Raw genomic sequence first — 132,198 nt, forward strand, 5'->3', positions numbered from 1 at the left:
GATAATAGAGGCAACAACAAATGGTTTGCTTGTGACTAGAGTATTGCAGACACTATCACTGGCTTCAAAAGAGGATTCAAGGTGACAGCAAGGATGCTACTGAAATAACTTTTGCACCACTAGGATTTACAGCGATGACTGAAACATGCTAGCCATCTAGTAAAATACAAACTATTGATTTTAATTATAAGTCCTCTCTGCTTCTTTAAAAATAGCAAACATTCTTGTGAAAATTTTTAAGAGCTTAGAAGAAGATGGGTTTGTTGAACACAATACATAAAGGCTAACCCAGGAAGGTAATGAATTTTTGACCATTAACATTACAATTAAGTAAAAGTAAAACTTCAACTGTACTAATTAAAGAATCCAATAGCTGCCCGGGGGTAGATATTCTATTAGAAAGGCCTTTTATAAAACAAGTAATTCATATGAAATAGAAAACTTCTAAAATGTATGCAGCAATCTTGTAAATACATGTAGTTATTTATCACATTATCTAAAAGATCACAAGAAAAATCAGTGGTATTTAATAACTGGATTCTACAGATTGAAAATACATTTTAAAATATTATATACTGATAAAACATTAGTAAGATTTGGAAGAATTAACATATAATTTTGAGACACTCGTATTCCAAACTTTTAGTGTTGTTTTTCCTACTACTTCCAAATATATTATACCTTCAGTTTACGGACAGCAAGGTACGAATCTCAAACTATAACCCTCCTTCACAAACTCACAGCCCTCAAGCATATTTGAAGAGTAAAACTTATGTGAATTGATTTTTACACTAGAAAAAACAATCTCTGAAGACTCTTCCAACTTTTAGTATGCAATATTATAAATATTTTGAACATACATAAAAATGTTGAATAAAGCATAACTATGTACTACTTAAGGAAATTTAGTCTTATTTGCATTTGTAACTGCAGAGCTACTGTGATATCTGATTTTCAGATATCTTTAGTTATGCTGGCTATTTTATATTGTATAAAATTATATAGAGGACTGGAATGTGATCATGTAGACAGGGTAAAAAATATTACAATGCTTTATTCTTATAGTGTGACTTTTGAAATACTACATTTTTAAAGGTGATTGGACTGTATTGGAGATATACTAGCAATTTTATATAAGAGGAAATATAAAGCACCATCAAGCACTTTCTTATTCTATAAGTACCCTGTTCCCCTGAAAATAAGATAGTGTCTTATTTTAAGGTGTGATCCCAAAGATGCGCTAGGTCTTATTTTCAGGGGACGTCTTATCTTTCCTGTAAGTAGGTCTAATTTTCAGAGGATGTCTCATTTTTGGGAAAACGGGGTAGTACAGTAGTCCTTCCTATTTCTTTTTTTAGAAAAATATTTCTTTTGGGTATTTTTAAATGTTTTTTATATGTATGTCTAAGATGGGAAGAATTTTTTGAGTTCTGTCTAAAATATTGTTGTGACGACAAAATAAAAAGAAAGAAAATAGCTATCAGTTGAACAGAACAAAATGCAAACAAAGTATTACCAAATTTTCACTTAAAAACCTTCAGTCTCAGGCTATGCTAACAGGACACCAAGGCACACATTGGAAGGGCGCCCACGGAAATCAGCGCAGGGCACATAGCAGAGGATGAGTGATATTTTACAACATTTCACAGAAAGCCATATTTGGTACTGCTGCTCATCCTCTATAAAGATATCTTGCATATTTGCAAAGACAAGAAAAAAGCAGTCTGATTTTCCCTACAGCAATTCTGGTTTATTTAGCATGAATCTCAGTTTGTAACTTGCCCAAATACAACCTTATGTATTTTCTTAATTATATTACAGTCTGATTTTGAAGAATTTGGAAAGTAAATTACTATTTGGAAAAGGAGATAAGTCTCATTATTTTCCCAGGGAATTGTAAAAAGTTAGAATAAAGGGATCTTTGAGAAAAGAAAACAATCCTTTAAAAAAAATTACGGTTTGACTAATGCTGATAAAATACTCTCTCCCATTCCTCACTGAGTTGGAGAACACATTTATTAAATGTGAAAGAAAAAGGCGCTCTTGGTTCTTGTCCAGTCTTCATACCAACCCAGTCCTACGAAACCCATCATTGGCCTTAACTAAAGAAGCATATACCTAAGGCTTTTAAATGAAAAGGAAACGATTCTGTGCTTTTGGAGTATCAAAACCCAGCACTGTAACACCTGCTGTAACTTGATCTTTGTTGCATTGAAATTTTAAAAACTGGTAACAAAAAATAGGAGAAGATATAGTGTACAAACAGGAAAGGAACATAAATGGTGGTTGATGACATAAAGTCAATGGTGTCCCAGAAAAGAGTTTCTATCAAAGTTTTAATTTTACCTCAATTTCAGATTCCTTAGTAATTCTATCTATAACATTTGTAGGTATTTGTAATATCCTAGACTATACAATCAAATGATACACTTGAAATTTGTCACAGTTTTAAAATATAACTTCCAAATTAAAAGGAGTTTGCTCACAGAGTGACCTTGGGGTTTTCATTAGAGGGATGCATTTTCACCATGTATCTTGATACATTCATTTCTGATCTATTTCCTATGATGGCAAAAACAACTACTCTTCTAGAAAAAATCTGTTTTGACATGAGTACAGTACTCACAGGAAGTCATTAAGTAAACTGTAAGAAGCCTGCATGGTGGAATATGCCTGTAATCCTAGCTACTTGGGAGGCTGAAGGGGGAGGATTGCTTGAGTCCAGGGGTTTGAGGCTGTCCTGTGCCATGACCATGCCTGTGAGTAACCACTGCTTTATTCAGCCTGGGAGACATAGAAAGACCATATCTCTAAAAGTGTTGCTTGTTTTTGTTTTTTTAACCTTAAGAAGAAAAATATACTTCACAGAAAGGCCCAAATAGGTAGAATGGAACACTCAATAAAATAAGGTTGAGGAAAAAATCGTAAGTAAACGGGAAGAATTTTCTCCACTTTTAATTTGCACTTCTGGGGAAATGCTTGGCATGTATCGTGATATATCACCAGTTAAGAATGATGCAAGAGCACTAATTTTATAATAAGTTGCTACCTAACTTTCTAGTTTTATTATATTCAAAGCATTTTATCAACTACAGAAAAATACATTCATGGATTGGATGTTGTGTTGCCTGCAGACTCAACTATCATCTTGTAACATTTATGAACAAAGTATATGTGCATTTTTTAGGAAAGAAAAGCTACTCTGGGTATTAAAAACCACTGCTAGCTAGTGCGCCTTTCATTACTATGGCATGGCTATCTGACAGCATTTCTATTACTCCTAAGTTATTAAAGTAATGCCCTTTTTAATAGTATTATCATCCATTGTATCAGAGTTACAATCATTTGATTTTCTAATATTTAGTATCTGTATCAGGACCTTTGAAAAGTTAAAAGAAATTTTCTCCTTTAAGTATGTGCATATTAAAATTTTCTTTTTTCCATCATCCAGAGAGAAAGAGAGAGACGTTAAGACATGGGGTGTTGCTCTTGCTCAGGCTGGTCTTAAACTCCTTAGCTCAGGCAGTCTGCCTAACACAGCCTACCAGAGGGCTAGGATTACTGGAGTGAAACTCCACACCTGGCCCCATCCGGGTGTTTTTGTATCATTTGGAATTACTTGCTTTTACAATCAATATTATATTTTTTTCCTTCCACAACTTTTCCCTTATCTATTGCCTCTTATTCCTGGTTCCTGTTCCTGCCCATGACGTTTTCAATTTTCAGTCTAATTTCACTTAACCTAGTTTTCTCTTGATGTCAGTGGTCAGGACCACTCACTCCTCAAAGGCAGTCCTCCCCTTTACATGCTTCACACACTTCGCTCCAGGAAGCTCCGCTCCGTGTTCCATCTCTGCTCAGCTCCCGTGTGTCCTCACGGTACTGTGCTGTCATCCACCACACGCTATCTTGTTCTACGGCTATTTCTACAAATATCTCACTTACCTGCTGGAATGTAATCACGTTGAATCTGTCAAGACAAATCCCACAGTACAGTCCCATATCACTTATATACACTGGATTTTTTAAACCCGCTAGGAAGCACTGTTTAAATCAGTGCTTGGAAATCAAGAAAACTTGACATCTGGGCTCACTACAAATTTCCCAAGATAAAATCTCATCTGAATTTCCAGAGATCGTATGATTAGATTTTCTCCTGTACTGTTTGCATCCCCCAAGCTTTCTTTACTGACATATCGGGGATTGTCCCCCCTAGCTTTAATTTTGTCGCATCAGGCAGGTACAGGGAAGGTACACTTCTCCACCTTGTGGGGTATTTGAGAGTGGCCTTGTGCTACAAACACAAAGGAGGGAGCAGAGATGGTGACGAGGCAGAATAGCCAGAAACAAATTCCTCCGATTTCTTATTGTCCCAGAGTAATGAGAAAAGGCATTTGATTCGGTATTTTATTTCCCAGCTGCTCAGAATGTCCTTTTCTTCACTACTTTTACAAGCCAAAATTTCATTTATATTGTACGACACAGCTTAAATGGTGTCGCCTTCATCAAACTGCTGCTGATCAACCTTCTCTGCCAATCTCCTTCAGTCAAATCTTTTAAAATATCTAGCTCAAATATGTAAACATCTTCACATTTTTGAATGTTCTCTATTTTTAGTTTAAAATTTTCTGCCTCATAATTTCCATGAGTGAAAAAGCAAACTGGTACAGTTTTTATATTTAAAATCATATAGTAAAGTGATATAGGAAAAATTTAAAGTCAAAGAGTAGATTATTAAAAATATTTTAATGAATGAAAGTTAATATATAGTGGAATGACAGTCATTTAAAGGGGATAAAGCAACCAATACATGTTCCTTTGCACTCTCAATTTGTTATTCATTAGCCTGAAAGTGATCATATCTATGCGTTTGATCGGCTTTATTATAATTGAATTAGATATGAAGCAAGAAATGAAATCATGATAATGAACTACAAAATAGAGGGGTTCTGCTATTTATTTGCTTGCAACCACAGAGTCAGTTGGAGGCTCAGCCAATATTTAGAAGCCAGGTAGTCTGACCCTCGGGTAGTGATCCACTGTGCTTGCAAGTATTTGGATACAGATATAGAACAACATAAATGTACTGTCTACTCCTGTCTAAGTACTCCGTGAGAATCATTTATATCATTGACTCATGGTTGCTGTTATATGCTAGTTATGTTATTTCTGGTATAAATATAATTTAGAACTTGCGTTTTGGCAATATAGAAAGCTAAAATATCTGAAATCTCTCTTGCTACAATTTCCCTTTACAAATAGTCAATAGTTTATAAGGAGGCCTCCTATTACACATGTAACAAAGCCCACGAGAAAGTAAGGAAAATTTCTATAAACCCTGAACAAGAAGCAGTCGAATACCAGAATATTAAGTACATGAGTAATTGGGAGGGCTTGGAGATTATCTCAATAATCCAGGGCAATGTTCACAAATAACAGCATCTTGGCCCCAAGGGAACATTTTGCACTGTATGGAGACGGTCGGGTTCTGCAACTGGACAAAGGTGTGCTGCTGGCACGTGATGGCGAGAAGGCAGAACTGCTCTCAACTTCCCACAGAGCACAGGACACAGCCCTGCCTTCACTGCCACCACCGGAAATCATCCGTCCCCAATGTCAGTGGTGTCGATGTGAGATTAACTCATACTTTAGTATTCATTCCCAGCTGGAGATAAAAGAGAAGGGCTTGAACTAATGAGATAGAGCAAATAATGACATTTCCCTGAATATAGTTTGTTTATAACACCAATGAGACAATGGGACCACCGTCTTTGTGGAATTTGCAGCTTGTCCCCATGTTTACATGGATTTTGTCTTTATATCCTGGTTTCCTTCCACATCCCAGAGATGTGTATGTTAGCTGAATCTGTATGTCTAAGTGGTGCCAGACTGAGTGACTGTGGGTACGTAGGGACGGCCTCCTGTCCAGGGTGGGTTCCTGCCTTATACCGGGAATAAGTATACAAGTGATTATGCTATTTGTTTTTATTAATCTTCCTTAAATGTATGTATGGCTCGCTTTTATTCAATTGTTCAATATTAGAAGTGTTTTGGTCTTTATTTAGAAGTATGATGATGTTTTTTGTTACCAAAAAATGCCACAGGAACTTACTCCTGTTTATCTCAGTCTCTGGGAAAACACTTAAAGTCAGTTTCCTACCGTCAGTCAGAACCTACTGGTGATGTTAAGTGGGGACTTACTGTTTAGTGAGTTAGGAATAAAATACATTATGAAGGCAGAACCTTTTCAGGGTTAATTCACAATAAATTGCAGAACCAAAAAAAGGTCTGCTATCCAAGTCAAAGGAAATCTGTAGGTTTAGCCTGGGCCCTGAAAATCCGTAGCCATGCTATACCCCGAGGAAGAACACACACCAGGCATCCTCTGTTATTAAATCTTAGATAATGTCCAGCCATAAAATTGATTCCATGTGGGAAAACACTCGGGAATCAAGCAGAAGCTAGTGCAAAAAGCATTCGAGAAAAATATTTTCAACACAGTCATACATACAACACAGTCATACATACATAAGTTTACATAAAGATAAACTTCATAATCAAAACTATAAAATACACTATGGCAAGAGATCACAGACAATAAACATACGTTCAATAAAAAGATTCAAACCGCAAGCATTTCAGAGAACGGAATTTTTCTTTTATCTTTTAAATAAATGTCTTCACAATTATTAATGATACAAGAGATTTGGAAGCAAGAGAAAGAAAGCATTTTCCATATAATAGCAACCAGACCATAAATGAGTGGATAATATTCAAAATGTAAATGGCTGAATTTATTTCAGCTTTAATGAAATACAGTAGAACATCTGTATGTTGACCACCGAGGGACTGTAACAAACTGGTCCACATACAGAGGTGGTCAACATAAGGAACTGGTTCCACTATATGGATATGTAAATATGGTTCATGTCCAGTCTATGGAAATAAGGTCAGCTTAAGGAGGTGTTCAATATAGGGAGGGGGTCAATTAAGCAATTAAGAAGGTTCTACTCTATATGAATTCTCAGTTATGAGTCTTGAGACAGATAAATAACATAAGTACTTATCAAGTACATTGGTGAAATTGCAGAGGATTAAAGACAAAAACAACAACAACAAAAAGAAAACACTCCTAAAAGTAAGTAGAGAGGTTAAGGCAAGGAAAAACACAGAAAAACAATGATCCCAACTGCAAGTTTCTCAATGGCCTATAAAACATAGGATGATACAAGATCTTCAAAGCACACTGAGAAAGTCAGTGTGCTTTGTCAGCCTGGCAGTTTTTTTCCTATGCATATAGCATGACGTCATTTAGAAAATATTCAATAATATGTAAAACAACATATGCCTACACATTATATACATTATTAATCATATGTATACATAGTAAAATATGTTATAGGATATAGCATCCAAATTTGAGATGTTCATTAGCTCATCGGAGGCTATGAGAAGAAAGAAATTATAGGGACGGGTCTGTAGGAAGTTTCAGCTGTATTCTTAATGAATTATTATGTCAAAAAATATAAACATGGCTGAGTGTGGGGGCTTAAGCCTATAATCCAAGCACCTTTGGTGGATAGGACAGGAGAATTGCTTGAGAACAGGAATTTCAGACTAGTCTGAGCAAAAGTGAGACCCTACCTGTAACGAAGAAAGAAAAAAAGAAAGAAAGAAAAAAAGAAAGAAAAATCAGCCTCGTGTGGTGTGTGTCTGTACCTCAGAGGCTGAGGCAGGATGATCATTTGAGGCCCAGAATTTGAGGCTGCAGTGAGTTATGATGATATTACTGCATTCTAATCCAGGCAACACAGTGAGACTCGGTCTCAAAAAACTATACATGTATATACTTATAAATATTTTTTTAAATGCAGCCAAATATTACATTTCAACAGAGCTAGTTGTATATGGATATTTGTGATAATTTAATGTTCATTTTATAGGTTTACAATACTTCTAAATATTAAAAAAAAGTACTGTTATTGTTATTTTAAAAAGCACCTACAACTAAACTTATTTGAAAGCAAGTTAATTTTGTGGCCAAAGCAGCTATATAGATATGGTTATTCAAATTTACTTCCCAACATTGTGGCAATCTGAAAACCTTCTTCCCCAAAAAAGTCAACTGATTTATTTGCAGAACTCAGCAGTGCATCATGTAGTCAGCAACCTCTTAGCCCTATTCTGCAATATAAGCACCCCAGGAGACCAGTCATTGCTCTGCTTCTCTCCAGATTAGGTCTGGAGCGCCTGAAGCATTCATGGATGAAACGGACACATACGGAGGCTCTCCTTGGCTCAGTTTAATGTTTCATTTGGTGCCAAAAAGTATTATACTTTCATTCCACTTACATTCTTCTTCTATTTGTGCACGAGTGAAAAATCTATTAAACGTCAAAGATCACTGAAAAGAAACTAATATTCCTCAAAATAAAATTTATTTTTACCATAATTCACCAACATTTTTTTCTCCTACTGCGTTTGATTGAATTCCAGTCACAATATGGTTCAACTTATCTTTTGCAGTGCCAAATATTTATAGACAGAAATGGCTCAACTCTCTGTGAACTAATTCCACATGTATAGTTATATATAAGTCAGTGGAAATGAACCCCTCCAGTCTCACATTCAGTGTGTTAATAATTTATTATGGTATGTTCAATCTGATTTTCCTATATTTTTTTAATATTCATAGTGCCACACTAGCTTCTTAACATGGACTAGGCGATTATTCTTGTGGTTGAAGTTAAACTGGTATGCTTCTCCAGTGGGAACTCTAAGTAGAGTTTATTTAAATCCTCTTTGAGGTGGCTGACCATTATAGGCTCATTTCAATGAGTGGTGTACGCTCATTTCATCCCTCTTAATCCTCTTGTCTAAAAAGTCTTTCTATTCTCATACCTCTTCTGCTGTTTGCTAGAAATAGTAGCTACCAGTACAGTCTTGAATAAGTAACCTACAGTGAGTGTAAAGTTAGAATATTATGGTGCTTAAACTATTGCCTAATATCATGCAGATGACTTAGTAGTGGAGTGGGTGCTAGTGGGGCTGTGGTATTGGAAGGAGTATTTGCTATCATTTTAATGGTAAAGAGATGGTAATAAATATAAAAAATTTTGAACAAATCACCTCATGGCACACAAATATTTTTGTTGTTGCTTTACTTTTTATAATTCAAATTATTCTGACTCTTCTTTCAAATATTTTCTTTTGAAATGAATAGAAATAAAGAAATAGGCCATCCTTATTAAAGAATAAAGCTTAGGTCTGAGAATATAGCAGTTTATTTTCACTGACATTAGTAGATTTGCATGTCATCTCAATAGTCCCTGGATATGCTTGCCGTTTGCCTAACCAAAAACTTGTTCCTGAGGACTTTGAAATTTTTATTTTATTTAATTTTAATTAATGAAAAAAATCAATTCTGTACCATATCAAAATGTACTGGAGGACTACCATGAACAGTACATACAATTATATCTATATGCGTGTATGTATGTGTGTATATATGTCTCTGTCTTCTATACATACGTATGTACAACTATTATTTCATTATTATTACATGAAAAAGAAATGAGAAGAATATGTCCCAGCTCCAGCCATGTAAACATGAAAGAGGTAAAGTCTCCATCTTTCTTTAAGGCTGCATAATATTCCATGGTGTACATATACCACAGTTTATTAATCAATTTGTGGATCGATGGGCACTTGGGCTTTTTCCATGACTTACAATTATGAATTGGGCTGCAGTAAACATTCTGGCACAAATATCTTTATTATAATGTGATTTTTAGTCTTCTGGGTATATACCTAGTAGAGGAATTATAGGATTGAATGGCAGATCTATTTTTAGATCTCTAAATGTTCTCCAAACATCTTTCCTAAACCAGTATATGGTGTCCCATGATCGCATTAATGTACACAGCTATGATTTAACAAAAAAAAAAAGAAGAAAAAGAAATGAGAAACAAATGCATTTAATAATGAACAACTTTTTTAAAAATAGCAACTTTTTTGTCAAATATAACTCTTGACAAACCAATTTTTTTTTTTTTAGAAGTCAAAAACACTTAACTGTTCATTTTCCTTCTCTTGTTCAAGTTCATTTCCCAGGAAGGTATAACCTCTTTCATATTTCAATACCTTTCGAATTGTATAATAAAGTATTAATTTGAATTTTATGTCAGAGGATTTTTTTTTTTTTTGCAAGGGATCTGGCATTGACATGAATGGTCATTGTAAAGGATATTTCTTCAAAGACCTACACAAAAGAAATATTTTTCAAGCCTTTGACTAAGATTTCAAGATGAAGTTATTTGCATTCCCATTAGGACATCTTTTCTAAAATGAATAGATCAGTGTCATAGATTGTTCAAAGGCCATCTGGAGATGTTCTTTTGTGTCTTGTGTCTGTAGAAGGCCCAGGAAAATGCAGTTCCTAGAGTGGGCGGCTGTCCCTGGGGTCTTGCACTCCATCTTGTTATTTTCTGCTAATGTTGACACAAATGAAATTAATCTTCTATTTCTAGTCATCTATAAAGTATTATCAACATGAAGAGCTGATAGCTATGTCAATATGATAGTTTCAGTTTGCAGATTATAACTGAGAGTTGGGGATATATTACCCTAAATTTCCACAAATTAAACTATAAGGAAGAATATTTTGTTTACAAAAAAAAAAAAAAAGCAAAACAAAGGCTTTCTGTTGAACATTGAAACTATTAAGTTTTTTTTTTGTGTGAGTTTAAAAATAGTATGACATATCCAAGATTGCATTTGAATTGTGCTACATATACATGTCTGTTACACAGAGGTGAGGATAGAAATAAGTAATAAACATTTGTTACAAGCCTAGATATATCAGCCCAGGTACTTTTGACAGGACGACTTGAGTTTTGGAATTAATCACCAGAGAAGAGTGAGATACCCAATATAGAATCTGCAAACAAATATTACTAAAAGTTTTAACAAATTACAAAATAAAACACTTAATATAACTGTAGTTCTGTAGTATGGAGAAATATTTCTTTCTAGTGGCAAAATGTATGCCACAGAATCATGAAAATTTGAAACCAGAGACAAATAGAATAGTTATCTATTACACTGCTGTCATTTTACACAGAGGAATATTGAATGTCAGAAAGAATAAGTGACTTTTTGATAAAAAATAAAATCATATATACATATATACACACTCACAAATATGCACATATTTAACCATAAGACAACCGTAATGAAAAGTAGAAATTGCATATTCATTATGTTTGGAACACATGCTTCAATTTGTATTAAAACACGGTCCATCTTAGAATGGGTACAGGCAAAACTTACTAAATACAGGGCGGCGCCTGTGGCTCAGTGAGTAGAGCGCCGGCCCCATATGCCGAGGGTGGCGGGTTCAAACCCAGCCCCGGCCAAATTGCAACAAAAAAATAGCCGGGCGTTGTGGCAGGCGCCTGTAGTCCCAGCTGCTCGGGAGGCTGAGGCAAGAGAATCGCGTAAGCTCAAGAGTTAGAGGTTGCTGTGAGCTATGTGATGCCACGGCACTCTACCTGAGGGCGGTATGTGAGACTCTGTCTCTACAAAAAAAAAAAAAACTTACTAAATACAGTAACTAAGAAAATGCCATGAAGGCTACGTTGAACAGTTTGATGAGAATATTTCAGATTGTATATGAAACCCGCACATTGTACCCCTTGATTGCACTAATGTACACAGCTATGATTTAACGATAAAAATAAATTAGAAAAAAACTTTGTTCTATCTACTTAACTTCCTTTTATAAGATGTATATAAATATAAAAACTCTCGTAGTTACATATTTGCAGACTATTTTTCTAATTTCATAGAATATGCATTCTGTCTAGGTCTTCTTTTATAGAAATTGTTTTTCCTCCATTGTTCATATAGGGCACATTTTCTTTTAGCCTCTCTATTATCATTTTGATTTAAATCCTTTACTTTCTTGGATTGACTGGTTCTGATAAACTATTCCTATTTCATCTTCTTCTGTTTGGCTCTGATGATCCACAGTAATTTTGTAGCCTTTGCCACAGCACCACCTCTTAGGTCTGTGTAATGAGGTATGCAGTGCATTCATTTTTTCCCCTTTATGGTTCAATCCTGAAGTATAATGTGGGAAGTGAGATTGGTATTTTGTTTGTTAGGAAACCCATAGAAGTCACATTAATAGCACACTGCTTTATAAACTGTCACTGTCACAGGAAAATTTGAGGGTAATTGTCCTACATAATTAATTCCTCCCTCCCTTTAATAACAAAGTGATTACTTTAAAATATGAACAAGTATGCTTATACATTCTATAACCAGCCCATACAAAGTGAAACCTATGACATTATTGAATATTCATGATAAAAATATAACAGGCACGTTTATATAGTTTGCTATTATACATAGTATGCACAAACACTAAATATTAAAGCTTGTTAACACTAGCCTTCATCTCTCCTGACATATCAGCAGAGACTTTGCTCTTATAAATGGTATACTGATGTTAGGTATAAATGCCCAAACGCCCCAATTTGTTCTAAAATTGGGAATGTAGAAAAAGCAATCTTCCGTCAAAAAAGGAAGTTGCCAAGCATTTACAGCTCTTACATGGAAGACTAGTAAAGTTTTTAGCCTGTGAAATGCATGTTGGAGTATAAAATCAATCGATCAATTTTCTGAGCTCTGTTGAAATTTTCAATTGAGTTCTGGACAACATTAAAGGCAGACCCAGAGATGTTGGCGTGGATGCAGAGAAAAGGGAACACTTCTGCACTGCCGGTGGGAATGCAAATTAATACATTCCTTTTGGAAAGATATATGGAGAACACTCAGAGATCTAAAAATAGATCTGCCATTCAATCCTGTAATTCCTCTGCTGGGCATATACCCAGAAGACCAAAAATCACAACATAACAAAGATATTTGTACCAGAATGTTTATTGCAGCCCAATTCATAATAGCTAAGTCATGGAAAAAGCCCAAGTGCCCATCGATCCACGAATGGATTAATAAATTGTGGTATATGTATACCATGGAATACTATGCAGCCTTAAAGAAAGATGGAGACTTTACCTCTTTCATGTTTACATGGATGGAGCTGGAACATATTCTTCTTAGTAAAGTATCTCAAGAATGGAAGAAAAAGTACCCAATGTGCACAGCCCTACTATGAAACTAATTTGGGACTCTCACATGAAAGCTATAACCCAGCTACAACTTAACAATAGGGGGAAGTGGGAAGGGGGGAGGTGGTGGGTAGAGGGAGGGGGATCGGTGGGATCACACCTGTGGTGCATATTACAGGGGTATTTGCGAAACTTGGTAAATGTAGAATGTAAATGTTTTGGCACAGTAACTGAGATAACGCCGGAAAGGCTGTGTTAACCACTGTGATAAAAATCTGTCAAATGGTTTATGAAGCGAGTGTATGATGCCCCATGATCATATCAATGTATACAGTTATGATTTAATAAAAAAATAAAAAATAAAGGCAGACCCATACCTTAACACCTCATTTATCTTAAGATTAGTTATCTGACAGCATCAGCTATCAAGAACACAACTGAGGACAAATGAAGAAAACAGATAACACTTCTTGAGCATTTAATACGTACCATAACTTTAAATACACAGGGGGGTGCCAACAAAGCTATACACATTTATAAGTCTGTATTAAAATTGTAATACTCACCATATCGCAGGGGTACATGTCAAATCTCTTAAGTGTAGAATGTAAATGTCTTAACACAATAATTAAGTGCGATGAAGGCTATGTTAACCAGTTTGATGTAGGCATTCCAAATTGTATATAAAATCAGCACATCATCCCCCATAAATGTATTAATGTATACAGTTGTGATTTAATAAATGCAAACAAAAATAGAATTGTAATACTCAAGTCATGCTTGACTTCCTCAATTACAAGGGGTGCTCTAACATGACTTGTACTCATCTTTTGTTATCATTATATATTGACTGTGTTAAATTGAAGCCTCACAAGAACCATTTGGATAAACACACTTGTTAAGAATAAATCACAGAAATTAAACAATTTGTGCATAAACATAGTGACTTGTGTAGTTAAGACTCAATTCCCAGTATCTCTACTCCAATACTTAGGCAATTACTACTGTAAAATATATGAAAAAAATTAAACACCTTCAAACATGCACATATACCACACATATATAAAACAAAGAGGGACTTTGCCTAACAATTACAATCAGTGTAACCTGGCTTGTTGTACCCTCAATGAATCCCCAACAATAAAAACAAACAAACAAAAAAAAAAAAAGTACAACTTGTTCAATCAGAATAGGATTCACAAATTCCCCAGTACAAAGTGCTTGTCATTTCCACATGAGATCTCTGACTCTACCTAACTTTATTCCCTCATCCCCTGACATGCTCATTTCATTTTTTTAATTTTTTTTTAGTTGTTTATATTATCTATTTTTAAAGATAGGGTCTCACTCTACTGCTCAGGATGGAGTAGAGTGGTGTGATTATAGGTCACTGCAATCTCACACTTCTGGACTTAAGAAATATTCTGGCTTCAGCCTGCCGAGCAGCTAGCACTACGGGAATATACTACTGTGTTCAACTAGTTTATACTTTTTGCAGGGATAGGGTCTCATTTTGTTGCCCAGTCTTATCTCAAACTCCTGGGCTTAATCTATCCTTCTGCCTTGGCCATCTAAAGGGTTGGAATTAAAGATACGAGACACCATGCCAGGCCCCACTTTCCTCATTTACAGTACATATTTTAAGTTACAGGCAAGCAAACCTTGCAATTTTTCTGATTGCAGCAAAAAAATGGCTTCCAACTATTGCCAAGAATATTTTTACTTTCGATAAGATTTATCAGAATGAGAAAGCAAAATGTCAACTGATCTCAAAATTATTTAGCAAAAAAAAAAAAAAGAAAGAAAGAAAGAAATCATGTAGCATTGTACTTCTGTAGGGGACGCAAAGAGATATGAGAGATAAAAGGTAAGGAAAAGAAATGCCTGAGTCACTGAGTTGCTTTTTCACACTTCACACGCAGAGTCTGTTCCACTCTCTCTCGTCTAATGTTATTTAACGGTAGACAGAATTGCTGGTATTCAACTATTGATGGGGTTCAGAGTTGACATTAGGTTTCAACAAAGGGCCCCAGACCAACGTGATTAAAATTTAGGAGGCAAGAACATGGAGTCATGGTACTGGTCATTTATTAACAGCCTTGAGTAATCATTGGCTTCTCTCTTTTTTACAACCTCTCATCAAATCTATGAACAAATGTCATAGGTTTCATTTTTAATATATCTCTACAATCCAGAAATCTCTCACCACAACCACTCAGCCACTGTTGTTCAAGGCGGCATTACTTTTCATTGGTTTACTGCAGTAGCCTCCTAACTGTTCACCTTGTTTTTTCTTGTCCTGTGTTTTTTATACAACTGCCAAGTTGAGTTCTCTTTTTAATACATAAATCAGATAATTATCTCTTCTGCTTAAAGCTCTCTGATACTTCCTATCTTAGAATAAAATCTAAAATCACTAAAGCTGTATGTATGTCCAGAATGTCTGTTACCTTTATGATCTCATTCTTTTCCTTCCATATTATTTTAGCCACCTTGCTGTCTCTAGAACACATCACCCATGTTACCTATTCATCTTATACAAAGTAAAATAGTAGGTATTCTTACATTCCCATTTATTTCCTTACCTCTATGTGTCTGCTCTCTGTTTTTTGGACTACCGATCTTATTTTTCACATTTATCATGATAATAATAGTTTGTCTGATATTTCCGTTCCTTTTGTCTTTTCCTTTGCAATCTGTTCTCACATTGTATTCCCTGGATAAAATCACTTTATCTTTCCATTGACAACAACTCAGATAGTGTACAGTCATAACCCATCATGTCTTCAAGACTTACTTTCGCTATTCAAACTCGTTGTTTTCCAGCCTCCAATTTAGGGCACATATTCTTTTTTTCTCTTATACATTCAATCTCTTCTTCCCACAGATTCTTCCTTTTTCCTTTGCACTTGGAAGTCCCAAAAGCTCACAGAATCTCTACAACTTATATATTTCCAGAAAACATGAACAGAATATACTATTAAACTATGATTTTTCTGTATTTTATCAGCCTGAAATTTAATACATTTGGAACTAAAAGTCCATGGTACTAAATCAGCATGAAAACACTCAGTATTTTCATGTTGATGATAAATTCATCTCATACTACAGTTTGGTATCCTGGTTGACTCAGTACAGTCATATTTAGATTTAAATGAAAACATTCTCCAATGTTTAGGAGGAGGACTATGAGAATATAGATCCCTTAGAAGAGAGTTTGGTTGTTATCGCAATCATCTTCTGGAATGTGTCTGTTATGCTTAACAACTGGAAATCTTAAATCTGGTAGAGAGATCAGAGAATTCTTTCAATATAGGTTATCAAATCATGGAAACCAAGAAACATTTCAGCTACTCCAATAGTCAAGGAACGAATGTGCATTTATGGAACAGCAGATAACTGATGATAATTATGATAGGCAGATTAATGCTTCCCTTCCCTGGCACCAAATATGTCCATCCACATTCTGATGCCTAAGAACTGAATATGTTGCCTTACTGAAATAAAGGAATTAATGCTTCATTAAGGTTAAGGACCATGAGATAATAAGATTATATTAAATATAAGACTGAACCCAACCTAATCACACAAGTCCTTAAAAGGGGAGAATATTTTTTAGCTGAACTTTGAGGCAGACGATGAGACTATTAAAGAATAATAAAAAGAGATGGCAGTGTTGAAATTTTTAAGGGGGTGGAGGGGATTAGCGGGAAGTACACAGCCAGGAACAGATTCTACTCTAGAGTTTTCTGAAAAGAAACAGAGCTTGGCTAACACCTTGACTTTAGCCCAAAGGTCCATATCAGAATTTTGACCTACAGAACCGTGAGCTAAAAATAAAATCACAAGCCCTCTGATAACTGAATGGAACCTTCTCAGCCAAGGAAATTACACAAACACCTGAAAAAGCTGAGTTCTCAGCCATGATAAAAATGAAACAGATAATGCATAATTATATGCATCTGATTTCCCTTCATAACTATTCGTGACTCTCCCTACACTTGTTCAATATGTGTATGTACCCACCCACTCAGTTTAAAATCCTGTTGCTTTTTGCCTCTTTGAAGCATTTGTGCCTGGCTCTTCCCAACCTCTTGGAATGGCTGCCCTTCATGAGAAAAAAAACTCTCCTTTTTCTGAAGTATAAGCGTAATTCTTTTTTTAATTAGCATAGTTTGAATATGATTTTATTGTGGCAGTTTTTTAAAGCAGCAATAAAATTACTGTCATGTTGATACTAGAAGAAAAAAAACAAATTTAAAAGATAAACTAAAGAAAGATGTGGAATAGGGAGTCCGAGACCCGTTTCCTCACAGAAACACCAATTTGACAACAATATATGGACCAAAATGCCATTATGAGAAATCTAAAACCCAGTTAAGAAGTTGCAGTATACCTAGACACAAAACCAAAAACAGCTATGTTAAAATAGGTCAGAAAAGCAACTTCACTTTACCTACAAACGCCACAGACCAGCCCCAATCCTGTGGGTCAGGAGCAGTTAACGAGGGTCAGGTGAAGCATATCCTGAGATCCTCTGTCCTTTAGGCACCTGCTTCTGTCTCACTTAACTCTGAGTGCTGATGGAACCAGCCTAGTTTGGGAACCTATATGAGCCAAGAAAAGGGGCAGGTAGACTGTTATAGTCAGTGGTGTTCTGTGAGATTAAGAGAAGGCGTGGAACCTGAGACTTCTTCCTCAGGAGAAGAGGGGAGTAGAGTGTGACTCCTATGCCCAGACCTGGGGTGGAGCCAACAGACATCAGGAGAAATGAGATTATGGGCTCCTAAAGTTAATAAACAAACAAAAAGACAGTAAATTACCCCCAATTACAAATCTACACAAGCAGTTGCAGATGACAGGAATTTGTAGAACTAGTTTGACAGATTCCCAGAATTTCTAGACAAGCTGATAGGGCTTTCTGAAGGGCTTTCCCTGTGGAGGCCAATCTTTAAAGACTAGGGAAGGAAGATATGTCTTCAAATGCACAGATAACAATTCAAAGCCACCGGGATTATGACTAATCCGGGATGCATGACTCAATCTATATATGGAAAAATATTTCAAAAATGAAAACAAAAACCAGAAACTCCCCCACACAAATAAAAGCTGAAAGAGTGTATTACCACTAGACCTGCCTCATTGAAATTCCAAAGGGGGTTTTCCAAGTTGAAAAGAAGAGATACTAAAGAGCAACACAGAAGCATAGGAACATAAAAAACTCATTGGTGTTGGTAAATATGCAGACGAATACAGAATACTATAGCGGGGACATGTCAATCACATTTAATTTTAATATAAAAGTTAAGAAGATAAAAGCCTTAAAATAACTATATTTACAAAAATGTTAATGGATACACAAAATAAAAATGTGTAAATTGTGGCATCAGTAATATAACTATTGTAGGGAGAAGTAAAAGCGTACAGTTTTTCAAGTTAATTGTTATCAGCTTAAAGTACACTTTATAACTGCAATATGTTTAGGGAAGCTTTATGATAACCACAAGGAAAATACCCATTGAAGCTACACAAAAGAAAAGGAGAAGAAACCAAAAGACTTTATTATAAAAATTCTATGAATCAGTAAAAGAGAAAAAGCAAGAGAGGGAAGAAGGAAGAAAAGAATTCTAAGACAGAAAATAATTAACAAAATGGCAATTGTATGTCCTTCTCAATCAATAATTATGTTGAATATAAATGGAAAAAGATATTGCGTGGAAATGAAAAACAAAGAAAAAGCAAAGGAAGTTATATTTATATCACATAAAATAGATTTTAAGTAAAAAATTTTCACGAGAGACAAAGAAGGTCATTGTATAGTTAGAAAAGAGTCAGTGCATAAGGAAAGTATAAATATATGTGCACTCAACATCAGAACACTTAAATATGTAAACACTGACAGAAATTAATGGAAAAATAATAAGCAATAAATTAATAGTGGGAAACATCAACACCCCACTTTCAATACTAATAGAAAATACAGACAGAAAATCTACAAGGAAGCAGTAGATTTGAATACATGGTAGGCCAATGGACCTAAGAGCCATATACAGAACATTCCACCCACCAGTGGCAGAATGCATATTATTCTTAAGCACCAATGTAATGTTTTTCAGTATAGATCTCATAGTTGGTCAGAAAACAAGCCTTGACAAATGTAGGAATTTTGAAATCGTATCAACTACCTTCCAACTACAATGAAATAAAACATGAAATCAATAACAAAAGAAAAATGCAAAATATCAAATATATGGAAATTATACAACACACTCTTTAACAACCAGTGTTAAAGAAGAAATTCAAAGGCAAATTGGAAAATTTCCTGAGAAAAAGTACAATTAAAAAATGAAAACACAACATACAATTATTATTTCAAAAAACAAATAATTTTCAGCTTCACATTGATTATACTGCTTGTGAAAATGAATCAAAATTAAAATACCACCTGTAAAAAATAGAAGTTGTAAACCTAGGAGAAATTCTTAGAACTCCTTTTTAATCAAAAGCCTTTGACTTTCCTTTTGTAAATATTTAACTAACATGCTATAAAAACTGATTTAAAATCATTGCAGAAAATGATGGAAAATAATTTTGGTGCAATTATAATTTAGCAGGAATCATGCTTGGAGAATGCTGTAAATAATTAAACTTGGGACTTGGAATTTAGTGTTTTAAATTTAAATCTTTTATCCAGTGAGAGTCAATTTTTGTAAACGGTGGGAAGTATTGGTCTAGTTTCAGTCTTCTGCATGTGGCTCTTCCTAGGACCATGCATTAGGGATTCCTTCTCCAGTGTGTGCTTTCTTTTGTTTCAGTCCCAAAGCGGCAGATGCCGTCATGGATGTAGAGAAAAGGGAAAAATTTTACATTGCCGATGTGATTGCAAACGAATGCAACCTCTATGGATAAAAGTATAAGGAATCCTCAAAGAGCGAAAAGTAAACCTTCCATTTGATCCTGCAATCTTATTGCTAGGTATCTACCCAGAAGTAAAAAAAATCATTTTCTGTAAGGACATTCATTTGCATTAGAATGTTCATCATAGTTCAATCCTCAGTCACCAAAAGGTAGAATCAACCCAAGTGCCCATCGACTCCCGAATGGATTCATAAACTGTGCTATATACTTATAGCATAGAGTACTATTCAGCCATAAAAGGATGGAGACTTGACATGTTTTTTATTTACCTGGATGGAGTTGAATAACATTCTTCTTAGAAAAGTATCACAAGAATGGTAAAACAAGTATCCAATGTATGCAACACTAATGAAACTAATAGATAAACAATTACACCTCCATGCAAGAGAAAAACACACATTCAAATGGCAGGGGAGAGGGAGAGGAGAGAAGGGAGGGGGATTAGTAAACTCTCACTTACTGGGCACAATGTAAGGGTATATAGCACACCTCCTGGGTGAAGGGTTCAACTATAACTTGAACTTTAGCTAGCAAATACAAACAATGTAACCTAATCATTTGTATCCTCATATTAATCTGAAATAAATTTTAAGTACCAGAATGTTTATTGCAGCCCAATTCATAATAGCTAAGTCATGGAAAAAGCCCAAGTGCCCATCGATCCACGAATGGATTAATAAATTGTGGTATATGTATACCATGGAATACTATGCAGCCTTAAAGAAAGATGGAGACTTTACCTCTTTCATGTTTACATGGATGGAGCTGGAACATATTCTTCTTAGTAAAGTATCCCAAGAATGGAAGAAAAAATACCCAATGTACACAGCCCTACTATGAAACTAATTTGGGACTCTCACATGAAAGCTATAACCCAGCTACAACTTAACAATAGGGGGAAGTGGGAAAGGGGGGGGTGGGTAGAGGGAGGGGAATCGGTGGGATCACACCTGTGGTGCATATTACAGGGGTATTTGCGAAACTTGGTAAATGTAGAATGTAAATGTTTTGGCACAGTAACTGAGATAACGCCGGAAAGGCTATGTTAACCACTGTGATAAAAATGTGTCAAATGGTTTATGAAGTGAGTGTATGATGCCCCATAATCATACCATTGTATACAGTTATGATTTAATAAAAAAATAAAAAAATAAAATAAATAAAAAAATAAAAAGGCGAGTACAGAATAGGTATGTGTTGCTTTAATATGTGATGTTTTAAAAGGTGATAGAGTTGTTAATTTGTTTCTAAACACATCAAAGGCTTTCAAAGTAAATCCTTATAAAAATTAAATAAACTCAAAATCAATAGCTTTAAAAATGGCAAGTGATTTATTAATGAATATAGAAGTCAGTTGTTTGCTGTGATAACTCCCCTCCTCCACGAACACCTCAAATTGACCTTCTTCTATGTACTATGTGTTGTCACCTTATTGTTACATCAAATTATAATCTAATTGCTGAAAGAACAACTGCCCCAAAGGCTGGATCAGTTATTCTCAACACTATGTCTGCTAACCACAGCCCCAGCAGTAGCTCTCCTCTTTTGAGACACATTCCCTAACTCACTTTTCTTCTTTGTACACATTTACATCTTAAATATTCATATAAAAGATCTTTAGGTTCTTTATCAACTTTGGCATTCTTTCATTTATTAATTGTCAGAAAAATAAAAAAATCTTATTTCCAAGAAAGAAATGCATGGAAGGTTTCTATGGTAGCTACTCATAAATTTCTTGATATTCCTATTGCGTTTCCCAGCTATTATGAAGTGCACACAGTGAGTATTCCATTAAAGGCACTCTTAGCTTCACCTAAATGACGCTTTGAAGGAAGAAGAGGTGGGGATAATAAGGCGACTACCAGAAGAAGAATCAAAAGACTTTTAACTACTTGAAAGTTCATTCTACTGATAGGCCATGTCCTCTTTCTGACTAATAATAAGGAAATTCCTGTCCATTGAGGTATACTGATTTGAAAAAAAATTGTAAAGGTTTAAGGGATTAGAGATTGCTTTAAAAATGTTTATGTCTTTCTAATATCTTACCTGAATTTAAACAAACAATAACAACAAAAAACTCTAGAAATACAAATTCCTCATACAACAATGTATTTCATTTTTATAATTGTTTAGTTTTGAAAAAACGTTGATATTGAATAAATATGAAATTTAGACTAAAGCTGAGCACATTTAGGACAGAAAATGGTACAATCTGTGAATATTTATTGTATATATAAATTTATATATGAAAATATTGCTGAGGCTAAAATTAACTTGAAAATCAAAATTAGAGGGGATCCTCTTTTCAATTATTTTTCTATATATTTTGAATTCTTAGCGATAGAATGGAATCATATCTAGCTTTTGAATAAATCCAAATGTTTGTAGAATCAATTTTGTCTTTTGCTGTTTGAAATCTGGTTTGAAGCTTATATATTGAAACATTGCTCCAGGCTTCTATAGCCCATTGACGGAATTAGTAAGTCAGCTCACCCTCTATGACTTCAGGGAATCATAAAAAGACATCTATCAATGATGGCAGGCGATGAAGGAAAAATTGTATGTGATGTCAGGTGGCTGAATACAGGAAAAAGATATATGGTAATGACAGTATAGGCCAACAATTGCAGGTAAGAAAAGATTATTTAAAACGGTAGTCAAAGTAAAAATGTACACATTCAACCATTGCAATTTCTTCCTTTGATTGAAAAGAGAAAGTTTTTACGTCTTAAAGATAATGTTTAGATCAAATTTGACAGCTTGAATAATGAGCACTTCACATAATAATTCTAGCTGACTTGATAGAGCACCCATATGTCAATTGTGGAATGACCACACTTGGACAGAATAATTTCCTTTTCTAGAGCACAGTGTTTCTGATGTTACAGAGGGAATGATTAATTATTCCTTGATTATAACAGCAGGAATATTTCCAGTGATTTTTTTATAAGCATGTAAATATTTTTCTAAGCTTCTCAATCACTTCAGGGATCTTTGTTTTCTATGGCATGAAAATATTACTAGAATTCTTGGCCTCAAGTGATCCTCCCACTGCAGACTCCCAAAGTACTAGGATTACAGGCTTAAGCCACCATATTCAATCATAACTTGGCTTTAATGCATTAATTATGTTATTAGGTATGCTATTTTTTAATGTGATCAACTAAGGTAGCATTAATAAGTGTTAATTTTCATATCTATATATCACAAATTAATTGGAAAATACAAGAACTGAAATGTTTTAGTATGATGCTTACATTGGCCCTTCAGATTACTCAAAACATACTTATATAAAAAATTAACTTATATTACAAAATGTAACATTTAAAAGTTATTGAGATTTCAAAAGTATTGCAATACACTTTATCCACAAGTATCCTCAAATTATTCTTTGAGATATACTGATTTGGCCATATGACTGTTAAATAAGTAAAAGTTTTAATAATGAGATGCAATGATATAAATAGGTTCTTAGAATTTGGATTTACTAACTTAAAAATTCAAATTAAATATAAACAACAATGGAATAAACTTGTGTAGGAATAGGTGGTTTGGGGATCACCATACAAAATCATGGTCCCATGAATTTCAGTGGACATCCATATTTCTTTAAATTGGATAAGGCCCACCAAGCCCATGTAGACATGCAGGCAAATCTGAACGACTTCGAAGAATATTCACTGAAAAATAAGAAAGAAATATGCTTTTTGATTTCATAGACCTGAAAACAATTGGACACTATTATTGGCTAATAGAATAAAGGAGAGTAATAGCAGTTTGGGTTTTATGCTACTCATAAGGTAAATGAATTAATACTAACATCTCTGTCCATGGATGGATACGTGAGAGTGGAAATGAACGGTTTTTGGTTTGCACGTTAATGTTTACCAGGAAGTATACACCATGGGGGAGGCATCAACCCACCAAATAGACAGAATAACTTGGCAAATTGACATTATTTAGCTCTTTTTGTGATAGGTCATCACCATTCTGGCACCATGGATACATGAGGAAGGGACCATGGTGGCAGGAATGGAGGTTATCCTAAGTTCAACAACGTGAACACATTTATCAAGGTTGATCTAGTGGTGCTGCTGCTAACGACATCACTTGCCAGCCAAAGAGACCAAGCTTTTGTTACCAATATGGCACCATCCTTCAAAGAGACCACCTGGCTACTTCACAGGAGCTTGATAATTCTAAGCAAGAAAGCATTCTGGCAGAAGAAGATAATCTGATGTGGGTTTGCTCTTCTCCCTATTGGGACTCAGCTACTATCACTGACTGAAGACTTACCAAACATTTGATGCACCCAGTATAGAATCCCACATTGTAGTGTGTCAAACCAGATTGCCTACCTTATAGCAAAAAAAAGTGGGAGGAGTGCCGCGGACCGCCAGTCGAATGAGTCTCAGTCCGAGGGCTTTCAGGGCGAGAACGGCTCAGGTTGATTGAAAGGGCGACGCAGGAAAATGACAAACTGCCACACACCAAGGATGATGAAGAAAGCAGTTGTACTTTACTGATTTTTAGGCATGGTATTTATACATTTTTGACAATGTCTTACAAACTACAAAAAATATTTTTATGACTTGCTGATGCTTACAAAGTTCTTATCGAGTTTTGTAGATGGGAGTAGTCAACTGTCTTTTCTTAGACAATGTTTCTGCCCGTAAGGGGGAACAAAGGACTGCTGCTTATCAGCAGTTACTCTTTTACTTCTCTTTATCTATGTTTAAACCTTCTTTCTTTGTAAAACTGCTTTGTTCACATTTTGTATTTTTATATTTTTATATTTGATTATGATTTTTATGTTGTTAGTGAATTGATAGTGAATTATGTATATGTTTTAAGTGTATAGTGACAAAATTATAGAGAAAGCAATTTCATAGAAAACTTATTTCAAAGAAACAGTTTCAAAGGGACATAAGGTAGAGATAAGAGACCGGAGGGAGCGGGTATCTGGTAGGAACATCTTAACTTATCATCCCTGCATTCTCTTGATACATTGTTTCAATTAACTGACCTTTATGGTGGGAACGTGTTCCCTTGGAGACATTTAGTCTCCATTGTATAGATGAAGTCATGGATTAGTAAGTCATTATGTTTATTCTTAGTTTCTGAGGACATTCAAGCAACAATTAACCATTCAACTCAACAAACAAGTTTCAAACAGGTTTCAGGGTAAAGGTTATTCAGGCCTTTATGCCGCACCTCATGAATTCTTACGTTCACTAAAAGGCATGCTAGGCAACTTATGCGCTGCTGTTGCAGGCCAGGGGGACCGGGGGCAACGCTCCGGGGAGCACTCACCGCCTTACCACAGTTTTTACAACGCGGACAGAGCCATCCCGCCACGGCTTGATGCCGGGGGTGCGGCATTTCCCCCTTTTTTGTTAATGAAACGTAGCTCAAAGAGGTCTTGGCGAACAGCCTTTAAGGAGGAAAAGACACAACGAAGGAGACAAGGTAACAGTAAAACAACACAGAATATCAAGCATCCAATAATGACAATAAACACAATGTACTGAATCCAGGACACAGGATTTAAAGATTTAAGATTGTCAGAGAGGGATTGAGCCAGTGAATCAAGAGAAGTGCTAGGTAAATGAGCTTCACTGATGGCAGTGATATCTTTTTGAAGAGTATGTAAATCATGTGTAATATCATTGTCCTTCCAGACACCCTGTAGATGAGCTTTAGTTTTGTCCCAGGAAGTGGACATATTATAAGGTAAAGGAGTTACACAAATAGCAGGAAAGGCAGAATGACATCTGGTTTGAAGTTTATGTTGTATAAACTTTATATCTTGTCCTAAGGCTAAAACTACTTCTTCTAGGATGTTAAGTTTTGCTTCAAGTTTATTATCTATGCTGGCTTGAGTCATTAAAGCTAGAGTTATGTTGCTGCTGAGAGAATTAACAAAGTGAGCTGTGTGAACTTCTTGAACCAAAGCAGTAGTGGCTACCGCAAATGTTGTGACTATAGAAATTAAAGCTAAAATACCGAGAATTAAAGCAGCTACAAACCTCTTAGGTCGAATTAACTGATTAACAGTATGTAAAACTTGTAAAGCAGAATTATCATACCAAGGATCATCTTGTAAATCAACAGGTAATAGCACATAAGAGGGTCTTTTAACAATTAAAACAGAATTAAACAAGCGTTCATTGAATAAATCAGTAGAAGTAAGACAATTTGTAACTTTACAAGCGGTACAAGAAATATGATAAGAGTTTTTAGATTGTGTAATAGTTAAATACTTATTTGGAGCTAAAAGTAGAGCATATGGATATCCAACACAAGTTCTTACTGACATTGCATTTGGTTTTGGCATATTAGGTTTCTTTTCTAAAATTAAGTTGGATGCAGCAACAAGTCTAAATAAATCATAGTGTATTTGAGTTTTATTTTTGTCTTGAGCTACCCATATGGGCTCAACTAGACCAGGTGTGAACCATCGTCGTATTGGTTGGGGAGTACCAGACCACTGATACTGATGAAATTTATCTAATTGGTTCGAGAAATATTTATTATGATCAAAACAAGAAGTAGGAGAATAATCCCAGATGACTGTGTTTGAATTTATAGGAGAATGCTTGTTGGCAGCATTTGGGAATCCACAGGAAAGCCAAGTAGGTGTTTTAGTTAATGATGATTCCCAGAATTGATTTTTATTTCTATATTTTTCTTTACAGTTAGGGAGAGGTAATGAGTTAACAGATAAACAGGTTTCATTATAATTAGGACTTCCAATAGTTTGTAACTCATATTCCCAAACATAACGTCTATTTGCATCATGAGGATCTGGAGCATCAGTTAAAAATACCCTGTAGCTAGTAGGTAAACAAAAAGGAGGTGTGTTGCCTCTTAAAGTAAAGCAAATAGGCAAGGAGTCGGCTTTGCCAGTGAAATTAATTAAAGCCGCAGCATGATGTCTGGATTCTGAGTCAGTTAAACCTCCTAAGCGGATAGAATCATTAGAAAGAATTTTTATGGGGTCTGGATCTAGCCAGCCCACAGGGTGTAGCAGAGGAGGATTAGGCACATAAGACCAATAAGCTGCAGTTTCTACCTTAGGAGTAGAGATTAGTGATAGAAACGCAAGAAAGTACATTGTAGGAGTTAGAGGGTTTCCTTGAGATATGAGAAGTTGTTTAGCTTGTTTCACCAGGGCACGGATCTGTGTCCACGTGGTCTTGGAGGGTTTCGGTGAAATTTCCACAGTCATCCTCATTTGTGCAGATAGGATCTTCATCCGCCGCAGGCGTTGTCTTCTGCGCCGGGGTCTCCGGAGGAGCCGGTTTGATGAGCCGGTCTGGAATCCAGACGGGAGAGTCGGCATCCTGTGGAAATATGCAAGCATAGCCTCGTCCGGAGGTTAACAATACATCAGGGCCTTTCCATTGGCCCGATAATAAATCTTTCCAAAGAACTTTAGGAAGGGTGGCAGCCGATTGTGGCTGCCAATGGGAGAGAGCAGGGGTTAAATTATTGGAGTTTACATTAAGGTGATTTAGGACGAATAAAGCATGGGTTAAAATATGATGAGGAGAGAAATATTTATGAGCTTTTTGTAGGCGTTCAATTTGTAATTTTAATATTTGATTAGTTCTTTCAACAATCGCCTGACCCTGAGGATTATAAGGGATCCCCGTAGAATGAGAAATTTTCCACTGTATACAAAATTGTTCAAATGCTCGAGAGGTATAAGCTGGAGCATTGTCTGTTTTTAATTGATGAGGAACACCTAGCTGCTGAAAGCAGTAAAATAGGTGTTGTACAACATCTTTGTAGGCCTCGCCAGGTCTTGCAGAGGCACAGATAAAATGAGAAAAAGTATCAACAGTAACATGTACATATTGTAATTTTCCAAAACTAGACACATGTGTTACATCCATTTGCCATAATACATTGGGGCGTAAACCCCGAGGATTAACACCAAATTTTAAAGGATGATGAGTAATAGGACAGGCTTTGCACTTTAAGACTATTTGTCTTGCCTGTTCTCTAGTAATTTGAAACATTTTTCTTAATGCGTTAGCATTTTGGTGATGTAAGGCGTGGCTTTCTTCAGCTTCAGCCACTGATGCCACCATAGTACGTGTTAACAAATCTGCAGTGGCATTTCCTTGGGCCAAAGGGCCAGGTAAGTTAGTATGTCCTCTTATGTGACCAATATAAAATTGATTATTCCTTTGCTGAATTAAAGTTTGTAGTTTCTTTAATAAAGGTAGAATAGTTGAGGTTCCTGTTAAAAGAGCAGTTTCAAGAGCTGGAAAAAGAGAAGCAATATATTTTGAATCTGTGTACAAGTTAAACCTTTGTTTGAAATTATTAAAGGCCGAGATTAGAGCTCATAATTTTGTTTGTTGGGCAGAGGCTTGTGTGACCTCTTTAATAAGAGGAGACAGGCCTGGGCTAAAAACTACAGCTCGACCTGTAGAGGAGCCATCTGTGAACAAGGTTATTGCGTCAGACAGAGGCTGTTTGGAACACATAAGAGGAAATATAAGTGAAATTGTTTTTGTAAATTCAATTAAAGGATGTTTAGGGTAATGGTATAAAATTTGACCTGCATAGCCTTGTAAGGCCAATACCCAATCATCATTATTTTGAAATAGTTGTTCTACTTGAATTTTATTATAAGCAGTTACAATTACATGAGGATCTTTACCAAATAATTCCCGTGATCTTTTTCTTCCTTTATCAATTAATAAAGACACCAGGTATGGATAATCAGCAACAATCTTTGTCTGAACATGTGGTAAATGAATCCATTCTAAAATACCTTCCTGCCATAGGCAAGCTGTAGGAGTATACTCAGTAGAAAAAATGAGTAAAGACCATGGGTTTTGATAATTAATTTGTTTAACCCTAGCTTGAGTTAAAGCCTGTTCAACAACTTGTAAAGCCTGCAAGGCTTCTGGAGTTAAATGTCTAGGGGAACGGGGATTAGAGTCTCCCTGTAAGATAGTAAACAAAGGACTAAGGGTTCCCGTAGTAATCTTCAGAAAAGGTCGAATCCAATTTATTTCTCCCAGTAATTTTTGATAATCATTAAGAGTTTGTAATTTATCTCTCCTTATTTGCACCTTTTGAGGTGCAATATAGTCAGAGTGAATCCATTGTCCCAGATAACTTAATGGTTTATCTCTCTGAATTTTCTCTGGGGCAATGACTAAGCCAAATTTAGTTAATTGTTCTATAGCCTTTTCTAGCATTAGCTGTACTTTTGGCAGCTCAGGATGAGCTAGCAAGATATCATCCATATAATGAATTATGTAAGCACTAGGAAATTGTTTTCTCAGTGCTGCTAATGCAGCCGCCACAAATTTTTGGCATAAGGTAGGGCTGTTTTTCATGCCCTGTGGTAAAGTTTTCCACTGATATCTTTTAAACGGTTCCTGTAAGTTTAGAGAAGGAACACTGAAAGCAAAACGAGGACAGTCCTCAGGATGTAAATTAATAGTAAAAAAGCAGTCTTGCAGATCTATAATTATAAGTGACCATTGTTCTGGTACTGCTACAGGAGACGGAAGCCCAGGTTGAAGGGAGCCCATGTCTTCCATAATGGCATTTACTGCTCTTAAATCTTGTAAAAGTCTCCATTTGCCAGATTTTTTCTTAATGACAAACACAGGAGTGTTCCATGGACTAGTGGATTCCTCTAAATGACCTTTATCTAATTGTTCTTGTACTAAAATTTGTAATGCCTGTAACTTTTCTGTTGTTAGGGGCCACTGACTAACCCACACAGGAACATCTGTTAACCATTTTATCTTACAGGCATAGTTTTCTGCAGTGGCCCCTATGAAAAACACTGATCGTTCAGTTGATCCCCTGTGACTAGTTTCATGTCTAGGACATGTAAAAGATCTCGTCCCCATAAAGTATAGGGTAGAGAGGGTAACACATAAGGTTGAAAGTAAATTTTCTTGTCCTTATATTCACATAACAAATGAGATGTACTACGCATGACACCAGAAACAGAACCGAGACCAACTAAAGAAGACCCAGTTCGATGAACCGGCCAGGATCTCGGCCAGTCGGAGGCAGCAATGCAGGTTACATCAGCGCCTGTGTCCATCAGGCCCTTAATGGGCCTGCCTTCTATTTTCATTTTTAACATCGGTCTATCATATAAATCATGTATAAGAGCCACACAATCTTTATCAGTAAATCCAAACTGTCCCTCTCCCCTGGCATCATGTAAGTGATAAGTGGGGAGTGGTATATATGGCAACAATAGTAATTGAGCAATTCTTTGTCCCTTATGAATTTGTGTAGTTTCTACTAGAGACTTTACCATGACTTTAATTGTATTTTCAGTATCAGAATCGATTACTCCTGGAACAACTTCAAAATGTTTGGTGTAATTGGAACTTCGTCCCAATATAACACCAACAGTACCTGGTAATAACTTTCCTTTTATTCCTGTGGGAACTAACACAACACCATCATGTTTGGATATGATTATATCTTTAGAACTGGCAAGGTCTAAACCTGCACTGCCAGGAGTCCCACGTGGGAGATCATGAATTGTCCATTCAGGTGGTATACAATTAACAGTAGATGTGGGCTCTAACTTAGGTCGTACTGCGGTAGGAGCAGGAGACTCTCCCTTGGAGTCGGGGCTAGGAGAACGCCCCTTATCTAGTTTTTTGTCTGGTTGGTATCAATAAAGTTAGCACCCTTGTCTGACAAGGGGGTTCCATCTTTATGAAATTTAGATTTACATTCATTTTTCCAGTGCCTGCCCTTCTTACAACGAGGGCATGGTCCCGGGGGTAATCCACGGGACTTATTATTATTATTATTAGCACCGGTGGATTTCTTACAATCCTTCTGTATATGACCTGGCTTCCCACAGTTATAACAAGTGGGCAAGTCATGTGGGGGATTACACCCAAAACATGTATTACTGGGGTCTCTATCAAAAGCACCTTTAACATATGAACTAAATTTTTGACCCCGCATAGCTGCAGCAAACGCCATTCCCTGGACAATTGCTGGTGAGGCATCCATGCATGCTTTAATATAATCTTGTAAGGTACCTGTTTTCCTGAGTGGACGTATTAAGTCCTGACACAGCGTATTTGCATTTTCCCAAGCTAATTGCTTGAGTAATAATTCTGTGCCTTCTGATGGTGGAAGCATTCTATTAATAGCTTCTTCCAGGCGAGAAATAAAGTCAGGATAGGACTCTTCCATACCCTGTTTTATGCCTGCTAAAGTTGTGCCCTTGGTTCCCGGAGGAGGTATTTTTCGCCAAGCGGAGACTGCATTATGGCTGACTATCTCTAAAAATTGTCGGGGTAGTTTAATTTGATTTTCAAAAGAAGCAAATTCATCTGTCCCTAGAAGCATGGACAGCGTGGGCTGTGCTTTTCTTCCTACATGTTGATTAATACTTTCTCTACATCTATCTTCATACTCTGTTCTCCATAAAATATAATCACCTGGGGAAAGCGTGGCTTTGGCCGTTTGCTGCCAATCATACGGGGTAAGCCATTGACTGCTAATTGATTCCACAATTTGTAAGGTATAAGGGGCAGAAGCTCCCGATGTACGGACAGCCTGTTGCAGTTCTTTAAGCGTCTTTAACGACAGAGGTTCCCAGGTGGGTGGTGCCCTATCCTCAGTGGGAAAGCGTACCGGGAAAGCAAATGTAAAATCTCCCTGCTGACGGGCTTCTCGCACCGCCGCTTGAAAGCCCGCGGGCGGCGGAGGGAGACAAGGAGGTACGCGGGGAAGCGGAGCTTGTGAGGTTGTCTTAGATGTGACTTTTGGGACACGAACAGCCGGGTAAGCTCGGCGGGGGTGAATAAAATCATTCATTCTGTCCCTCTCATCTGGTTTAGTAAATTCATCGACCACATCCCACTCGTCACTGTCTGAGGAATTATCAACCGGTGGGAGTGGTGGTAGAATGTCTTTGAGCGTTGGAGCCGAAGGGACAACGCTCTCAGTGTTTGGTACCGGTTCAGGATCTTTAAGAACCTCGGGGGGAACCTCATCAGGAATCGGTGCCCCTTTAGATTCAGGATCACCAACCTCCGAGTCAGTTTCTCTTATAAATGCTTCTAAAAAGGTATTGTCAGCTAAAAGTTCTCTAACTTGTAACCATAAAGGAAAAGCCTGAGGGGGCAAGACCTTCTCCCCATGTTCTTGCATGTATTTCCGCATTTCGCGTCCCACCCTTTTCCAATCGGAGAGAGAGAGAGAACCTTCCTCCAGAAACCAAGGACTTACCAACCTTATGAAATGCATAAGCTCCTCCAACCGTTTGAGAGACACATGAAAACCATTTTTTTCTAACAAACGCTGTATCATGACACTGAGCATGTGTTCTTCCTTACCCAATGTATGCCCCATGTTGTCCTGCGGATTACTCACACTTAACCGGTCAGCCTTTACCGGCGGGACTGCAGCTCCCTGGTGAGAGTCGCCTTCAATCTGAAAAAGAGAGGAAAGAAAGAAAAAGAAAGATCACCTGTCCTTCAGGTCCCTGTTCGAGGCGCCAGCTGCCGCGGACCGCCAGTCGAATGAGTCTCAGTCCGAGGGCTTTCAGGGCGAGAACGGCTCAGGTTGATTGAAAGGGCGACGCAGGAAAATGACAAACTGCCACACACCAAGGATGATGAAGAAAGCAGTTGTACTTTACTGATTTTTAGGCATGGTATTTATACATTTTTGACAATGTCTTACAAACTACAAAAAATATTTTTATGACTTGCTGATGCTTACAAAGTTCTTATCGAGTTTTGTAGATGGGAGTAGTCAACTGTCTTTTCTTAGACAATGTTTCTGCCCGTAAGGGGGAACAAAGGACTGCTGCTTATCAGCAGTTACTCTTTTACTTCTCTTTATCTATGTTTAAACCTTCTTTCTTTGTAAAACTGCTTTGTTCACATTTTGTATTTTTATATTTTTATATTTGATTATGATTTTTATGTTGTTAGTGAATTGATAGTGAATTATGTATATGTTTTAAGTGTATAGTGACAAAATTATAGAGAAAGCAATTTCATAGAAAACTTATTTCAAAGAAACAGTTTCAAAGGGACATAAGGTAGAGATAAGAGACCGGAGGGAGCGGGTATCTGGTAGGAACATCTTAACTTATCATCCCTGCATTCTCTTGATACATTGTTTCAATTAACTGACCTTTATGGTGGGAACGTGTTCCCTTGGAGACATTTAGTCTCCATTGTATAGATGAAGTCATGGATTAGTAAGTCATTATGTTTATTCTTAGTTTCTGAGGACATTCAAGCAACAATTAACCATTCAACTCAACAAACAAGTTTCAAACAGGTTTCAGGGTAAAGGTTATTCAGGCCTTTATGCCGCACCTCATGAATTCTTACGTTCACTAAAAGGCATGCTAGGCAACTTATGCGCTGCTGTTGCAGGCCAGGGGGACCGGGGGCAACGCTCCGGGGAGCACTCACCGCCTTACCACAGTTTTTACAACGCGGACAGAGCCATCCCGCCACGGCTTGATGCCGGGGGTGCGGCAGAGGAGGTTTCAAAACACAGGATCTATACCATATACAGAAGCTGCAGGACTGAGAAAGCTTTGGAACAATCTGTAAAAGTCACAACTACAGTTCCAGCTCAAAGGCTGTACTTTAGCAGATGAGGCACATACTCTCAGAAGTAGTATACACTTGGAATCAAAGACGTGTGTGATGTAATGTGTCAAAAAGGAAAAACACATCAATCAGAACCACAAAGTGAAAGCAAAGGGATATACATTACAATCACCTCCATGACCTACTTATGAAATTTCTGCAGATTTGGCCTGGTGTAAGGATCATGATTGCCAAAGAAGAAATAATTTTCCAAGGAACATAGTGAGTGTCCCATTCGATCCTAGCTACAGCTGTCACCTGGGAACTCTGTATTTCTATATTTCTTTTGCAAAGGAACAAGGTGTTAAGAAAATAGACCTCCGGGCGGCGCCTGTAGCTCAGTGAGTAGGGCGCCGGCCCCATATGCCGAGGGTGGTGGGTTCAAACCCGGCCCCGGCCAAACTGCAACAAAAAATAGCCGGGTGCTGTGGCGGGTGCCTGTAGTCCCAGCTGCTCCGGAGGCTGAGGCAAGAGAATCGCTTAGGCCCAGGAGCTGGAGGTTGCTGTGAGCTGTGTGATGCCACGGCACTCTACCGAGAGTCATAAAGTGAGACTCTGTCTCTACAAAAAAAAAAAAAAAAAAAAAAAGAAGAAAAGAAAATAGACCTCCATTCTTGAAAGTATAATTAACTATGATCATCAGAATATGCTGTAAAACAGAAAGGCAGAGAGAAATATGTTTATCACCTAGGCAATCCATTTGATTGATTCTTGGTACTTTATTGTGCACAAGGGCACCCTGAGGAAAGCACAGTGACCAGGAAGCGCACCCCTCCAAGAAAAGAGAGTGTACTATGGCACTAGGAAATCACAAAGACCAGCTGTGGCAGTCACAAAAAAAAAAAAAAAAAAGAAAGAAATTTAAAATGGATAGTCGAGTAGAAAAGAAAATACTTACAAGGTGTGGGATCAAGACAAGTGTATGGGTACTATAGTTCATTCCACCAACTTTTCTCTTCTAATTTCCCCCCATGAAGACAGCCCCTCAGACATTCTGAAAGACATGCTTTAATTTATGCTAAAAATTAGATTGAGTGGCATAAGGGATGGAATTTGATGGACATATCCCCCTTCTAGCATGATTTTTTTTTCCTACCTCCTCAGAGTGCTATCAGCAGACAGCTTTCAACTCTCATTCCCTTCCATCTGTTACCCTAGCTTCAGAGACCCAGTCCATGGTGGGTCATGCACCTACCTGCGGTAGCCCAAATCAGATAACTGGATGATGGAGAAAGGTCTATACTTTAGTCCATTTTGCATTGTCCTAAAGGAATACCTGAGTTTGGGTAATTAATAAAGAAAAGAGGTTTATTTGGTTTATGGTTCTGTAGCTTATACAAGAACTATGGTGCCAGCATCTGCTTCATGAGGGCTTCACGCAGCTTCCATTCATGGTGGAAGAAGAAAAGGAGCAGGGAATCACTGTGAGAGGAGAGGAAAGAGAGAGGGGACAGATGTTACAGACTCTTTTTAACAAGCAAATCTCATGGAAACTAAGAGAATGAAGACTCAGTCATTACCAAGAACCAAGGAGAACAACCAACCTACCTGTACCAAGCTATCCCTATGATCAAAACATCTCTCACGAGACCCTACTTCCAATGCTAAGGATTTTTGCTACATTTTCTCATTGTACTTTGTTTATATTTTGTCTTCTTTGTCTCTTTCAATGCCTAACTATAATGATCTTCTTTCTGTAAAAAAACTGTTAAAATTTTAGCTGCGTCTCTCAAGTTTAAAATGCAAAGAGCAGTCCTTTTTTTTTTTTTTTTTTTTTTTTTACAGGTTTTCTATGATAATACTTAGAATGAGTCAGTCATCCTGAAAGTGGCCTTCTAAATTACTGTGAAATAACCGTGGATGCTATTACACACACTTACAGATGTGATTTAAATTCTCTGGAACTCCTCTGCACTTTGAATGAGAATTAGCAGCTTTGAAAGATTTAACTTCACATTGAAAAACGATCAAAGGGGGCGGCACCTGTGGCTCAAGGAGTAGGGCGCCGGTCCCATATGCTGGAGGTGGCGGGTTCAAACCCAGCCCCAGCCAAAAACCAAAAAAAAGAAAAACGATCAAAGGAAGCAGCACAATGAACTTGTGATCATTTCCCGTCATTGAAGGTCTCTAACATTTTACATGCCAACTGAAACCTCCAAAATGTTTCAGTGTTTTCTAAATTTCCTACATTATAGATAATTTGACAATGTTTATAAATACCTGTTAATTAAGGTTTATCATTAAACCAGTGTTCTTTAATTATAAAAGTTCTTTTTTATAAAAATAATCAAACTTTAAACATACAAGGATGAGGAAATTTTGGTTGTATTTAATTAGCACTTGCCAGAGTTTCTTCTCAATGGAGTATGTACCTTGTAAAGAAAGTCGACTTTTGCCAATACTCAGGAGGTTTCATCCAGATCTAGAATTACAGGATCAAAAACTTGCCATTTTAAAGAGACTTCGTAAATAGCATTTTATGTTTCTTCTTGGCTGGCTCTTCCCCTCTGCCTCCCAGATTCCCAGTGGGCCCTACCACCATCATCATTTGCTCAGCTTGTAAGGTTGGTATGGAACAATGGCAAGGAACAGGAAGTAAGGTTCAAAACTGCGCCCTGGAGATGCCACTCTGCTGTGAAAGGAACGAGTGTCTTTATAAGACTGTCACGAAGGGCCCTGTGGGAGAATCTCGAAGGACGTTTGAGTCCAAAAAAATAACAAAGTGTTTTGGCAGAACTGTAAGATAAACCAAAGGAATTGTATATAAAATAATTGTGACATGTAAGGTGGTATTTATTATTGACTGCTAGACACACAAAAAGATTAAGTATAAATTTGATGTTAGAACTTAAAAGCTATACTTCTGACAAGTGGTAAGTCTTAATTATTATAATATAATTTCTGCTAATGTGGTCACAATTCTGTTCATACTCTAGGTCACAATTTAGTGAACATCATTTTATTTTTTCCAGGTTTTCTACAATGTATTAACCATATCACACCCTGATAATTGAAAAGGCCTTAGTTCTATGTCCTTAATAAAATTACTACAGAAATATGCCATAAAATGCAGTGATAGAATGGACAAATATTACTGAATTATGTTCTTGTCAGATGGAAGTACTTGAAAGTCTTTATTGATCCAGACATACACCATGGTGCCTCAGATTTATCAACTTTACAAATAAAAAAATCTCTCTGAGTTACTGGCAATAAATTCCATTCTTCCATTCTCTTCCTGGTTAGGATTTTTATATGAATTTGTCATCTGCCATTACCAAGTCTGCTACTTGCTCATCTACCCATCCGAACGCATCTGTTTTCTTCTATGGTTTTATAGCATCGACCTGCATCTCTAGAGCACTTGCCATAATCTGCCTCGTTACTGTCACTCTGTAGGTGGTGACATGGAGTGTTTAGCCCTGGAAACTATCATCTACATCCTTGTATATCTTCCTGCTTCTTCTGTGTTGGCCCCGTAAGAAGCCTGCCCTTTTCCTTCTCGATTTATTTCAAAGTTACCTGATACTAATAGTTTCAAATCTCCCAAAACCCTCGTAAATCTCCCAAAGAAGTATTTACAAACTTTCTCCTTTTCTTAGTTCTACAATCAACCAGCAGTTCAAGTTACACATTGTATATAAAATTTTGAACTACTATTCTGTATTTTATAATAAACTTAATATTATATTAATTCATTTAATAAAATTTATAAATGCTTACTATAATCTAGAGTTGCATTAAATGCTTCTAACATCAAAATAAATTATAAGCATCTTATTCTTATATGTCTTTTCTCTATTAGTCTGGAAGTTCCTAGGAGACAATGAAAGTGTCTTACTTGTTTCCTTTGTTGTATTTTATATATATTTTTTTATTCTGGGGACTTAAATCTTCTAAATTAGATTATAAGAATTGAAGGGAATATTTTTTTGTTTGTTTTGTTTTATATCAATAAGCATAAGGCCTTCTAATCAGTAGACAATTAGTACCTGGTGAATTGTGCCAACTATACATGTGTGAACTCCTACCCTGTTTTAATTGCCATTTTAGCTCTATGTAATACTCACTCAATGTAAGCTACAGACTCCCCGGGTCATTAGATGTGCCAGGCAAGCATCTTTGGCTATAGTTGCGACCCTTCCCATTCCTCATGCAGTCAATAGATAATCGCATGCTTTATATATGCTGGTCACATTCCTAAATCCATGGCATTAACAATGTGCAAATACATCCACAATCTCTACTCTCTTAAAGGTATTTGAACAATGGTTCAGAAAGTGTGAAAGCTGGAGAATTTGGAAGAAAGTGAACGTTTACACATCTCTGTTAGTGAGTAGTGATGGCTCCCCTTGAGTACAGCCCTCTGAAGGAAAAAGTCTGTGTTGAGGAGCCAGGTTTCTCCTTTCTCGCTTCTTACAAGAAGCCTGCCTTGCTCCACATCTTCCCCTCAACATTCAAGGGCAGGCATATGTTTTATAGAAACTGATTCCCATAGCATTGTTTTCTAGGATTGGCTCCAATTTCAGTGTTCCCTAACAAAGTATCATTTCCTGTCCACGCTGCGAGCTGCAGAGCACACACTGTGTATAGATTGCACTAGAGAAGGCACGATCCTGTTCATTCTTGGTGACTGTTATACTCCCACTCTGTGTTAGGATGACTCACTATGTCCTCTACACCTCTGACATCTTTATCTCTCTATCATGAATCTTCCATGAGAACCAAAAATACACAATACCTTCCAGTACCATACGCAGGTTTCCAAAAATTAAAACATCACAGGGCTATGTATTTAGCAGCAATAATGCATGTTTTGGAAGAACTGTATATGTGTAGAAGATCTGTGTGTATTTATAAAATCAAGCATTTCATACATAACGTAAATACAATTTTATATTCTATTATAGACACTTCATAGTACTTGGTTTTACTATCATATTTTGTTTAAAATAATCCCCTCCATATCAGTTATTTTCTTCCATTCGTACAAATTCTTCCATTTTGTTATCACAATGTTTATAGATAAGATTCATAAAAGCCCATTTTCTCACATATTTTCATGAATGATGATTATTCAGATATATTGGAAGAAAAATAATGGCAGCAAGAATATTCCCTAGTGATGGTTACTATTTAAGCACTATTAAAATAATAATGCCAAATTGGGGATGTAATAACTGTAAGATCTTATAGTTTAAATTAGATATTCAAGATCAACCTTTGAAGCTATTAAACTTGAATAGGGAGGATATTCTACACTTGTAGAGATGACCACCTGAAAGTAGCAGAAAATTTTGGCTTAATAAAGGATTTGAAAGAAAAAAGGAATGGTGTCTACAAAGTGAGAAACGAGTTTCTAAAATCAAGCCGAAAGAAGAGATTGATTAAAAGAAAAATAGAAAAATTCTGGGTTTTAAAATACATTAGTAATTTAGCAACTCAGAGTAGTGGTCTGAAAAACTATCACTGTGGAACAGTGAAAGATGATACTTGTTTTAGATTGTGGCAAGCTAAACATTTTTTTTTTTCATAGAAAAGGAAGACTATATTTTCAGGGATCATTTCTATAGTTCATTAAATAGCAAAAGAGAACACAAAGGTCTTTTTTTCACAAAAAACCTAGTTTGAATTAAATATAGAAAGAATATAAGAAAAAATACCCAAAGTGAAAACATTAAGTGCATACTATAGGAAAATGTGGCATGTTTATGAAAAATTTTGTGGACATATCTTTAGAAATTGCAATTAATTTATAAAATCTGGCTAGAAATTTTAAAAAGAAAGATAAAGAGTTCATATAGATTTCAATTGCCAGTCTAGTGATTTGAGAGCAAGAATAGTTAAACATTTGTCTAATTTATGTGCTATCTTATTTCCCTGTGGTATGACTTGAATTCACTTCTTGTTTCTGGCAATTATTACCAATCTAATAGCCATTCATTTTTCTTTTTAATTTGGTATTTATTTAATTTTATTTCTGTGACTTCCCTTTTTTAGATACTTTGAACTCAAAAATCTCATTTTAAAAATCATTTTAGATTCAGTTACATATGCTGACTTGGTGATAATTAAGGTAATGAACTAATTTTATTTGTACTCTCAATGACAGTATTCCTAGAGTCTAGATGATTTACAGTATGTAATAAGTATTTTGATGATTTTAATAATATTATCAAATGTTTAACAAAACTTTCTTCAAATTATTTAAAGTAATGAAATAATTCATGATTTTTGCAAATTTGTATATTCTACTGGTTAGTAGGTTATATATGTCGCTCTGGTAAAATGACATATATCACAGATTTCTAGTCTTTCTATTTAACCTTAATATGCCATAGTAGAAAAATGCATTTTCTTTTTAAAGACAAGAACATTTTTAAAAGTTTAAAATGCATTTGGTATGGTACAGTATGTTTTTAAATGTCCACAAAATATCATTTCTCCAGATATGCTATACTAATATTATTTCTTCACAATATACAGAGAATCAAATGAGCATTAATTTTTTCTAGTTTGGTCTATTACTCAAATAATTGCTCCCTGGGGTTAAAACATGTTGTTATGTGAATCTCTGACAATTAAATTAGCTATCTCATTGTAGAGAAAGTACTACATGCTTCATTACTGAATTGCACTACACACCCTTTCAAGGTACTCTGCTTGGGAAACTATGTACAGACACCAACACCTAGTCCACTATTTAAAGCAGATTTGGATCTCTCTTTCTGAAATGGCCATCAGACCTTTCAGCTGAGGTCTCACAATTAAGTTTGCAAACTCTTCCTAGTGAAAATGCTACAAACCTTCCTGATGAATATCATGCTGGTCACCTCTGAAATACACCCTTTGGGGATCTAATGACCCCAATTGTCATTTCTAATGACATTCAGTAATAAGATATGTAGCATTTTTTCTAAGATGAGTTCATGAACTTAATTATTGACCTTGTATGTTATAACTAGACAATATTCTTTGAGACTCTGTAATATTTAAGTTAAAAGTTTCTACAAATATTTTCAGTTACAAAAGCGTTGTCTTAAGGAATAATAAATGGCACAGTCCAGAGTACTAATTCCAAGCAACATTATTTCAAAGACTCTTAAGAACGTTTGAAAGACATGGAAACCTTTTAAATTTGAGCATTGTCAGTGAAACTTAAGATGAATATGTGTTTGATTTGTGGAGAACTTATTTCAGAGATAATTTGATATATTTAAAGCACATAAATACAACAATATCACAGATTTTAATCAATGCTATCATGATAAACCAGTCTTCATTATTACATCATATTTTCAACTTTCCTATACTATAGTTAGCTTCATTTGTACCTTTAGTCCTTCATATATAATGAATTTCCAGGTAAAATATACTAATATCTTTATAAATCCTTTCTTTTATGTGCAATAATATTATTCTTCCTCCCTTAAAAAATTATCATTTGGAAACTGGAAAAAATTAAATTTCATAAAATACATAAAAATGAAGAAAAATGTGCTTTTGCAATGTACATTGTCTCTAGCCCTGTTGCTCTCAGTTATGTGAGTTTTTTCTTAGCACCTTCCGAATGAACATAGCCAACTATTCTGAAAATTGATCACAGTTTTTGTATGACACAAAATATAGGTGTTACAAATAAACTCTTTTAAAAAATGCATGTGACAAAATCTTAAACATGAAATATTGGTAAGGCTTTATTTTTTTTTTTTTACTCTGGGTATTACTGAAATGATATTTTGCTTCATCTCCCTATATGTAAAACAGTTATTTTTTTTTATTTTTTTATTTTTTTATTAAATGCTGAGGTGACTCTAGCTTTCACTATTTGGGAAGCATAGCCCTTTGATGCAAAAGGACAGCTCTCCATACCAAACACGTTCATTGTAAAACATCTTGGTGGTTTTATTTAACTTAGTAGTTCTATAAATTAAATTTCTTGGCTAGACTGCAAAGAAATCTCAGGCAAGCAAGAAATATCCAATGAAAGAATACCTATGGAAAGAAACCGGTCATTCTTAAAAACATATTTATTCAACAATCCAATCAATACGAAGTTATTAAGAATTTCCTGGGCGGCACCTGTGGCTCAGTGAGTAGGGCGCCGGCCCCATACGCCGAGGGTGGCGGGTTCAAACCTCAGCCCCGGCCAAACTGCAACCAAAAAATAGCCGGGCGTTGTGGCGGGCGCCTGTAGTCCCAGCTACTCCGGAGGCTGAGGCAAGAGAATCGCTTAAGCCCAGGAGTTGCAGGTTGCTGTGAGCCGTGTGACGCCACGGCACTCTACCCCAGGGCGATACAGTGAGACTCTGTCTCTACAAAAAAAAAAAAAAAAAAAAAAAGAATTTCCTTTATTCCTTCCATGAATCAATGGCATTCCTTATATCAGAGGGCATTCATTCAACCAAGAGAAAGGCAAACATCTCCATCTACTATTCCACATTGTTTCCACCAAAAACAGGAATAAGAAATCCAAAGACGTCAAAGCAGTCAATTTATATACACACACAGACACATGCATACACACACACAGAAAATGCTGGAAGTGTGTACACATTTTAAGAAAGGAAAAAGAAAACTGTATGAAATTTGTAATACTCAAGTTATGTTTGACTTTCGCATTTATAAGAGATGCTCAACGTGACCGTATTCGTGTTTTGTTATTGGTATATATTGAGTATTACAATTTTAACACAGTTTTGTTCTTTCTAAAAATGCATATATATTTTTGCCACCCTCTGAGTTACTTGGTAACTTAGATGCTCTCCTATTCAGGGAAAAGGAAGACATATTTGAGTTTATAATTTGAATGGAGTAGGGAGCAGCCTAAGGCATTTCAGCCTCAAAGAGAGTCAGGGTAGATATCAACAGCCAAAGACCAAAGGCAAAGGCAATATGAACAAATGCCATGATGAGAACTTTGCACAGCTCTAATGCTACTGTCATGTACAGCATCCCGACGTTTTGGTCAATGATGAGCTACATATGCAATGGTTGTTCTATAAGATCATAATACAGCTGAGAATTCCCCATCACCTAGTGATATCATATCTGCCACAAGGCCTTGCCTTTTCTGTGTTAGATGCTTACTATTATGTTAGAGTTGCCTACAGTATTCCATATAGTAATATGATTTACAGGTTTGTATCTCATGTAGCCTTAGTGTGTAGTAGGCTATAACATCTAGCTTGGGATAAATGCCCTCTATGATATTCAGACAATGAAATCAGCCAAGGAAGAATTTCTCAGAATATATTCCCATCATCAAGCTATGTATAAGTGTATATGTAAGAAAGTTTAATCCCTACTACATAAAGAAAAAGAGAAAGATAAGATGGAGAGAGGGAAGAAAAAAACTTTTCATTCATCTAAGGAGTACTGAGAAACAATTACATGAATGACAGTTCCCAAATTTCATTGAAAAACAGTTTTAAAGTTTTAGCTTAATGGGGACTTGAGTTTGAGAAAATAAATGATTATTTTGCATTTTTTGTTCATGTGCATTTGTGGCATGTTACAGTTTAACTCTTACACTGAGCAGAAATCAGAATCAACATTCTCTCGTTCTCTCAAAACATAAAGTGCATGGTGCCCCATGATTGCATTAATGTCACAGCTATGATTTAATAAAAAAATTTTAAAAAAATTGAAAGTGCTCAAAGAGAATAAATTTGAGTATGTAGATTTATATTTCTTCAGATATTTAAAACTTGCAAAAATTTTAACAATAACAAACAAAGAAGGGAACAGAACTTCAGGGTAGCAGTTAGAACAAAAGGTTTTGGAAAATATTGCTTCATTAGAAATGATAAAAGTCTGAACTGTTATTAATAAGTATACTATAAGTAGGCTATAGGATATTTTCATGAGATATATTTTACTCTTACCAAATAATTAAGCATAGGTCCTAGTTCATGCTTGGCTAGTTTAAAATATTTTCACAAATTCATGCATTTTATACTTCCAGCAAATTTATAAAGTAGATTTAAACCTTAGAGAAATATAGTGGAATAGAACTGTGATTCATTGTCCTTCATGTGAGAATAAACAACAGTATCTTAAGCAAAAATTTCTATCTGTATAAAAATAGTATCTCTAAGTGTAATTTAGATGAGTCTAACATTTAACTATGATGAATAATGGCATCCAAAATGATACATAAACTCAGTCTAAATTTTATCTTTACAAAGTAATCACAGACAATTTATAAATTCCCTTGTAGAACCTGCCAACATAAGTAAACCATCACAATGATCTGTTGGTTTCTACTTTTTGAAAAAAGCAAATAGCACATATAACACAAATTTACTTAACAGGGCAAACTTTTAGGTGGTCATGGTCATTTTTATATTTAGACTAAGAAGTATAGGACATTCACAGTAATCACCATTCAAACTGATGTGAATTGAATAGATTTAATACAGAAACCCTACTTTTTGACAAAAGCAAACAGCACATATAGCACAAATTTACTTAATAAGGCAAACTTTTAGGTGGACATGTCATTTTTATATTTAGAATAAGAAGTATAGGACATTCATTTAAACTGACGTGAATTGAACAGATTTAGTACAGAAACCCACAGGTCACTTAGTCCAGGAAAATAAAGAATAGAGGTGAAGGCCCTGGAACTGTTTAGAAAACCATTTAGGGCCCACGTCCCTGGGATGCATTTGGGCAGCAATTCAGTGAAATATTTGCGACTACATTAATTCTATAACATACCAAGCGGAAAAAGCAGGAAGAATTAATATAATTATTTCGAATAACTAGTTTAGTGTTGACCACTAACTCATCCACCTAGATGGTTTAATCAGCTTTCTGGGCTTCATGCTATATCAAAGAGCTGGCGCCTAGTTAACAAGGAAGCAGGTATATGGGATCTAATTGTCAGCATATTGACAGGCATAGAAATGATGTACTGATAAAAGTGGTTAAAACTTACCACTTGTAACTCACGCTCACTTGGTAACAGGCAACTAACTGAACACTTCAATTCTGAAAGAGAAGTCTAAATGGAATCTCTCTAAATTAGTCATGCTTGTGAAGGGAATCTTTCATGGGAACCAAGGAAAAGGTAGCTATTAATTCTTTTTAATATAAATTTTCTCCATTGAAGAGAGGTACTCTAGCTGTGATAGGGCATGGCAAACACAGAGGGAACAAGTACCTGTCCGGTAAGAATCTCTGTGAAAATTCATACGGGGGTCTACTCTACATTACCCCACGGAATATCTTAAAAAAAGGATAATTTATGAAAGCCCAAACTCAGCCACTTTAACAAATTCTCATAGTACATACTTAGAAATTGTTCATCTATGTACTATTTACCTCATTTTAGTTGATGAAAGAAATGATGATATTCATTTCTAATGGAGAGACTTACACTTAATATCGAAACAACCATAATATGTTAAGAAATTTTTTAAAAGTTGAACTTAAATAGAAATATAATATAAATATACTTAAATTTCTTCAATGGGCCATAATATCAAAACTTCAAAAAGTGTACAAAGTGCTGAACTTTATTGTATTGGCTGTATTTGAAATCACCTTTTTGTTCAGTTTTGTTTCTTAATTTTCATACATAAATACACACAGTAAACAATAACAGATGCCAATTAACATAATTGAATGTTCAGAAAAATAAAATGAATGCCTTTATTACTCATAATGTATTCGCCCAAATGTTTCATTAGCTTACTAATGTAATATTAATGAGGAAAATAATGAAATTGTTCTGGTCTCAACAACTGCGATCTGCAGCCTAATCATGAAATCCCTTCTACTTTCACTGAGTTTCTTCTGCACAGGATTTCTGAAAGATTCTTATTCATAGATCACAAAAGAACAATTTGGATTACTTCAAGAATTAATTAGACATTTGTATGAAAGCCACTAGAACAACTGTTCACCCTGAAAGTTCAGAAAGCTGTTTAATTTGCGCTTGTATTTTCATTCAGAGAAGCTGGCAGCGCCACAATAACGCACAGCGTGCGTGCGTAGACAGTAAGCCAAATCTTTGACCGAATTGTTCACTTTCATTTACTGCGCTCATTTAAAAGGCACACACACTAACATCTTTTAACCTTACCAATGACACAGCTAGGGCACTTTTCACTCATAATGAAAAATGACTTAGGATAATATTCTCTCTGTCAATCTTTGAAGACAGTTGAATTTACAATTTTCATTTGGAAATGAAAACTAGTGGCAGGATTTCCCTCTGCCTTTAGATGGCATTGTAACTATCTGTTAATGGATAGTTAATACATTACATCCGTTAATGTGTTCAGTGCTTAATAACTCATCCAATCAGTTCATTCCTTCTATTTCATTTAACGCCAGTGAATTGTACCTCCCCTCTCATCTTGAAACTGAATCACACAGGATAAATATCAGATTAGATGTAACCCCTTCTTATGTTTTAGCTAGAAAACTGAGCCTGGGATAATTCCATCTGCTATTTCACTTTAAATTTTAGGAACAGAAGAATACATCTTATTATTAATTTTTATAGTTGTTGTTCGCTGTCTCTTTCAGCCAGAATGAAATCCTGAAAATGCCTACTGTTATTCCTCACAAGAGTGAAGTTGCTTTACAAATAGCAATTTGACACTCAAGGAAAGAAATCTAGCACCTAACACTTCAATGTAATGACAATATCGGTCGTGCCAACACCTGGGCCCATCTGTGAGAGGGCACTGTGCCACGCAGGATGTACACCATCACATTCAGCAGCGTGCAGATGCCAATATGTGGACGTTCAGTGTAGCCTGTGGAACCCATCAAATAGCTGATCTTTTGTAAGAAAATCCTCTCAAGAGCCAGCAGGGCCAAATGAGGGCCAAATGCTTCATTACTAGGCTTCACAGCTGCTGATACTCGTGGGCATTCAGACATCAAAGGACATTTCCTCCTCTAGTCCTTTTTCCAATCTGCCTGAAAGCGAGTCATTTTACATAAAGAAAAAAACAGGATTATTTTCGAAAACAAAGATATTTTTCTCTGTTGCATCATGTAACAACGCCTGTAGATTTCTTATTTAATATTTGTGGTAAATGGCAGATTCAACAACTGCTAACATAGTTTTAATCATACAGCAGTAATTGATATATATTTATTGAAAATTCTTTTGAGTCTAGAGCACGTGTGGGTGCAGGTATATGAGTGTGTGTAAAATCTCTGGTTGTAATCAGTACCCAAAGAAAAATGAAAGAGTTGATATTTTGGAACTGGTTTACACAGATAAGGTACACATGGGTAAATAACAAATACAGATTAAATTGAATTTGAGCATTTCTGAATAGAAGGCAAAGTTCTGCACAGGAGGGTGAATGTTTAGAGACAGGGATGAATAGGCTGTGTTATGGGGAATTATATGAAAAAATTTGCCAGAAATCAATTTAAAATATTTTGGTCTGGGGTAATTTTAGATCCCCCCCCCATCATTTCTGAACTATGCTCATAACCTACTGAGCATAGTTATGCTCTCAAGCATAACTATGAGTATGCTTATTTTTTATATTGAAATATCTTGATGGGTTTATCAATAAGAAGACTCCCCTGTGGAGATGCTCACACTCTTCTGCTGCAGTGACCGGATCACCATAAACTCAAGTGTGAAAGACGTGTAGAAAACTCTCTTCTCATTTTTAACTTTCTCCATAGGAAAAGCCTTTATTACCAACCAAATTAAAATTTTCTTCACAAAGAATCAGCATTTGCAAATCAAAATTTCCAGAAATTCACTAATAAACAAAAACCACGTCAATAATTCACTTCTTTCCTGAAATACAGTATTGATATTTTATGAAACAATGAGCAATTTTTCGACTAAGTATGGGGTCCTCAAACTTTTTAAACAGGGGGCCAATTCGCTGTCCCTCAGACCGTTGGAGGGCCGGACTATAGTTTACAAAAAAAACAAAAAACTATGGACAAATTCCTATGCACACTGTACGTATCTTATTTTGATGTAAAAAAAAACAAAACAGGAACAAATACAATCACACCGCCTCATGTGGCCCGCGGGCTATAGTTTGAGGACCCCTGGACAGCTCTAAGAACTTGTGTGGATTATTTAATCTATTTTTGATTCTCATTTTCCTCATCTGAAAATGACCATAACATTACAATGTTGCTGTAAGGATAGATATAGGGAAATGTTTATAAAGTACTTAACACTGAAACCATCACTTGACTATTCTCAACATATGAAAACAATATTGTTAAGCAAGCCATCCAATTTGACCTTCATACTGTTTTTTTTATAAATAAGATTTTGGGAGTTTTTTTGGTTTACAAATTAATATATGCTTGTTGTAAATTTTTTTGAAAATAGAAAAATACAAAAATGATACATAAAGTGACCAAGAAGCATAAAATCTTGAGATCATTTTAAAGTACTATTTCACATGCTGCTTACTCTTTTCCTTTTCTTCCAGACCCTCTTCAGAGAGGATCTAACCTGAACATATTCCTTTTTTAATTATAAAACTGCAATCTATAGGCTCAACACCTGTAGCTCAGTGGCTAGGGCGCCAGCCAGATACACTGGAGCTGGTGGGTTCAAATCCAGCCTGGGCCTGCCAAACAATGGCAACTATAACCAAAAAAATAGCTGGGCATTGTGGCGGGCACCTGTAGTCTCACCTACTTGGGAAGCTGAGGCAAGAGAATCACTTACCCCAAGAGTTTGAGGTTGCTGTAAGCTGTGATGCTACAGCACTCTACCGAGGGCAACATAGTGAGACTCTGTCTCAAACAAAACAAAACAAAACTGCAGTCTATTCACCCGAGAAAACAAAATTTAAATTCATTCCGTCAATCTGTAACTCTTTTCTCTCAAGACCAGTGATATAAATATTCTATATCTTTGTAAAACATAATGCTTTTCCTTTGCATTCTAAAATTGTACCAAAATTCACTTTTATCTGTGTATCCATCTATCAATAGATTGGTTAATTTATATCATACGTGTATTTATAAATATTTACAGAAGAGAAAAAAAATCTTTTAGCCATCAAAGAAGTTTTTTGTTGAAAATACTGGTGTTCTTTAGACATAGACCTAGTGTTTATATAGTTTTAATGGAACAATCCATTTAAAATTTATTCCTACTGAAAATGACATAACAAAAATGAACATGGCATTTTAATTCCAATTATATTTGCATCTGGTTGAGGATAATGCATCTGTTGATATCATTACAACTATTTAATGATCTCAGGCTTGAGCCAAAATTCTAAGTAGCTGTGGAAAAAAACATTAAACGTTCGTCGGATCATTAGAATACTATAGTATTTGTATTTGAGCCTGTATATCTCATAGGAACTGGGATAAAACAAGAGAAAATGATTGCTTCCTTTTATTTATATGTTTGCTATTGTTTTGAAATTTTCCATGCTATGATCCCATTACCTTAGTGTTAAATATTAAAGACTATCAAAGTATCTCTAAGGTTTGTTGAATTCAATTCTCAACTATTCAGTCTAATGGAGGATGGAGATCAGATGGATAATTGAAATTCACAGATGATAAATATGTCAGACCAGACTTGCTCACTCTTTCCTCACAGCTGCATATTTACAAGAGCTGCTATTAAGATCAGTTTGAGATTCCCCTCCTCTCCATGAACTTGGACAGCTTCCAAGGGAGGAAACAAATGACAGGTAGCTGGAGGGTAAAGAAAAATGCCAAGGTGCTTTCAATCCCCCTCCCTCCCCATGCTTTCCCCCTTCCCCCTGTTCTTAGGTTGAAACTTGGTTATAGCTTCATGTAAAGGTCCTAAGTTAGTTTCATAGTAGGGGTGAATACATTGGATATTTTTTCTTCTCACATGTGGTGCATCTTACAAAGGTACATGTGAGCCTTGGCAAATGTGGAATGTAAATGTCTTGACAAAATAACTAGGATAATGCCAGGAGGGCTATGTCAACTAATGAGATGAAAATGTGTCAAATATTCTATGAAACAAGTGTATGATGCCCCATGATCATATTGATGTACACAGCTATGATTTAATAAAAAAAAAAGAAAGAAAAATGCCAAGGTGATCTGAATAATCTATACACAAATAATCAGCACTAATGGAAAGGCCTCTGATGGAGAAAATATAGATAACCTCTAATTAATTTTTAAATCATTCCCCTTGACTGAAGAGACAATGAAAAAAAAAAGGTTTAATTTTTACCTAATTATAGTCACAGGTGACAAATCTCAATCTATAGAAAATGTTCACTAAATCTTCTTTTGATCTTTATGAAATTTCAAAAAAATTACTGTGCAATGTCACAGGGAAGATGCAAATTCTGAAAACAGACTCAAGTAGGTTTGGACCAGGTTTGAGACATGCTACTCTAATTCAATACCAGTGGATCAGACCTTTGTATTCCAATTGTATCTTTGCATAACTTTGTGAAAACATACGGATTTCTCTTTTTGCAGGGGGTCTTCATTTCTTTGAAGCTCTTATGTCATATAAAACTTAAGAAATAAATGTGTATGTTTTTCTCTTATAAATCTGTTTTTTGTTATGGGGTCATACCCATTAGTCTTAGATCTGGTCAGGAAAAGATTCCTTTTCTTCTCTCTTACGATTTATTTATTTATTTTTTTATTATTAAATCATAGCTGTGTACATTAGTGCAGTCAAGGGGTACAATGTGCTGGTTTCATATACAATCTGAAAGATTTTCATCAAACTGTTTAACATAGCCTTCATGGCATTTTCCATTTTTTCATAACTGTCTAGGTGACTTGGGGAAAATACTTTAATGCTTCATGTAACTTTGGAAGTATGAAAAGGAATAATAATGCTCACTTCATAGGGCTGTTGAGAGAATGCATTAAGCTATTTCATATTGTATTCATTACTATTGCTGCGTACCACAAACTCAGCAAATTAAAACAACTCATTTACTTTCTTAGTGTCTCCATAGGTCTGGAGTCCAGGTATAGATCATTGGGTCCTCTGCTGAGGGCTTCATAAGACTATAATCTAGAGCAAGTCTGCCAGGAAAAGTCTCAAATCACATCACGTAATATTAGTAGTAACATCCCACCACCTTTGCCGTATTTCACTGTTGATTAGCAAGTTGTGTTATAGGTTCTGTTCAAGCTCAAGAAGAGGCAATTGATGACACAAGCATATGAACACCAAGCATAGAGCTGCTGAACAGCAGCTTAGTTTTTTTAGCTGTTATAAACCACTAAAGCAGTGGTTCTCAACCTTCCTAATGCCGCGACCCTTTAATACAGTTCCTCATGTTGTGGTGACCCCCAACCATAAAATTATTTTCGTTGCTACTTCATAACTGTAATTTTGCTACTGTTATGAATCGTAATGTAAATATCTGATATGCAGGATGTATTTTCATTGTTACAAAGGGGTTGCGACCCACAGATTGAGAACCGCTGCACTAAATAAATGGAACCACATGTAGAGGAATTCCTCCATATCTAGAACTGACTTAGCTGTTCAGATTTTGACTTTGAATGGCTTATATAATAGGAAACATCTCTTGGGAATCCTGGGAGTAGATGAATGTATTTTGTAAGTGAGAGAGATGCTGATCGTTTTGGTCCAGAGGGAAGACGGTGGTAGACAAACTCTAAGGCGATCCTCCTGTGATTCTCAACTCCACATGGTCATAGTTCTATGGAATCCCTTCCACTGAGTGTGACCAAGATCTGCGATATCCTGGGTGAAAGGGCATCAGCTCCATGACTATATCACATGTTTGGCATCCTGGCTTGCTAGATGACCTGTAGAAAGTCTCCCTGATGGCTAGATGAAGTAAAAAGCCATGTTAAGAAATCCACATTTCAGTTTAATGAAGTCCCATTTGTTTATTTTTGTTGTTGTTGCAATTGCCATGGCAGTCTTCTTCATGAAGTCTTTCCCCAGGCCAATATCTTCCAGTGTTTTTCCTATGCTTTCCTTGAGCATTTTTATTGTTTCATGCCTTAAATTTAAGTCCTTTATCCATTTTGAATCAATTTTTGTGAGTGGGGAAAGGTGTGGGTCCAGTTTCAGTCTTTTACATGTAGACATCCAGTTCTCCCAACACCATTTATTGAATAGGGAGTCTTTCCCCCAAGGTATGTTCTTGTTTGATTTACCGAAGATTAGGTGGTTGTAAGATGTTAGTTTCATTTCTTGGTTTTCAATTCGATTCCAAGTGTCTATGTCTGTTTTTGTGCCAGTACCATGCTGTCTTGAGCACTATGGGTTTGTAGTACAGACTAAAATCTGGTATGCTGATGCCCCCAGCTTTATTTTTGTTACTAAGAACTGCCTTAGCTATACGGGTTTTTTTCCGTTTCCATACAACACGCAGAATCATTTTTTCCAGATCTTGAAAGTACGATGTTGGTATTTTGATAGGAATGGCATTGAATAGGTAGATTGCGTACAGCTAAGGAGACAATAACCAAAGCAAAGATACAACCTACACAATGGGAAAGGATATTTGCATATTTTCAATCAGACAAAAGCTTGATAACTAGGATCTATAGAGAACTCAAATTAATCCACATGAAAAAAGCCAACAATCCTATATATCGATGGGCAAGAGACATGAATAGAACTTTCTCTAAAGATGACAGACGGTCTCTTGTCCCTGGTCCAAGATGGCGGACGAAGCCACCCGACGCGTGGTGTCTGAGATCCCGGTGCTGAAGACTAACGCTGGACCCCGAGATCGGGAGTTGTGGGTGCAGCGACTGAAGGAGGAATACCAATCTCTTATTCGGTATGTGGAAAACAACAAGAATGCGGACAATGATTGGTTCCGACTGGAGTCCAACAAGGAAGGGACTCGGTGGTTTGGAAAATGCTGGTACATCCATGACCTCCTGAAATACGAGTTTGACATTGAGTTTGACATTCCTATCACATATCCTACTACTGCTCCAGAAATTGCAATCCCTGAGCTGGATGGAAAGACAGCAAAGATGTACAGGGGTGGCAAAATATGCCTGACTGATCACTTCAAACCTTTGTGGGCCAGGAATGTGCCTAAGTTTGGATTAGCTCATCTCATGGCTCTTGGGCTGGGTCCATGGCTGGCAGTGGAAATCCCTGATCTGATTCAGAAGGGCGAGATCCAGCACAAAGAGAAATGCAACCAATGAAGGAGCAGGCCACTGGGCCAAAGGACCTTTGATAGGCTGCCTTCCTCTTTTCCTGTGCACCTTACTTATCCGCCTGCTTCCCCCTACACCCTATACCCCTAGTTGTTACTAAGTAGCTGTGGCAGGCCTAGCTGAAAAGAAAAAACAAAAACTAAAACACAGAACAGTATTGCTACTGAGTATCTAAGGCTGCACAGGGAAGAGACTGGACTGGGCCTTGGAAAATCAAGAGGTAATTTGTATCCCTTCCCCATGTGGAACAATGTGAGACCCTGGAGGCACAGGAGATAAATGAAAGTACATGCATAGCCTTTCTGGTTTCTGGAGACAACCCATCAATAAAAGCTGCTTCCTCTGGTAAAAAAAAAAAAAAAAAAAAAAAAAAAAATAAAGATGACAGACGAATGGCTAACAAACACATGAAAAAATGTTCATCATCTCTATATATTAGAGAAATGCAAATCAAAACAACCCTGAGATATCATCTAACCCCAGTGAGAATGGCCCACATCACAGAATCTCAAAACTGCAGATGCTGGCGTGGACGTGGAGAGAAGGGAACACTTTTACACTGCTGGTGGGACTGCAAACTAGTACAACCTTTCCGGAAGGAAGTATGGAGAAACCTCAAAGCACTCAAGCTAGACCTCCCATTTGATTCTGCAAACCCATTACTGGGCATCTACCCAGAAGGAAAAAAATCCTTTTATCATAAGGACACTTGTACTAGACTGTTTATTGCAGCTCAATTTACAATCGCCAAAATGTGGAAACAGCCTAAATGTCCGCCAACCCAGGAATGGATTAACAAGCTGTGGTATATGTATACCATGGAATACTATGCAGCTATTAAAAAAATGGAGACTTTACATCCTTCGTATTAACCTGGATGGAAGTGGAAGACATTATTCTTAGTAAAGCATCACAAGAATGGAGGAGCATGAATCCTATGTACTCAATTTTGATATGAGGACAATTAATGACAATTAAGGTTATGGGGGGGGAAGCAGAAAGAGGGACGGAGGGAGAGAGGTGGGTCCTTGGTGTGTGTCACACTTTATGGGGGCAAGACATGATTGCAAGAGGGACTTTACCTAACAATTGTAATCAGTGTAACCTGGCTTATTGTACCCTCAATGAATCCCCAACAATAAAAAAATAATAATAATAATAAAAAAAAAAGAAATCCACATTTCATGGAACTGTGGCCAACTGTGGTCACAAAAAGCCAAGGCCTTCAGTCCTGCAATCATAGACATCAGCTTTGCCAGCAAATCCTGTAACTTTGAGAATAGATTCATCGCAAGTGGGGCCTCTTGATCAAGGCCAACAGCTTGAATGTTCCCTGTGAGACCCAGCTTAGCCATACTGTATGCCTGAGCCACAGAAACACTGACAAATTGAGTATGTGTTGAATTATGAAATTTGTGATAGTTTGCTACCATAGTAATAAACAAAAATTATATAAAAACTTCCTTAAAATTCTACTTTTCTGTACTAAAAGTTCAATAAATATTAGTTTTTGATACTTCCTTCCACCCACAGAGGCAGCAGAATGTCCATGTTCAGAAAGAATGTTCTATAAGTAGATGCTGGGTTAAAAATCTGGCTCTATCAGTTATCAGTCACTAAATGGTGAATAGGTAACAACTTTTCTGAGACTTCAATTTCTATTTTTATAATGGAAACAAAAGCTCTGTATATGAATTGAATATGAAGTTGAATATGAGGATAAGTTGAATTATAACTGGAACAATATTGTACACATACCAAGTCCCTGTACATGTTAGAATTGTTACTATGACCATGATAGACATTTGTTGTAGCCAATAAAGTAGTTTTCCTTTTAATTTGTCACTTTCTTAATTTATCTTTTCTAAGGTAAAATATTAGATAAAATTATTTAAAATAATTTGAAGATATGTTAAGAAATACTATTAGTACTTATTAAAAATTATAAGATAGACAATAAAAAAATCTCCAATTCTTTTTTTTTTTTTGCAGTTTTTGGCCAGGGCTGGGCTTGAACCCACCACCATCGGCATATGGGGCCGGGGTCCTACTCCTTTGAGCCACACACACTGCCCCTCCAATTCTTGTTTTAGACTTACTTTCCCCATGAACTTTAGAATTTCTTGGGAATTCAAAAAGAAATGTTATATTTGAAATATTTTAGTAGTACTTTCTTTGATTTCTCTGAAGAACTATAAAATATTACAAAAGGCATTTAATTTCCAATACACAGGGAAAAACTTTGTCAAAATGATACCACGATGTACAATTTCAAGTAATTATAGTTTTCAAGGGGGGCACTAGTTAGTTAAAATACAAATGTTGAATTCTGGGCAACCGATTGCTTTGATGATTGTACGTAATACAACATTGTTCATTTTGTTCCACACTGTTTTATCAGTCATTAGGAAACAGTCACATAAATGACCACTCATGAATTCCATTGAAAGTGGTAATTTTAAATGATCTTTTTTCTTTTTAAAAATTCCACAAATAATTCATGAAAATTTTTTTTGGTAAAACATTAAAATAATATGAATGTGTAGTGAATAAAATTGAAGTTTTATTTCATCTGAATGTGACAAATTACTTCCTCTAACTACTACAAAATTTTTATATGACACTCAGGGGCATTTTTCTATGCAATCTCTGTGAGTATATGTGTATGTATGAATATTGAAAGATATATTTATAAATATAAGAGTAGGGAAATGTTTAATTTACAAAACTTCTTGCTTTTTGAAATGCCATCACAATTATTTCTTTTTTAAAATTAATTAATTTTTTTTTTTTTTTTTTTTTTTTTTTTTTTGTAGAGACAGAGTCTCACTTTATCACCCTTGGTAGAGTGCCGTGGCGTCACACAGCTCACAGCAACCTCCAACTCCTAGGCTTAGGCGATTCTCTTGCCTCAGCCTCCCAAGTAGCTGGGATTACAGGCGCCCGCCACAACGCCCGGCTATTTTTTTGTTGCAGTTTGGCCGGGGCCGGGTTTGAACCCACCACCCTCGGCATGTGGGGCCGGCGCCCTACCCGCTGAGCCACAGGCGCCGCCCAAAATTAATTAATTTTTATTTATTCTTTTTTTTTTTTTTTTTTAGAGACAGAGTCTCACTTTATCACCCTCGGTAGAGTGCTATGGCGTCACAGCTCACAGCCACCTCCAACTCCTTGACTTATGCGCTTCTCTTGCCTCAATTTCCTGAGTGGCAGGAACTACAGGCACTTGCCACAATGCCTGGCTATTTTTTTGTTGTTGTTGCAGTTTGACCCGGCCCCTTGGTATATGGGGCCGGCATCCTACCCGCTGAGCCACAGGCACCGCCCATCGTTGCAATTATTTCATACTGATTGTTTTATAGCTCTCTCATTTCTTCTTAATTCTATAGAGTATTTGATATAACTACGTCACCATTTACGAATATCTATTGATAAAGATTTACATTAATTTAAGTCTTTTCTTATTTAAATACTTGGTTGTAATGAGCATCCAATTGTAATATTTACTATAAGTTGTGCACAATTTTAACGATATCTGCATATTTTAAAGTAAAAACTAGAACACAATAAATGCATACATTTAATATGTTTTTCTTCTGCTTGTTCATTTAACTCAATTTGACAAGTAATGCATTGACCAGGATATTTTTAAAGCCCTCCTTGGGGGTTAAATGTTTTCTTCTTCCCCTGGGATAAGCTTTATTGTCCTGCTGGGCTCAGTGGGGAAGGAGAGGGAGGGCAGGGGACCGAGAGAAATGTTGTGAGAAGGAAGAAGTATTTTATCACTGATGTTTAGAATTATTGGCTTTGGTCCTTTTTATGTTTGTTAGTAATTTTTTGACAGAAAATACACTGCCTTACTGTCTGAACCCCCGGTTGGCTACTTTCCTCCATTCCTCCACCTGTATCTCCGTGCATCGCCGATGCATTATTCTTCTGGAAATAAGAAGAGTGTTTGCTCATAGTTTTATATGCACGCTGTAACTGATGGTGATTACTCCTAAGACTATGTTTTATAATTAAAAGTGGAGAAATTGTGGAAAATTAGGAAATATGGTAAATAGGCCACAAACTAGATCATTAATTAGTATCTGCTTCCATAGCTCCGTAGAAGCAGTGAGTCCAAGCACTTCTCTAACATTAGTGTTACAGGTGACATTGATTAAAATGGACACATTGGTCATTTGCAGAGGCATGTAATTTGTCATATTTGTTATAGATTTTTTTGTAACACTTTCATTCTTATGACTTTGTCAACCACAAGATGAGTTTTTATTTCAGGGGCACAAACATGAATGTAAAATTTCTTTCTGTTCAACAGTATTTATCATGAAGCAGATTCACCTCATAGCAACGCAATAAAATTATTTGAAGTGAGAAGTTTTGTCACGTTGGCCATTCTTTAATGGCAGTTAACTTTTCCTTTATAATAAAATCATCATTACTAATAATATTACAAAGACAACATATACCACTCCTAATGTAGGCCTTACTTTTAACCTAATGGAAAAAGCTTTGGTGAACAATAATACTCTCTATGGTAAACTGTTCAGTATAGACTAATAATATTAAAACTTATTATCAAATATATCTTTCCAGTGTCATTTTTCTATTTTACATATTTCATTTCATTATTAAACTGCTATTTCAAAATTTTGATTTAATGATCACTTTTATTAAAATACTAATAATTGTAAAGTTATAATAGCTGATATATATTCCTGAAAATATGTTCTAAATAAATTTTTATTTTTTTATTTTTTTTACAACTTTGGATGTGCTTTATTATGCCATAAATTCCCAGGAGATAGAAGAAATGATATTTCGAAAAAGACTAATAATTTCACAAATAATTGTACCTTATTGACAACAGCCGAGTTTTCAAGAGTAATACACATGTACCTTCAGCTACCTTTTTAAAATCGCAACACTTTTTACAAATTTTAACGGGAAGTGTAACAGATTCTACTTTATTTTTCAACAGCTGGTGTAAAAATTTGTTTGTGAAATAAATACATATTTTAAGGAGATGGGGAAGGACTGTATGTGAAATGCTTTCCCTAAACTGTAAGGCTCCTATATTTGCATTTGGTATCATTATGTTAAAAAAGCAAATCATTGCTAGAAATGCTCCCTATAAACTGTAAAAAAATTTAAACCTCTCAGTCTTTAAAAGCATTAATACCCAATATAATTTTAAAGTGAAATGTTCTTTTATCCATATATTTAAGTAGAAAATTCAAATTAATTCTCTGAATTAAAAAACAACATACTAACATATCCTAAGGTTGTATATTGATAGCATTTTCACAACATCCAAAGTGAGGATGGAGACGTAGGCAATAAGCATATTTTTGCCATGTGCCTAGGGATGAACAAAGGGGGATGAGAACCTCACCACCAAGGCGGTACTGGGACCGGCACACCACTGTACTTCCCATGCAGAGTGAAAGTCCCCAAGAAGGAGGCCCTTCTGCAATAATTCTGCAACTGTATCAAATTTGGAAATCTAACATTGAACTTTTGTGAACAGTGGATATATACATACATGTGTATACACACGCTTATGCACACATGAAAACTGCTCCAGAGACCAGAAAAATTATTAAATAAACTAAAGGAACAAAAAAGCTGATAGGTAAAATTACATCAATTCTGTGTTTTCATTGGAAGATACTTCTGAGAATAAAGATGCTATAGCAGGTGTTTCTAAAACTAGCTCTGATCAGAACCATGAGATGATTAGCTTTAAAAATTCTCGAATCTAGGGTCTCACTCTAAACCTATCTAGGAGCTAAAGCAAAGGAATTCTTTTTAATTTCCTCAAGTCAGTTTGATGATCAGCCAAGCTTGAATCTTCTGAGCTGGGGAGAAGGGTAAAGCTAACCTACGTAAGGCCAGAGGTTTTTACAATTCAGTATCTGGTATTTCTCAGTTAGTCTGTGTTTTCTCCCCAAATGTCTTACCTTCTCTATTTTTCTAATAGTGAATTATATAAGGGCTTGTCAAGGGAAGGAAAATGTCAGCAGCCCACCACAAATGGATTTTACTATGTTCAAGCCACTTTCATACCTTAACTGGATAAAAGGATATTAGCGTTGCTGTTCCAGATTCTGCTATTAGGCAAGAATTTCATCATGCCTAATATGTGTTTTTAGGGCGGGGAGAGTTCTAACTTAACATAAAAATGTAATACCAAACAACCCTAAATACTAATAATACTTAATACAAGAAAAAATTTGTATGAATTCTTTATAAATGTTTAAAATTTTTCAGTGTTGGGGAGAGAATCCCTTAAATTTGAGATAGGGGAATATTCTCTCATGTGAAAAACTGTCACAGCATTATTCTCCAACTTAGTAATTAGGCAAAATATTTCAGTATTATTTCTGCTTACATACTGTTTTGTTAATATATGTGTACATGTTTTAACTGTGGATAAGTACTTTAGTTTTGATTTAAATGCATGTGATAATATAATCAAAATAGGGATTTTTTTTCTTATGTACTAAAATTGTATACATTTCCAGGCCCAAAGAATAAACAACTTTTAAATAGCCCATGTTCGCTAATAAGCCTTGGAACGGAAAAGAAAAAAAAAAAGAGAGAAAAACATAATACCTACATAAGAAATTTTACATTAAAATTACAATTGTATGTTTCTCCCGAAGTAAGTGATTTAAAAAAATTTTTAATATTCAAACACAAAATAGTAAATTTTCATTTACTGTCGCATAATTCAAGTATTTTCAATTTATGTTTAGCCAACAAGAACATTATAGTAAGTAACTTTTAAAATAGCTTTTCTTTTAAACGATTACTGTTATACAAAATAGTGCGATTATTACTCTAAATTGCTTAGAATAAGTGGAAAGAACAAATGACAGCAGACAAAAACCTTTCTGAGTAAGTCATCAACATATAAAAGGCTGCACACATCGGTAAGAAGGCATTTACAGGCAACTCCCCAAAAGCATTTGAATTCATGTAAACAAAGTCTATGGATCTCCTTCAGGGAGAGAATGTACTAATACACTCGAAGGGTTGTGACTTTAAATCATGTGTTATTTGAATACCACACAAAACCAAAAAGGTATTCCTATTATTTTAATAGCTGAAAGATGTTACTTATTTGTAAAATAAAAAGACATATTTTGAAAATAAACTAATAATGAAAAAGACATATTTTGAAACTAATAATGAAAAAGACATATTTTGAAAATAAACATCCATCTGTTTTCTAGAAATAAATATACATAGTTATTTTAATGTATTGCAGCATAGGAATACCTCCTAGCTTTGACCGTGACATTCAATCAGTAGTTTTAAAATATTCATTCCGCATTGTGCCTTGAATCTTCTACCTTGTCAGCTGCCCAACAACTTTCAAAAGAGTTTTATTTTCCTGCTTTAATTGCTCGTTCTCATCTTCTATGTCATCTAGATCTCTATTTAACAAGTCAATTTCTTCTTTGAGTTTTCCAATCATTTCCTCTTTATCCTGCATCAGTCTCGAAAGTCGCAGGTTTTCTTGCCTTTCTCTTACTACTTCCTTTTCAAGATATTCAATTTTCTTTTCCAATGTACTACTTGAGGCAAAAGTACCTGAGACGTTTGCATCCCTGTTATATCTAGCGAACCCACTCCTCTCTGTTCGGGGGTATCTACTTGAGATACCTTCTTCAGAGGCCGTGGTTGTGCTCTTCTATCTGCCTGCAACTGGTCTTGACGGGTCCTGCAGCACACAGGCAGTGCCCGGACCCAGGGAGCCGGCAGCCCCGTTCTGCGCCGTGCTCTGCTGTGTGACTGCGTCTTCTCGTCTCCGCTCTTTCTGTCCTGCTTCATCATCTTTATACTCATCTAAGCACTCCGCGGCGGGATGTTGACCACGCCGGTGGAGCGCCGCTTCTCCCGCAGCTTCCTCTTCTCGATCTGTTCCTTGCCTTTCCTGGCACTGGGGCCCGAGCTCTTGCCCTTCTCCGGGGCGCCGGCCCGGTCGTCGTCGCCCCGGGACGACTGTGCCCCCGAGGCGGCGGCTGGGAGCTCCTCTTCCGGCCACCGGGGCCGGGTGCCGCCCGGGTCAGCGCCGCGGGGCCGACGGCGCAGTTCACGCCCCCGGGAGCGGGGGCGGCAGGTGCGGCCGCGCCTCCCGGGAGGTTGTTGTTGAGCTCGTTGGCCGCGGCGGCCGCCGAGATGCCCAGCGCCGCTACCGGGGGCTTCCCGCCTGGGTCGCCGCCGCCCCCGCCCGCGGTGGCCGGCCTGGGGGGTTCTGCTTGGCGCGCATCTCCTCGCGTTTCGCCTTCCACTCCTCCAGGAAGTCTGTAGTGCTGCCGCCGGTCCGGTAGCCACCGGTCGCCATATTCCCAGCGGGGCGGCTGGGCTCCCGCCTCAGGCCGCCCACCCGGCTCCGGCCGCTACCGCCGCCTCCTCTCCGCGACCGGGAGGATGAGAGGGAACGACCTCCGGGCGCGGGGCGGCCGCGCTCCCCCGGCAGCACAGGCAGGTCTAAGGGGGGAAACAAAAGGGCCTAAATAAATTTTTAAAGGAAGATTTTTGATAAATGAAGAGTTGCTTCATAATCTGTAAAGGTATTTTTCTTTCATTATTTTACATAAAGTATAAAGGATTAATTTAGAATATATAAACTTAATGATAATTTAAAAACATATTTTTAATGTTTATCTCTATTAAAGAATATGACATGATATATGGACCCTCAAAGTGTTGTAGATATCGATAGTAATGATACTCAATCAGATACCACATACAAAAGTATCCAAAGGTCTTTTAGAGACAGGGTTTCATTCTGTTGCAGTGATGAGATCATAGCTCTTTAGGGTCTTAAACTCCCACTCTGAAGCAATCCTTCTGCCTCAGTTTCCCAAGTAATGAGGACCATAGGTGTGTGCCACCACATTCTGCTAATGTTTCTGACTTTTGTAGAGACAAGGGTTTTTCTGTGTTGCCTAGGCTGATGTTGAACTCCTGGTCTTAAGTGATCCTGCCAACTCAATCTCTCAAAGTGCTGGGATTACAGGTGTGAGCCTATCACAGCCCAAAGATTTATTAATCTCCATTGCTACTAAGGGTAACAAAAACATCAGAAAAGTTAAATTATAACCTATTCTAAATAACTAGCCTAGTCGGGTGTGGTGGCTCACACCTATAATCTCAGCACTCTGGGAGGCCCAGTGGTGTGGATTGCCTGAGCTCATAGGCTCGAGACCAGTGTAAGCCAGAGTGAGACCCCGTCTCTAAAAGTAGCTGGGTGTTGTGGCGGGAGCCTGCAGTCCCAGCTATTGGGGAGGCTGAGGCAAGAGAATCACTTGAGCCCAAGAGTTTGAGGTTGCTCTGAGATATGATGCCATGGCACTCTACCAAGGATGACAAGGTGAAAATGTGTCTCAACAAAAAAAGGAGGGCTATCTTTTGATAACTTAATGGCAAATAACATTACGGTTATTGCCATCATAGTAAAACATAAAATATGTCTTATGTGTTGTTACTAACAATGAAATTTCAATATAAAACATGATTCTACCAACTTTGACATATACATCTTGTTGATACTTCTGACATTGTAAAACCTGGAAGGGACTAAGAAAACTTAATGAAAGTACTGAAAATGGAGGAATATATTCACTGTACCTCGATAAGTAATCTTTAATAAGTTAAAGAGAGGTACTTACATATTTAGGTGCTAGCTTTGCAAAATATGACTGGGACAGGAAAAGTTAAAGTGCACTAAAATCTTATGTCAATACACTTGCAATGGATATTAATTACTTTCATTTAAATAGATACAGATATACACATATACGTTGGCTAAATTTGCAAGTGAAACTCTAAAGAAATAATTTTCAAGCTTTTCAAACAGTTGGAACAAAACCCATAAGTATATTAAGAAATGCATATAAACTTAGCAAAAGAAGAAATGGATGGTGAATAGGGAATATAGTACAGGGTGGGCATAAATTTCCAGTGCAATTTACTAGGTTAAACTATTTTAAATTGCACATGAATTTTATGTCCACCCTGTGTATTAAATGGAAAATAATGAGTAAATGCAAATATATTACTTTTTTTTTTTTTTAATTGAGACAGAGTCTCAAGCTCTCACCCTGGGTAGAGTGAGGTGGCGTAATAGCTCAAAGCAATGTCAAACTCTTGGACTCAAGTGATTCTCTTGCCTCAGCCTCCCAAGTAGCTGGGACGACAGGGGCCTGCCACCACACCAGCTATTTTTAGAGACAAGGTCTCACCTGGCTCAGGCTGGTGTTAAATCAGTGAGCTCAGGCAATCCATCTGCCTCGCTCTCCCACAGTGCTAAAATAGCAGGAGTGAACCACCTCGCCCAACCCCGAAAGAGTTAATTTTTGATAATGACTGGGGGAGATTGGTCGGGTTTAGCACAAACTAGGTTTTTAGAGAAAATGAGTTCAAGAAACTAAGAGACTAGTGTATTAGAAGATGCATTTATTTACATGGATACGAAATCCGAGATGAGTTGGTATTGAAGAGACTGACAGTAAACAAGTGCTAAAAATCTTCAAAAAAGGAGGAAGATTGCTAGATAACAATAAAGGAGTGGTAGTGGTATGGACACGTGTGATTCAAAGTCATGGGCGGGAATGTCTTTAGAAGTGCCGAACAATAGAAAGGAGAATGTCTACATTTTCTCCAAGATCTGTGATAAAAGAGATGTGGGGCGGAAAATAGAAATGGCCCATTTTAATGTCTCCAGAGAATATCCAGATTTAGACTATAACTACAAAGTAAAATGGTCCTTCAGAGAGGCAGCATATATATGCTCATATATATGAATACACATACAATATAGATAACATCATAGATTATAAGCAGTAAGTGCCAAAGGCCACTGTAAATGAAATTCAGAGTAGAAAATGAGCAGTAGACAGGATTAGAATTGGGAAATCTGAAGTTACATGACATTGATAGTGTGGAAATGGAATCTGAGTGTTACCTGATAAAAGAGGGATAAAGGATATAATCAGATTAGCTCTGATGATCCCATGGCACAGAGTAATGGCGAGTTTGGGGGACAGTGAAAAGCTCATGTTTAAGGATTAGCCCCCTTTCAAAAGAGACTTGAAGGCTTAGAGATCCCTACGTCTATTCCCTGGGGGCCAGACATCCTCTTGGTTTATGAGGAGACTTTTTTAGGACTAATACTACTCACAGACAATGAAAGACACAATAGGTATCATTAAAACAAAACAAAATGAAAATGGCTCTATCAAAATGGTATGTAATGTTATGAAGTATTTTTACTTAATTATATTGTGTGCCTGCTGGAAGTCTTTTCTTCCATTACATTACTGTACAAAAAAAAATCCCTTTTATGAAAACATTTCAAAATTCAAACTCAGGAGTTTTTATATTATAAACATTTAGCAGAACATGGACTAATCAAGGAAAATTTAATTTTCTCCTTTTAAAGTAAATCTCTGCTTGAGACATTGAATATTCTCTTTGAGTTGTTACCCAAAAAATAATTTAAAAAAATACCCAACTAATACCACATCTTCCATAAAGCCGAGAAACTCCTAAAAGGCATCTAGAACAGATACTATTTCTCATACCCTAATTATGAGGTTTTTAGCTAAAAATTTGGCGTAATTCATATGCTTCCTGGAAATTAAAAAAGTTTGAAAGTATAGCCTTTGAAAAAGAAACATTGCTGCTTAACATGAAGCATTTGATTTCTAATAAAAGTACAGAAATTTCTCTAATTTCTGTTCATACTGATTTTAACCTAGCTAGCAAATTCACCAGGAAATGGCTTGTAGGAAGTGAGCATTACTGAAAACAGGTTATGGGCACAACTCTGCCAGAAGCTCTTGGAAACACACATCTGATCCATCTAATAATAATCAAGCTCAGAAAAAATTAATTTTTTCTTTTTTATTTCTACAGAATACTCTAGTTTCATTCCTCCTAATATCTACTTGCCAATTTAAGAAAAGTTTCTTTCTCTAAAATGGTCTTTTGGTTCACACACACACACACCAAACTACACAGTAAGATTATAGTAAAAGGCTCCAGACAATAAGAAGAAAAATAGTACTAGACTATGAACTTATGATATATTGCCCTTACCTGGGAATACTGCATCTTTTAAATTTCTTATTTTTTTCTTTTTGAGTTTTTAAAGGATATGGACATCACTTCTAAATGTTTATGAAGTTAGCCAGCGTACCAGCTTGGAAAAAAAAAAAAAAAAAAAACAACATGTCAACTAAATCTAATTTTTTTCTATCTTTTTTTTCTTTTCCTTTCTTTTTCCTTTTTTCTTTTTTTTTTTTTTTTTTAAAGACGTCTCCACTCTGTCAACAGTCTAGCCTGCAGTGGCATTATCATAACTCACTGCAACCTCACAGACCTGGACTCAAGTGATCCTCCTGCCTCAGCCTCCTGAGTAGCTGGGACTACAGAAGTATGCTGCCATGCCAGCTATTTTTTTTATTTTTTCTACATTTAGTAAAGAGGGGAGTGAGTGTCTTGATTTTGTTCAGGCTAATTTGCAGCTCCTGACCTCAGGGAATCTTCCTGCCATGGACTCAGAGAGCTCTAGGATTACGGATGTGAGCCACCATGCCTAGTCCTCCAAGTCTACCAGTTCTAAGTTAAAAGTGTCTCTAAGTTACTGAAGTATGGGAGTCTTAAGGGAGGTTTATGAGGCAATTAAGAATCAGTTATGTTATCATTCAAAACATATATAAATGTAAAAGACATATACATATGTCAAAGATATTGTGACAGTGTTAGAAGTATTTTTAACCATATCAGTCCTAGTCTAAAAATATACCGTATAGTCCTGTGTTATTTTTGTCTACATATTAAACATGAAGGCATAATTTAATATATGTCGTTTATGTTTTCAATCTTTGATAAACCTGAAAACTCTTGCATTTCAAGTGAACTCAATTTGATAGTTTAAGGTTTACAAATTCAATGTGAATTGCTCAAAAATTTGATAATTCCTTGTTACATAAAATGGAAAAAAAATCTGAGTAACAGGATTTTAATCCTATTCTAGCAAGCAAAAGTGAGATCAAGGACATGTGAAATCAGGCTGATAACAAAAGATAGCACAACTTTTCTAGAGTTTACAATTCAGGTATTTTTAGTATATTAGAAAAGTTATGTAACATTCACCTTGATCTAATTCCAAACATTTTTATCATGACAAAAAGAAAGATCATACCTGTTAGCAGTTACTCCTCATGTCCCTTCATCCCCTTAAGTGCCTGGATGGCCTCAGTTCCTGGCAATCACTAATGTGCTTTCTGTCTTTATCTATGTGTCTGTTCTGGACATTTCATATCAATGGACTCATACAATATGTCGCTTTATATGTTGTTCTGCTCTTTGACCTAGCAAGGCTTCAAGATTCATACATGTAGCAAATATTGATACTTCATTCCTTTTTATGAATGTGGCTGAACAGTATTCCATTATTTGCATATCCATTGTTTTGCTATTCCTAAGATGATGTACATTTAGGTTGCCTTTAATTTTTATTATGAATAATGATGCTACGAATATTCACATACGAGTTTTTGTATGGCCACATGCTTTCAATTCTCTTGGGTATATATCTAGGGGTAGAAATACTAGACCATATGGTTATTCTATGTTTACAATATTGAAGAACTGTCAAATTGTTTTCCAAAGTGGTTGCACCATCTTACATTCTCACCAGCAACCTACCAATGCTCCAGTTTCTCCACATTCTCACCAATGCATGTTATTATCCATCTTTTTCATTATAGTCAATCTTGCATGTGTGAAGGGGCATCTCCTTGTGTTTTTTTTTTAATATTTATTTTTATTTAACCATAGCTGTGTACATGAGTATGATCGTGAAGCACCATACACTTGGTTCATAGATCGTTTGACACATTTTCATCACATTAGTTAACATAGCTTTTGTAGCATTTTCTTAGTTATTTTGCTAAGACCTTTACATTCCACATTTACTAGGATTCACATATACCCTTGTAAGATGCACCACAGGTGTAATCCCATTAATCCCCCTCCTTCCCCCTCCCTCCCCTCCCTTTCCCCTTTCTCCCTATTCTTAGGTTGTAACTGGGTTATAGCTTTCATGTGAAGGTCCTACATTAGTTTCATAATAAGGGTGAGTACACTGGGTACTTTTTCTTCCATTCTTGAGACACTTTACTAAGAAGACTGGTTTTGATGAGCATTTCCCTATTGACTAATGATGCTGAATATCTCTTCATGTTCTTTTTAAGCATTGGCATATTTTCTTTGGAGAAATATCCATTCAAATTCTTGCTATTTTTTATTGTATTGTTTTAATGTTTATTATTTACCTATTTATATTTACCTATTTCATAGGTATTTTTTATACATTCTAGAAACAAGTTCCTTATCAGATGTATAATTTTAAAATAGTTAATCGCATTCTCTGTTTCATCTTTTCAGTTTCTTGGTGGTGTCCTTTGAAGGATATTTGTTTTTTTCATTTTGGTGAAGTCAAATTTATCTCTTTTATGGTGAAGTCAAATTTATCTCTTTTATGTTTGTCGTTCGTGTTTTTCAAGTCATGTCTGAGAAATGTTTGTCTAATCTAAGGGCTTAAAAACTACAGTAAGTAGTGATCTTTTCCTACTTTCACCATTTTCTCTTGGCTCTGCCTTTCAATAGTTGGATGATGTGTCTAGGTATGCATCTCATTGCATTGTTACATATTATGTAGAATTCTTTAAGATTCCTGAACAGTAAAATCCATGTTTTTCTTCAGATTTTGGAAGTTTTTAGCTATTGTTTCTTCAAATATATTTTATATTTACTCTCTTCTTGGGATGTCCATTGTGCATACTCTCTCCATATACTGATATGAATGACTGTGCATCCTCCATATATGTGTACAAATGATGGCATCCCATAGACCTCTAAGCCCCATTCAATTATCTTCATTATTTTTTCTATCAGTTCTCCAGACTGGAAAATACCACTTGACTTATCTTAATGTTTACTGATCCTTTTGAACTCTGTTGTTCAGTCCCTGTATTAAAATTTCATTTTGGCTATTTTAATTTCGAATTCCCACATTTATATTAGAACCTGTCATATTTCTCTCTCTTTACTTATATTGTTCATTTGGTTGATTATATTTTCCTACATTACTTTAGTTCTTTACATTGTCTCTTTTTGGTTCTTTTTACATATTTCAAACAGCTGATTTAAAAATTTATCTAGTAAGTTCCATGTCTAGGATTTATTAGGGAAAGTTTCTTTTGACTGATTTTCTTCCTGTGTTTGACTCAAACATTTCTGTTTCTTTGCATATCTCATAATTTTTTGTTGCATATTCTCACATTTTAAGTAATGTCATGTAGCAACTCTGGAAATTAAGACACCCCACCACCTGCCTTTATAGAATTTGATATTATTCTTTATATTATTTTTTGACACATTATTTGTTCATTAAATTTACAAACCAATCCTGTTGAAATCTATGATCATTTTTGTGTATGATCTCTGTGATATCGCTACTCAATTAGATGAATGGTCAGCTAAGGATTGGTCAAAGTTTTCTTAAATGCCTTGTATTATCCATAAACTGTTGGTATATGCTGAGGGGAATCTGTATTTTTGGTATTATTTATTTCAGATTAATATGGGGTACATACAATTGTGTGGTACTATTTGCATTTTCAAGGTACTTGTGACCTCCAAGTGTAGAAGTGTGCCATTTACTGGTACATTGTACATCTTTCATGAGAACTTAACCAAACTCTTTCCCCTCTTCTTGAACTTAATTTTTTCTTTCATGTGTGCACATTGCTGTTAATCAACAAGTTTCAAATTAGTATGAGTGTACAGGATGCTTGAGTCTTTTCTCATGAAGACAAATGGCCAACAAACTCATGACAAAAAAAAAATGCTCATCATCTCTAATTATTAGAGAAATGTAATTCAAAACCACTTTGAGGTATCACCTAACCCCAGTGACAATATCCCACATCTCAAGGACTCTAATCAACAGATGCTGATGTGGGTGCAGAGAGAAGGGAACACTTCTGTGCTGTTGGTGGGACTGCAAACTAGTATTGCCTATATGGAAAACAAAAAAGTGTTGAGAGTCCTCAAAGAACTAAAAGTGGACCTTCCGTTAGACCTGCAATCCAATTGCTAAATATCTATCCAAAAGAATCTGTGTTTATCTTGAGGAACACTACCAGTGCACCAACTGGTCTGTCTTAGTTTCCACTTCCTGTTTGTGCAGTGTCAATGGCCAGCCAGGGGAGAGAGCGGAGGTCCTTCCTGGTTATGTGCACATCTGCAAGCATGAGTATGACCCCCTAAATTCCTTCTAAATTAAGGAATATGTTGAAGTTTTCCATATCCATCTATGGGTATCTTAAAACCTGGCTTTTATTTGTAAGCAAACTAATGTTGTTTATATAGTGATTATGCATTTAAATGTAATTCTTAAGTGTATCAAACAATAACAACTCTATTTTAAAACCTATAATAAATAGGATGTTATTCGATTTAACTTAATTCAAAATCATTTATGTGGTCAAAATTATCCATTGGCTCCTTGTGATTCATGGAATTTTTATAATGAAAAATTCTCCTAGCATCTTAAAATTCAATGATTACTTATATTTCCTTCTAACTTACTTTTTGCATTTGACTAGGGTACATCTGGAAAGTAATATTTATGAGATGCATACACACATATAGATGTAAAAGACAAAAAGTTAATAAATACATCTATCATTTATAATCATATTATGTTACTGTTAAATGTCCCCATTATTTTTTGATGCCTTAACTATTGTATGATTAATTGGATTTTCTTCTGAACTGTCATCCAAGTTTTTGAAGTTTTAAAATTTCCTCTCTATATCATTTTTAACATACTAAATATATACATATTTTATATGTGATCATTAAAAAAGTGGGTTAAGTTGTATTCATTTAATAAACAGTAGATGAAAACTGCCCCACATATCATAAACTTAATACAGGATTTCAAAGCTCTTAATACAGGATTTCAAAGGAAATTTTAAACTACCTATAATTAACTAGTCACTTAAAAATTAATAAATGTTCCTAAAATCTTGATTTATCAGAGGTGGCATTAAAAGTGTTTCTTTGTGAAAAAAATAGATGCTTTAATTTATTTAAAAATTTGTGGCTTTGGAACCTTAAGAACAAAAGCTGAAAACGTTATCACTTGTGTTTTATGGTTGGACTAATGTCTATTCCCAAGTGTTTCCTCCTTTTAACATAAAAAGATTTATAATTGTATGAATACATGTCCTATATGAGGTTGCTATCAGGATAAGTGTGATACACAGTATACCTGTAGGAAAACAATAAATGTTAATCACTACCTGCTTTTCCAGGTGAAGCAAATTAAGGCAAAGCACAATGAGATCAAACTGCAACAACAGCAGCTAATGAAAAAAATACAAAAAAGGATAAGAATCAGGGGAGCGTACAGTTAGTTCAATAGTTAGGAAGTTACCTTGCCTTTCCATATATAATGCTATCTGATTTATTATATAATAATATTACTTTATCTCTTCTACAATGTAATGTTATCTATACTTCTATTGTGTCATAAAGTTTGGGTTCACATTTTCCTGGTTTAAAACACATGTTGGTGACTACTTGGGTAAACAGAAATAACAAATATTGCGAACGTACTATTTCAAAATAAAAATCCAAACTTAAAATTTCACTAATTCAGAATTGGATAACAGCCTGAATTAATTAAAATAATTGTTTTCTTTCTTCAGTTGTAGATCAAGAGTGAAGTGATTAATGAACCAAATTGATTTAAATGATTAACATCACCTGCTGTTAATCAATATTTTATTTGAATTCTGGTAAAATTGTCATAATTTCTGTTCTCATCATTCACAGATATCTTTATAAAGGCTTTTGTGCTAGGAAGATTAATGCATTCCACAAAGATGTCTATATCCTAATCCCTAGAACCTGGGAATACTACCTTGTATGAAAAAAGGGACTTCCATATAGATCATGTTTAAGCACATTTAAATGGATAGATTTTTCTCGATTGTCCAGATGGACCTAATCTAATCACATGAAGCTTTTCTGGATGTGATCATAGAGAGATGTGAAGACAGATGAGAGAACTAGAGAGAAGGCAGCTTGAGGATGCAACTTACTATTGTTGGCTTTGAATACAGAGGAACAGGACAGCTAGACGCAAGACTTTGAGATGTACAAACTGTGTAATCAATAGAAATAATGTGTCCTTGTCCATTAAAAGCGAAGGGCAGGAATGAATACAAATTTGCAAATCCCAAACATACTACAGGGGAAAATCCTTCTATTTTATAACGTTAATGTTGTAACTGTTATTTTATAACGTTTTTACATCATTAAAATGGTTCCTAACCCAAGGAAATGGCTACTTAGCTGTAGAAATTTTAATGCCAGATATTTATAGCCATAGAACAGAATATCAGGAGCAAAGGTACCATCACTTCTCCCTCTTTTGAAAGTCACTTCTTACCATCCCAGTATTCCAAAAGGGGGGAGGAAGGCTGACTATCCATAACTTACAAAAGAAGCAATAGTACATACTAACAGTATATAAAGTATAAAACATTATTCCTTATATAATAGAATATATGGAATGCACAAGGCATTTATACCGTTAGATATAATTGATCACTACCTGTTCAGCAATAGAATATAATTTGAGCATGGAACAATGTGCTACTACTGTTTCAGAATATAAGTGTAAAAGCGAGAGAATGTTTCCTTGGTACAAATCAAACCATAACATTAAGAGGTTGGTTTTCTATTAAGACCAACTGTGCAGCTTAATGTGAATTAAAGTTTCTGGAAATTGTTTTCTTAATTATGCTAAGAAGCTTCTTGCTCATTTTATTTGTGGAAGTTCATTAGCTAATTCTCATCACCCCATGGAACATTCTCCAAATTTGGTCAAATGAATGGTCTTGATAAGAAGAGTACACAAAAAAATATCCATGGCAATGAACTTTGTATAAGAAAGTGAAATAGCACCTGAATGTATGTGTTGTTTTCTCATTATCTCTAATTTAAATGAATAAAGGATGATATGATATCTGAGGTATTTTTAACTAAATTGATATAAAAAAATAGAGTGGGAGTTAAAAAAGTAGTATCTGGATAGATGACCTTCTCATTTAGTCTATTCCAAGTCTCCAATGTTCCACTTTCCCATAGACTGTTACCACTTTAACGTGACAGTGAAGTAAAGGCATCTATGCCAGAGTCAGGGAGATATTCATGTTGAGACTAGGTAAAGTCATCATCAACTTCTAGGGTTCTGGTGTCTTGAGTGGGAGTGTATCAATTTTTGTTTTTGTCTTTTTTGAAAATTGTTCTGATTCCTCCTTAGTGGATGAAAACAATCAAAAATAGATACATTGTCTCAAATAGAATATCAGGTTCATTTCTTTTTGTAGAGAACCAAGGGGGTCTAGTGAAAGACAAAAAAAAAAAAAAAAAAAAAAATAGCCGGGCGTTGTGGCGGGTGCCTGTAGTCCCAGCTGCTGGGGAGGCTGAGGCAAGAGAATCGCGTAAGCCCAAGAGTTAGAGGTTGCTGTGAGCCGTGTGACGCCACGGCACTCTACCCGAGGGCGGTACAGTGAGACTCTGTCTCTACAAAAAAAAAAAATAACATAAAATAAAAAAAAAAATAAAAAGAATTAAAAAAAAAAAAAAAAAAGTAGGAGGAAGTCAGAGGTACGTGTCCAAAAAAGCTAAAGCTCAGAGTTTCCAGCATGGTCCATATGGGTCTCTTTGGTTCTGACTACCCAACCAGTTTGGGGAAGGCAGGTAGAACAGGGAAGTTTACACTTGAGCATTAAGAATGGTTCAAAATTACATACAAATCTCATCATCTAGTAAGAAAAAATTTAGAATTGTCGCTCAAAGATATTTATTAAAACTGACTAAATTAATGGACAGTTGTAATCATTTGTCCTGCAGTCTAGCAATACTATTCAAGAATTAGAGACAATTTTAGAAAAGAATTAGATACATACTCTACCCTGCAAGTGATAAAAAATAATATCCAGTGAACTAGATTTAATTTTGCAATGGTTAATATATTTTTAGGAGAATAAAACTGTACTCACTTATTCTGAATCATCCATCTAGAAAAGGATAAATGTCCCAGTAGTTTTTTCAATATCTACAAAAAACAAATTGATATTTTGATTGTGATTGCATTGAATCTGTAGAAAACGTTGCAAAGAACTGACATCTTGACCATACTCTTTATAAGAGTGTATCAATGAACAGGGAATAGCACTTCATTTATTCTTTGACTTTATTCAACAGAGTTTTCATCAAATAGATGTTGTATGTATTTTGTTAGATTTGTCTATGTATTTCATATTTGCTGCTAATATGGAAGTTATTGTGTTTTTAATCTAAAACTCTACTTGTTCATTATTGGTAGGTAAGAGAATAATTGACATTTGTATATGACCAGCATCCTGTAACTTTGCTATGATTACTTATCCATTCTAGGAGTTTTTCTGATGACTTTTATACATTTTCTATGTAAACAAACATGTCACTTGTTTTGTGTCTTCTTTCCCAAACATTTACCTTGCATTTCCTTTCTTGGCTTACTCCATTATTTGGGACTTCAGTATGATTTTGAAGAAAAAGTGGTGAGAGGAGGCATTATTACCTTATTCCTGAATTTATCTGGAAAGCTTCTAGTTTCTCCTCATTGAGTTTGACATTAGCTGCAGGTTTATCATAGATATTATTTACCAAGTTAAAATGTTTCCCTGCATTGCTGTTTCACTGAGAGGTTTTACCATTAATCAATGTTAGACTTTTGTCTAATAAATTTTCTGCATATGATCATATTATTTTGAACATAATCTTTGTATGCTGAAATCCAACTTGGCCATTCAAAACTGTACTAATTTAAATTAAAAATTCAAAGCTATTTTGGGAAAATTTATGAAGTACTAATAATTTACAAAAACTAAGAAGAGTATAAAATAATTTACGTAAATCCTAGATGATCTCTAAATGGACTTTTTATTATTGATTTTAAACTCTTATATCAGGAGTTGGTGTCCTGTTTTTCTTTTTAAGAAACTAATAAAAGAATATACTACCCTAAAATATGCTGTTTTGATGGATTATTTTGAGTTAAAGGCACATGAAAAACAGTAGATGCAACGTCACTCAGAGCTTCTATTTCTAAAAAAGATGGGAAAAAATTGCAATGAAAGATGCCCTTCCTATACAAATCTAAAAGTAATATTATTATGAAAAATGGGAAGTTGGGACTAAGAGAATTCTATATGAACTCTGTTAAAGTGACTTTTATTTTTTTTTATGCTTTACTACTCTTCGTTTCTTATGAAGGCTCCTGTAATTCATACAAATTGTATTAAGTAAATTTCTGTGCTTTTATCCTGTTGATATGGTTTATGTCAATTTAATTCTCAATCCTCAGTGAAAAACTCTAACAGGTTAATGGTAAGATTTTTTCACTTCTACACTGAGAAATGTAAGGTCAAGTACCTTGTTCAAGAAACAAAAGCAATGAAAAAGAAAGATTTAAACTCATGTTCTGTTTTTTTTTTTTTTTTTGGTAGAGACAGAGTCTCACTGCACAGCCCTCAGGTAGAGTGCCGTGGCGTCACACGGCTCACAGCAACCTCCAACTCCTGGGCTTATGCGATTCTCTTGCCTCAGCCTCCGGAGCAGCTGGGACTACAGGCGCGCACCACAACGCCCGGCTATTTTTCTGTTGCAGTTTGGCCGGGGCTGGGTCCGAACCCACCACCCTTGGCATGTGGGGCCAGCGCCCTACTCACTGAGCCACAGGCGCCGCCCTCATGTTTTGTTTTGTTTTTTTTTTTTTTCTTTACACCAGTTATCAGAATCAGAATATTCTAGACCAAATCAATTACCAAAAAATAAAGAGGTAACACAGACATAAATCAAACTTTTGTTACACATAGGCACACATCCAAGAATTCATAATGTAAGATAATTTCGAAGTCCATAATCTTTTTTTTTTTAGTTTATTTATTAAATCATAGCTGTGTACATTGATATGATCATGGGGCATCATTCACTAGCTTTACAGACCGTTTACCAAGTTTCACATATACCCTTGTAAGATGCACCGCTGATGTAATCCCACCAATCCCCTTCCCTCTACCCACCTTCCCCCTCCCTCCCCTCCCTTTCCCCCTTCCCCCTATTCTTAGGTTGTAACTGGGTTATAGCTTTCATGTGAAAACCCTAAATTAGTTTCATAGTAGGGCTGAGTACATTGGGTACTTTTTCTTCCATTCTTGAGATACTTTACTAAGAAGAGTATGTTCCAGCTCCATCCATATAAACATGAAAGAGGTAAAGTCTCCATCTTTCTTTAAGGCTGCATAATATTCCATGGTGTACATGTACCACAATTTATTAATCCACTCGTGGATCGATGGGCACTTGGGCTTCTTCCATGACTTAGCAATTATGAATTGAGCTGCAATAAACACTCTGGTACAAATATCTTTGTTATGATGTGCTTTTTGGTCTTCTGGGTATATGCCCAGTAGAGGGATTACAGGATTGAATGGGAGATCTATTTTTAGATCTCTAAGTGTTCTCCATATCTCTTTCCAAAAGGGATGTATTAATTTGCATTCCCACCAGCAGTGCAAAAGTGTTCCCTTTTCTCCACATCCGCGCCAACATCTCTGGTCTTGGGATTTCGTGATATAGGCTAGTCTCACTGGAGTTAGATGGTATCTCAAAGTAGTTTTGATTTGCATTTCTCAGGTGATTAAAGATGATGAGCATTTTTTCATATGTCTGAAGGCCACACGCCTGTCTTCTTCAGAGAAGTTTCTCTTCAAATCCCTTGCCCAGCCTGCGATGGGATCCCTTGTTCTATTCCTGCTAATGCGTTTGAGTTCTCTGTGGATTCTGGTCATTATACCTTTGTCGGAGACATAACCTGCAAATATCTTCTTCCATTCTGAGGGCTGTTTGCTTGCTTTACTTACTGTGTTCTTGGCTGTGTAGAAGCTTTTTAGTTTGATCAGTTCCCAGTAGTGTATTTTTGAAGCTGCTTCAATTGCCCGGGGGGGTCCTCCTCATAAAATACTCGCCCTGCCCGATTTCTTCAAGAGTTTTCCCTGCTCTCTCCTCTAGTATTTTTATAGTTTCATGTCTTAAGTTTAAATCTTTGATCCAGTGAGAGTCTATCTTAGTTAATGGTGAAAGGTGTGGGTCAACTTTCAGTCTTCTACAGGTTGCCAGCCAGTTCACCCAGCACCATTTGTTAAATAGGGAATCTTTTCCCCACTGAATGTTTTTAATTGGCTTGTCAAAGATTAAATAACAGTAAGTAGCTGGATTCATCTCTTGGTTCTCTATTCTGTTCCAGACATCTACTTCTCTGTTTTTGTGCCAATACCATGCTGTTTTTATCACTATTGATTTGTAGTATAGTCTGAGGTCTGGTAGCGTAATTCCTCCTGCTTTGCTTTTATTAATCTTTAATGTAGATGCATTTTAACTTTCAGTAAACAAGGTACCATCAGTGTAGACCAGCATGTCTGACTGGAATTTGGGTACCACTGCCTCATGCCAGTATGTGTTCTTCCGAATCTCCTTTCTATTTTCCAAAATGTTGTTTTTGCCACAATGGGTTAGCCTATTATGTAACAGCTACAAAAATGTACACTTGTCAAATCTCTTTTATAGTTTATATAATCACAGTCAATATGTAAACAATAACTCCCAAGAATATATTTAAGTTAAAACAGTGAAATCAGCAGCAATGTAATTATTTTTGCAAGTATAGACAAAGAATGCTTCATGTGGATGTGAGAGATCATAAATGGGAGAGAATAAGTTGTAAGAAAGAGAGAAAATATTTTGGAAAATTAGGTAAGTATTAAAGTTTCAAAAGCACAGTTAACTATATATATAGTTAACTGACATCAAAAATAGCATTAATACATTAAATAAACATATCTGAAGAGATATAAACTATCATTGGGCCAGTCAATGACATTTGCTAGGTAATAGATGCGTGAAACCTTTTTGTTATAGTGTGAATGTTCATGTCCTTCCCAAGCCCCAGATTCTTACGTTGAAGCCTGATCACTACTGTGATGGTATTAAGAGCTGGGACCTTTGGAGCTAAATCTATCATATAACCTCCGTTACTGTTAGAATTGAATAGAAGTAGTCCCAGAAAGCTATCTTGATCTTTCTTCCACTATGTGAAGATACCCTGAGAATACCCTCTTCTGCAAACTAAGAAATGGGCCTTCCCTAGATACCAAATGTGCTGGTGCCTTGCTTTAGAAGTTTCCAGCCCCAAGAATGCTGAGAAATAATTTTTTCTGTTAATAAGTTATCTAGTATATCAAATTTTGTTCTAGTTCCCTGAGTAAACAAAGATAGAGTTGATGTTAGAACTTATGAACCAAAACAGGAGTTGAAGAAGTAACTGAGAGAATAGAGAGACAGGGAGATGAAAGACATTAAAGAAAGGAAAAGGGTTATGAAATACAGCTTGAGAAACTCTAGCATGAACTTGATAGAAAGCTCAGAGATATAATGGATTAGAATTTTTCAAAACTAATAAAAAACATGCATGCACAAGTACACTATCTGTTTAGTCATCATAGAAAAAGACACACACACTCACACACACACGTACAAGTCTTTGCACACACAACATTAAAGCAGCCAGAAGTTATAAACTGACCACATATGAATGTAACTCAGCTGCAGAAATAGAAGCCAAAAAATAGTCTAGGAAATGACTAAATATTTCTACCAAAATCATTTTTCATAAATGAAGCTTAAATAAAATCTATGCAAATAAACAAAAAGCGCAAGTATTTCCCATCTCAATACAGCCTAAAGCATGAAAGATCTGTTTTGGCATGAAGGACTATGACCCTGAAGGGAGACTTTAAACAGAGTAATAATGTGCAAGGGAATTGGTAAATATGTAAGTAAAACTAAAGAAATTTTGTTTGTGTAAAACGCTCCTAATAATGTCTAGTTATTTGTTGTTAAAAGAGCATAGAATTTGGGCGGCACCTGTGGCTCAAGGAGTAGGGCGCCGGTCCCATATGCCGGAGGTGGCGGGTTCAAACCCAGCCCCGGCCAAAAAAAAAAGAGCATAGAATTTAAAACTAGGTAAGAGTAGCACATAATTCTGGTTCACTCTGAAAGGCATATACCCTAACTCATACAGACATATCTTTATTTCTACTCTTATTTACTCTCAGAAGAGAAGCAAACAAACCCACAGGTATATATTTATGTGTTCACAACAATTACTTGAGTAACTCTTCTAAGCTTAGTTTAAACATCATCTCTAACGAATTTTTCCCTTTCTGTACTCTGTATTTAAAACAAGCAAAATGTTAAAAAGCTTCTTTGAATCTTTATCCCTGAGTATAGTACCCAAAAAATACTTAAAAATAAGACCCCAAAATTAATGAATAAAGTGAATACTGAGAACATGTCTGTGTGTGCATACCAGAAGTTATTTATAGTCATGGATTGAAAAATTCATAATAAATAAGGTTATTTCATTTAATTTATATAGCGTGTAAAGAATGTTTTCAATTCACTTGTGAGTCATGAAGTGGCACAGTAGGTCTTAAACTCAGTGTGACCTCGGCAGACCTAGATCCACTTGTAGTTCTCTACTGGAAGTCATGGGACTTCTCTGCCTCTCAGATCCCTTGTGCATAATACAGTGTGTAATAGCTGCCTTGTATATTCACAGAGTTGTTATTTGGTAAAAGGAAATGAACCAAAGTATATGAAAATGTTTAGTAAGTTACCAATACTAGAGGTGTTTAATAAAGCATTATTATTATTCACAGAGATTACATGAGGATAATTTTATCTCAGAAATGTTTTTAATGGTAATTAAATATTTTTGCTTATAGTCTGATGAGAAAAAGTAATTATGCTTTTAGAGAAAAATTTAAAAATAGGTAAGACTGAAAACGAAAAAATTAAAATTCACCTGACATTCAAGCATACATTACTGATAATAATTGTGGTGAACTTATTTCCTTCTACTAATAGATGTATGATTCAATTAATTTATTTTATAACTAAAAAATACAATAGAAACTTTCCAGTCTTCTGGTCATATCAGAAAGAGTTCTGGCGGGCCCCATATACCGTAGGTGGTGGGTTCAAACCCAGCCCCGGCCAAAAACTGCAAAAAAAAGAGTTCTAAATACGTTTCACTTGTGGCCTGGGAAATTAGAGTTGTTTTGTCAATGGCTACAATATGCTACAATGTAGCACATGAAGCCAGATGACCAGAGGTGGTGGTTCTCAGACAATAAGACCAGATACTCAATAAGTGGAAGACAGAGGGGGAACTGATAAATCATGAATAATTGAATGCCATAGCATGCCGATGTAAGAGCATACAGTACTAAAACTATGTTATTAACAGAGATGTCTGAAGTCACATGAAATTTCAAAAAAAGATTAATGCCATTTTGCTGTTGAGGGTGCAAAAACTGGGTGTGGATCACAACTTCTTATAGTCAGCTGTAAAATATTACCAGTGGCATACACAGGTGTCCATAAATTTCGTGTGCACTCGTGAACTTTATGGACACCCTGCATAGTTCAGAATTTTTGACAAATAAACGACACATTTAATCATAGAAAATTTGAGCTAGATTATACTTACAATTAATCAGTTCACAGTGCAGAGAAATATTTATAAGAGTAACAACTATCATCAACCGAAAACATGAAGGAAAGAAAATTATAATTTTGATCCGTTCTTATCTTGAAAGGAATAATGTCAGAGATCTCCAAAATATTTTCTTCTCAAAAGTATATATTTTTTTCTCCTTGAAATGCCAATTATTTTGTTGCAAACCTTTTTAATAAAGTTTTTATCTGCATGAATTAGAAATCTGGCTGGTTGGAATAATTTACCTGTTTTATTCCTGCTTTCTCAGACGAGAACACAGGTATGCAGACAGCATCTCTGAATCTACTTAAATTTGTAATCTGAGTCTTCTGAAAGGCACTGAGAAAACATACACATTTGTTTCTGCTGCAACGATTAAATCAGACAACTGCATGTTAACGTGGCTATCTTTAAAAGTAGGTAGACCCTCAGCATTCTTGATGAGCTGTAAACAATATATTGAAGAAAATAAAAATTATCATGCGCATTCGATCATCTCACTTCAATCTCTCGTTTGAAATGAGAGTCAAAAATACAGTCAAAAATATCATTTTGAAGTAATTTGAGAATATATATTTTCTTTTTTTTTTTGTTTTTATTTTTTTTTTGTAGAGACAGAGTTTCACTTTATGGCCCTCGGTAGAGTGCCGTGGCCTCACACAGCTCACAGTAACCTCCAACTCATGGGCTTAAGCGATTCTCTTGCCTCAGCCTCCCGAGTAGCTGGGACTACAGGCGCCCGCCACAACGCCCGGCTATTTTCTGGTTGTTTTGCATTTTGGCCAGGGCCGGTTTGAACCCGCCACCCTTGGTATATGGGGCCGGCGCCTTACGGACTGAGCCACAGGCGCCGCCCGAGAATATATGTTTTCCCAAACGTTTCACACAATTTGCTACATTTAAGTGCATGATTCCATCAGTTGCAAAGATATTAATAAACTAGAAATAATTTCTGTCAACTACTATTGTGTGCATGTTACATAATGCCTGTTAGGAGTGTTCAAATTTTTAAAAAAATTTATAATGGTAATCTTGCAAAAGTTTAGAGAAAGACTAGCCAGAAATAATAACACAAGATTGTTTGTGTGTGAGTGGATTCAGACCTTTCTGTATGTGTCTGAATATTTTTCTGTCTTGTAGGTTAAATGAAAAAGATTGGAGGGAGAACAAAGCTATGTTTCAATGCCTTTTGACTTTTGGACAGTTCCACCAATTCTTAGAGGAGTGCAATCCTTGAAAGAATAAAGGGGATCAAAAAAGAAACAGAATAAGGAAAAGAATAAATTGGAAAGGGGCATCAGGGGACTGGAGATAGGCAGACAAAAGGGACGTGCTTCGTGTCAACAGCAAACTTGAGCTGCTCATAGGAAATGTTTGTTAACATCATTATTTTATTACCAAAACCAATTTGTTGCATGAAATGAAATTCTAACATCAACAAAAAGCTGCCTTTATCTTAAACGTAATAATTTTTTATTAATCACAATGAACATAACCTATTTCAAGGTAATAATATCATTACCGTTAAGTATAGATATGACCCAAATTTGTCAACAATTGAACAATTTAAGTATTGAAATAGAATAAATTCCAACATTGTACACCCCTCCTAAAATGTATCCAGCTTTATGACATTTTAAATTATGATAAATAAGAGAATCACCAGAAGAAACTGTGGAATTTTCTTTCTCTCTGTGGCCTAAGATAAACTTAATTTATCAACTAAAATTTTTCATAGCAGCAGGAAACATAATTTCCCCTGTTTGACATAGGGGATGTTAAGTTGTGCCAAGGGATAAATAACCATAAACTGTGCCACAACAAATGTTGTAACAAGTCATCATTGGACATGTCCCTATTTTTTGGTTTTTCTCTCCATTGGTTATCCTACTTAGTGTGATAATCATCTATTGGTCACAGTGACAGACCATTGTGTAATTATCTCTTCTGCACTGTGTCTAAAGAATAAGAGAAAAAGTAAGTTGAGTGTGCTAAGGATGATAAATAACCTACAGCCATTAACATGAGCTAGGCATGGAAATAGAGTATTTCTTATTTGTTAAAAGAGGTTAAAAGTAAATATGAAAGATATTCCCATTAAACAGTACAAGGAACATATGGCATTTATATTAAACAAATAATATGGTAATCTAAAAAGAAAGGTAATGAAATTTTGTGTGTATGTCTAAAATGCCAAGGTACCATTTACATTTCTATGAAATTAATTTCAGCTAACAGATTCCACAAGCTGAATGTCCATTCATTTTATATTGGTCACTTGTTGAACTAAACGAAATGCTGAAGCCGAAGGTTCCTGTAAGGGAAAGAACACTGATAGTCCATACAGTAAGCACAAATAAGAGTGTGTTGCTGAATGTGGGGGGGAGGGGAATAAAGACATTTTTTATACTCAGTGGCAGATGCAAAATGGTTTTGGCAAGAAAAGTCAAAAAGAGATGATTTGTGGGCTTCTTTAACAATTTTAGTAGAGTTCTAAGGAACTAATCTGAAATGAATTAGATGGCAAGAGGATAAAGCACAGACAAAAATATTCTAATGCCTACTAATGAGAACATCTGCATGTACACAATTATACCTAAGCAGTCTACCATTTCAAAAACAGTACGTTTTATTTCAATGTAATGATGTGTTTGTTTTCTATGAAAACTATATTATGTTAAATCAGGTACCACTGATATAATAGGCTAAAATGATTAAATCTCCCTGAACCAGATAAAACTTTTCTGAAATATTCGTGCAATAAATATAAAGACAAAAGACTATTTTCATTCATGCAACCTTATAAAAGGACAACTTCTGTGAAGTAATAAGCTTTCTAAATAATATGTAAATATAATAATCTTATTATAGTATTAGAATCATTAACAGGGACATGGTCATTGCAATTGACCTCAAGATATAATTCTTACCTTCCTAGAGGCCAAAGGAATATAGAAAATATAAAGTTTTGAGGTTATGTAGCTATCAAATTATATTAGAAATAACACATGAACTCAATAGAAGAGACAAAAAGTTTTATTAACTCTAAGCTATTTATTGTGGAGTTCTTCAAAAAGGGAAAAAATATTTAATAAATGCCTTACAAATTAAGTGCTCAAGGTATTTATGTTAAATAAAATAAATGCTTTCATGGTGTATTAAAGTATTGAAATAATTTTGGTGTAAGATTTTCAAATATTTATCTCAGGAAAAAAAATCAACATTGTGCTGTGAAAATGTATTTGTGTTAAATTAGTATTACCCGATATTTGAGGGAGAGCTTAGATCCCTTTGACAGTTGGCTAAAGACAGTGAGATCCTTCTCAAATAAAGTTTATAAATGTATACTAGAAAAAATGATTGCAAGATAAACTATATCAAAATATAGTTTTAAAGTATTTTTTTAAATTGTGTTATGATATATAATTTGTAGTGGCTATTTATGTTTAATAAACCACTGAAGATGGCCCCCAATGAATCAGACTTCCCAGTATAGTATTCACACCCTTTTATAGATTCTTCCCTGTTGAATTTGGGCTGGTGAAAGTACAAGGCTAGGTCATAAGATTTGCAGCATCTTCCTTGCCTCATGGGCCCGGGGACCTTACCTCTTGGACTATTCCTTTTAGTAACTCAAGCACCATAAGAAAAATAGAGTTGATCTCTAGTTTTCAGCAATAGATGAACTATTAGCCTACTGCGAGCATCAACTGTCTGTTGTATTAGTGAGTCATCTTGAACATCCAGCCAATCTTGTCCAAAGAGCCTTCACGTAAATGCGGTCCCAGTTAATTCTGATTGGGACCTCATGAGAGAGCACCCAGGACCACTTAGTTAAATCCAACCCAACCACTGTACTGTAGAGATGATAAATTGTTTTACGATGCTAAGTTCTTCAGTGGTTTATTAAACATAAATAACTGAAGCATTGTGTTTCTCTATTAATGAATTAAATAACAAGTTCACACAGAGTCTGATAACTGTGGCAATTACAAATTAGTAATGCTCATAAAAGTACAGTATATTCGAGATTTCTATTGCATCCATAATGTTCTTTGGAACTACCTGAGATTTCCATTGGTGCTAAAATCACAGACACCATCATATGATATTGTGGTTTATTTTTCACACACATAATAAATGGGCTGCTAAATTTAATTACCATTTGTTGAAATAAAGATGCACTTTTTTTCCTTATTCAAATTCATTTACTCTCTTGAAGTCTAGATAGTGTTTGTAAAATTCAAATTAAGAAGCTCTGTTAAATCATTGCTGTTATACTGTAATTCTGGAGAGGATTACTCTCTGTTACAACAAATAAGCATTTATTTAAAAATAGGGAAACAATTATTCTAAGATGTTTTATATAAATCTTGAAGAAAACAATAAGACGATTGTTTATGGCATAAAATCTAAAAAAATTATAATGTACTCACATCATCTTTCATGATAAATCTTCATTAAAGCTCATGAATTTTTAATCAAATCAGGCACTGAAATATTGATTTTAGAAATAGCAGGTAAATATCACATGTTCTGACCTGACATTCCTGTCACTAAACTCAATAATAAAAGTCATCCATATGTTTACCATATGTCTGTGCTTACATTTCCTAGGCCCACTTTCACGTTTTACTAAGATTTACCTCTAAAATATCAAACAATACAATATCCTCTTCATTATCTCCTACATATTCAACTTTTTTCCCCTACATAATTTAGATATAGGATGACAAGGAGGGTTTATCTTGAGTGCTATCTCTGATTAGTGGTGTCAGCCTAGAACCATAAGTGAAGGTTAGCTCAGAGGTCTGGGGAACATGATTAATGATCAAAAGGTTCCATATGTATCAGAAAGGTGAAGGGTGGAACATTCACGTAATTCCCATTGTTTAAAAAAATAAAATTAAAGCTCCTTCATTCCCCAAAATTCATTAAGGTAAATGAAGTTTAAGATTGCATAGAAAATAGACCATTGCAAAGAACAATAATAATTTTAATGCTCCTTCTATGGTTTTTTGATCCAAACCCTTACAAATTCATAATCTTTGCAGAAGAAGTTATCACTTAAGATCAGGTTAAATCATTGGGCAAGTCAGGAATCTTATTTGTTTAATTATTATGCATTGTGATTGTGAGCAATTAGTAACACTTTTAAAGTAATACCACAAAGTATTTTAAGGAAATAAGAGAATATGACATATTTGAGAACTTAAAATATTAAATGTTAAATACAAACATTTGGAACACATAATAGAATGAACAGGAAGCTCAAATATCTAAATATGAACTACAGTATAAATTGACTTCTCATGCCCTTTTGGAAATTCAAGTTTGCACTAAAATAGTCCAATCTGTTTTCTCTAGTCTTTCGCCAATTTCCAATTACCATTTTATTAAGTGTTCCATTCTTCCCTTGACTATAAAATAGAGCTAAACACAGAGATGACTTACACAGAACAGTTTACTAAATACATTTTGGTAGTGAATTCCTCTTGAGATACCCAGCCATTGATGAAGACATCGTGGTTCAATTGCTAACTTTTGCTTTTTGCTTTTATCTACCATTTTGTTGTCCCTGAACAGCTCCCATCCGAGTCAATTATCACCATCTTCAGGAAAAGCTCCTTTGCTCCGTGAAGTTTTCTTTTCTTGATCAAAGCTAATCTATAAGTATTGGAGACACTGTTTACTAACTTAAATTGAAGTCAATTAATCAGCAGTTGACTCTGTTTATCTCATTAAGTGTGGTCTCCTTTTTTTCTCTACCCATCATTTTACATTTTTATCTCACTGTCTTTATTATAAAAGTGTTTTGATGGCTCATATAGTTATTTCAGTATCCAAAAAAAAAAAAATAGCACCTAGATGTGTATAATGATAGGCTTCATACTCAAATTTCTGGATTACCATTGATAGATGTCACGTAGAGAGGTCCCATAGGCCCCCAGTCTGAAGTATAAGCCTGGCTTCTCTGTGTAAAATCATCCCAGGTGCTGCTCATAATAGTGCATGTGACATACAGTTAACACATTAAAAAGTCCACCATTCTACTGAATGGATAATGTTTAATAATTTAAACCACAAACCCTCGCTATTTTTTCATAAAATGTAATTAGTATTATAAATCGTCCGGTTTATAAGAAAGCCCATTCTACACCAACACCCCACTCCATTACCATTCTGTTCCCTTGGTAGGGCTGGAATGTGCAGGGAGATGTAATGTCTTATGGGGACGACCTTATTTATGACCTACAGACATCTTTCTTTCCCTTGGGATCAAAGGTGAACTTACTTTCTTTCTTTTTTTTTTTTATTAAACCATAGCTGTGTACATTAGTATGATCATGGGGCACCATACACTTGGTTCATATATCGTTTGACACATTTTCATCACATTAGTTAACATAGCTTTTGTAGCATTTTCTTAGTTATTTTGCTAAGACCTTTACATTCCACATTTACTAGGATTCACATATACCCTTGTAAGATGCACCGCAGGTGTAATCCCATTAATCCCCCTTCTTCCCCCTCCCTCCCCTCCCTTTCCCCTTTCTCCCTATTCTTAGGTTGTAACTGGGATATAGCTTTCATGTGAAGGTCCTACATTAGTTTCATAATAAGGGTGAGTACATTGGGTACTTTTTCTTCCATTCTTGAGACACTTTACTAAGAAGAATATGTTCCAGGTGAACTTATTTTCTGTGTTAACTCTTTATCCTGAGGCAAAGTGGATCAACTCTGCATCATTTTTACTGAATTGTATGATGGTTTTGAAATGTGAGTTGATATTTCCACAAGACTATATCTTAGATCCATTTTGATAATGAAAAAGAAAAAAAAAACCTGAATTGACAAAGTAAAATGATAACATTTTGCAGGCAATTTGAGGACAGATCAAATGCATTTGACAATGCTTCCAAAATCATTAAGATAAATTTTAGATGAATGCAATTAGCACCTTCCCTCAATAAACGTGTCTTCTCAACTTAAGAAAACTGCACATACTATGTTTCATATTGTTTACGGATTTCACACTAAGACGATCCATTAGTCATATTGAGATTCACTCTTTGAGACATTTTAGTACTTTGGTATCTATGTGCAAGGCAATATTATATTAAACTAATCTGAATAAATATTTTAATTTAATCACTCAGCAAGAAGCAAAAGAAAATTATCCTCAGTAACACAAAATTTAATTAAAACTTAAAAAGTAATTTCAAAATTTGTTTCTATAAGGGTTTTCAAATGCTGTTCTATTTTTAATAACATAAGATATATTTAAATTAAGGGTGAAGTTGTTATTTAAGAAATATACCTTAATTTACTTCAACACTAACAGAAGTACATAAAAAGGACATTTGACTGTCTTTTATAGGTTAGAGATTGACAAGCATTTCAATTAAGACCTCCTTGGTAATGCCTATATTATTTTAATAAATTCTACTATAAACCTGGATTTTAAATAAAGCTGTCCTAAATCTATGTTCACCTTTTACAATTATTTTCTCATTTGTTACCTTTAGCATGTCACTAATAGTTGACACTATTTCTAAGGTTTAATTATTTATCTCTATTGTTAAAGCAGTATTTTAAATATCTTCTTTCATGTTACTTCCTTGACCCCAATTGGGGCAAAACAACACAAAATTAGTTAAAATCTCTACAAAATTTTTAAAATCTCTTTATCTTATTTATCAATTTAATGGACTAAATCATAAGCGATTAACAGATTCAAAACTCATTTTTATGTGTATTTATAATTCTTTGTACATATAAACAATTACCTGTTTCTCTCTATAATGGGCAACATCTCATAAGGCCCCAGAAAATCAGTGCATCCTGGTACTTATGGGTTTGTGTAATTCCCTTCCTTTGAATAACTTGCTTCCAATCAACTGAATATGGCAAACTGAGGGAATGGCATGTCCATGACTAGGTTACAAAAGATTGGGACTTATGCCTTGCTAGAAGACTCTCTTTTTTTTATTTGCCTTCTTTGTTTGTGCATACCATGACACTATGTCAGAGAAGCTTATAAGTCAGGAAATTTAAGGCAGCCTCTGGCCAGCAGCCAGCAAGAAAGTTAATTCTGCAATCTGACATATTTGCCAGCAACAATGTGAGCGAGCTCAAAAGTTGTGGCTTCACATATGATTTTAACTGTAGCCAAGATGAGAGACCAAGAAATAGAGAAAAGTCCATCCAGGCCATTCCTGAGTTCCCATCCATAGAAAGTGTGAGATAAAATCAATAGGTTTGAAGCCAGTAGGTTTTGAGGTAATCTGTTACACATCAATAGATGTATAATACATGCTTCTAGACTTTATTTACCATGTCAGTTCCTGACATTTTCCAAGAATCTGGAGTATTCCAAAAGCTCCACACAGAAGTGGTGAAACCCTGACAATGTGCAGTCTCATTTTTGTTGCTCTCAGACTCCAATTTTGCCTTGATTATCATTTTACTCCATCAATTCTAGAATGAATGGACTCTGACAGATAAACTCCCAAGTATTTCATCTTCTTTGGCACTACTGTAAATGGAATAGAGTCCTTGATTGTTTTTTCAGCTTGGCTACTGTTGGTATATATAAAGGCTACAGATTTATGGGTGTTGATTTTGTAGCCTGAGACATTGCCGTACTCCTTGATCACTTCTAAGAGCTTTGTAGTAGAATCCCTAGTGTTTTCCAGATATACAATCATATCATCTGCAAAGAGTGAAAGTTTGATTTCTTCTGACCCTATGTGGATACCCTTGATGGTCTTTTCTTCCTTAATTGCGATGGCTAAAACTTCCATTACAATGTTAAAGAGCAGTGGAGACAATGGGCAACCTTGCCTGGTTCCTGATTTGAGTGGAAATGGTTTCAATTTAACTCCATTCAATACGATATTGGCTGTAGGTTTGTTATAGATGGCCTCTATCAGTTTAAGAAATGTCCCTTCTATACCCATTTTCTTAAGTGTTCTGATCATGAAAGGATGCTGGATATTACAAAAAGCTTTTTCTGCATCAATTGAGAGAATCATATGGTCTTTGTTTCTTAATTTGTTTATGTGATGAATTATATTATAGATTTACGTATACTGAACCAGCCTTGAGACCCTGGGATAAAACTCACTTGGTTGTGGCGTATAATTTGTTTGATGTGTTGCTGGATTCTGTTTGCTAGGATCTTGTTGAATATTTTTGCATCAATATTCATTAGTGATATTGGTCTATAATTTTCTTTTCTAGTTGGGTCTTTTCCTGGTTTGGGGATCAAGGTGATGTTTGCTTCATAGAATGTGTGGAAAACTATGAAACCCTAAGAAAAGAAATAGCTGAAGATGTTAACAAATGTAAACACATAACCATGCTCATGGCTGGGAAAAATAAACATTGTCAAAATGTCTATAATACCCAAAGCAATACACAATTTTAATACAATCCTTATTAAAGCTCCAATGTCATACTTTAAAGATCTCGAAAAAATAATACATCGTTTTATATGGAGTCAGAAAAAACCTCAAATAGCCAAGACGTTACTCAGAAATAAAAACAAAGCAGGAGGAATTACACTACCAGACCTCAGACTATACAATAAATCAATAGTGATCAAAACCGCATGGTACTGGCACAAAAACAGAGAGGTAGATGTATGGAACAGAATAGAGAACCAATAAATGAACCCATATACTTACCGTTATTTGATATTTGACAAGCCAATTAAAAACATTCAATGGGGAAAAGATTCCCTATTTAACAAATGGTGCAGGGTGAATTGGATGGCTACCTGTAGAAGACTGAAACTGGACTGAAGACTGAAAGGTGAAACCTTTCACCTTTAACTAACATAGACTCTCACTGGATTAAAGATTTAAACTTAAGACATGAAACTATAAAAATTCTAGAAGAAAGCGCAGGGAAGACTCTTGAAGGAATCGGCATGGGCGAATATTTTTTGAGGAGGACCCCCCCAGGCAATTGAAGCTGCATCAAAAATACACAACTGGGACCTAATGAAACTAAAATGTTTCTGCTCAGCCAAAAACATAGTAAGTAGAGTAAGCAGGCAGCCCTCAGAATGGGAGAAGATATTTGCAGGATATGTCTCCAACAAAGGTTTAATAAAAATGTATTAGGAAGAAAAGAACAAGTGATCCCATCTCAGGCTGGGCAAGGGACTTGAAGAGAATCTTCTCTGAAGAAGACAGAGCATGGCCTACAGACATATGAAAAAATGCTCATCATCCTTAACCATCAGAGAAATGCAAATCAAAACTACTTTGAGATATCATCTAACTCCAGTAAGGTTAGCCCATATCGCAAAATCCCAAAACCAGAGATGTTGGCACAGATGTGGAGAAAAGGGAAAACTTCCACACTGCTGGTGGGAATGCAAACTAATACAGTCCTTTTGGAAAGATGTTTGGAGAATACTTAGAGATCTAAAAATAGATCTACCATTCGATCCTATAATTCCTCTACTAGTATTTACCCAGAAGACCAAAAATCGCATTATAACAAAGATATTTGTACCAGAATGTTTATTGCAGCCCAATTCATAATTGCTAAATCATGGAAAGAACCCAAGTGCCCATCAACTCACAAATGGATTAATAAATTGTGGTATTTGTACACCATGGAAAGCCATAAAGAAAGATGGAGACTTTACCTCTTTCATGTTTACATGGATGGAGCTGGAAAACATTCTAAGCAAGGTATCCAAAGAATGGAAGAAAAAGTACCTAATGTACTAAGCCCTAATATGAAACTAATTTATAGCTTTCACACGAAGGCTATAACCCAATCTCAGTACAAGATTATGGGGAAGGGGGCACGGGAGGGGAAGGGAGGGAGAGGAAGAGTGGAGGGAGGGTGATTGGTGGGTCCACACCTTGGTGCATCTTGGAAGGGTGCAGGTGAAGTTTACTAAGTGTAGAGTATAAGGGTTTGAACACAATAATTAAGAAAATGCCATAAAGGCTATGTTAACCAGTTTGGTGAAAATATTTCAGACCGTATATGGAACCAGCACATTGTACCTCGTGATTGCATTACTGTACACAGCTATGATTTAATAAAAAAAAAAAGAAAGAAATAATGGACGCTGAGAACCATTCTCTTTTTGCTTATATCTGCAGGTGATGCCATCATCATGAACCATGAGCGCAATTGTCATTTTAAAGGCGGCAGAGAAAGATAAATGCAATACTTGTAACATGATGTCGTAATGCCACACATTAATCATCCTGGTTTCAGTCTTTTATGTGATATGATAGTTAAGCTATTTATACATAGTATGGGTTTTCTATAACCTACAGTTAAACACATCTTTACTAATATACTTGCTAAAATGTTTGACTTTTAACTGATACAGTTAATTTCACATACCAGAACAGGTTAAGACAACCTTGCGCAGCATTGCTCATTTAAAATATGCAATAATGGGCGGCGCCTGTGGCTAAGGAGTAGGGTGCCGGCCCCATATGCCAGAGGTGGCGGGTTCAAACCCAGCCCCGGCCAAAAACTGTAAAATATACAATAATGATTACATACATATATGTTTTTATTTTTTAGAAAAGAAATTATATCTGGCACTTTTTTGATCTGAACTATAACTTGTAACTTTGGAAGTTTAAGAGAAATTCAAGGAGTCAAATCATGAAGGAAGCTTAAACTCAAATAAAAATCTAGCAGCCATTCTCAAATGGATTCCTCATCTGAAATTAAGAACACAAAATATGATCACTTAATATCAATTCTGCCAGGGGTGGTCTATAACTATTGTATATTACCATTGTAACCTCATAGGAAAGAAGTTAATGTATTATAGACAAAGGGTGCCTTATACTTAATTGTCAGACTTAATCCTCTCTTGGGACAACAGTGGTGAAAGGGTGCTCTGGTTATGAATCCCGTATTTCAGAGCACTCCCTCAATGCTTCACTCCATCTATTTATCTTCATCAAAAGTTGTGACAGTGAAGCCTTGAACCAATGGTTCTCAGGATCAAACTTTATAGAATTCTTTCATCCAGTCATCTTTTCCAAAAGTATCATTTTATGATGACTACATAAAAAGAGTACAATCTATATTATATAGAATATATTTGGATTTTTATAAATGTTTGATGGTCAAAGACAAAAATGGGAAAGTTTGTGTAGTCATTATGATCATGCCAAATAACTTCTGCTAAATAATAAACAATAAAACTGATTTATTATATATTTATTCCATATTTTTCTCATGTGTTTTACTTTTTAATTTATTTTATTGACATTACATCTGTAAACAGTGACCTTTTGCAAACATAAAGGTTTTTATCTTGATTTTAATTAAGTCAAATATATTTGTGCCTATATTTCTTGGGAGGGAAGAAATACATTTTTCAATTGATATCTAATCTTGTGAGAATAAGGTATGTACAGGGAGTAAAATCCAAACAGAAAATGTCAGAAATTAAAACTTCAGTACTCATGTTTATATGCAGGGCAGAAAAGACTAACAAGGGCATTTCCAATGCAGATTCGAAGAGCACTTTGTGACACAACGTAAGCTGCATCTCATACCTTTAGATTTGACTAATTGAATTGCTATTGATAAGATGTCACTTGAAGAGACATCTCTGCCGTGAAACATGAGTTTGCTCTAAATGTCCTGTCATTAATGTCATGGGTAATGTCCAGTGTCTAGACTGAATTAAAATGTACCTGCTAGCACGGTGCTCAGGAGCAGTGAAACCAGCCAGTGCGGGAAGACCTCTGCTTCCAAAACCCACTGGAGAATTGTGCCTCAGGTGCTATGTTAATTTACTTACTGGCAAACATTAATTGAAGTCAATCAATAAATCAGGTGGAAAAGCTAGAGATTGCAGCCTCATTAATTGCCATCTAATCAGATATTTTTCTTACCTAAAATAAGTGGAATAGTTTAAGTTTTAAAATACCTGTGTAGATAATACAATTAGTTTTTGTACAACTTTCAAAGAAAAGGTGGTAATATTTAAATTACAATTTGTAGACATGGTTTTTAATAAGGGTTCAGCCATATGCCCTATAATAAAGCAGGAATCACATATATCAATAATTCAAACTCAAGAATGGTATAAATATATTCAGTAAGACCCATATATTTATTAAGTACCTACTTTGATAATTGTTATTATACCTTTGTCACATCTCAGCCACTCTGCTATTTTACATCATTTAACTACTCAAACAGGTAGAAGGATTTCTAAAACTTGCCATATTATCAAGAATAAGATACACTAATATATTTTAATTATTCATACCCTGCCCTCCTTTCTATTATATATCTCAGTATAGATAAAGAATAGTGGTTACGATTCTATCTATGAACATGACTAAATGCAACCAATGTCATCAATAAAAGAATAAACATGTTTTCCAAAACAGATTTAGGTATGTACAAATTTTAATAATTCTGTAAATTTATTTCTGTAAACCAAAGTTCCATGGGTTTAAACATTTTTAAAATAATCTGAGATATATTTAGACTAGACTCCAAACTTTTCAGTGGCTTCAAAATTAAAAGGAATAATCATACCTTAAGTGCATATCTGATTAAGCAGAAGGCAGATAATTTTGTGTTTTTTTTTTTTGTGTGTGTGTATGTATATCACATACATACCCATATACATGTGTATACATATGAGGTATATACACATTCATATAGCAGTTAGACGTGAGCAGGGTGAGGGTGGAGGTGGTTAGGCCATTTGAGACTTGTTTGGGTCAGGTTGACCTGAACTATTATGGGAATGAGGCAAGTCAAGGACTTGCAGGTGGGTTACCTTGAGATGGGAGAATGAGGCTAATCAAGACCTTGAAGAAGGGTGTCTTGAGATAGAGGCTGATGAATGTCCTAGGGATCTTCTGATATGTTCAGACTAATGCCATCATGGTGACTATTTTGGAAACAGAGTTGATTGACCCCTGGAAGATTTCCACAAAGCAGCTGGTACCCCTCAAAATTGGGTATAAAATCCAAAACCCGCACTTTCCACTGGTCTTGTAGTCACGAGGATTGGGCCCGGCTTGATGCACAAGCCATTAATAGTTAATAAATCTTCCTTTTCTTGCTAAACCTTACTTGCTCTTTTCAATTATTTCAGCGACTATGTTGAGCCATAACCATGTATATTTTTTTCTAACATGTATACTTTTTTCTTTTAGCTAACTCATGATTAGAGTTCTGTTATTGTTACTGTTGTTGATGCTGTTCCCAGTCTCTAAGAGCAAGTTAGATATAAATAAGCAGAAAGTCCTTTCTTCTTGCAAGGCATCTCAGCTTCCAGTGGATAGGGAAAGCTGAAAAACATTTTAAGATTTCCCCAGAATTTCAGGAAAAAAAATCCAATACTGGATTTTCACTTGATAAGAAAAAAACATATGCACGTAATGTCATAGCTCAAAAAATTCTGTATTATTTTAATCTCTAGTCATATTTCATCTGCTTATATTATTTCTGGCCTTCAGTGTTAACATTTATTGATAATGAGAGGCTTTGCAAAAGGACCTATAAGCATATCTAGAAAAACTGATTATTTAATAATAATCATATTTTAATACTGGCATTTATAATCATACATATCAAAGTTATATTACATCTAACACATGACTACACTTTCTCCTTTGGTGTAAAAACTATGTATACAAAATCTCCAGGTGTTGTATATAATCATAACTCTTGTCAATTTATAATAGCCTTGCCATAAAAAGCTTAATTTTAGTAATTTCAAATTGTTTCCTGTTAAAAATCACAATTTTACTGATTTTTTTTTACTTTCTATAATAAATCATTTGATGACAATCTTCATGCAGCACATTCTCGACCAATAAAACACTATAATTTGCTATGATGTCCTTTACCTAACTGAAAGCTTCATAGATTATACAAAGAATAATAGGAAACAAAGTATCCATTTTAGAAAATTTTACAATATTGCATAGAACTCTAAACTATGTTAGAAATACATCAAATGATGACCATAAGAAGAATGATATTGATATATTGGACATATTTTCAATATTATTACTTTTTTACACAGTGCATTTCTTTTGGGAGGTGTTAAAATTTAAGTGTTAATGAACATCCACATATTGTTTCTTGCTTCATGTTTTGTATTATCCTCACTTCATTTTCAAAGTGAGATTCTTTCTTCACAATTCTTTAGGAAATACCAATCTTTTTGATAGAATTTTTTATTCTTTGTTATAACTAACTTTTACGAGAGGTTTAGATTGCCTGCTGGATCACTGTGTAATTCTAACAGCATTACGTGTCTGAAAGCCAGGATTTAAAGTCAGTCTACTGCTGAGGGAAAGTTAGAGGTTATGACTGAAAGCTCGCATCCCAGCCCACACTCTGCAATTTTCTTGGCAGGAAGGAGTTCTTTCTGACTTAATGTACAGAAATTCATATAAAGTTAATGAAAATTCCCATATGTGGTAAAAAGCTACATACTGAAGCACAATTAAGACTTAATACACATCTGTTAGAGAAAAACTATATTGCTTCAAAAACATGCCTTTTTAGTTTAATATTTACTGTTTCCAATCGTTAGAAGAATATAATTTCAGTAAAATAAGAATTTACAAGGCTATTTTGCATTCAAACCCATACATAATCTTTCTATTTCTCTCATTTTCAACTGTCCCACATTTATATACATAATTTGCTTCCATTTTGTGAGGCATCATTGTTGAAATCATGTCAAGGTTTATTAGAGAAAAGAGGAAGATTGGGAAGAAAAAAATCGTACATATAAACTGTCAGCCGCTAGAAAAGAAGGGTTGGCATTTGGTTGTCTGCTAACTAATTAAATGTCACTGAGACCAGAGGCTAAATACACATCAGTTGATGATTTGGTAGATTTACTGCTGCATATGCAGAGTTAATTATAGGGTGATTGAAATTAATAAAGTGCCAGTACCTCACAGAACCGTATTTTATGACCCATGATTTCTCTATAAAAGAACCCACTGACCATTGCCCTTTACATTATGTTGTAGTTGGCTAAATTCATTAGAGAGACAATTAGATAGCAAATTAATAAGCATTCCTCGGGCGGCGCCTGTGGCTCAGCGAGCAGGGTGCCGGCCCCATATGCCGAAGGTGGCAGGTTCAAACCCAGCCCCGGCCAAACTGCAACAACAACAACAACAAAAAATAAGCATCCCTCTATGTATATCTACACTGATGATTCTCTAGTTGATCCAAGGTTAGCATTTTATCTTTCACCGAGTAGGAGTCAAGCATCCCTTAACTGTTATGCTTCTAAGAAATCATCTTCATTGTTTTATCATTTACACTTCAATTCAGGAAATATTATACCTTTTTTCCTAGGGTGCATATCAATGTAGATATTTACTAACAATCATGTTCCCTAAATGACAGAAGGGGAGATGTGATTTGGAGAGTACCCTCTTCACAATTATTTTTCCTTTTTAAATATCCTATAAGAGAAATGATGATCAAGAATTAACCATAGGAAACACTGTTTGCCAAGAATCACAGATAGATGCTTCCTGTGCAGTCATAAAGTTGTGCATTGAACGTTTTTCTGACGCAACAAAAGTGGTGTGTGTAATATAAATTAATGATTATTCATAAGCAACTTATATTTGATTTTGATATTAGATTCACTAATATTTTATAATAGCTGTAAAACAGGTTTCGTCCTTCTCCCCTTGGAGTAAATAGAAAAATTCAATCTGAAATGAATAAATTGGCATAAATAGAGCTAATACATATTTTTTCTCTGAAAATGCTTTCTGCAAACTGCAATTTCCTTTGAGTGAATATAAAATCACCAAAATCTCCAACATCTGGCACAACCATGTATCATAATTTCTGTTATTTTAAGAAATGGTCATAGAAAATATAATTTATAATTACTGTGAAAATGTCTACTCCCTATACTCAAAGTTGGATCATTTCCTTGTCCACATTTTATACTAATGCTGGAAGGGTGATTGTAAGACAACAGTGATAGTCTCGTTCATGCGATGTTTCCACTTTAATATTTCTGTCTCCTGTGAAATAAAATTGTACCATTGGATATTTATGAAAGAAAGTAATATTTTAAAAAGTGTGTGGGCAGGGCAGTTAGCAATGCTTGAATGTCTATGATTTCTTCTATTCTAAAATGAGATGCTTAGAAACACAAAAGGTAATTAATCATATGATATTTTAATGGTATTTCCCTGTTTTGCAACTAAAGAGCTGCATCTGAATCAGCAGTAAATCATCAACAATATGCTCCTGAGCTTCTTGGACCTACTTACTCAAACGGGATAGGGATTGGGTAGGGTCTGGGGATTGACACTTGGAAAAGCCTGGCTAGGTGATTTGGGTGCTGCCCACTGCTACAACTAACATCCCATTCACTATTGTGTGTAATCCCTGGCACATTCAGAAAGTAAAACAAAAACCAATAAAAAGCATTATCTACTGAGTAGGCATAAATATTAGCAAGACCTATATCTGGAGCTAGATGGATGATATACAAAATTTCCAAAATGTTATATGGGAATGTAATAGACATGAAGCCCCTAGGAAACTCAAATGGTGTAAAAATTATGGTATAAAATGGTGTAAAAAAAACCCTCTGCTAAAAGGGTTTCTAATGTGTGTGTTGTAATAAAATTTAACCTTGAGAATATATAAATTACCTTTGTTCAGCTGTTTTGAAAATAAGGATATGCATGAAATAAGATTTTCTTCTTATCTGAGGAATTTACCAGGGGTTAGAGGAGAAGAGAAACCAAAACAAATGCAGTCATGTGCTGCTGAATGAAGGGAATACTTTCCGAGAAATGTGCTATTAGGCAATTGCAACACTGTGCGAGCATCCTAGAGTGTATTTATACAGACCAAGGAGGCTGTGCCTATATTGTGTAGACTATTGATCTGAGGTGACAAAGCTATATAGGATGTTACTGTAGTGAACAGTGTAGGCAACTGTAACACATTGGTAAGCATTTGTATATCTAAATATATATAAACAAAGAAAATGTACAGTAAAACTAGGGTATTATAATGTTATGGGACTACTGTCATATACATAGACTGTTTTACAGAAACTTAATTATTTCATACACGACTATTTTTAAAATTTAAGACTAGATAAGTCACTAAAATGTATATGCTATATATACACACACATATATATAGCATATGTAGATTACGTTAACATAAAATAAAGATGTTAATATTCCTTATTTTAAAGAAATGGTTTTGTGATGAGGAAACAGAACAGCCTAAATCATAAAAAGGATTTTGAATAAATGTTTGCCCATGTTAAACATGTTGAGAAAGGCTCCTCCTCCTATGGATTATGAGTCTTAAATTCGAGACCATTTCTACTTCCATCTTCCATGCTCCCTTGAGGCTCTGTGAAAATTTCTAGCTGTGATCATGAACTTCTTTTACTCAAAATTCAATGGTCACTTTTGGACAATTTCCTTATTTTATTTTTGAGAAAGAGTTAACAATCTCTTTTTCTTCAACTCCCTTTACACTATGCTGTCCTCTTACTTTTTTTCTACTTTAAGACTCCAGTCATTGTGGAAAAGTTGGTGTTCCTAAAGATCTTGTTCTGAGTCTTTTTTCTACCTTTTTTTCAGTTTACCTGGTTTTCCTTGATGGATTGAAGTGCCATGTGTATGCTGAAGTTTCCAAATCTGTTTCTTTTCCCCACATCTCAATCATAACCTTCAGAGTCCTACTTCTAATTATTCAGTGAATGCCATTATTTCCAAAACCAAAATCATTATCTATATTATCATACTTACTCCCAAAGTAACCTATAAGACAAAAGATTTGTGTGCCCTACTCCCTGAGTCATATCTTACAGCAAGTCGCTTGCTTCTAACACCTGAGTATCTCTTGTACATGTTTCTAACCCCAGTTCTATCAGTCTTACCTAAAACTATGGAATGGTTTCACCATCTTTCCATTCTCCTACTATTTCTTACTATTAACCTCTGCCCACATAACTACAAGAGCTCAATTATCTCCTCATCATCTATAATTACCTTTAACTGTACAGTTAGATAATCTTTCCATTGTTACTGCAATCATTTATTTTAGGGGAGTAGGATGATGAAATTTTCCCTCAGGAGAAAAACTCAAATACTTAGTTACCTTAAAGAAAGCTCCATAAACTCACCTCTTTGCAGTTTTCACCATCTTTCCCTCATCTCTTTTTACCCTTTCCAGACTCACTCACCCAGGAAGTAAGCTCTTAATGCTATAGATAGGCTAAATTGGATTCAACTGCTAAGGTACATCTACTTCTCTACTGCATTTCCTTTCACACTCCTCTGGCTTCCACTCTCCTATTTAGTGGAAGTCTTTTCCAGACTTCCACCTTGACCAATACCAAGCACAGTATCTGAGTGCCTTTGCTGTGTTACCATATTTTCTGTGCTTACGCTATCATTACTTACCACGCTGCTTTAGGGTGCCTGTATTTCCCATCATTCTTTCCCTTGAAAGTAGAATCCATGGCTATATTCTTCTCACGATTCTTAGGTTCTTTTCCCCATTGTCCCCTTTGTAACAGTGTCCTTCCTTTTTACCTTGTGATAAGATTCATATCATCACTATCATATAATCCTTCCTTTTCTATTTTGGCCAATTACTTCTGACTCCTTCTTAGTTTATAAATATGCACTAGTTTCTCTCATCTAAAAATATACAAAACAAGAAACAAAAAAAGAAACTTATAATACAATGCCCACTCTATACCACCAACCTGCTAAGCTTCATGAAGATTTAGATTACAGTATCTATCTCTATTTTTTTGTCTTTCATTTACTTTTATTCTGATGATAATTTTACTTCCATCTCCATTCTGACACTAACACAGTTTTGCAAAAAGTTACCATCACCAGATATAGTAAGCATTTATATTCACTGTTTTGGTGATAGTTCCTGAAGCTTTTTCTTAGTACTGAAAACCTTCACTGTCTACCAACATTCCTACTTATACCTGAAAAGAGAGCTTAGTAAAACAAAACAAAGGATGAAACATCTTGTTCCAAATGCTTTAGTGCTTTTCAAATAAATATTAAAGTGCATACAAATCACCCAGAGATCTTGTTGAAATGCAGCCGTTACTGCAATTGGTCTGGTGTAAAGCATGAGGCTGTTTCTCTAACAACCTTTCATGGACACTGATGCTTCTGGTCTGCAGACCACACTTAGAGTGTCAAGCCTCTGCAATCACAGAATTTCTAGGGAGGAATTTCTAGGGAGGTTTAAAAATAGCTATCCCTGGTCATCCTTGGATATTGATTTAATCTATCTGTGTGTTATTTGTTATTGGGATTTTTAAATCACCCATCACCCTTTATGATGCTGTATGTAGCAAAGTTTGAGAATGACAGCTTGAAGTCATAACAACAATCCCTTCTTCCATTAAAGTCCTTTTTCTAATCTTGCAAATAGAATATGTAAATTGTAAGTGTGAACTAATGCCCATTTAGTGCTCGCTTCTAAAAAAATCAATGGTAGGAGACACGTCATCTGCCATCACCTGAAAGAAATTGCATTTTTAACAAGATCTTCAAGTAGTTTGTATGCACATTAATTTTGAAAAGTACTGCATTAAGATACCTTATTATTTCAAACAGGCATTGAAATATCAACAATTATGAAGGGGGCAATAACTTCAGTTGACCAACAAGAAATTCTACAAATTTTGTCTAGGGTGTGTTTAATGTACCTATGCAAATGACCCCTTTTTCTTGTTACAATGTGTGGTGATTCTTATTGAGACAGACAGGCTGGAGGCAGCATGGTGAAGTGGAAAGACTGTGAATGTTCAAATTAGAAGATAAGGGTCCAAATTACTGATCTGTGTTGTTATTCTGAGCACGTCACCAAACTTCTGCATAGTGTTTCTTGACTTTCAACTGAAAAGATTTTGGGGGTATATCATTGTTGTGAATGTAAATGTGAATTAACCTGGATGGAAGTGGAAGACATTATTCTTAGTAAAGCATCACAAGAATGGAGAAGCATGAATCCTATGTACTCAATTTTGATATGAGGACAATTAATGACAATTAAGGTTATGGGGGGGGAAGCAGAAAGAGGGATGGAGGGAGGGGGGTGGGGCCTTGTTGTGTGTCACACTTTATGGGGGCAAGACATTATTGCAAGAGGGACTTTAACAATTGCAATCAGTGTAACCTGGCTTATTGTACCCTCAATGAATCCCCAACAATTAAAAAAAAAACTTCCCGATAGTTTCTTAAACTGAAGGTCCTTAGATTCATTCAGATTTTTTTCATATAACAGTTTTTCACTGAGCATTTAATATTGTAAGAAAATAAAAGTTTATAAAAAAAGATTTTTAAAAAATTTTTCTGGTTAATATGTGGGTACATATGAATAGATTACAGAGATTTTTTGTAGTTTTAAAGTCTGGGTTGCAATTGCGCCTTTCATCCAGTAAGTGTGCAAGATGACCAGGTAACGGACCCATAAGGTGAGAATTTAGCCTCCACCTTCCCCCAATTCCCCTTCTTGAATTCAATTAAATTTTTCTACCAGGCATGGTGGTTCACACCTGTAAACCCAGCACTCTGGTCGGCTGAGGCAGGTAGACTGCCTGAGCTCAGGAGTTCAACACCAGCCTGAGCAAGAGTGAGACCCCATCTTTATTTAAAAAATAGAAATATTAGCCAGGCATCATGGTGGGCACTTGCTGTCAGGAGGCTGAGGCAAGCCTCAGAGCTCTTGAGTCCAAGAGTTTGAAGTTGGTGTAAGCTATGATGATGCCACAGTATTCTGCTCAGGATGACAGAGTGACATTCTTTCTCTTAAACAAAAGATGAATTTTTTTCTTTCACATCAGCGTGTAGTTATTAATCTACTTGTTTTAATTAAGTACTTAGGAGATGTGATGCTTGTCCTTCCAGTATTGTGATACTTTACTTAGGAGAATGTTCTCTAAATCCATCCAAGTTGTTACAAATAATATGAAATCCTTATTTTTTATGGCTGAATAGTAATGCATGATATATATGTACAATAGTTTATTAATCCATCCATTAATAAATGGGAAATGGGGAGATTCCCTGCTTACCCAAAAGTGCAAGGTGGCAAGGGAAGGGAGACAGAGGCCAGGGGCAGAAGCACCACAGCCCCTCCTGAGCTGGCAACCTGGAGGTGTCCCCCCAGCAGTAGACTGCTCCCCTGCTTACCCAAAAGTGCAAGGGGGCAAGGGAAGGGAGACAGAGGCCAGGGGCAGAAGCACCACAGCCCCTCCTGAGCTGGCAACCTGGAGGTGTCCCCCCAGCAGTAGACTGGCCTCTCTGGCCACTGGAGCTTCCTATGGACACCCCATCCACCAACCCGCTGGCTCCTCTGCCTGCTGCCTCCACACCAACTGCACCATCAGCCCCAGTGAGATACAAACACCCCCAGGGTGGAGCTCCTCCCCTCAGTTCAGCAGAGCTGGCTGGGGCACCACCACCGTACCAATATCATTTTACAATTGTCAATAACGCCTCTAAATGGGGAATGATGTGTGGATTGTAAACCAGTTTAAGTTTTGTTTTTGAGTTGCTGCTCAAGGTTGGCCTGACTTGGACCCCTCCAAGGTTTCCTGGTCCCAGGTGCCTGGGGAGAGAGGAAAGCCCAGTTCCCTAGGGGACAGGAGGGAGGGCTGGCCTGGGAATTGGGGGAAGACAGGAGGGAGGGCTGGCCCGGGAATGGGGGGAAAAAGAAGGGACGACTGCCCTGGGAATGGGGGCGGGGGGGAGAGAGTAAGGACTGGCCTGGGAAGGGGGATACCCCACACCCCACCTCCCAGCTGGTCCAGCCATGGCCTTAGCCTCTCCCTTCCTAGTACCTGTTCTTCTTGTCTGTATCATCCACGCCATTTTTTATGAGGAAAGGATCTGCTCCACTTTCTTTGCGTCACCAGCAAAGGCCTCTTCCTGGATTTTTCTAAGATGTTTTTTGTGGACGCAGTAATAGGGACTTGAGAACACACAGGGACTGGAGTCTCCCCGGGGACTCCTAGATCTTCTTACTCTCCAACCCCAAAATCATCTTCACTATAGAAGCCATCCTATCGCCTCGCCTCCTGGCTTTCAACCGCCTCCTCACCTCTTCGCTTTTCCTGGAGGAGTCTGTGCTCAATCCAGGAAGCCCACGTGCTCAGTCAACAACTTCATGGGAGCCTCACACCTCCCACCTCAGAACAAGTAAGGCCAAGAAAGCCTTTGAGTACAAGTGCGCAAGCTGCACTGCAGGACCGCATCCCAGCACGTATTCACAGGGGGCTGAGCGCAGAGACCAATGGAAACTCTCATGGGACCTTTCATGGTGAGAACGTGGTAGCTGCAGCTCTTGCGCTAGCAGCCAGACCTGGCTCTCCCCACAATACCTCAGGGTCGCCAAGGGTGCTGACCTCAGCCTGCAGGCTGGACTGATGGTGCCAGGCGGCAAGTTCTCCCCTGTGGTGTAGGGAGGGATGCAGCTGCAAGCGCTGGGAGCTCTGCAGCCACAGAGGAGAGGGTATATGCGGTGGGCCCTACATCTGTGCTGCTGCTGCCCTTGTGGAGTGAGTGGACTAAAAAACACACACTCAGAGCTGGAAGATTCCCAGGGCGGGGCTGTCCCAGAGGACCACTTTACTGAGCCTAAGCTGCACCCGGCCCTCAGGGGATCGTCAGCCTATAGACAAAGGCAGGCAGGAGTCTAGAACTGACAGCTAATCGTGTTGTGAATACAAACCTGCAGGAGCAAAGATACGGCCTGAGGTGCAGGTTCTGGGAACTCAAAACAGGTTCTCTTCTGCAGGGGAATTTAGCAGGGGCAGAAATAAATTCCCGCAAAGTTGTTCTGTTCTGTCAGTAACATCAATCAGGGGCGGGGCTAGAACTGAGTGAACATCCCCAAGCCTCCATCAAGAGCCTGAGGTTGTCAGGCCTCACCTCCCCCTGCTGGATAGAGGCCTGGCTGAGCATATATAGAATTCCTTGTGATTCAGACAGGTGTAAAAACCTGGAGTATCTGCTCATTGGAAGCAACTGCGTCACAGGCCTGTGGGGTTACAGAGGTGTGACTGAGGTGCAAGGTTGGGAAGGAGACATCAACCTTTCCAGACTAATCTATTTCCTGGGTGGTTCCTCCTGACTTCACGGAGCACTGGAGCAAGTCATATTTGAGTTGTCAGCAGACCCCTGTGATCTAGTTGCCAGAGACCTTTTAAACTCTCCCACCTGAGACAGGTGCTGACTGAGACAATTGATTTGGACTCTTTGAACTTAGCCAATTGCCCGAGGACTATCCAAGTGGTGCCCTGGGTGTGTGGTTGTAGAAAGGTTTGATTTTCCTTTTCCAATTGTTATCTATGGGGGGGCAGGGTGGCTTAATTGCTGGTATTTCTCAACAGCTGAGACTTCAACCCAGAGCAACTGTTTCACTTGGGTCGGACAGAAAACAAGACAGAGCCACTTAGCCCCACCACACCGAACAGGTCCCCAGTTTCTCAGGCCGTAGCACTGTATGGATACTCAACAAAGCTCCAGGGGAAAAGTCAAACGGTGTAAAATAATCATGGCGCAGAATCAGTGGAAAAACTCTGGTAACATGAACAACCAGAATAGATCAACACCCCCAAGAAAAGATATGGCAGATGTAACTGAAGATCCCACTTATAAACAGCTGGCTGAGATGTCAGAAATCGAATTCAGAACTTGGATTGCAAACAAGATTCATAGAATGGAAGAAAATTTGTAATTAGAAATTCGAGGAGCAATTCAAAACTTATCTCAAGAATTTAACGAATTTAAAGACAAAACCACCAAACATTTTGATGCAATGAAGCAAGAATTTGCAGCCCTCAAAGATCTGAAAAATACAGTAGAATCCCTCAGTAACAGAGTGGAGCAAGCAGAAGAAAGGATTTCTGATATTGAAGACAAAGCTTTTGAATGCTCCCAAAATCTCAAAGAGGAAGAGAAATGGAGAGCAAAAATGGATCATTCTCTCAGAGAGCTCTGGGATAATTCGAAGAAGGCTAATATCTGCCTCATTGGAATCCCTGAAAGTGATGAAGTGGACTTACAAGGCACAGAGGCCCTTCTCCATGAAATTATGAAAGATACTTTTCCAGAGATGCCAAGAGATTCAAAAATTCACATAGCAGACAGTTTCAGAACCCCAGCACAACTCAACCTGAATAAGACATCCCCCATGCATATCATAATTAACTTCGCTAAAGTTAATATGAAGGAGAAAATTCTGAAAGCAGACAGATGTAAGAAATCCATTACCTACAAAGTGAAGAAAACTAGAATGACTGAAGATCTCTCTGCTGAAACTTTTCAAGCCAGAAGAGAGTAGTCATCGACTTTTAATCTCCTAAAACAAATAACTTTCAACCCCGTATAATGTATCCAGCTAAAGTGAGTTTCATTTATGATGGAGAAATGAAATACTTTAATAACATTCATATGTTGAAGAAATTTGCCATAACCAAACCAGCTCTTTAGGATATTTTCAGACCTATCCTCCATAATGAGCAGCCCAATCTTCTACAACTAAAGCAAACTCACTCAGAAACTTTTGATCAAACTCCAACTTCCACAGTGGCGAAAGTATTAAAAATGTCCACTGGACTTTCAAAAAACTCGATACCCAAAATTTTACCAGACTTATCAAAATTCTCCATTAAGTGAATGGCTTAAACTGTCCTCTAAAAAGGCACAGGTTACGTGACTGGATACAAAAACTCAGGCCAGATATTTGCTGCATACAAGAATCGCATCTTACCTTAAAAAATAAATACAGACTCAGGGTGAAAGGATGATCGTCCATATTTCAGGCAAATGGCAATCAGAAAAAAGCAGGTGTTGCAATTCTATTTGCAGACAAAATAGGCTTTAAACCAACAAAAGGAAGGAAGGATAAGAATGGTCACTTCATATGTGTTAAGGGTAATACTCAATATGATTAAATTTCAATTATTAATATCTATGCACTCAATCATAACACACCTCAATTTATAAAAGAAACTCTAACAGACATGAGCAACTTGATTTCCTCCAGCTTCATAATAGTCAGAAATTTCAACACTCCTTGGCAGTGTTGGATAGATCCTCCAATAAGCAGCTGAGCAAAGAAATTTTAGAATCCAACATTTGGATTTAGCAGACATCTACAGAACATTTCATCCCAACAAAACTGAATACACATACTTCTCATCAGCCCATGAAACGTACTCCAACATTGATCACATCTTAGGTCACAAGTCTAACCTCAGTAAATTTAAAGGAATAGAAATTATTCCTTGCATCTTCACGGAGCACCATGGAATAAAATTTGAACTCAGTAACAACAGTAATCTGCACACTCATATAAAAATATGGAACCTAAATAACCTTATGCTGAATGATAGCTGGGTCACAGATAACATTAAGAAGGAAACTGCCAAAGTTTTGGAACAAAATGGCAATGAAGAAACAAATTATCAGAACCTCTGGGATAACGCAAAGGCAGTCCTAAGAGGGAAATTTATAGCACTGCAAGCCTTTCTCCAGAGAACGGTAAGAGAGGAAGTTAACAACTTAATGGGACATCTCAAGTAACTGGAAAAGAAAGAACATTTCAACCCCAAACCCCGTACAAGAAAAGAAAAAAACAAAATTAGAGCAGAATTAAATGAAATTGAAAACAGAAGAATTATACAACAGATCAATAAATCAAAAAGTTGTTTTTTTGAAAAGGTCAATAAAATAGATAAACCTTTGGCCAACATAACCAGGAAAAAAAAGAGTAAAATCTCTAATTTCATCAATCAGAAACAACAAAGACGAAATAACAACAGACTCTCAGAAATTCAAAAAAATCCTTAATGAGTATTACAAGAAACTTTATTCTCAGAAATATCAAAATCTGAAGGAAATTGACCAATACTTGGAAGCATGTCACCTTCCAAGACTTAGCCAGAGTCAAGTGGAAATGTTGAACAGGCCCATATCAAGTTCTGAAATAGCATCAACCATACAAAATCTCCCTAAAAAGAAAAGCCCAGGACCAGATGGTTTCACATCAGAATTCTACCAAACCTTTAAAGAAGAACGAGTACTGATGTTACCCAACCTGTTCCAAAATATACAAAAAGGAAGACTACACAACATGTTCTATGAGGCAAACATCACCCTGATTCCCAACCCAGGAAAAGACCGAACAAGAAAAGAAAATTATAGACCAATATCACTAACAAATATAGATGCAAAAATGTTCAACAAGATCCTAACAAACAGAATCCAGCAACACATCAAACAAATTATACATCATGACCAAGTTGGTTTTATCCCAGGGTCTCAAAGGCTGGTTCAATATACGTAAATCTATAAACATAATTCAGCACATAAACAAATTAAAAAACAAAGACTATATGATTCTCTCAATTGATGCAGAAAAAGTTTTTGATAATATCCAGCTCCCCTTCAAGATGAGAACACTTAAGAAAATTGGTATAGAAGGGACATTTCTTAAACTGATTGAGGCCATCTACAGCAAATCCATAGCCAATATCGTATTGAATGCAGTTAAATTGAAATCATTTGCACTCAGAACAGGAACCAGACAAGGCTGCCCATTGTCTCCATTGCTCTTTAACATTGTAATGGAGGTTTTAGCCATTGCAATTAGGGAAGAAAAGGCGATCAAAGGTATCCATATAGGGTCAGAAGAAATCAAACATTTGCTCTTCACAGATGATATGATTGTTTATCTGGAAAACACCAGGGATTCTACTACAAAACTCTTAGAAGTGATCAAGGAATACAGCAGCATCTCAGGTTACAAAATCAACATTCATAAATCGGTAGCCTTTATATATACCAACCATAGTCAAGCTGAAGAAACAATTAAGTACGCTATTTATTCACAGTACTGCCAAAGAGATGAAATATTTGAGAGTTTATCTAACAAAGGACGTGAAAGATCTCTATAAAGAGAACTATGAAACTCTAAGAAAAGAAATAGCTGAAAATGTTAACAAATGGAAAAATATACCATGCTCATGGCTGGGAAGAATCAACATTGTTAAAATGTTCATACTTCCCAAAGCAATATACAATTTTAATGCAATCCCTATTAAAGCTCCACTGTCATACTTTAAAGATCTTGAAAAAATAATACTTTTTTTTTTTTATATGGAATCAGAAAAAACATCGAATAGCCAAGACATTACTCAAAAATAAAAACAAAGCAGGAGGAATCATGCTACCGGGCCTCAGACTATACTATAAATCGATAGAGATCAAAACAGCATGGTACTGGCACAAAAACAGAGAAGTAAATATCTGGAAAAGAATAGAGAACCAAGAGATGAATCCACCAGCTTAACATTATGTGATCTTTGACAAGGCAATTAAAAATATTCAGTGGGTAAAAGATTCCCTATTTAACAAATGGTGCTGGGCGAACTGGCTGGCAACCTGTAGAAGACTGAAACTGGACCCATACCTTTCACCATTAACTAAGATAGACTCTCACTGGGTTAAAAATTTAAATTTAAGACATAAAACTATAAAAATACTAGAAGAAAGTGCATGAAAACCTGTTTCAAGAAAACCCTTGAAAAAATTGGTCTGGGTGAGCATTTTATGAGGCGGACTCCCCGGGCAATTGAAGCAGCTTCAAAAATACACTACTGCGACCCGATCAAACTAAAAAGCTTCTGCACAGCCAAGAACACAGTAAGTAAAGCAAGAAGACAGCCCTCAGAATGGAAGAAGATATTTGCAGGTTATGTATCCGACAAAGGTTTAATAACCAGAATCCACAGAGAACTCACATGTATCAGCAAGAAGAGAACAAGTGATCCCATTGCAGGCTGGGCAAGGGACTTGAAGAGAAACTTCTCTGAAGAAGATAGGCGCATGGCCTACAGACATATGAAAAAATGCTCATCATCTATAATCATTAGAGAAATGCAAATCAAAACTACTTTGAGATATCATCTAACTCCAGTAAGATTAGCCCATATCACAAAATCCCAAGAGCAGAGATGTTAGCCTGGATGTGGAGAAAAGGGAACACTTCTACACTGCTGGTGGGAATGCAAATTAATTCATTCCTTTTGGAAAGATGTTTGGAGAACACTTAGAGATCTAAAATAGATATGCCATTCAATCCTATAATTCCTGTACCAGGTATATACCCAGAAGACCAAAAATCACACTAAAACAAAGATATGTGTACCAGAATGTTTACTGCATTCCAATTCATAATTGCTAAGTCATAGAAAAAGCCGAAGTGCCCATCGATCCATGAATGGATTAATAAATTGTGGTATATGTACACCATGGAATATTATGCAGCCTTAAAGAAAGATGGAGACTTTACCTCTTTCATGTTTACATGAATGGAGCTAAAACACATTCTTCTTAGTAAAGTATCTCAGGAATCAAAGAAAAAGTATCCAATGTACCAAGGCCTACTATGAAACTAATTTATGGCTTTTATATGAAAGCTATAACCCAGTTATAACCCAAGAATATGAGGAAGGGGGAGAGGGAGGAGAGGGAGGGAGGGAGGGAGGAAGGAGGTGGAGGGAGCGTGACTGGTGGGATTACACCTGTGGTGCATCTTACAACGGTACATGCAAAACTTAGTAAATGTAGAATGTAAATGTCTTAACACAATAACTAAGAAAATGCCAGGAAGGTTATGTTAACCAGTGTGATGAAAATATGTCAAACGGTCTATAAAACTATAGTGTATGGTGCCCCATGATGGCATTAATGTACACAGTTATGATTTAATAAAAAAAGGGGGGGCATAATGGAGTGAGCCCCAGTAACAGGCGGGCCACAGGCCTCTTGGGGACTTACCGTGTGCCACTTGCCATCACTGAGCAGCACGAAGTGGGATACCTTTGTTCTGCCTTTGCCGAGATCAAAGATGAAGTGGAGGCCGCTGCCGTGCAGCTGCAGCGTGGCATAGTCCACCTGGTTCTGGTGAGCCACGTAGCAGACAAGGCCACTGGAGGTGAAGGTGCGGAGGCTCAGCTGCACCGAGAATTTGGGGGACAGGAGCCTTACTCAGGAAGGAGTAACCTCAGAGAGAGAAGCTGAAAGTCCTTCCAGCATTTACGTGGAACATCTCAGGAGAGGCATCGTCCATTCATTCACGCACACGTTCATTTAATAAATGGTTAGCATGTCCCTGAGTCTTCCAGAGCTTTTCTGGGATGAAGATAGAGCAATGAACAAAGAGGGCGATCCCTTCTCCTGGTACTGACACCAGAGATGCATCAGGGAGCCATGGTTTCATCTGACAGAGGCTCCACTAAGTAGTCAGACAATTCTGGAAGATGCTACTTCAGCTGAGAGCTTTCCAAAGCAGCAAGCCCCACAGAGCTGAGCAGGAAAAGTCGTCACCCTGGGTGAGGGTGACACAGAGGCCGTCGAATTAATTTGCTTATGGTCAGCTGCCAGGAACTCCACCTGTGGCCACGTGGGGATGGAGGGAAGTGGCATCAGGCCTTTCTCAGAGGGACTACCATGGTCAGTCGCTGGAGCACACAGGGAAAGAGGGAGGGAGGGGCTCCTCTGTCCTGCTGGGGAGGAGCTGGGTATATTCGGACTTTATTTTAAACACAGTGGGAAGTTACAGGTTTAGAGGAGGAAGTGAGTGTGACTTGATTGACATGTTTAAAAGATCCTCTGGTGTGAAGAACAAGTCAGGTGAAACAGGGTCACCAGGCAGCTGTCACAATGGTCCACACGGACAAGGGGGCTTGCTTAGACCAGGTGGCAGTGGGGACACAGAGGAGCTGAACTGATGCAGGGAAAGTTCTGGAGAAAGAAGTAAGAGGGGTCGCTGACAGACTTGGTTCAGGGAGTGAAAAAAAATAGTAAAATAATCTGTAGGTCTAGGCTTTGGTGCTGACATGGTAAAGAGCAGCAGGGCAGGTCTGGGGAGGAGGGAAGTCCCTGCTGCTGGGTGAGGCTCACTGTCCCTGTACCCCTGAATCCCCCCAGAGGTGTCACAAAGGACAGGAGGGTATTTCCCTATCTAGGTGGTATTTTAAAACCACTGGAACTCAGCCACCCCAGGAGGATGTGTGGGATGGACCAGGCAAAGGAGACTGAGTGAGGCACAGGCAGAGAGCCAGGGGGCCGTGACGGGGGTCCAGGAGAGCCAGGCTGAGTGGCCAGCAAGTCAGTTTGAGAGCCCAGAGGGAAGCAGGGGAGGCTGATTGAGTGGTTAGAGGAGGGAATGATCCCTGATGGAAGGACAGACAGCCACGTAAGGCCACTCTTCCAGAAGCCCTGCTGTGAGACAGAGCTACACTACAGGACATGTGTGTGGAGGTGGGTGTCAAGCCTCCGGGGGAGTCTGTCTCAGAAGTTAGGGTTCTAGAGTGGGGACAGAGCACAGCGGTGCCAGCAGACCCCTTATCCATGGTTATCCACAGTCAACCAAGGCAGCAGGTCCACGTGTCTACGCCACCTGCGTGCTCACTCAGTAGTTTTGCTTTGGTCCTCAGATCACCTGTAGTGGATCACACTGCTTGTGTTCCAGGCACCCTTGTTTTACTGAACAATTGCCCCATAGCACAACAGGAGTGATGCCAACATATCCTTTTAGTTGGCTCCATTAATAGCTACTTGTTGTTACTCTCTTCCTGTGCCTAACTTATAAATTCAACTTTATAATAGGTGTGCACATATAGGAGAAAACAGTGCATGGAGGGTTCAGTACCATCCGTGGTTTCAGGCTTCCACGGAGGTCTCAGGATGAGCGTCCCCTGCACAGGCACAGATGCTGGAGCCACAAGGCCAGGTTTGAACCCAGCTCTACCATTTACTGTCTATGTGACTTTGAGCTCCCTGTGCCTCCATGTCTTTACCTATAAAATAATGATAACAAGAATATCTTCCGGCCAGCATGGTGGCTCACGCCTGTAATCCCAGCACTCTGGGAGGTTGAGGCAGGTGGATTGTCTGAGCTCAAAGGTTCAAGACCAGCCTGAGCCAGAGCAAGACTTTGTCTTTGAAAATAGCCAGGCATTGTGCTGGGCACCTGTAGTCCCAGCTACTTGAGGCAAGGGAATCACTTGAGCCCAAGAGGTTGAAGTTGCTGTGAGCTATGACACCACGGTACTCTACCCAGGCAACAAAGTGAGACTCTGTCTCAAAGAACAAAAAAAAAAACCCAACTTCCTCATATGGTAACTGTCACAAGTATATCTTGTTATCTGAGTGAAATAGCGAGCTGATATCCAGTACAGGGGTTTGCTGCTCTTCTATGACTGAGGATAGAAGGCTGACGGGGCTGTGTCTGGTGGGAGTCATGCATTAGGGAGGGAGGACTGGCTTCTGCACATGTCCGAGTGAGGAGACGAGTAATGGGGTCCAGAGGGCAGAACCCTCCATCCATGCAGCAGAAGGGACTCAGGGCCAGGAACAAAGCCAGCGGCTGTTCTTTTTGGTAGTGGACAGGGGGAGTTCTGTCCTCTCAATGAGGCAAGTCACTAGCTGGGGTGTGAAGAGAGGTCGGGGGGTACGTAAGGCTTTGACATAGAAAAGTTATGAGTGGCGCAGTGGCTTCTGCCTGAAATCACAGCACTGTGGAAGACTGAGGCAGGAGGATTTCTTGAGCTCAGGAGTTCAAGACCAGCCTGAGGAAGAGGAAGACCCCGTCTGTACTAAAAATAGGTGAACGAGCTGGGCTTTGTGGTGGGTACCTCTAGTCCCTGCTACTCAGAAGACTGAGGCAGGAGGATTGCTTGAGTCCAGGAGTTTGAGGTTGCTGTGAGCTATGACACCATGGCACTACAGACTGGGGCAACTGAGTGAGACTGTCTCAAAAAACAAAAGTGAGCAGTGATGAGTAAGGAGTTATGGAAAATAAACCGTGAGGACACTGGGGAATGCGCCAGCTCTCCACACAGTTTGGAGGCTCTGCCTGAGATTGGTGGCCATGGAGTTGAAGTCAGACCAGCCTGGGTCCCAGCATGGAGAAGGCGAAGTGCTGGGTTTCACCTGGGCTCCTGCAGTGGAGCAGCTGGGTGGTGGTGGTGAGGGAGTTTGCAGTGGCACACTTGTGACAGTGGCCTGGACCCCCTCAGAAGGAGATGAAGCCTAGAGGCCTCCACATCACGGAAGCACTGTAGGACCAGGAAGGGGAAAGATGAGGAGGAAGATGTTGGCTAGCAGGAGGCTGCTACAGTCCAGACTGGGAAGGGGGACAGACTCTTATAAAGAAGTCACAGGTCTGCCTGTGGGAGCAGCTGGACCCAGAACACTGAAAGGTTAGGGGCACGGAGGCTGGTGAAGTCCCAGAGAGCAAAGGCAGGAGCTGCAAAAGAGTGAAGGTAAGCCTGGGTCTGAGCCGTGTGTGCAGGGAAAGGCCCAGAGTGCTGCAGGGCTGTGGGTAGGCCTGGGGTGATCTGAGGGCTGGGAGACAGAGGAGCTGCAGGCCTGGAGATCAGTGGAACAGCAGGATTCCCAGCAGGTGCAAAGGCCATAGGAACATGGAGCACTACAGATTTGGGGGCCATAGTGAAACATTTGGGGAGACAACTGAATCTGACTAGTGAATGCTCAAAGTAGAAGGGAGTGGAAGGCCAGATGATGCTTGATCCGGGCTTGGGATTCCAGAAGGAAGACTGATTCAGACAGCCACATGCCTCCCTACATACACAGAGGGGCAGTAAGCTTCCGACATCCAGGAGGGGTAAGGCGGAGCCCACAGCAGCCCCACTTAACCACGGTTAAGGCGTAGGGTCTGTACCCACACTGCTCCTGTCTCTGCCTTTACACAGCTGCTGTTTGGTTGCAAGTCAGCCCCCAATCATCAAATGAAAACGTTCTTTTGGAGAAGACCCTGTTGCTGAAGAACAGCCCTATGACTCATTCATCCATGAGACACGCCCCATAGGGACCCCAGAACAATACCTACCTCTTCCTGATGCCAGACTGATTGAAAGGCAATGCCACGTGGCTGCTCTGCGTCAGGCCGAACTGGTGAGTGCTGGGCACGTACTCTAGAGGGGCGTAAACTGCACACTGCTCCTGAAAGGGACGCATGGGGACACTCAGCCACCCGCAGCCACGGCCCTGCTAACACGTGTTTCTTCCATGAGGAAAACACCTCAGAAGCCATCATTTCAGGGCACAGCACCATGAATGGGTGTCCGCACTCCCTTCATCTTCAGTTTCGGTGAGGCCCTGTTCAGCCCTTACCTCTCACATTAATCAGATGATTAGACAGAGGTGCCTGAAGCCATCTCAAGTTCACTTAAATTCAAAGGGATGCTGAAGTCCCTCTCCCAATTTTCAACAGCCCTAAGGGCAGAGGCCTTGCCATGTTCTCTCCACCCCCATCATGGTCCAGGTCTTTGGGAATGGCCCTGAGGACACAGCAGCCCAGGGTCCATGCAGCACAGGCACCGGGGAAACTGGAAGAGCCCACAGGTGTCGGGTCTCACAGGTCTCACGAGGCTCAGGGTTCTATGCATCTGAGTTCACATCGACAGGAACAAGGTGCAGATAAGAGAAGTGGGTGGGAAGAGCTCCTAGACCCTGGGGCAGGGGATAGGGACCCAGGGACAGGGCCACAGCGTGTTCAGGCTGCCAGACCGTGCCCAAGGCAGATGCCACCACAAAAAACCATCGTGAACTCAAAGACAGGCCTTGCTTGGAAAGCACTGCTTTGGGTCAATTGCATCATCTTTTAAATTATTCGAGTGCACGCTTTGGACCAAGAAATAGAAGGGGGATAAAATGGAAAATAACAGCGATTGCCATTAAAAACTGCTTGCCCCAAACTGGCTTTTCCTAAGTGAATTAAATCTCTTCAAAATTTTTTTAAGCAATGAAGGTATGTACAATGGCTTACATTAAGTACATATTTTCATGATTTCCTGCTTATATCTAAACCAGTGTTTCAACCTTTTTTATCTCAGAGCATACTCCAAACTAGACTAAACTTCCGTGGCACACTTAAATTATGTTGATGAAAAATGAGTAACAAAAAGAATATACTTACTGTGCTTTGAGCTTCTTTCAAAAATAATTTAATTCATGATCTTTAAAAATTTTCCCAGTATGCCTAAGATCCTGTCACGGCACACCGGATGAAAATCACTGATCTAGGCTGGGGGTGTGGCTCATGCCTGTAATCCCAGCACTCTGGGAGGCCAAGAAAGGTAGGTGGATTGACTGAGCTCAGGAGCTCCAGACCAGCCTGACCAGCCTGACCAAGGGGCTGGTCTCTACCCCACCTCTACTAAAAATAGAAAAACTAGCTGGGCGCTGTAACAGGTGCCTGTAGTCCCAGCTACTTGGGAAGCTGAGGCAAGAGGATGGCTTAAATCCAAGAGGTTAAGGTTGCTATGAGCTATGATGACACCATGGCATTCAACCCAGGGTGACAGAGTGAGACTCTGTCTCACACACACCCCCAAAAGAGAGAAAATCACTGATCTAAAGTGATAATAAATCCTTCTAGGACCTTTGCCAAAAAGCTTGCTGTGTGTCAGTTAGGGTCCCTGAGCATTGGGGCCTGCGACCCAGAAATGATGGGCCATGTCACCCATCAGTTTGCTGGGAGCACCTTCCAACACCCTGTGCTGCTCTGATTGTTATCACGGCCCCAGCTCCTCCTCTCGCAATACCTTTATCACCAGGCCCTATTTTAACCCCCTCTGGCCTCCTCTTGCCTTTTTTGACAGGACCTGAGGAACATCATTAAGGAGGCTGCTCTCACTGGGAACATCTGGGGCTCTGGCAGGCGCTCCCCGTCCTCGCCAAGAAAAGCCAGTTTAGGCCTTTGTGCAAGCAAGCAGGTGTCCAAGTCCACTTCTTCAGAGCCAACTGTGCTGGTGAAATCCAAAAGTCTAGACACAAACAAGGGAGAGTTTCAAAATTAGGATATCACAAACCAGTACCTGTGTCATGTGATTAGTGTACAATTAAAATCCATAAGAAACAATGAATCAGGCGGCACGTGTGGCTCAAGGAGTAGGGCGCCGGTCCCATATGCTGGAGGTGGCGGGTTCAAACCCACCCCTGGCCAAAAACCACAAAAATAAATAAATAAATAAATAAATAAATAAATAAAAAAGAAACAATGAATCTGTTTCTCGTGGAGTGATCAGAGTGACCATCCTTCACCATGCCTGAGAGTCTGAACAGATCATGTTATACACAGGGATGTCCCAAAAGTCATCAAACATAAAAAAAAGGGAAATTATAGCTGAATGCATCTTTATTCATAAAATATTCATTACACAATTTTACAAAATATTTACAAAATATTCTCTACATGTTGGCCACCTTTTTGTAAAATTTTGTAATGAACATTTTGTAAATAAAGGTATATTTAGCTATAATTTTCCACTTTTCCTATGCATGGTGACTTTTGGGACACCTGGTACTTTCTTGTTTGATGCTTCTTGAAACACCACCCCAGGCCCTTCCTGTGCGCCCTGCGACAGCCGCTCCAGAGCTGACACACTTCCTGCAGCCTTCACTGGGCTGCCCTATGGCCACGTTCATGCTCTGGTTTCCACCTGTCTGCATAGTGGCCTCAGCTAAACACAAGGGAGGTCGTGGGCTTCTCTTGTCACACGCCCCTTCACTATGCAGCTCCAGCACCAAGTCCTGCACCTGCATGTGACCCTGTGGCACTTTCCTGGACATGCCTGGGAACCACAAGAGATGTGGAGTCCACAGCCTCATAGCTTTAAGGAGCATGAAGATGACTCTCCAGTGAGGGAAAGAATGAACAGACAACAGGTGACTAAATATAAGTCTATAGAAATAGCTAAACCAAGGCTCTGACATTGTAAATATGTTGAAACCCATGAATACATTTGTATTCTTGCCAGGTTCAGGGACCCATAAGAGGTCATTTCATGGGGAAAGACGCTGTGATCATGAAAGGTCCAAGTCCTTGCTAAAGATCGAGTGGCAAGTCAGTGGTTTGGCGGGAGAGATCCCAATCTCATCAGCTCACATCCAGTTTCCCCCAGGCAAAAATGGCCCTGCAGGACAGAGCATGCGTTGGGTCTGCTCAGCACGCTGACCATGGGCAGAGGGTCAGCAAGGAGGAATGAATCATCACAAGCCCACCACACATGGGATGGAGGCTTCCAGTTCTTAATTATACAGTAATTGCTTTCAGGGGAACCATTAACAATCTGAAGCTGCTAGTAGCCTAATTGTGAAAACAATGCAGAAATTTGTATTACAAAATCTGTCTTCTTTTAAATGCTTGTCAAAAATATATTTAACCCCAGCTATTTATGGATAATTGTGTGTGGAGCTAATGTTCCTCATTTATTTGAAAGTGAGGTGACTGTACCTGTCAATCATTTGAATCCAATAAAGTCCATTTGTGGGGATTTCTATGATAGACAAAGGGGGTTCATATGTTCTTCAGGAACTGATAAAATTTTAGGCAATCTCAAACAGCAACATTAGACTGCAGGTTAGCGTTAGCACTCACTGTTGAAGGTCAGAAAATGCAAAAACATGCAGAGAGCACAGTTTCACTTACTCCAGGTTAAAGATCAGGTTTCTGATGCAGCCATGGAACGAACGAGCTTCTCATTCTGAGCACCGAGGTCCCCTCACCCTCAGGAATGCCCCCTATGTACAGGTTGGACACATTTATAGTCCTGCTTTCTGCTAATGGACCCAAGTTCATTTCCACAGGATTGGTCTCATCCAATTTAACAGTGATAATTCTAAAAGATCAAAGGAGAAAATAAATGAAAATCTTTAACTATAGTAAAACAATGGCCCAATTTTAACACACAATCCCAGCAAAGTTCTTACTGAATAATAGAAGTTCCTGGAACACAAATTTTAATATGACGTGTCAGAGCAAAAAGGTGAATCTTAAAGATTAAAACTTACAACTGAAAATTCTTCAGCAATGAGTGCAAAGTTAACAAAAATCATTGAATTTGACTGCGTTTTTGACAGTAGTTTTCTTTTACCTCTTTACCTATGATGAAAATGTCCAGTATACTTTTCAAATGTTTGCTCTAGAGTTCTGGAGGGAAATATACAGGAATGTTGACATAACCTACTTACTACTGAAATATTTACTATTGATATAATACCATTTATTAACGCCACAATGCTCTTTGCCACAGAATTAATCCAATATAATTTATATTGAGTTTCAAAAAAGGGCAAGGATAAAGTTGTTCAATTATAGAAATAGCACAAACATCTCATAAGGAGCTGTCTGCAAGGTTTGGCTTCTAGAACTATTTGGAATGCTAATCATGCCAGTCATTTAACTACACAGGGTGCCAGGACAATGTTTCTGCTGGAAGCCCTGGTGAGGTCCCCACCCCCTCATGACACACGCCTTGCTGTGGGGACAGTACCTATCCAAGGAGATGGAATGCGGCTGTCCATCGCTGTAGGTGCCTGTGGGAGAGTGTAGGAGGGCTTTCCTCAGGCTGGACCTGTCCCCAAGACTGATGTGAACCTCAACATGGCCCTGAATCAGCAGAATGGAGAAGAAGGGCTGGGGGCAGGAGTGCGCAGAGAATTAGCCAGAATAAAGCTCGTAAGTATAGGATTTAAAAAATTTCCATCATACAAAGGCAACGTGGGAATATTAACATCAAGCAAGCAATTCCTTAAGACTCTCATCATTGAACACAACTATTTTAAATTTATCATGTTACTTTCTAATCCCTTCATGTAATTTACATTCTGCCTTATGCTGTTACCACTACACATACCACCACACGTCTCCATTTCTGCATTGCCTTCACACGGATTCTTTATTGCTACATTATGTACAATAAGTAGACAGATTATAAATTTGTCTCTTTGATCAATAACATTTAAAGTAGTTTCAATTTTTTAATAATTGTTTATTATCATCCATATGAATATTTAAATTTTTTTGCCCGTGAAATTGTTTCTAACATTTCTAAAAGTGGAAATAAAGTTTGACAATGTTTAAAGCTCTTAAAATCATTTTGCCATATTGAACATAGGTGTAACAGTTCATAATGCCACCAGCAGAACTGGAATGGGGGTGTTTCCCAATACCCTTGTTACTACTGGACAATATTACTCTGTTTTTGCTGGCTCAGAAAACAGTCTGGCAGGTCTTCCAAAAGTCAAACATACAGTTACCATATGACCAACAGCTCTTCTCCTAGGTATGCACTCAGAAGACTTGAAAACAGGGCCTCAAACACTTCCTGGCAGCATTATTCATAATAGCCAAAAAGCAGAAATCACCCCATGTATCAAGGAAGCAAATGATTAACTGTGAGAGGTGCACACAGTGGGATACTAGTCAGCCATAAAAAGGAATAAAGATCTGGGCGGCGCCTGTGGCTCAAAGGAGTAGGGCACCGGCCCCATATGCTGGAGGTGGCAAGTTCAAACCCAGCCCCAGCCAAAAATAAAAGAATGAAGAATTAAGACCTTACATACGACGGTGTGGACATACTCAAAGACGGGCTAGGTGAAGGACACGAGGATCACACCTGGTGTGACTCTATTCATATGGAACATCCAGAACAGGCAAATCTATCCTTAGAGACAAAATGCAGGGGTGGGGAGAGAGGGGCACAGGGAGTGACTGCTTAATGGTCCCAGACTGCTATTTTGGGTGATGAAAATGTTTAGAAATAAACAGAGAAGGTGGCCTTGCGGCACTGTGGATGTGCTAAATGCTACTGACTTCTTTACTCTACAATGATTTTTATATAAATTTCAGGCTGGTTGTGGTGGCTCATGCCTGTAATCCTAGCACGCTAGGAGGCTGAGGTGGGGGGATTGCTTGAGCTCATGAGTTCGAGACAAGCCTGAGCAAAAGGTGAGACCTCGTCTCTACTAAAATAGAAAAACTGAGGCAGGAGGATCACTGGAGCCCAAGTTGAAGGTTGCTGTGAGCTGTGATGCCACAGCACTCTACCCAGGGTGACAGTTGAGACTCTGTCTCAAAAAAAAAAAAAAAAAAAAAATTCAGTTCAACTGAAGTTCAAGAAGAACTGAAAAAAATATTAAAAAAAGAAATGATCAATTGAGTCCCAAACCAATGTCAGTCCTTATCAGCCCTTCTTCGCCAAATGGCTTGTGACATGCTTGGCGTCTATAAACAGATGTCACATAACAGCTGTGTGACCTTGGGCACATAAACTGGGCTCTCTGAATCCGTTTCTTCTTCAACAAAATGTAAGCAGCAGCATCTGCCTTGCAGTGGCTGTGATCCTTACGCAGCAATGTCTGTAAAGTGTCTTGTACGGTAAAGAAGGTCCCCAGTACACTGCGGTAAGACAGGCTCCACTTCGTTAACACAATACACTAGCAATCTGTAAGTTTCTCCAAATCATGTGGCAGGTGCAAGTTTGAGCAGAGGGTAAGGTAAGTATCACCTACACTCCTAAAATGGAAAATAAACATGGCAACATGAATACGGAACCCTGTCATCTCTCCTCTCCTGGCGCTCGCTCCCTGTGCTCATCACAGGCTATGACTCTCTTGCTGCTCTTTCTTTCTTTCTTTTTTTTAAGAGACAGAGTCTCACTTTATTGCCCTCGCTACAGCACCATGGTGTCACAGCTCACAGCAACCTCCAACTCCTGGGCTTAGGTGATTTTCTTGCCTCAGCCTCCCAGGTAGCTGGGAGTACAGGCACGCACCACAAAACCCGGTTATTTTTTTGTTAAAGTTTGGCCAGAGCTGGGTTTGAACCCGCCACCCTCGTATATGGGGCCGGCACTCTACCGACGGAGCCACAGGTGCCGCCCCTTGCTGCTCTTTCAATCCTTTCAAATTGTTCAAGCAGTGTGTTTCAACCTTTTTTATCTCATGTCATACTTGAACCTATAGTTAAACTTCCACAGCATAATGAAATTATGTTGATCAAAAAAAAGTAAAGAAAGAATATACTCACCGTGCTTTAAACTTCTTTGGAAAATAATTTAATTCATGATCTTTAAAATTTTTCACAGTACTCTGTGAAAATACTCTGTATTTTCAACTATAGCAGATGTAGAAAACCCTGTCTTAGAGCAGTAGACTGAAGATCTGAACAGCACGGGAGGACTGCTGTTTCAGCCTTAGAATGAAAACTAAGGGCCAAGACGCATGGAGGACAACTCAGTGTGTGCTGGCCCAATGTGTTTTCACAAAAATTACAGGTGGATGGCAAGTGTCTTTTCCTAAGTCACTGGACAAGAAGGATGGATTGCACAGCACAGGACATCACTGATTCATAAGGGAATGGAACTCAGCAATGTAACTTTTACTTATTACAAATACATACTCATAAACAACCAGGAACACACCAAAAGTTTAGGAGCATGCAGCTGGGCGGCAGGGGAACTACTCACCACGTGGGCCTGCCCAGGACTCTGCAGCTCCGCATCCCTGCCAAGGGCAGCCAGGATGATGCCACTGCTGTTCTTGGTAGCAAATATGGCCAGCAATTCCAATTCTGGGGTCAAAGACTTGGATGGCAACTCAACGTAGCTGCCTCTCAAGAGGCTAACACTTCTGATGGGCTGGTCAGAGGGGATGAAGAGGAGCTGTGAGTTCCCAGCCACAGGCTGACTTCCCATTGCTGCTGGGCTTCCCCATTTTCTCCATTCTATCCACCCCGCTGGTTTAGATTTTGTTATGTTATTATTTTGCTAAATCAGTGGATATTTATAGAAACTCATTTTAACATCAATAAAAATGTTTCCTACCTCCAACATACAACCTTTTCTCACTCCATAGGAATTTCTGAGTAAATCAAAGGTCGACCTGGATACTTCCAGGTTTTTTTTTTTTTCTGTTGCATAATAAATGTATTCTTAAATATTGAGTAATAGTATAATAAACTTACATTTAAATCACTGTACAATATTGTGATCAATTTGATTATAATTTGGATTTTAGCTTCTCCATGGACTTTTCCTCATCCTTATTTCAGTTAATCAAGCTGTAATTGGTATTTTAATGCATAAAATATTAATTATAATGACCTTGATATTAATAATAATTATATACCTCAAAGTATTTTATGATTTTTATAAGAAAAATTAAGTTGCATTTAGCATAATGTTATTAGCATTAGAGGCATATTACACATCTAATATTAATTTAAAATGGAAATTATCCTGGATAGAGCCAGAGAACATTCTCACTAATAAAGTATCACAAGAATGGAAAAGCAAGTATACAAATGTACTTAATACTAATATGAAATCTGTAGATGAACAAATACACGAGCACATGAGAGAAAAAAACAATTAAACTCAAGTGAGGGGGAGGAAAGGGGTGGTGGGGGGAGTATGGAGGGAGATGGGTGTGCTCTCACGTAACAGGCACGATGTAAGCGTATATTGTGCTCTGGAGGAGGGGCACAACTACAACTTGGACTTTACCTAACAAATGCAAATAATGTAACCTAATTGTACCCTTTAAATCTGAAATTAAAAAAAAATTAAATTAAAAAATTAAATGTAATTTATATTCTACATATTTATTATTTTTTAAACTATACTTACTGCTCTGATTGTTCTAACAGAGAAAATTGAATTTATCACAAACTTAGGAGGAAAAATGCAAATTGGAAAGCATGAAATTTTTATTCTAATATAGCATCTCAATGTAAAAATGAGATAATAGGAGATAAGAAAAGGAAAAAATAAAAATTTCAACAAATTTTCATATTGTTAACCCTAGATGTACTACATGCTATTAATTTCAATGCCAAGTAGTTCATTCTATTTTCTAAACCTAATACCTAGAAGAAGGCTCAACAAAATTAATAGAACTTTTCATTTTAATGGAAATATATTACAATGAGAATGACTTTATGAATTCATTCTGGATGAATGATTAACACCTCATTCTTTTCACTTCCTCTGTTTGTAGGTAATGCAATAAATATTTGGTGCTCACTGAGTAGTTTATAATAAAAATAATATAAAAATTACAATATCTACTTCTCTCTTTTATTTTATTATTATTATAAATGCCCACCAACCCAGGAATGGACTAACAAGTTGTGGTATATGTATACCATGGAATACTATTTAGCTGTTAAAAAAAATGGAGACTTTACATCCTTCATGTTAACCTGGATGGAAGTGGAAGACATTATTCTTAGTAAAGCATCAGAAGAATGGAGAAGCATGAATCCTATGTACCTAATTTTGATATGAGGACAATTCATGACAATTAAGGTCGGGAGGGGAGGAAAAACAGAGAGAGGGAAGGAGGGAGAGGGGTGGGGATTGATGTGTGCCACACCTTCTGGGGGCAAGACATGATTGTAAGAGGGACTTTACCTAACAAATGCAATCAGTGTAACCTGGCTTATTGTACCCTCAATGAATCCCCAACAATAAAAAAAAAAAGTAAGTAATATAAAAAAAATAATATTTCCAGGTTCTTGATACAGCCCACATAGCTTTTGCTGGTGATTCCTTCCCTGCAGGGGAGGATGTGAGAAAAACCATAAGGAAATTTGGATTTCATAATGCCACTTTTGAAAGAAGGAATAAAAATGGACCTATATTTATAAAAAAAATCTGTTTCCATGGGCCACGCTGCAGAAACATCTAGGCCTCTCTTTAATAATGGTATTGATGGTAAGAACTTCAGGTCAAAGGAATACTCTCCTGAGGACTAGAGAAAGGGCTTAGTTAGACCAGTGAGTGTGGCCACTTTGATGGCTGCCTACAAACAAATACATTTAATATTTTAAGGGGAACTCACTTTAAGTTGTGACAATTTAAATACACTTATTAAAACACAGTCCAATTATAATAAAGGCAATACATTGTCATAAGGAAATTATAGCCCACAGGTTATAGTCCAGTCACCATGTAGTATAGAACATTTGCCTCTCATGAGGATAGGTGTAGGGGGTGCTAGGATCAGAGGCTAAAGACATCACGAGTTTCTGTCCATACTATGCACCCATGAAGTCTGTCCTAAAGGAAATAATTGCATTTGGGAAAGTCTGAGATTGCCCAAGACCCTATTTCTTAGCCTCCAAGTCAAAAGCATATTTTTCTTTCCAGAAGTTGCCCCATGCCTGGCTGGGGTCAGGCTCTCATTTCCAAACATGGAGACCGTTGACCATCTCCAAACTTCACGCATCAGCTAGTTACAAGAAAGCTTTGAAGTGAGGTGGTTTCCTCTTACAATGACAGCTTTTTTTTTTTTTTTGTCTATGTTAAATAATCAGCTGGGGACCTTTAAGCAACTGCATGATGGGCAAATTTCAACCTTTCTGGATCTTTGTTTCTTCCAACGTAAATAAGGAGGTGGGCCATGAAGATACTCAGGTGTCTTCTAACATGAACGTCTGGGGTCTGAACTCCTTTCCTTTTCTCCAGTGTCTACCCTGTGCCGTGTGGGCAAAGTACAGACATACCATGACACTGATGAAGACTCGGATGTTGATTCCTTGTAGCCACCTCTCACGAGGCTAAACTAACCACAGAAGGAACAGGGAATGACACTTGGGGTGGGATTCAGAGACATCCACAGTCCTGGCTCTGACTTTGCAAGTGACCAGCTCCCCAGAGGTTTCCAGTATTCGCATCTAAGACCAGGAAGTGACTGTGGTTGCAAACTGTGCTCCTGAGCCCTTTCCGGGATGCCTGGCAGAGGGGAGGGGCACAGTGGGAAGTGGACCCTGGGCTGCTCACTGCCACTGCATGGCTGCTCCTCTGTGTCACACATTGGCCTTTTGTAAAAGAACTGGGTCTAAAGACAAGGCACTGCCATGGATAATTTGGAAACCACTGGGCTGGGTGATCCAGATTAGACATTTGATGACTCTACTCCCCGGAAGCTATCTTGCCTTGATTGCTAGACTTACACAAATGACAAATGGGTTTAGGTAAATCATTAAAGTCACAAAGCTAAACGTGAATCACTGTTACAAAGGATTCCTTTGTCTCTCCTCTGACCCATTTCATCCGGGCTCTCGATGCTGGACTTTAAACTTCCACATACATTATTCATTCTAGCTCACAAAAGGGGAATCCAGAGAAGTCTGCGGAAAGCAGGATTACTTTTTTCCTGTAATGAAATTCTACTTTCTGACTCAGCGCCCATAGCACAGTGGTTATGGCACAGCCACATACACCGAGAGTGGCAGCCCGGGCCAACTAAACAACCGCAACAAAAAAATAGCTGGGCGTTGTGGCAGGCGCCGGTAGTCCCAGCTACTTGGGAGGCTGAGGCAACAGAATTGCTTAAGCCCAAGAGTTTGAGGTTGCTGTGAGCTGTGATGCCTCGGTAGTGAGGACAACATAGTGAGACCCTATCTCAAAAAAAAAAAAAAAAGAAAGAAAGAAATTATACTGTTCTGTTATTCTGTACTGGCCATGGCAGCTCATGGGTGGCTCTCAGCACTTTAGAAGGTCAAGGTAAGAGGATTCCTTGTGCCCAGGACTTCAACCCCAGACTGGGCAATAGTTAGACCCCCATCTCTACAAAAAGGAAAAAAAAGTAGGAGGCACAGTGATGCATGTCTGTTATTCCAGCTACTTAGGAGGCTGAGGCTCCTAAGCTCATCTGAATCCAAGAGTTTGAGTTTTCAGTAAGCTAGGCTGATGCCACTGTACTCTAATCCAGGCAACAGAGTAAGACCTTGTCTAAGAAAAAAAAAAAAAGAGAGAGAGAAAGAGAGAGATTCTACTACTTTAAAATGTCCAGGGACTGTGCCTGTGGCTCAGAGGGTAGGGTTCTGGCCCCATATACTGAGGGTGGCGGGTTCAAACCAGCCCCTGGCCAAACTGCAACAACAACAGAAAAATAGCCAGGAGTTGTGGCGGGTGCCTGTAGTTTCAGCTACTCAGGAGACTGAGGCAAGAGAATCGCCTAAATTCAGGAGTTGGAGGTTGCTGTGAGCCATGTAACACCACGACACTCTACCGAGGGCAATAAAGTGAGACTCTGTTTCTACAAAAATAAAAATAAAATAAAATGTCCAGATAGGGAGTGGAGTATGACAAGTGGGGTCCCCAAATATTGCACAGTAAACAATATTTAGATGTTCTACTGGTCAGCCAGGCTCCTGTAATCCTAACACTCTGGAGGCTGAGGCAGGTGGATTGTTTGAGGTCAGGAGTTGGAGACCAACCTAAGCAAGAGCGAGACCTCTGTCTCTACTAAAAATAGAAAACCTAGCTGAGCATTGTAGCAGCACCTGCAGTCCAGCTACTCAAGAGGCTGAGGGGACAGGTTCACTTGAACCTGGGTCTTTGAGGTTGCTGTGAACAAGGCTGATGCCACAGCACTCTAGCTGGGGCAACAGAATAAGACTCTATTTCAACAACAACAACAAAAAAGGATATTCTAATGGCAATGAATATAAAATAATTTAATGTTTTTGCAAAAGGCTTGCTTTATTTGCCAATTAATATGGCGTAGAATACTTTGAATAAAAGCATGATGGGTTATGGGTCTGAACTGAACTGAATTGAATTGAATGGTGTCCCCTCAGAAGATGTTGCAGTTTTGGCCTCTTCATTCCCTCCCAACCTGGGATTGTGATCTTATTTGGTAAAAGGGTCTTTGAGGAGTTACTCAAGTTAAAATGAGGCCATTAGGGTAGGTCCTGATCCAGGATGACTAGGGATGACTGGGGTCCTTTATCAAAGGGGAAATCTAGACACAGAGGGACCGTGGTACAGAGGTGAAGCCACAAAGAGAACGTCATCCACAGGCTGAAGATCTCTTGAAGCCACCAGAAGCCAGGAGGGTGGAGTGGGTTCTCTCCCACGGTCCTCCAAAGGACAAAGCCCTGACAACACCTCGATGTCAAAATGGAACTGGGAGAGAGTAAATTTTTTTCTGTTTGTTCCTTTGGTGTTTTTTGAGACAGGGTCTCACTCTGCTGTAGAAATGAAGGACACAGAAGTGCTGCAGTTTAACATCATACCTTACAACTCTTGACTGAGGCAATCCACCCACATAAATGGGATCCTTATCTAGATGACTGCGGTCAGAAGATACTCCCAGAGTCTCGCCTTGCTTAGTCTCTTTGTAACTAGTGTTGTACGTGATGACCGCTAGGAGACCTAAAAGGAGGTTGAAAGGAAGAGGCAAGGAAATGAAAATCACTTTCTATATTAAAGTAAAATGCACACGTCTGCTGACAAAGTTCATTTACGAAGACATCTTCTTTTAAATTCTGCAAATTTGACCAGCTGATGTTCTGGGCTATTAAAAGACAAGTGAGAAATCTTCTTGACCAAAGTCAATAAATCCAATATACACGTTGATAAATGACAGCAGTACGGGTGTGGAAGAAAACAGAATGGATTTGATGTTTGATCTCAATTCAGCATTTAATGTTAAATAATGTACATGGGGGCGGCGCCTGTGGATCAAGGAGTAGGGCCTGGCCCCATATACTGGAGGTGGCCGGTTCAAACACGGCCCCAGACAAAAACTGCAACAACAAAAAAGTGTAATTGGAAACCACAGCTAATTATCATACTATTCCTCCCACAAACTGTGAATTTTGTTGCTTAATATACCAAAGACAATGGCTTTCAATTAGAATATTATTTAAGAATGCCTAGGAAACTAAAGTAGAATAAGGATTGCTGCTTTTAGAAGAATTTGACGGGCAGCAGCCGAATCCATTTGGGCACCTACCTTGTTTCCGGTTTCGCTGAAAGGCAATTTTGTACCAGGTCATGTCGTTGTAACATCTGTCTGTAATAAGAGCAAGAGGTCCCGAACCCAGGTAAACAGTAACTTTCACTCTGCCGTGGACCAACTTGATGGATATAAAGTCTTTCTGTAAAGAAAAGAACACATTTCCCCATGGCTATATCTGGATCCCACGTGTCCCTTTCCCTTCAAGTCAGGAATGGCAGAAAACTAAAATCAAACTCAGAAAACTGGATCTGGCCCCATCACCAGACGTCTATGCTATAAAACTAAAAATGTCCATGAAGGTTTTCTGGAATACTACACAAATAAGAATGAAAACATCCTAGTTGCTATGAAAATCTACACAAATAAGAATGAAACCATCTTCGTTGCTATGAAAATTTACATAAATAAGAATGAAACCACTCTTGTTGCTATGAAAATCCACGCAAATAAGAATGAAACCATCCTCATTGCTATGAAAATCTACAATTTTCATAAGAGAAGTGGAATCTCTTTGGATCTTTTTTATTCAGACTGAGAAATGGGCCAGTCCTAAAAAATAAAAATAGAAGACGGAGAGATGGAAATTACCAGCACAGGAGAGGAAGGTGGGATCGTGACATTCCTATGAGTGCAATTTAAATAAGGTTCCTGTGCTTGCAGTGAACAGAGAACAAAATATATTATTTGAACTCAAAACTTAATAACAAATGTTTAACTGATATGTGTAATGACTGGAAGACTGGTTTCCACTTGGTGCTCTTTTATACGTCCCAAAGGTTCTTTTTCTTTCTTTCTTTTTTTTTTTTTTGGCCAGGGCTGGGTTTGAACCCGCCACCTCTGGCATATGGGGCTAGCACCCTACTCCTTTGAGCCACAGGTGCCGCCCAGTCCCAAAGGTTCTATAGCAGCGGTTCTCAACCTATGGGTTGAGACCCCTTGGGACCGTATTAAAGATTCGCAGCATTAGGAAGGTTGAGAAGCACTGTTCTACAGTAAATTCATATTAATATAATAAATGATGCAAAATGGGGATATTGTATGACATACATACCTATATATTAGTATATGTTCATAAACTCACGTGGCATACATATGTATGATTTAATTAGAAAATCCTCACTAAACAAAAGTAAATTCATAGCAATACAAACGTGTGTACATGGGAGGGCTTCGTGCCCAGAGAGACTCTTACTGTGCCATTGGAAGCCAGGTAGAGAAGAAGTCCATTGGGTGAAAAGGTACTGAAGAGCATTATTATCTGGGTCACAGTCGCCTGAAGCGTCTTCTCCACAAGAGAGTACCCACTCCCATCAAAATGGAAGGAAGAGTCTTCATTCTGGGAGCTACAAAGCAGAAGAGACAAGATACAATCCATTTTCAAGACGGTTAAGAGAACAAACAATAGGTTTATTGATTTCTCTCTCACAAAATTTACGGTAGAGCTATTAGTCATAAATTGATAACATTAATACTTTGATAACATTAATTAGATAAACCAGCATACATTAGAACCTCTTGAAGTTGACCACTCAAGGGAGTGTAACAAATTGGTCAACATACAGAGGTGGTCACCATAAGAAACTAGGCCTACTGTACTGATATGTACATGTAGTGCATGTCCTGTGGTCCACCACCTCCCTACACTGACCACTCCCTTAAGTTGCCCTAATTTTCATACACCGACATGCATCACAGTACTCAATGTATAACAGGCCTAGGTCTTTATGTTGACCACCTTCGTATGTTGACCTGTTTGGTGCAGCCCCTTGAGTGGTCAACTTACAGAAGGTCTACTACCACATGCTTGCCTCTAGTTTAAGCCAGTTGCTTTATAAGGAAAAGCAAGTTAATGTAGGCAGTGTTCACTCTAGTAAGAAGAAAGTTTTTCACAGGAGGATAATGCTATAAATATTTCTACTTTTCTAGATTTGTTTGTTTGTTCTAGTTTTCTTCAATGTAACTATCTTTTCTTAATTCCAGTGCCCTCAACAGAACAATTTTTATATTGGCATTTATCATCTTGTGCCGTTTTATTTTTTAACTCACTTCATTTATTTATTTAGAGACAGAGACTCACTCTTTCCCCAAGCTAGATTGCCCTGGAAACACTTTAGCTCACAACAATCTCAAACTCCTGTACTTAAGTGATCCTCCTGCCTCAGCCTCTCCAGTAGCTGTGACTACTGGCTTCTGCCATCATGCCTGGCTAATTTTTCTATTTTTAGAAAAGGCAGGGTTTCTTCTTACTCAGGCTGGTCTTGAACTCCTAAGCTCAAGGGATCCTCCCACCTCAGCCTACCGGAGTGCTAGAATTGTAGGTGGGAGCCACCACCCCCAGCCACCCTCTGCTGGTTTTAACTAATACATCAGGTAAAATAGTATTATATGGAAAACAAACATGTACCAGAAGGATCATTAAAAAAATCATTGAGGCTTGGCGCCCGTAGCACAGTGGTTACGTCACCAGCCACATACACTGACATTGGCGGGTTCGAACCTGGCCTGGGCCAGCTGGACAACAATGACAACTGCAACAACAACAACAACAAAATGGCCGGGTGTTGTGGCGGCGCCTGAAGTCCCAGATACTCGGGAGGCTGAGGCAATAGTTTGAGTGTGACACCACAGCACTCTACCGAGGGCAAGATAGTGAGACTCTGTCTCAAAAGAAAAAAAAGAAAAAATCATAGATATCCTCAAAAATCTGCCTGATAAGTTTAAAGACCTGCTTTACTTTGTGGGGTGAATGTATAGCTTACAACAGACCTACACTGGAAGGCCAGGGCACTGCTCAGATAAGTGTGTTCCACACTAGACCTCCACCGGAGGGCCAGGGCACAGCTCAGGTAAGCGTGTTCCACACCAGACCTGCACCGGAGGGCCAGGGCACAGATCAGATAAGTGTGTTCCACACCAGACCTGCACAGGAGGGCCAGGGCACAGCTCAGGTAAGGGTGTTCCACACCAGACTTGCACCGGAGGGCCAGGGCACAGCTCAGGTAAGCTTGTTCCACACCAGACCTGCACCGGAGGGCCAGGGCACAGCTCAGGTAAGCGTGTTCCACACCAGACCTGCACCAGAGGGCCAGGGCACTGCTCAGGTAAGCGTGTTCCACACCAGACCTGCACTGGAGGGCCAGGGCACTGCTCAGGTAAGCGTGTTCCACACCAGACCTGCACTGGAGGGCCAGGGCACTGCTCAGGTAAGCGTGTTCCACACCAGACCTGCACCGGAAGGCCAGGGCACAGCTCAGTTAAGTGTGTTCCCTGGTCTTCCTCCTATACTTCAAAAGGCTGACTGGACTCACTGTTCATTTAGAGTAATTTATCTGGGACACAACATAGTTATCTTTTAAACGTAATTTTTTGGACTATAGCATAGGGCTTGAGAATAAAATCTGGATTAGGATGGTTTGGGGGTAAGAATTCGCCCTCTCCCTAAGTGAAGGTGTAACAACCAAACCCAGTGCCTCATGTCCCAGCAAGACGGGACAACCAGTGAGAAGAAAGAGTCCCCAAGCTGAGGAAACAAAACAAAATAAAGAACAGCAGTGCTTTGTAAGCCTGAGGTTTCACATTTACAGCTACCTGCATTCTTGCTTTTTCAAAAACTTCCATCATGTGATCTCTTTTAGGAGGTGTAATTCCCAGGAAATGCACTCTGCATAAATTCTTAAAACAGTGTGGTTTGATTCTGAAGTTTTTGTGCTAAAAACTTTGGCTGCAGTCACAGACTCCAGAACCAGATGCCTGGAGTTCAAATCCCAGTTTCCCAATTTACTAGCTGTGAGAACTCAGAAAAGTTACTTAACCAGTGTCCCATTTTCTTCATCTGTAAAATTTCTAATAATACAACCTCTCTGGGAGTGCTATGCATGAGTTAGAATACATAAAGTTCTTGAACCGGTGCCTGGCCCCCAGCAGATGCTCACACTACATGAGCTCTTCTGACTCTGCTGTGTTCCAAGCTCCTCCCTACGCTCCCTCCATCAGGCCTATTAAAAGCTGAGCCACCTCAAAGATTACATGCCTTGCCACAGACACACCCCAAGAAACTGAAGTTTCAAAGAAAACTCTGGATATCTGTCTCGTCCCTGTGCAGACACCTTCTCTCCCAGACCCTGAAAGCAATCTTTTCTCAGGAAGGTGAGTCCTGAGCCCTTCCTTCAACAGGGCCTGTTCAAGCCAGGCAGCTGTGCAGGATGAATTCACATAAAATGATGACTGATGAGACTGTCTGCAGGCTCGTACCCCTGGGGGCAGTGGCATGTTTCTGGGGCCTCCCCACTTCCCCGGGTTCTCAGGGGCCACTGCAGGATTTTGTTCTATGACCAGAGGCTCATATGAGTCTCCAGTTAGCCCCAGGGCCTGTCCCCAAGGGGGCCATAGGAAGATGGCTCCAGCCTTGCGCCCAGGTGAAGGACACAAGACAGCACTTTGTGGATAGCTCTGTTCTTGAACTTGGAAATGCCCCCATTATTCTGAGGGCACATGTGGGAGCCACATAGTCAGCAAACCCAGCTATCAGTCCTGTGAGTCTGGAGGACTCACCAGCCCTCCCTGATCTCCAGCTTGTCATTCCTGAGATTCAGATAATCCTGTGTTGACCTTAGAGCAAGTGCGCGGGGGTGATGTGGGGTGTGAGATAATCCTGGGCCTTGTGTTGAGGCTGCTGCCTCTGCTGCCCTTCACACACCTTGGCACAGCCCCTCACAGCTGCTTTTTGTATACAGGCCATTTCCCTAACCATGAGCTATCCCAGGAGACAGACTGTGTGGCTGATGTAGACTCAGCCAGTGCCTAAGAAAAGGCCCTGGTCCAAGGTCAGCTGGTGGCCAACACTGTCACCACAGCCACTCTTAAGTAATGCAAGGATTTCACCCATTAACTAA

The 132,198-nt window shown here is 37.5% G+C and overlaps 1 protein-coding gene, 1 long non-coding RNA gene and 2 pseudogenes across 2 annotated transcripts in view; 1 reads left to right on the forward strand and 3 right to left on the reverse strand.

The window, feature by feature from the left end:
* The first annotated feature begins 52,316 nt into the window (after window positions 1-52,316).
* LOC128583187 (ubiquitin-fold modifier-conjugating enzyme 1-like) lies at window positions 52,317-53,192 on the forward strand. Its single transcript, XM_053587198.1, has one exon. It carries the CDS (start codon window positions 52,331-52,333, stop codon window positions 52,832-52,834), a length of 504 nt encoding a protein of 167 aa, XP_053443173.1. The 5' UTR covers window positions 52,317-52,330; the 3' UTR covers window positions 52,835-53,192.
* Window positions 53,193-55,925: 2,733 nt separating this feature from the next.
* LOC128583185 (PRKC apoptosis WT1 regulator protein-like) lies at window positions 55,926-70,307 on the reverse strand (annotated as a pseudogene).
* Window positions 70,308-85,205: 14,898 nt separating this feature from the next.
* Window positions 85,206-121,245, reverse strand: LOC128584492 (laminin subunit alpha-1-like; annotated as a pseudogene).
* A 7,286-nt stretch (window positions 121,246-128,531) lies between these two features.
* The window catches only part of LOC128583192 (uncharacterized), a 13,533-nt gene continuing 9,866 nt past the window's right edge, over window positions 128,532-132,198 (reverse strand). Inside the window, exon 5 of the long non-coding RNA XR_008379417.1 lies at window positions 128,532-128,649. This is a non-coding gene — a long non-coding RNA (uncharacterized LOC128583192). The remainder of the gene's footprint in view (window positions 128,650-132,198) is intronic.

The sequence above is a fragment of the Nycticebus coucang genome, chromosome 4 (assembly GCF_027406575.1).
Source record: "Nycticebus coucang isolate mNycCou1 chromosome 4, mNycCou1.pri, whole genome shotgun sequence".
In the NCBI taxonomy this organism is placed as follows: domain Eukaryota; kingdom Metazoa; phylum Chordata; class Mammalia; order Primates; family Lorisidae; genus Nycticebus; species Nycticebus coucang.

Excerpts from the sequence above, each read along its gene's own strand:
- LOC128583187 (XM_053587198.1), top strand. The coding sequence starts at position 52,331 with ATGGCGGACGAAGCCACCCGACGCGTGGTGTCTGAGATCCCGGTGCTG.